The 121,896-nt window shown below is 41.7% G+C and overlaps 1 protein-coding gene across 1 annotated transcript; it reads left to right on the plus strand.

Moving 5' to 3' along the window:
• Positions 1-38,594: 38,594 nt before the first annotated feature.
• On the plus strand, positions 38,595-121,142 carry FYB1 (FYN binding protein 1). The gene is made up of 18 exons (XM_087815287.1): positions 38,595-39,744; positions 77,383-77,539; positions 87,235-87,281; positions 89,150-89,169; positions 89,611-89,642; positions 90,587-90,707; positions 93,317-93,476; positions 93,972-94,116; positions 98,127-98,149; positions 99,762-99,825; positions 100,641-100,778; positions 102,348-102,373; positions 104,854-104,920; positions 107,275-107,365; positions 108,337-108,499; positions 116,929-116,962; positions 119,112-119,143; positions 119,918-121,142. Exons 1-18 carry the CDS (start codon positions 38,616-38,618, stop codon positions 119,938-119,940), a joined length of 2,472 nt encoding a protein of 823 aa, XP_087671413.1. The 5' UTR covers positions 38,595-38,615; the 3' UTR covers positions 119,941-121,142.
• Positions 121,143-121,896: the final 754 nt, after the last annotated feature.

The following is a 121,896-nucleotide window of genomic DNA, read 5'->3' on the forward strand; positions in this document are numbered from 1 at the left end:
TGGTTGAGTTTACTTTATCACAAACGGACATCCACCCAAAAGAAACTAATTTTATCACATTTAACCACAACTACATGAGACAGCATTTCAGGGCTGCATGGAGTTTTTTTAATAGCAGAAATAGCCACCCCAACACAATAGGGCAGAGACGCACACTGTTGAAATTAGTCATCTGAGCGAGGCGGGGGGGGGGGGGCGGGGGGGTGAAGGGGGGGGAGTTTCCAAGCTTTCTGCTGTGAAACATCAAACAAAGAGAGTGAGGGTAGAACTGTAACTTTTGATTTCTAAAGATCTACCTGCAGTTACCGAACGTGCATAGCATAGATGGTTTCAAGTCTCAGTAGCTGTAAAAGTTAGACAACCTGAGCAAGCGTTGATTGAATTTGACAAGCAGGGCAAGGAGAATGGGAGGAAGTTCCAGAAAGTAGCCAGAATAACTGTGTCTTGATGGCTAATTAGGCAAGAAAACCCAGATACAGTTTCCATACATCTTGACTCTTCTATAACCCCATTTTTCTCACTGTTCTTCCCTTCGACGTGGTATATCCTTCTGTTTAATTTGTAAAACACACACAATACACAGGTCCACCGGCACATTCCTGAGAAATGATGCTATACCTACTCTTTGATCAGGAAGAAAACTGGTTTCTCTCTTCTTTGACTTCATTACAGACAAGTATTCAATTCAGGGGAGGGGGAAGGCAGGATATTGTCTTCTTGGGCAAGTAACTTGCGAAAACTAGAGCCATTCCAAGTGTTTGCATTTGCAATAGCTGTGCTATGAGTCTGTATTTAACTGAATGGCTATCAATACTGCATCTCTAAATACTTCTTCAAAAAGATTCTATTTAACATTATACTCTTAGTTATTCTAATAAGTTTGTCCCTTTCAGTGTCCTAGACCCACAGGGGAGACAAAAGGAGAGATGATGGTTACAATACAGGGCTCTTAGAACCAGGAGGCTGAGGCTAGAAGCCTTGCCCCCACTGTAAATACTGTTTTCTCAACTTTTCCTTGTTCCTTCCCCACACAGAGGCCCGGTCAGTCTCTATTACGAGATCTGCTTGATAATCTTACATGCCACACACACTTTTTATGTTACTCACTTGCTTCCTGGAAACTTTGGAGTTGGCGGCTCCAGATCAGATAGTTTCCCTTCCTGGATTTAATATTCTATGAGTTGAATAACTTAGGCAGTTCTGGATATATAGAAAGAGTCAGGGTAAGGTTTCGTAAACTCTGCCTTCTGGGTAGGTGGCTGATTTGGGACATGTTTGGATTGGAAACAGTATCTAGGTTGGGGAAAAGATCAGATTTCAGTGCGTAACAGCCTGCTGGGAGCTCTGGACTAGTCTCAAGTGGGCGTGAGAGGGCCTTGGGAGATGGTTAATATTTAGTGTCAAATAGGGTATTGATGTCTGGAACTCACTTTGAAATGCATCAAAGAACAAAGGTGAATGGATTAACCAATAGATTAATGCATTAATCAATGGATTAATGCAAGAAGAGCAAAATGCAAACATTTTGCATTCACCATGCTATCTTGTATACCCCAAGAAGCCAATATATATTTGCTATGGATTCATAATTTTACAAGAGTCCAATCTGATTAAGGCAAAACCATCCTTCTAACTTAATATGTAACTACATGGTTTAAAACAAAATTCTCACTCTAGATAGAAAAGCGGGTATCTATGCTAGTCCATATCTGTTAAATTGTGGGAAACACAGAGATTACAATAGTAATGCACAGAATTCTTATTTCACAAAATATAAACCAACCTCAGCTCATGCAATTTTTCCCTTGGATTTTGTCATTGCCATTTCCCCGGGGTTTATAATGAGGGATTGGCATAGTCTCTGAGGGGCAGGGAATGTTCTGGGCTCCCAAATGGATATTGGCAGTGTTTATGGACATTTTTAGGTCATGGAAATAAAACCAGATTTTAGTTCTTTAAAAAGTGAAAAGAAGTATTCTTACTCATATTTGATCCGTATCTTTATACATCTACTTCAAGGAGTTTCCATGAGTCACTTTCTTGCATCGTAAATTTTATAAAGGGTTTCCTGATTTTATAGAAATAGCTTACTGATTTCCATTACAGACTCCTTTCCGGGACTCTCAAAGAATAGATTAATAGACCGGATAATCTGGGCAATGCAAAGTGTCCTTTTCTTTAGGGATAGAAAAATGGACCATTTCTATCATTCTTTTGTATACCACTGTCCTGAGCTACATCAAAGTCCAAATCACTTTTCAAACTTTGTGTTTGAGAAAATAAGCAATATAATAGCAACAGCTAATATTTAACTAAGTGTTTTCTATATGGCAGATACTGGGTTTTTAAAATATCAATTCATTAAATTCTTACAACAACCCTGGGAGATACACTACATTTACTCTATTTTATGAACCTAGAAACCAAACGAGGTTAAGTAATTAGCAACCAAGTGAGTGGCAGAAAAGAGACTCAACCCAGACTGGCTCCGGAGTCCATGTCTAAGGCACTGCTCTCGCTGCCCCCCTGGGGTACAAAGAAATGGCACTGAAGTAGTCCAGAGGGAGGGCACAGTGGGAACCCGCTGTTTCGTAAACTTAGTATTGAGTCTACCTGTATCACTCTTTACCTGTTGTAATTTCTTTAAAAATCAACACCTTTTGGAACAAATACTATAGTCCATACTCTGCTATTTTCCTTCTTAACTCTCTAATCTATTTGGAATTTATTCTGACTTATGGAAGGAACTAAATGTGACATTAAAATAATATCTATTTAGATATCCTCTTTTCCTATTTTTGTTATATTTAGATTATCACTTATGGCTCTCCTTTGAGCCATTTTATTTTTGTATCACCCTCATGCCTTTTTAATTATTATTTCATAATATATTCTAATATCTCAAAGGGCTAATCTCCCTCATCCCTTCCATCATGGCTCCTCATTTCACAATATTCATTGATGTCCTTACCCACTATTTTTCTAGGTAACGTTTATGATGTCCTCAAGCTCTTTAAACATTCTAGTTGTGAATTCAACTGCAATTCTCTTAGCGTCACGAACATGGGCTAGTATATTGCAGCCAGCTTTCCTTTTTTAGTGTTGCTCTGTAAGTTCAATTTACTTTTCACACGTCGCACTTTAGAGATTTTTCCACCTACTCAAGTGGTTCTTTTGCTTTCTCAGGATGACTGCGGTTCAGGGCAGAGTCAGGCCGAGGGGAGAAGACAGACCTTCCAGAGGCTACAGTCGCCTCACAGTAAAAGTGCAGTGCCAGTTCAAACTGCGTTCCAGGCTAACGTAGTGAACCAGTGGTCTCGCAGATGAAGGGACTCATTTTATTTTTGTTGTTAATTATCGTTATGTTATTGTCATTCAGTTTCGCTTTCCCTTGATGTGGTTTACAGAGGCCAAATTAATGGAAAATATTCAGAAACGTGTGTTACTCAGCTTTTCATGTGCGAGTTAAGCAACTCCTTCAGAAACAAATACCAATTCTCTCAAGAAATACTCTTGAAAACCAAGAGCATGTTTTTGCCAGCTTTCCATGTTTTCAGACAAAATTTAAACAACAAATCACCCAGAGTCTGAGTGAGATATATTCATCCACCAGACATGTAAAATATTTTCTTAATATAAACCTCTTCAAAGGTGGCTGTAAATCACTTCAAACTCCTCCATTGAAGGGATGACTAACTCTTTGACTATTGTGAAATGGGACACTCCCGGGTCACATGGTTCTATCTTAAAGCTGCTTCTACTTAGTTTCTTTATTAAAAAGTTGGCTTCAGGATAGAACCTTGCTATGTACCAAGAATGGTTATTACATAAAACCCTAGGGTCTCCTGTCTTAGGAAGCCCACCACTTTTGTTTGCACACACCCTAAAATCAGAACTCCATATCATTTTAAGAGGTTATCTAACCACTTGCTTATAATCACAGCATGAGCTCACCCAAGAAATTTGCACAGGGGTCACCTCGGGTGATCAGACAGGATCTTACCTGCCTGTCCAACCCTAAACAGAGCAATTGCTGGACCATACCATTTACAAAGTGAAATTCAAAGGACTCTGCTCATCTCCCTACGCTTAAGTAATCCTACCACTGAATGCTAAAAAAAAAACCAAGAGCATAAAAAGTGTATCACCCCATTTAACATATTTAAAAACACACACACAAAAAACAGATTCCAGACAATTTGGTGGTGATTTTCTTGATTTTATTTTGTTTTATGAAATCTGTTCTGGGTAACATTTCAAAAATGCCTTCTAATCACCAAACTTAATAGAATCTTTTTAGTCTTCTCAATAGTATTTGAAAATCTCTCGTTCCCTGCACTTCCATTCTTCCCTGGCTCTTGTCCCCACGCCTGTAACAATTCCTCCTCAGTGCCGTTTGAACCCATGCCTTCCACTTTGGTAATACTCAAGGCACTGTCATTTGCATCCCTCTCATTCTGGCTCCTCCCTGGGCATTTTCTGTCATTCTTAAAGCTTTAGCTACTAACCCTCTGCTGATAACTCAGATATATGGCACCTCAAATGCCACCGGACCCAAACTGAAGTCATCGTCCTTCCCCAAATCTGTTTCTACTCCTGTATTCTCTCCGTGAGTGCAGCCACCATCCACCCAGTCACCCAAGCCTTATCTTTCTACCTCATTTCATATTTCTCCATTGTCACCAGTGCCTTGCCATCCTCATTAAAAGCACATGCATATTCCCTGAATGTTACCCATTGAATATGTTTGGAGAAAAATCCATATTCAATGGGTAACATTCGGGATTCAGGCCCTTGTCCTCTTTGACTGGACTATTATAGTTTTGCATCTCACACTTCTTAAATCTGCCCTCATTCTGCTACTAGAAGGGTCTTTCTAAAGCACGTCTGGTTATGCCATTTTCTGGCTTCAAAGCCTTCAGGTGGCTCCTAATGGCCTAGAGCAGGGGTCAGCAAACTATCACGGTCTGTGGGTCAAACCCATCCCTTTGCCAGTTCTTACAAATACAGTGTTACTGGAACACAGCCATGCTCATTTGTTTATGTATTGTCTATGGTTGATCTCGAGCTACAACAGCAGAGCTGTGTCATTTCAGCAAAAACCATGTGGTCTCAAGAACCAAGAACATTGGCAAGCTGGCTCTTTACAGAAGTTAGCCGATGACCAGGCTAGTGGATAAAATCTGAGCTCCATGGTATGACACGCAGGCCTCTGTCCCCTGCCTACAACTCCTGTCCGCAGACATGGCTCTTGCCACACCTTAAATCTTATTCTCTGGCAGTGCTTTTCCAATGGGAATTTCTATGATGCTAGACATGTCTCACGTCTGCACTGTCCAATGCGGTAACTGCTAGTCACATGTGGCTATTGAGTGCTTAAAATATAGCTGGTGTCGCTGAATTTTTCATTTTATTTCATTTTAATTAGCATAAATTTAAACTAAAAATAGCCACATGTGACAAGTGGCTATCACATTGGACAGTGTTGTGCTAGACCATGTCCCCAACAGTATCTTTGTTCATTTTAAGGGGAATATTTAGAATATTTAGAACACCCTATCTGGGACACACTCATATTTCAGGGTAACCCTTTTCTAACTCCCAAGCCCTGGTCTCCCCAAAAGAACTGGGTGTCTTCCTTTTGTGCCCTTACTGTGCCATCACATTAACAGGAAAGCTTTTTCTATTCTGCTCTGTCCCCAACCAACCAAAACCACAGTCCCTGAATGCAGATCCTTGTTCAACTGGCATTCACTTAAAAAGCCCCTAATCCAGTGTCCAATTTATGTCAGAAGCTTTATTAATATCAGTCAACTGGATTAATTAATATCCCATTCGAACTGCTTTTCAACACTCAAGTCCCTTTCCTTCACTTATAGTTCTTTGACAAATGAAGGATATGCTCTCATAAGAGCTGGAATATCCTAGTAGCCTCTCCTCTTCTTCCCCATGATATATTGACTTCTCTTTGGAAAAAAGAACTGATTACAATCCCCTTGGCAACCTGATTTTGTTCACACAGCTTGAAGTTCACTTTCATAATAGCATCTTTGAGACTCAGAGCCCAAAATGCCACACTCCTCCAAAAGCAGTAATGAGGAATCAAGGACTGTTCTGCCAACCTACTTGCTTGACCTCTACGAAGCTTGTTCATTCTGCCTTTCTGAGAACACGCTGTTTACTCGTGGCTTGTGCGGACCCTTGGCTACTGCAGCTAACCTGTTCTGGAGTTAGTCGTGGCAGCTTTTCATATGATCTCCCCTAAGGACAACAGAAAACCCTGCAGCTTGAATTTTCCACAGGCATGAACCCACTTTGTTGAATTGTGCATGTGGCACCAACAATCAACAGTCCTTAAAAAGAGGAGCCCCAAAATGTCCATGTCAGTCCTGAGAATGCTGGAGAAGCTGACATAGTAAGTGGATGTCAAAGTCAGCAAGAATCCCAAATTATACATGCTCACAGGGTTCCGAGTATCAAAGCAAAACGTCATGCACTTCTTTCTTACAGTTCCAACCTAAATATTGACAAATTCCATTCGCTTTTTTGTTTTTATTTTTTTGCCTGTGGGGAATTAAGAGCTCCTTAAGATAAATGACTTCAAAATGCTTTACGTTCTCTCAAAACTGGCATGTGTTAAGTGGCTGAGGTTTCGAATCACATGGTTATCATCCATCTCAAGTGGCTTTTAAGGCTCTCGTATCCTATTTGTAATCGAACACTGTATCCCTGTGGGATCAGAAAATGTGGAGGCTGAAGAAGAACATACCGAAAGATGGGGTCTCTGTTTCCTCGTCAGGGCGCCTCTCTCGCCCCCCAGTTAGTCTGTTGCCCATACACACGCCTGGGGGTCGCCTGTCGAATGGATTTGCACCATGCCTGTGGAGTCTCCCGGGCCGGACGGTCCACGCGCAAATCCAAGGCATGCCCTTGGGCAAGTGGCTGCGCTCTCGGTGCCCGGTGCTCCCCTCTGTCCAGTGGGGGCAGTGACAGTCCCTGCCTCGTGCGTGTCAGATGAGCCACTATTGCAGGACAGCTTGTGGTACTGTGCCCACCACAGATGGGAGCCCAGGGAATGTTCCTTATTTTATTTGTTACTTAAAATGCTTCCATCTTCAGGGCAAATGCTTTCAAAACCTTAGTTTAAAAATAAAAAGGATTTGAGTCCTTTCAAAGTGATTTGGAGGGGCCCCAAATTCTTACTTAAAAAGAAGAAACCCAATAACCTACTTTTAACAACGCTTCGAAGCATCCAGATTTCTTTGGGGCTGCGGAGAAGGGAAGAACCAAGTATCGTCTAAACGTGAGTCTGAGGCTTTGAGGCTAGGAAAATCAGTACTGCAGTGGAACGTTTCCACCTGTTCTTGACCCACCTAATGGGGTGGTCAGAAGTAGGGACCCCCTTAAATAGGAGTAATTTTCCTCCCGTTACACCTGAGCAACCAGCAGAGGTTGATGTGACTCCTTCTAAGTTACTGGGCCAAATTCCCAAACTCTCATTGGAGGGAACAGGCTTTCTGAAAAAATAAAGGAAACTATACCCAGAGCTTCACCAAAAAAATATGGTCAATGAATCAAACTTTCAAATGTTTATAAGAACAAGCTTTTCTAAAAGCACAGAATGGTCCTGGCATATACTAGATGCTCACCAAAAGTTTGGTGAATGAAGTTTGCTAAAACTAACCATGGATATGTTTACTTCCCCATGTGCTATATTTAAAAGTGGTGAAATATCACAGTTGACATATAAGAAAATGCCTATAAATACACTTTTAGGGTACAAAATGTCCAATATAAATAATATTTTATAGAAAGTATGTTTCATTCCTTTATTTGGAGAGATTTTACTTTTTAAACCATAGTCCTTGCCATTTGGCACATCAATCTGCAGACATGAACCTAGTTTATTGCGCCAATACTATGAATTTATATATAACCAACAATCTTGGAACAAGAGCTTAAGGCAAATAGAACATTGGGCTCCATTTGTAAATATAAACTAAAGATTTTTTTCATGGGTCAAAATTACATGGGGATAAATTTTTCATACATATGCTACGTAAAGATGGAAAAATATCATCAGTTACGCAGAATCAAAGACATACGAAATAGAAAGTCTTCAAAATAGTTCAAAGGCTAGTATCTGAGAACTACAATCCACTAGGCAAGAAAGTGAGCATTTCTGAAAGTCATGCTTTTGAAGAGCATTTAAGCTCTAAGACTTGTTTCGTGTGTGTCACACTGTCCTATATCCCCATGAGTCTATGAGGCAAGGAGTATTATCATCATTATTCCCAGTTTCAGATGAGAAAAGTGAGGCGCTGAGGAGGAGCTTGCCCTGAGCCCTCCCAGGCTGGCTCCAGGGGCCCGGCACTCGACCCCTGGACGGGGTCAGGCTGCCTGCACTGTGTCCCCTGCTGTGCCTTGGCCACTCGGCTCTGTAACGTGAACACTTTTGTTTCAGTTCTCAAGGATCGGTAGCAGCTCTTTGGCGTCAGAATGATATTTGTTTGCCTAGATGCGCCCCGTTATCTCACCTGTTCCCATGGACTCCGGATTTCTCCTTTTTCACTGTGGAAGCCTTGTTCCGCTATCAGAACTATTGCCTGCCTGACATAAAAAAGAAACTGTGCAGAAAAAGTGTGGGGACAGGACAACCTGGAGCTCTCGTGAGAGGAAATATTTCATTTCCCTAAGAAGGAATTGTGGGACAGCAGCTCAGAGGCCTGAAGATTCTGTTATGTAAAGGTTAACTAGGCACGCCCGACTTACGATTATGATAAAAACGGGATCTGCAGGCAGCAGCTCCAAGCTGAATTTTAATCACACAGTTTTGTTTATTGTATAACATATGGCCCCACCTTTGCATGTTGTCATACAAGAGAAAGCAGAGTTCTTATGCTTGGCCTTGAGCAGGCCACGGTTTCGTGCTTTGGTAGAGAGAGCGGTGGGCTGCTAGGACGCCTCTGAGGTTAGTCCGCCTGTGCCCCAGGGGCCCCCTCCCATTTGCCTCTAAGTTTCGCCCGTATTACAGAGTTTTCTCATTTTACCCCCTGGGTCATCTGTCCATCACAAAAAGAGGTATGCCGCTTTACTTTTTTCTCTAGATTAGGCATGAACAAAACAAAACAGAAGAAAACAATGTTTTTCTTTCTTCCTTTGGCATAACAGCATTGCTGTGAAATTTCTTTAAAAAAAAAAAGTGGAACTAAACAAAATGCCGCCTCCAAGGCTCCTGCTGTGGTCTCCCAGGCAGGTGGGCGCTGTGCTTGCTAACGACCCTGCCTGCGAGCTGTATAAATGCCTGGCCCCCTGGCCCCACCGGGTCACCCGGCCCACAAAGCCCCTTCCCTCGGAGCCCCTCCGGGCGACGCCGCTCTCTGGCCCTCACCTCCAGGGGGCCGTCAGGGCTCTTGGGGCGATGAGAATTCTCAGCCAGAACCCACTCAAAACACTGCAAGCAAAACCCACCTCACTAGCCATCACCTTGTTCTCGCAGCTCTCAGAAGCCTGGGAACTTATGTTCTCCGTGCCCTCAGCCTCAGCGACACTGGCAAAGGTTTATTAACAGTGTGATCAGTACAGACATTTATGTGATTTGGACCCCGTCTTTCATTTTGAGTTGGGAAAATATCACTGTACAGGTTAGAAGAAACATGCCCACCTCATTCATACACTCACATACACTTCTTTTTAAAGTGTGGTAGAACAGACACATCTTTTCTTTAGTTTCTCTTTACTGTTGAAAGTGTTACAGGGGTCTCCTTCCCGCACCCGCCCCCTCCCCAGGCCTTCACCGCACTGTCAGGCACACACCTTTCATAATAAATTCTGGACTCCAGCATTTGACAACTTTAAGAAAATTGTAGGTAGAGGTCAAAAAGAAAAACTTTGAGTCAACCTAAGAGAATCTGCATTGTTTTTGGAGAGGAAAAACAATGACGTGACTTAACGGTTTCTGGAACATGAAACACGTGAGGGGTTCTGAAGGCCCCCAGAAGCATGCTGTCAGGGGGGCTGGAGGACTTGGGAAAATGCGGCCAGGAAGAAATGGGATGCAAAGTCCTTGGCCTGATGAGACTTTCTTTGGGGCTTGAATATAAGTTCACAAGAGACTTGCATTTAAAATAACAAATTCTCTGAAAAGATGATGGTAAATAGGTGCCCTCCAGTGAAAAGAAAAGCTTAAAATGCAGCAGGAAGAATCCAATGAGCCAAAACCACAGGGCCCCTTTCCAGTGCACCTGCTTTTCAAATAAGGTAGATTTCTTACTGGGAAATGCTCTGTATCATCGGTCACATTGGGAATGATGCCCCATAGGGTTGTGCAGGGCACCATCGACTCAACATACCTGTTCCTTTGCCTACACAGAGCTACCCAGAGAAATGAGGAAAAATAAGAAAATAGGTTGGAACCCCACCCCCACTCCCAGCCTTGACCTCACTTCCCTCCTTTTTTACCGCCTCTCTGCCACTCTAGGTTTTGAGGAACAAGTGAAAGAGGGAAGCAGAAGAGAAGAAGAAGGGAATAAATGGGAAGGGGGCCAATAAGCTGACCTGAGGATATATAGCTCCAAAGCCTGGGTGTGGAAGCAAAGCTTAGGTCCCCTTCTACCTTGCCCATCTCCCAGATTCAAGCCTAGGAGACCCTGGGAGGATGACCCACTTACGCCCAAAACTCTAAACGACCTGAGCTGACCAAACCAGGCACATGTTCATGTGCAGAAATCTCCAGCAGGTTCTCACACACAACAAAGACTTTTTCATGTGTTAGAAGGGGAAGTGGTTGAAAGCTTAGCTGTTGGTGGCAAGAGGTAAACAAAGCATAAAGCCCCAACCTGAAACCCGTCAGCTTTCCTAGGGCTAAATAAGCCTTTCTAAACACTATTACTTAATTTTTGTTTGTTTAGTTATTCTTGATACGCCACTAGACATGCTTTCTACTGCTTTGATGGGGCTGTTGTAAAAATAACATACCAGTACTTAGAGGGCCCGAGGGCTCCTTTTTTCTCTACCTGCACCCGGTAATAAATAGCTCCTTCCGTGTTTAGCTACAGAGACTTCATTGTCCTCACCCAGCTTTCTCCACACTCAGTAGCTGCCCTTTATTGTCCCTTCTGCAGTGGGCAGGTGGCTTGGCCCACAAACATATTACAAACAAATTGATCTTGGCTTAATTAAATATTTTGACCTTTGACAAGTTACAATTGAATCTTTAGTAGAGGCCCAAAGGAAGAAACTAAAACTTCACCTAACAAAGGGTAAAACATTTTCTTTTACCTTCTCAGGCTTTCTTAAAACTTACTCCCATGGTAATTTAGATAGATAATGATAGTAGATAGATAGATAGATAGATAGATAGATAGATAGATAGATAGATAGAAGATAGATATATGATAGCTGATAGATAGATAGATGATAGCTGATAGATAGATAGATAGATAGATAGATAGATAGATAGATAGATAGATGATAGACAGATGATAGATAGATAAATAGATAGATGATAGATAGATAGATAGATGATAGATAGATAGATAGATAGATAGATAGATAGATAGATAGATAGATAGATAGATAGTAGATAGATAGATAGATAGTAGATAGATATATGATAGACAGATGATAGATAGATGATAGATGATAGATAGATAGATAGATGATAGATAGATAGATAGATAGATAGATAGATAGATAGATAGATAGATAGATGATAGATAGATGATAGATAAAAAGGTAGATGATGCTAGATAGATGATAGATACATAGATACATAGATACATAGATACATAGATAGATGATAGATAGCTGATAGATAGCTGATAATAGATGATAGATAGAAATATAGATGATAGATAGATAGATAGATAGATAGATAGATAGATAGATAGATAGATAGATGATAGGTCGAGCAGTTCAGTGGCATCAAGTATATTTGCATTGTTGGGTGCACTTGTTTATTTTTATCGTCTTAGTTTAGGGTCAACAAATTATTCTGAAACTTAATGATATCAGCCAATGTCTTAGCTAGTCCTCCCATATTTATATGATTTGTAAATATCAGAATGCTTCTATATTTTGGTCTAACACGAAGATGAAAATAATTCAGAGAACAGACAAGACAAAGGACGCAAAGCAAGAATCCACTAATCCACCTCCCCGGAGGGTGTTTTGGTCAAACGCAGTTGACCGTATTCCATTATCAGTGCAAACCATCTCCAGCTCTAAGAAACCTTTCATCGTTGTTTCAATCCTGTTTTTCCAACGACCTATCACAGGTCTTTTTCATATTCACAGCAACTGAAATATCCAAAGCAAAATGCTGCAAACCAGTTCCCTTTCCCACTTTTGTCACTCCCATCAGCACCGCCCATCCTGTGCTCAAGAATAGAAGTGTTGTAGTCATTTTAACTCTTTCTTTCCCTCTTTCCTTATATCCTGTCTGGCACTATGCACTTTAGTTCAGTGATTATCAGAATTTTTCATGTCCTGTCCCACAAAGCAAATGATGATATTAAATTGATTGGGTAAACAGAAAATTATGTGGGCCCATCTTATCTATTAAACTTATTTCCTATTTCCTCTAAAAATCTCTTTCAAGTTAAATTTACTTATTCACTGCCTATCACAAACATCATCACATTTCATATATTTGCTGTTTCCTGAAAATCCTGGTGGTAGTAATTAATAGTCATAACTACTTGGGGAGTCTTATAATCTTGAGTGCCTACTATGTGTCAGGCCTTCTGCCAACATTCACAGCATTTTGCATGTTACCTAACCTTTGGCTTTTTATTTTTATTTATTTATTTTATTTTTTGTTTTTTAATGTTTTTTATCTTTATTGTTGAGACCATTACAGATATATTGTATAGTTATATTGTTTAGTTCTGGTCCTCTAGAACTGTCCTGTGCAATACTGTAGTCACTAGTCTTATGTGGCTATTTAATTTTTAATTAATTAAAATTAAATAAAATTTAAAATTTAGCTTCTCAGTTGCATTAACCACATTTTAAGTGCTCCATAGCAGAATACACTTAATGGCCACTATGTTGGGCAGCACAGATACAGGACATGTCTACATTACAAATAATCCTGTTGGGCAGCACTACTCTAGAAGCTTATCTACAGTTTTGTTAAGAAATATATGTGCTTGATGTGATTCATAGCAGCCGATGGTATATTAGCCAGAAGTTCCTGTAGAGTAGCTGTCGTAAGTTAGGGTTTTGTTCATCATTTATTCACTCCATGTAACACCTGGTGCTTAATAAGTCACTCAAAAATGTTTAACGAGTGTTTGACCAATAAAGATGGCAGCTTCTATATAGATACTCAGTTATCTTACATAATAATATTTTTCAAAAAGTAAAGACTTACACAGAAGAAAGAGAAACAAACTATTCTATACATAAGTGGTCTACATTTCCTGAATCCTGCCAAAATGCTTCAATGTAAATGTATGGCAAATTGTTGACCCCCGCTCTGCTCCTGCTTAGACAGCTGTGGATACATCTGCATCAAATCAGCCAGGAGTTATTTATTTTCCAAATGTGCACTGACCTACTTCTAAGCCCAAAGGGTAAAAATGTCACCTTTGTTCATTTCTCAAGAAAAATATTTTTCAGATCCTGCGCTGGCTGTGAAAAGAAAAGCTGTTCCTTGGGGTGTTATCGTAATTCCCGCTTCATTTCAGGCTTTCTGACAGTCATCACTTCTTTCCTTCACTCCTGGTTATAATAGGAACAGAAAAGCAATTCCATTGCCAAGCACCCACATTGGCCTCTTTTCTTCCAGAGAATTTAAACTGATTGTTGAGTTTGTGCTTAAGAGCTGTGTGATTTTGTAATTTGCTCTTTATATTTCAAGACTGTGAGCTTCTTGGCCCAATAGGACTGTTGGATTCAGTCTTATATGGTTGACCCTTGAACAACACGAGTTTGAACTACATGGGTTCACTTATACACAAATTTTTTCCAATAAATATTTTGGAAAACTTTTTGGGTATTTTCTTACTGCCACATAGCAGTCATATTGATACACTACGCTATAATTTCGAGCCTTATCAATGCAGGAGTTGTTACACCTGTAAATAAATTGGATTTGATTTTTCCCACCTCATTTTTGATGTCTCCTGTTAGTAATACTGTGATATCTGCAATGTTTTGTATCATATAAGACAATATCGATACAGATGCTGACACATGATTCATCTTGTAAGCAGATAACGTAAATGTACGGTATTGAGCAATACAGTACATTACTATAAATGTGTTTTCCTTATGATTTTAATAATAATATTTTCTTTTATCTAGTTTACTTTAATGTAAGAATACAGTATTTAATATACATAACATGCAAAATATGTGGTAATCAACTGTTTATGTTATTGATGAGGCTTCTAGTTAGCAGTAGGCTATAAGTACTTAAGTTTTAGGGGTCAAAAGTTATACAAGGATTTTCTACTAAGCAGAGGGTCAGCACCCCTAACCCCCAAGTTGTTCAAGGGTCAACTGTAATCCCATTGCCAAGGACTTGGCCCTGTAGAAAATAACCAGTAACTACTTTTATATATATAAATTCAATAAGATTAGCAAATGTGTCTCCTTGCCTGGAGTGAAGGCTTTTAAGTATTAATAATATTTTAATAAAGACACAAATACAATTAAAAACAAAACAATCTTGATGAGTGACCTTTTTATAGATTCCTTCACAAAATCGCTATCTGACGTGCATGCTGTGGGATGGGGTGGTTATTTTGGAACTAGGTAGAAGATGTTTTTAGAAGACCTAGAAATAAGCTTGGATTTCAAACATTTGGAGTCCATACTTAGTTTACCTGAAGAATCATCCACAGATAACAGGAAACCCCATTTCCCCTGGAAATACATCTGACCCATGTAAGCCAGAGAAAGGCCAGAGCAGGGATCCTCCGAGTGTGGTCTAAGACCCCAGAGAATCACCAATCGCCTTTTAAGGAATCCACAAGGTCAACTGTCTACACCATAGTCCTAAGATGGTGTTTCTCTTCTTCATTCTCAGCCTCCCATGAATGTTCAGTGGGATTTTTCAGAGGCTACATAATCATATGAAAAGTCTATTAAGATATTCCTCCCTTTGAGGCCGTATCTTCATATACCTCAAACAAAACATGTCACAGTGGATTGAACACAGAGCAAACATGAGAATACAGCTGTTTTCTGGTACACTGTACATTAAAGACATTTGCAAAAATATAAAACAGCGCCATGTCTCTCACTAAACTTTTTGTCCTGGAAAATATATTTTTCATAAAAGTATTATTCATGTTACTATGTAATGATTTATTACTGTTGTTTTAAATGAATAAATAAGTGAAACTTTTCTCAGTTATTATCCACTTTAGTAAAAGCTCTCTGTGACCCTCCAATAATTTTTTTAATCCCCACCCGAGGATATTTTTTCCATCGCTTTTCAGAGAGAGTGGAAGGAAGAGAGGGAGAGAAACATGAATGTGAGAGAGACACATCAATTGGTTGCCTCCCGCATGTGCTACCAACCGAGACTGGGGATCAGGCCCTTGACCAGAATCAAACCTGAGACTCTCTAGTCTGAGGGCCAGTGGTCTAACCACTGAGCAAACTGGCTAGGGCAGCCCTCCAGTCATTTTTAAGCATGCAAAACTGTCTGGAAACCAGAGTGAGAGCCACTGCTCTAGAATGTGGGGAGTACAAATAGGTAAATGGGCCCCCGGACAGTGATTAACTGGAGGGAAGAGCAAATAGAACCCTGTTTCTAAGCTGAGCGGAGGTCTGCTAACGATGCTGCCCATGGTTCTCCATCCGGTCAGCTAGTTAAACAGGCATTTTGGAGGCTACGTCTAAGTCTTTCTTTTCTCGTAAACTAAACCATTTGCCCAGCCAAATATTTGCTAGCTCTTTTCAGTTGCATACAAATTGTTTTGTTTCACAAAATATTTACTCTAACAAGTCGCACTTACAGTGGTTTCCAATGAGAATTCAGTTTTAACTTGAGAAGGTGGTTGTGTCTGTTGGCAGCCTTGGCTGGGGTTGGCTGTGTGGTCACAGCACACAGAGAACCTCTCTGAGACCCGACATGCGTCATCTGTGGGTTTTTGCAAAGGGAAAGGCTAGGCTGGTTCCAAATCAGCCCAATTCATCTTCCCAGTGGCTTATTTGTTTAGTTTCACATGCTAATAATACCAGGAAAATTTACATTAAATCCTTTATTGTACAATAATGCAATGTCCATTATAATAAAAAGTGACTATGGAAGGGCATTGGCGTGTGTGTGTGTGTGTTCTCAAATAGATATCTATCAGTCTCCTTCTTTCAACCACTCCTATCGTTGGCTCAGAAAGGTCACCACTCCTAGTTGCTCCATACTGATCCATTTCCCAAGAGCTCAGAGCTGGGCCAAACAGTTTGATGATATAATTCTCTCCATCCCTATAGCTTCTCTTCTGTCTTGCATCCTACTGACAGTCATTTCGCAAGTCCCATCCCCTACGTAAAAATCTATTGTTACATGGGTGACCCAACCTTACCTAGACTCCCTTTCAAAGGTGTCCCACTGAAGGCTGATGGCAGTGTGGCCTAATGCTTGAGACACAGCTGGAGAGAGGGCAGCTGGCGACTGCTGACTCTGTGAGAACTTAGCCTTTCCTGTCTCAGTTCCCCACTCTGTGAAGGAGAAATACTTAGCTGGACTTCTTCTATTTGCCTCCCAGGCATGTAGGAAGAATTTTGAGAATTATGTAGCCTCTGTGATCCTCTTTAGTAGCCCTCTTTCTCACACAGTTAACACTGTTCTCCTGGTCTCTCCTCCCACCAAATCCTACCCATGCCCAAGGAGCATTTCAGGATCACTTCAATGCATAATAGTTTCTCATGTGTGCATTGTTTATCTGGCACTTACCATATACTGCCCTGTAATAGTCCTTGTACTAAGAATTTTCCATAAATTTGTCATTTGTTTTTCCAAATAGCCTTGAGTTTCTTGAGAGCGGAGGTTTTGTCTTACTCGTCCTTGGCCATAATGCCTTGGGGCTTGAAGGGTACTCGGTACATTCAGGTGCAAAAGGTCGACCTAACACTTATTTCATACCCAGCCTGTGCCAGGTACTGTGCCAGATGCTTTTGCATATATTATCTAATTTAATCCTTGAATTTGAGGCTCAGAATGATGAAGGAACTTGTCCAAGGTAGCACAGCAATCTGAGAGCAACAAGAGCTGGGGCTGGCAGCTGGAACTGTTTGCTCTGAGCTAAGCACATTTTTCTAGTTTATCACAGTGCCTCCCCCAATAAGTCCTTCTTGATCAATAGCTCTTACTCCTCAGCATCTCTACCTTCCTTCTCTTCTTAATCAAGGTCAATCAATATCATAATGTACAATGAGTAAATTTTCCTTTGAAAATGCAAAGATGTTTGTACAAGATTATGCTCTACGGCTTATTATGGCCAACCTGGGGCCATCAGTCATTCCGCTTTCTTTGTTACTACTGTAGCCCAGTGATTTCAAAATGCTCTGGGGAGTCCTGGAAACTCAAAGGAGATATATTAGAGGGTTAGGGGAGGGAAAATAATAGGTTCTGGCATACCCACCTCTGCTGCTGCTTGAGTGAGTTTGACAAACCTATTTTTAATACAGATTTTATTTACAGAAAAACCTCATACAAATTTATCATCCTATAGTTTTGTAGGTCAGAAGTCTAAAATGGGTCTCACTGAGGTAAAATTAAGGTGCAGACAGGGTTGTGTTCCTTCTGGAGACTCGAGAATTCACTTCTTGCCTCTTCCAGCCTCTAGAGGTTCCTCACATCCTTGGCTCATGAGCTTTTATCTTCAAAGCCAGTAACTGCTGATGGAGGCTTTCTCAGGCTGCATCACTCTGGCACTGATGTTCCTGCCTCCCTCTTCCTTGTAGAAGAGCCTTTAGTACATTGGGCCCACCTGTATAATCCTAGATATGTCCCCATCTCAAGATCCTTGGCTCAATCACTTTCTGGAAAATTCCCCTTTGCCATGGAAGGTAACATATTACAGTTTCAGGGACTGGGAGGTATGCATCTTTGGGGGACTATTATTGGAAGCAGTACAAGGTAATTTATTGATTATGGATCCTGACTGACCCTTAGAATCATATGGAAGTTTTAAAGAAAATAGATGCTGAGGCACCTCACCAAAGTACTGTGTTATTGTTTTTTAAATCCTAAAATACTGTGTTTTAATTGGACTACATGGGCCTGGCCATCAACATTTGCTAAGAGTAACCAGGATTACTCTACTGTGAAGCAGGGCTGAGAGTCACTGGATGGATGAAAGAAAGTGGATTTGGACCATCACACAAACTTAAGTTTGAAGACCCCAGCCCCTTAGGTCACCCACTCTACTTTTCCCAACCCAAGAGCCCTTATCTAGAAAATGGGCATAATAATCACATGAGAACTAAATTAGATAATATGTATAAAGTCCTCTGTGCCTTGCCTGGAGTGTGTTAATCCCCCGATGAATGGGAGCTATAATTATTAATTTTATAGAGCAAGTCAAGTTATATCCCAGTGTATGGCAAACAAACATCAAAAGTGAATATCCAAGGAAGTACCCCAAACTCACCCCTCTTGGTCAGACTTAAAGGAGCTTGGAGTTCCAACTAATTCTGCTCAGATTGTCTGTAAACTGAGACAGCTCAGGAGAGTTCCGAGTTTCTGTCATCCTTCCATTTGGCTCTGGGCAATGGCTCATGTCTCCTCGGGTTCTCTCCTTTCACAGACTCCCCCTTCACAACGCAGGGTCCAGGCCTACTGGACAGAATAGTTCAGAAGTTTGTGCAGACGGCCAGTAGTCTACATTTCTCAACCTGCGGAACGGTATAAACTATAAACTCAGTCCCCTCCCACCAAGTTGTCTTCCCTTCAGTGAGACAGCATCAGCCCCTGTCCCCCCAAAGACTCAGCTCACTATTCCCAGGGTCCCAAGTCTCAGGGCCTTTTCATAGCCCATCCCATCCCGGCCGTGAGGTGGGACATTCAATCAGGACTGACCCCAGTCCCTGTGTGGCAGCCACATCCTGTCCCATGGAGAGGTGCGACTCTGCATTGTGCCACCACGGGAGAAAGCCCCTTTACTGCTTTATTTTCATGCGATGCCGAGGGTGAGAATGGACAGAGAGAATCGTTCTGATTTTAGAGTGAGAAAAGCCTACTTAGCTAAGGTCCAAAAGGAGCTATCAGTTGTGTTTTTAAATTTTACTAGCTTCCAAAATCAAAAAGGAGGAGAGATTACATCATAAGTGAGGGACCTTGCTTTATTAGCTTCCTGAGTCAGAAGAAATGAGAAGGAAAATTATATCATATACAGGAAAGCCCTCATACATTTGTCCTCTTGTATTTTCCTTTGCTAGCCTCTCCTCTAGCCGCTGGGAAATTAAGGGGAAGTACTGGATCAAAAAATGTTGACCTCGGTGATTTCAAATTAAAATCTGTGGTTCTGAGTATCCAGGAAATCTAAAGCCTTATGGTTTCACTTCTTCTGCCACCAGTTCTGGAAAGGGACTGACCCCACATTACTGCAGGTGACAACGTTTCCAAAGCTAGCCTGTCTGTAACACGGGAGACACGGCATCCTTCTGTCCCGTGTGACGCAGGAACAATATTTTGGTTGGTCGGTTTCTGAGACATTTTAAATATAGGGGAAACAGCACTAAGAAACATATAAAAAATACCAATGGATCCATCACTAAGAATTCTGTCATTTGTCTCAAGTCCTTTCTAATATGAAAAGACAGTTCATGTAAAGTGGAGATCAGTCACATTTCTCCTCAGTTCTGTTTCCCACCATTGCTTCCCAGAGGCAGTCTCCATCGTGATTTTACTGACTCTTTGGGAGCTACTTTTTATCTACCAGCCAAGGTCAGTTCTGGTCATCCTGACTGGTGTGGCTGGGACCCCAAGCCACAGACGATGAAGATGATGATTGTTCCAGGTAAGAGTCGCCCCCTGCTGCTGACTTGATCTTTGGCTTCATATTTCAATCTAGTCACTGATCTTGGAGAGAGGTACTAGGCTGTGCGTGTTTCGAGAACAGAAACAGCCTACATGGCTGGCCCAAGCCTTCTGGTCCCTAGTTCTCAATTTGCCTTCTCAAGGTGAGAGGCCTTCCTCAACTGAAGAGCGTGTTAGGTCAGTCTCACTGGATTTAAGAGAAACAATCCTATGAAGAGAATCTGGGAAGAGAATTTCAAGGGCTCTTGTTTTCCACCTCATGGATTGCAAATTCTGGGGCCAGGCAAGTGACTTCAATAAACAATGTAGTTACAGCTAATTACTGTTTTAAGGAAATCAGACTCTTCAATAAAAGCCACAAATATGAGTGATTATGTGAAATCACTCTTGTTTTTACATATCCCCATTTTTTTAACATATTTATGGTTTAAAATCTACAGATAAGTTTAAACAATAGCACAGCAAATAACTATCTTCCCTTTAGCTAGATTCACCCAACTGTTAACATTTTGCCACATTATATGTATGGGTATAAATGATTTCCTGAACAGTTTAAAGTTGTGCAAATTGTGATAAATCACCCTTAAAAACTTAAGCATATGCTTCCTAAGAATTAAGGTATTCTCTATTTCAACTGTAATACCATTATCACACCTAAGAAAAGTAACAACTTCTTTATCATTTAATTGCCTATATAAAAATTTCTTTAATTGTCTCCAAATTATTTGATTTTTTTTGTTCTAATCAGAATCCAATCAAGATTTACATATTGCATTTTATTGTTATGTCTGTTTGGTATCTTTTAATCTAGAAGAGTTTTCCTACCTTTTAGTGTTTTTCAAAATTATTTGTAATTGTTGGTAATGAATATGATTTGTATGAATTTGGGTATGTGTGTGTACACGCACCTACTCACACATAGGTGGAAAAAGGAGATCCACAGTCCAGATTGGTGCTGAGAGCTGTATTTCCGCACCTGCATGTAGTTCATCAAAAGTCCTACTTCCAAAAGCATAGTCTTTGCCTCGGCCTATATTAGTGCATTCGCTTATCAGGATGGAAAGATGAGAGAGGAGGCCTAGCTATTGAAGGCCTTAGCTCTGATACTGTGCTAAAACTCCAAGGATGCACTAGATGAGAGTCACTCAGGACAGGGAGCAGGTGACAGGTGCCCAGGGCCAGGCTCCAGCCTAACCTCCTCAACCAAGAATTGCAATTTTAGAAGCACCTCCAGTTATTCTTCTGAACATTGAAGTTGGAAGACCACTATTCTAAAGACACACACATAAATTAACAATTGACCCTACCCCTGGCAAGTTCTCATGGAGCCAAGACGTGGAATGTTATCCCGTGATGCAGTGAGTACTCTAGCAGCTCAGAGGGAGTGATAGAGAGGCTTTGGGGGGATGGAGGGGATGAGCTCCGAGTGGAGTTGGAAGAAGGCTGGAATAACCAGGGGCAGAAAGTATAGAAATAAGAGAAGTAGAAACTGCACCACGTGCAACTGGAGATGTGTTAGAGACAGATGAAGGAAAGCCTCATACACCATGCCAAGGAATTACAACTTTCCTTTTTTCTGAAGGTTTGGAGAGTCACAGAAGGGCCTTAAGCAAACGTGATCCGGCTACTTATAAGAAGATCTTGCTTGACAGCCCAGAGCAGAAAGGATTTAAAGGCAGAGCAGACCCATAAGAAGCCCCTGCAGTTAAAGAGGCAGGAAGTCACTGGGGAAATGGGCAAGCAGGATTTGAAACATACCTGGGGGACAGAAGCAGCAGGACATGCTGATGAGATGTGAATGTGGGAGTCAGAGAAGGGAGTCTAACGCTGATTCTCAGCTCACTTTTCAGTCTCGTGTGAAAGGCTGACTGTGGGCATTCAGGTGAAAATGTCCCTCAGGTGGTTACCTGGTCAGGAGAGCAGTAGTGGGAGCCTTAGAACTGAGCACAGGACCCTGGAGAATGGTGTGAGGAGACAGTCTTGGAATCAGACAGGGGGCATAGCTGCACCTGCCTGCTGAGGAACAGACTTTGTAAACCCCCTTGAATGGGTGGAACCAACCAGTAGGGAGCACCAGCTTCAGTGACATCCCTTTGCCCTTTGCCTACTTCTAAGGCTATGATTTTCTCTCTCCACTCTTTTTGAGTGTTCTCTAGAGTGGAGGGAATACACCAGAAGGGGAGTTCAAGATAGTTTGTTGAGCATGAAGAGAAATTGTTAGAAATCTATATTTTAAAAATATCTTTTCCATATTTTGTTTACATTTTATAATGGATAAAGTATATTCACAAAATAATACATAAGTGTATGTAGATAGATAGACAGAATTCACTAGTAAATATCCACCTATTAAGTGTATATGTTCAAATATATGTTATTGCTACCCATACACGATGAAGAATCTTGTGTGCCCACTCTTTTGCATGACCAAAACTTAGGAGAGACTTAAGAAGGGGGAAGGTGGGCACAGGACATATACCCCTACTCCTCAAAGATTGCTGGCATCTTTCAAAAAGTTTTGGCCCTAATAGAACCCCACACAGCAGAACCCCTGGGAGTTGTAGTCTCTTTTACCTGTGGACCAAAAAGGGGCCATGTACTGAACCTGACAGGCTCGGGGAGGCCTGCGGGGAGGGCCCATAAACTCAGAGATGGGAAGTAACCACATAGGATGGTCTAAACATTGAAACTCCTAAGGAAAAGCAGGTTGTGCTGGGTAGCCATGTCTTAGGCCAGTTAATCTTTATCTTAACTGAACCTGTCTATTGTCTTTTGTCATCAAAGATAACATACCTTTGAAACATCAGAGTAATCTCCTTTTCCAGCCCTCACAGCACCAGCTGGTGAGACCACAGAACCCCTCATTGTTATCTTGCTTCCCCGAATACCATCTCTATGTGCTGTAAATGTTAATTATTAACTGTCCTGTACCCAGCATTTTGGTTTTTATTCAATCCTAGAGATTTCCCTGCTCTGCTTCCTCCCGCCCCCTTAACCTACCACCAATGGATTTTGAGGTAACCCTCCTCACACCTCCTCCATTGATGCCAAGGTAGAAAATCGCCTGCAAAATTGCCATTCTCTGGAGCGTTCCCTCAATCCCTTGAGATTTTGCTTCCAGGCAATTGTCGTCTGTCAGTTTGTCTCTAATAAACTCACATAAATTCTCTGCAAGTTTGGATGTTGCTTACGTCAGCATACCTTCTATTTTGAATGCATTTTTTAGAAACCTTGACGCTGAGGGTTAGGAAATCGTTGATGCTTTCCTGAGGAGCAAAAAGAAAGAGCTGGTTAGAGGAAAGAGGTTGGGGTCAGAGGGAGGTAAGGTAGAGGAAAATGGAGAAAAGACACCTTTTTTTCACACAGGAACCTGGAGCTATTCTTGCAGTTTGCAGGTTGTAATGTGTTTCTTAGCTGTGGGGGTAGTTTTGAGGGGAGGAAGAGGAAGTAGTTGTCAAAGTCAGAAAATGAGCAGAACCTGTTTCTTGGCTTCTCCCTACATGGTGATTCCTTCTCATCCTGATTGTCAGTAGGTCTGGGCATGGGTTTCTGACAGCAGACAGTGGACTCCCTCCAGGAATACACACCTTCAGCGACCTGTCATTGGGACGTGATTGGCTTAAAGACAAAGCTCCTGACCACCAGGCATACATCAGCAGGGCCATGGCGAGCTTTCAAAGGATATGGGTTCATTGGGATTTACCTGCTGCTCCTGAGTCTGGAGCAGTGGCCAGGCATGACCTCTCCTGCCAAAGGTCCTCCTGTGCTGAGCAAGCAGAAGACTGAAGCCCGCCCCCATCTGTCCTTGCGCTACGCCCAGATCCTAGTAGGAAGGAAGCCATCGGGACTGTGCTAAAGCCTAACTCAAGGCCAAATAATGTTCGCTCCCAAACACATTCATGGGTGGTTTTCTGAATAAGACACTGGGGGCTTTAAATGCTGCAGCAGAGCTGGTGTAGCCACCAGACCCAGCTCACTCCTCTCTCCTTGATAGGCGGCTACATTGACCATTGGCTTCATGTCACTTACTCCTTTAAGAACTAGAATATTAACTTTATCATTTTTTTAATCAAAGGGAAATAAAGGTTATAATTGCTAAAGGGCAAGAACATTATAAAGTACAATATTTTAATTTAGAAAACAAAGAAGCAAGCATAGTGACAGGTCATAGGTATAAACAGGCCAGCGTTTCAGGTAGTAATTATACTGACCAGACAGAAATAGGGTAAGATTTCTCAACTGGGGGTAGAGGTATGAGATTAGATGAGATAGGGAGAGTAAAAGAATTTGCCTGGATTATAAAGATGAAAATTCTGATATACTAAATAGATACTGATACTGGTAGTAATGAGTTCAGTAAGCTGACTTCCTCCACCCTCACTACATAACTCACTAATTTTCCTCCAATAGTATTTTATTTCCTTGTGCTGCACAATAGGGTCACACAAGATAGGGAAGAAAAAGCCTAGTATTCAAGCCCACAAAGACTGAGATATTCAGTGAGACGATCATTTGCTTAGAATTGCTCTTGCTGGGGGAAGGGGAGAGCTTTGAACATTTAATAATATATCCAGAAGCACTGAAGTGTTAGGTATGGTTCTTCCACAGATGTAATGTAATACCTAATACTTGATTTAAGAAAACTTTGAATCTTTTTATTTTATTTTATTATTTTATTTCTCATGTTTCCTTGTAATTTATGAAAAGCTTTAGTAAGGAACTACAAATTTAATAAAAAGTAGATATTCAAATAATAACCCAGTATTACGTAATGCAAGTAATTTTTTCCAACTCTACTTCTTGTTAACACCATCTCAAGAAGGATTATCTGTGAAGGAAATATGCCCCTCATACTTCGTATTCTTTCCTCTAAATGAAGGGGAAAATACTACTGCTTCAAAGTAGTACATTTATTTGCTGGTTCAGAAAATTGGTTGCATGTATCCAGAGTATACAGGAAAATAGGCTCATGCTAAAATCCATGCTTTTGCATTTATTGATTATAAGCCACAGAACATAGAGGGGCATGGGGAGAACCAAATGACATTTTTATCATCATTACCATGTTATTGTTATAAAATAATAATAGATTACTGCACAATTTTCCTTTCTGAGAAACTTATAAAAATAGAAAAAAATGTGTGGCTATTTTTACATAACAAGGTAGATTTGAGAAAGTATCATACTCCTTTTATTTCAGGAACATATAATTATGTTAGTAAATTCACCTCATGGCTTTTTGAAGATTATTAAATCTTCAAAACTTTTCAGACACTATCAGCAATATTACCATCCAAATCAAAATATAATCTTTTAAAAAATATAATCTTTGTAAATGTGTACATTTCTTCTCCTGCATTTTGGAAAGCAAAATGTACCTCTTCCCCTCAGAGGTATAAATTGCTAGAGTCACCTTTTCCTGGGATAAATGCTTAAAAAAAGCAACTGCCCCACAAATCAGGAAGCTGCCTGCAGCCTCTAATAAACTAATTCATTCAAAAACATTTATAAAGCATCTTCAGTGTGCCAGGCACTGTACTGGGAGCTAAGGATCAAAGACAAATAAGCTGCAGCCTTCACCCTTAAAGAGCTCAAGGTCTAGTGAGAGAAGCAGATATGTCTCCAAATATGCACCCCTATGTTCATAGCAGTGTTATTTACAAGATCTGGAAACAGCCCAAATGCCCGTCAGTAGATGAGTGGATAAAAAAGCTGTGGTATATTTACACAGTGGAATACTATAAAGATGTAAAAAAGGATCTCTTACCCTTTGAGAGACAACCTGGAGGAACCTGGAGAGTATTACGTTAAGCGAAATAAGCCAGTCAGGGAAAGATAAATATCAGACGATATCACTTATTGGTGGAATCTAATGAACAATAGAAACTGACAAACAAAACAGATCTAGAGATATGGGAGCAAGCAACAGACTAAAGATTCTCAGAGGGAAGGGGGGTTGTAAATTAACCAAAGAGCTTATATGCATATATACATAACCCATGAAAACAGACAATAGTTAGGTAAAGGCCTGGGGAGGGGGCTGGGGTGGGGAGGAGGGGGTCAGTGGAAGAAACAAAAGGGATATCTCTAATACCTTCAACAATAGAGATAAATTAAATTTTAAAAAAAAGAAACAGAAATCAGAGGGAGGATGCCTGACCTGGTCTTGAGGGGCTGACTTCGGAAGGAGGTGATACTTACACTGAATTTTAGGGCATGAATAGGAATTAACCAAGAGAGGAAAAGAGTGGAGGTGCATTCCATGGAGGCATGGCAAGTTTTGGATTTCAGGGGGATTTTGTTTTATTTTGGCATCACAGGTAGGTTAGTCAGGGAAAGAAGAAACATAAGACTGACTTTGAAAATCGAACATTTCTTCTCTTTCTCCCTTCTTTTCTGCCTCATAGTCATCCAGCAAAATCCAGAGATGGTAATGTGCTCCCTGGTGCAGGACCCAGGCTCCTTCTGTCTTCTGGCTCTGCCATCCTGGGAGCATTGCCCTAAGTCATCGATGAACCCGTGGCTTAGGCCCACACAGCAGTCCAGCCCACAGGGAGGGGAAGCTCCACCCAGCAGCCACAGAAATCTCTTCTGCTGTGATTCCATTGGCCAAAACTTAGTCATCTAGTGGCCAGATGGGCTAAAAAATGTCCTATTCTATTTTATTGTTTGCCTGGCTCAAAATCAAGAATTATCTTACCATAGAACAGGTGTTGGCAAATTTTTTCTGCAAAGGGTCGGATAGTAAATATTTTCAGCTACATACAGTTTTGGTCATGTATTGTTCTAATTTTTATGGTGTTTTGTTTGCTTGTTTGTTTTGGTAACTCTTTAAAATGTAAAAACCATTCTTCGGTTGAGGGACCAGGTTGGGCAAGTGGGGCGTAGTTTTCCAGTCCTCACTATAGACGAAAGGATGAGTATATGGGAGGAGTGTGGCCATCTCTGGCATGACCTGTACAAGACTATAAACCACTAAGAGGAAGAGCCTTGTCTTGTTCACCTTGCTAGTCTCAGCCCATACAGTAGGTGCTTAATGTTTATGACTGATAATGAATGAAGGAATGAAGGAATGAATGAATGAAAGGTAAGAGTGGTTAATTTACCAACAGCAATTCATTAAAATCCTACTTTGATCCAATGGTAGTCTCTTAACATGGATTTTCCTTTGACTATTGCATTTTCTCCAGGATGTCCCCCATGTTGGGGTGGACTTCCCTAACTGACATCCTCGCCCTCCACTGCAGAGGACAGCCCTGAGTATGCAAAAAGATTGCAGAGCCAAAGGCTTTACAGTTTCTCCCATAGTGCCTGCCTGGGTGGAGGGCAGGAGAACCTTGTTTTGGTTTTGCCCTTTTAAATATCACGTGCTTGGTGGGAATGTCAGCAGAAGTGTTCGGGCTGAATAGGCACTTTTTAGTTCCTCTCTCTCCTTCTTGCTCAATATCCTGAGGACATAATAGAACTTTTCTTGTCTAAGTCAGCCTAGCAGGGGGAGGGAGGGGAGGATCACTCAGCCATTCCCCTGGACATCCCGAGGCCAGGCGTCAGGAAGGGCCACAGTCCTTGGATTCCATGCTTGGAGCAGACACAGCAACCGAAAGTGAGGGGTGCCCAGCCCTGGGCCCCAGGAAGACCCACTAAACGAGCCCCTGAGCCCACCTTATTCTGCAGGAGTCAGGTATGCCCAGGCAACAGCTATGCCCAGGTTTCCTCTTTCAAGTAAATGTGCCATTTTTTTTACAGCGGGAAAAGGTGCCCCCTGCAAATTCTGCAGCACAGACTGCTGGCTGGAATGGCTGAAAGGCACGTTCTGTTGGAAAGCAGAAGAGGTGGGCGTTAGGCCTGAGAACCCAGCCTCATTGTAGTCAGAGGGTGTGTGGCTTGCTGCTTGGTAACTGGATGGGGCCTCTCATGTGATCCCGTTTCAGCCTCTGGGTGCCACTGGGATGAAATGCAGTCTTGACCAAAACCAGACACATAATCCTACTGGGCACAGACAATTGGCTTCGTCCTGCTCCTGACAGTGTGCTCCATCCATCTTTTATGATGAGCAGGAGCCAATTTCAATTTCCCCTAAACCTTAAGGTCTGGCAGGGGGTGGGGATTTGTGTGAAATTTCTACCCAGACTAGAGGGGGGGCTCTGCTGCCATCTACTCTGCCTTCTCAGAAGGAATCTTGGGAAACGAGGACAGGGGGTGACAGAGAGCTATGAGTCCTCTTAGAAATATTTCAGAGCAGCAATAATTCCAGTATTTGGCCAGAGCCTTTGGCCCTCTTGTATAAATTGCTGCCTCTTCTATAGAATTCACAAGGTCTTTCCTCACCTTTAACTAAACTCATAGTGAGGTAGTTAAAGGAAGAGGAGGGGCCTCTTACTCTGCCTCCTGTCAGCTGTGTGACTTTAGGCGAACCGCTAAACCTCTCTGTGCCTCAGTTTCCTCCTCTAAAATAATGAGAATAATAACAGTACTAACCTCATAGTTCGTTGTGAGTATAAAATTATATACATTTACTGTATGCTAATATGGCAATAATAGAGATCATTAATATTTGCCATTTTAATATTTTGTCATTGGAGAGAGATTATTCTGTGTAGGAAATAGATGGGCATCTTGACTGCTTTTCTGCCCACCCTGAGAAACTGTAAAGAGAGGCTTTACATAGATCAAACATGTGCATACGCAAGGCAAGGCACAATCTTCAAATATTCTAATGGCCCAAGAAATTAATGATAAATGATCGGGGAGGGGGAAGAGGAGGTTGTTCTTTCCAATAAAACCACATCTTTAAAAAGCTCTATTAAAGGTGATCATGAACATCAAAGAGATTGAGCTGTATTCAAGGGACACCCTGGAGATGTTAGTCTTCTATGGCAAAAAGAAAATCTTAGGGACGATTTCATTACTCTTGGGAAATTATTTTAAAAGCTCAAATCCATGCTGCCTGCTTGTCATTTCCATCCATGTGTGTATCTACCATGGTGCTTTGAATGCTCCCCAGCTCCTGCCCAAGTCCAGAAGCCTCTTTCCTGGATTCTGAGCTCAGGAAAGCTGGTTTCTGGGGAAATTCTACCCCCAGAAAGTTCCTGCTGCCTCAGGGGCAGTCACACTGACACCTAGTGGTCTGAATGCCAGGTGCACGCTATTACAAACACCGTTTTCCTCCATTGATCCCATGTTAACAAGAGGGAGAGAGAGGTAAGGGGAAGGAGACAGGATATTTCATTTGTCTGATGTGTTATCAGAGGCTGCCTCTGGGTGAACATTCTAAGAACAAGAATGTGGGGAGCGGACGGTGGTTCACTGGCCTCGTTTAGTCTGTGGTCCCAGGGCTGTGGTTAAGGCTGTGGCTTCAGCCTCAAGGTCTGCGTTTGAACGGGGGCTCTGCCACTCACCAGCTGTCGGTCTTGAGCAAGTTACTGCACTGCCTCGCACTTTGGTTCCTGTATCTGTAGAGTGGGGAGGACAGTAACCTCTGCATGGCTTTCTGTGAGCTCCGAGCAGGAGGGCATTCCCCAGTGCTGTCTGCTATTGTTGTGACTGTGTCTAAGAGACAGTTTCCGTAGAAGCTGTGACCCCGCAGGTCATGCAGTGGGAAGCCCAGTGGGTGTGCAAGGGGACCCAGATTCAAGTTCTGCCACTAAGTAACTGTGTGACTTTGGACGTACCACTTACCCAGTTTCCTTTCCTGTGAAATGAAGAGCATTCCATTCATCCCTGATGTGTAGGGATTTTTTTTCTTTCCCAAACACTGTGTACACATGTCTATTCAAGTCCCTGATATTTTGATCCACTTCTGACGGAATTGATGGATCATATGGTAACTCTATTTTTAATTGACTGAGGAACCACTGTGCTGTTTTCCACAGTGTCTGTACCATTTTATATTCCCACCAGCAATGCCCATGGTTCAGTTTTTTCATATCCTCACCAACACTTGTTATTTTCTGTTTTTTTGACAACAGCTATCCTAATGGGTGTGAAGTGGTATCTCATCATGATTAGAATGTTTAATTAAAAGAAAATTTGTTTTAAAACAATAGGCAAAACTCTGTGGTACTTTTATTCTTAGAAAACCATTTAGTATTTAGAAAATTACAGTACAGGAAGGGATTTGGGTTTGTTTTATTTTTATTTCTGTCCTTTGAATTAACCATAGATGTGAACACATTTCTTTTTGCTTGTATATTATCTAGACAGAAAAGTTTACTTTATATGAATGCATTGCCATCAATCTCATTTGTGCCATGGGCCTTCCCAAATCAGCCTCATTCCCCAGTCATTTTGGTTCACACCCTTTAGCCTCCCTCTGATAATGGGTTTTAAGCTAAAGCCAGGTGAGTGATAAACACCACCCCAGGGTGGCAATGGTTGAACCAGAATGGTGCCCCAGGCCCCTGAACTGCTGGTTGGGTGACTCATGTCACTGACTCTAGGGGACAGTTTGAGGGAAAAGGAACTTAGTATAGTCATCTACCTAAACGTTCCTTCCCTGCAGCAATGCTCGCACAGACCAAACATCAAAAAAGCAGCGGAATGGCTTGGCTCGTCTTAGTTGTTTTCCCTTTGCAGGTCGCCTGCACGTCTCAGTCAGTTGGGCTGTCCTGGCTTAGGGCCCTACCCATCCATGGTCCTCCTCTTGCTCTGTCCTTGCTCATCTCAGATCTGCTACAATCACCACCAGGGGTGGAACAGCAACGTTAACACATCACCTGCAAAGATTAGGGATTCTCGGACAGAAGGTCAATTACTAGGGTTAACTGAGAACTTTTTGGGTCAGAAGGAAACTTTTAAAATAATTTACTCAAAATAGTAACTATACAAGAAAAAAAGAAAGTCATGATATCTATGGTATATTGACACAGAATTTAGTCAGAAAAACCTAGATTCGGTTCTTTCTACCATGTGCTTGCACTTAGTTTACCCTTCTATAAAAATAATAAATAACCAGGCTTTTGGGAGGATCCAATGAGATATTGCATTTAAAATTTTGCTTTAAAATGTTATTAATAGTTCTAATAATAAAATTAGCAGTAAGTGTGTAATATTAGACTCCAGGATTTTTTGCTAACTATACAAGTGTATATGGTTGGGTTTTTTTTTGTTTTTTTTTTTGAGGGGGGGAATGTTGTACCCAGGAATAAGTGATCTTAATAAAGCACAGACTTCAAACTAGATAGTGGCAAGGTGGCATATACTAGAGCTAGCGCCTAAGCCAGGAGTCACCAGCACTCTCAGAAGAAAATGAAGGAATGCAGGAATGAATGGACAGTGAAGGCCCAGAGTAGCTGAAGCCATCAAGCACCTGGGAAAGGTGAGGGGGCGTGGGAAAAGAGTGCCTGGGTGCTAAGAACAGGATATATACCCTGAAAAGCTTGAAATTTCGAACATCACAATCTTAATGAGAAAATGTACAAGACACAGTAAAGAGCCCCACGATGACAAGGTGAGCAAAATCGCACATCTCACAGTGTAGCCTTGTTACTGTGACTTATGAGGGAGAAACGGTGAGGTGAGAGGTGTGGGGTGATTATATCTTTTAATCCTGGTTACTCAATACTGAATGCATTTTCTTCAAAGTTTAAAAGGAGAAGAGGTAGGAGGGGAATGGAGGAAGTTAAGGGGAAGGTTTCACTTCGTCATATTCTGTGGAGTCAGGTTTCAAAATATTATGCATCCCTCCCTGTGGAATCTTCTGTGACCCTCCATTTCTAATGTCTGGTGTTCACTTTCCTCAAATCAAACTGTGGACCCTGCATGGACGAGCAGCTGCCACCTGTCTTGACTCATTGGTTGAAGTCCCTTCCTAAGCCGTTCTCCTCACACAGAACTTCTCACAAGCTGGGAAGGAAGTCTCTAGAACACCCCGCAGACGGCCTCATACCCCACCCCCACCCCCACTCCATGTAGGCCACACACTTTCAGTTTCTCACTTCTTATCAAGCACAGAGGAGGAACTCTGCGCAGACTGGTGTGTCTGTGTGAGTCTTTGCCTTTGTGTGTGTGCAGAGGGATATGGGTGCTGGGAAAAAAACAGCATAATAGTTCTATTTATTTCTCATGTCAAACAGCGTCTCTCTGCCTTCAAAAATTTCTATTTCAAGTTTTATGTTTTTAGCAAAGTGAGTTTTCTTTTACTGCTTCATACTATTTATATTTGAAAACAGAATGACCACAAGAAGTAGTAGATGAAATTAAGGTCTCCTTGAGGTGACAAAGTTGGAGGTACAGAAAAAACAAAGGACTTATATTGTACTATGGTGCACATACATTAAGTATTACCCTAAAATCCAAATAAGCCCTTAGTAAGATACCCATGAAAACTACTTTCAGTGAGCTACATGTTTATTAGTCAAAATGTAAATAACTCTCCTCCATCTTGGTATATTTAGCTAATGCAGGCTAAGTGAAGTGAATTATATGCTAAGCAAATGTAAGCTAAATTTGCTGCAAAACTATGTGAAAATAGAATAACAAAAATAAATGTTTTCAGGACTGTTTGGTTGTTCTGTACTCTCCACATCCTCTCTACAGCCTATCACCATTCCATCAGCATCAAAAAGTAAAAAACTTACAGCAGAACAGACTTCAGAAACCCGTACAGTCACACGTAACTTCCTCGCCCATTTACGAGGAAGCCATCGGAGGCCACAATAAAGCCACAGCCGTATTCGTGCAGAAGTGAGCTGGTGGGATAACCAGGAAGAGAAGGTTTGACGGTTACAATTTGTATAATGATGGTGACTTTCAAGCTCTTGGTCTTTAGAGACAGAGGATACACAAAGCTTAACCGATCAATATATGGGAGAGTCCAAGGCGACACAGTCTTTGGAAGGCACCAGCACCGTCCAAGCTTTACCACTTGCTGGCCTACCTTGCTTCCTCTATTTCAGTTCGCCCTAGAAGAGAGAACACAGTAGGAGCCAGGAAAGGGTCAGAGCAGCAGGTGCCTGAAATAACACGGAGAGGGTGACTGTACACAGGGACGTCTGCAGAGGTTTTCTGCACAGGTACTCAGGCCATTTCCTGAGGGAAGCCACACACACAGCTCCAAGACCCCACTCTACCAGGTGTTTGCTTCCTACGCTACACCTGAGAGCACCGAGCTGGCTGCTGGGGTCTCCTGCTGTTCCATCTCCACCCTCACAGGACAACAAAAAGAATGTCAGGGGCTGTCACAATCAAGGTTAACACTGCTGTCCCCACCACCCGCTCCTCCGGCCTGTGCCCTTGCCCGGTCTGCAGCAGCCTGCTCCTGCCCCAACAACTATGTGTGGTGAGAGGCACCCCCCACATCCTCTTAAAGAGGGACCTGGTACTCTCCCCAGCCTCAGAGGCTCACCCAACTGGAACCAATCACAGACCATTGGCCATGGAGTAGAGACTCTGTTAGAGAGTTCACAGATCATTGGCCATGGAGTAGAGGCTCTGTTAGAGAGTTCACAGATCATTGGCCATGGAGTAGAGGCTCTGTTAGACAGAGAGCTCACAGACCATTGGCCATGGAGTAGAGACTCTGTTGGACAGAGAGTTCACAGATCATTGGCCATGGAGTAGAGGCTCTGTTAGACAGAGAGCTCACAGACCATTGGCCATGGAGTAGAGGCTCTGTTAGACAGAGAGCTCACGGACCATTGGCCATGGAGTAGAGACTCTGTTGGACAGAGAGTTCATAGACCATTGGCCATGGAGTAGAGGCTCTGTTAGAGAGCTCACAGATCATTGGCCATGGAGTAGAGTCTCTGTTAGCTCACAGACCATTGGCCATGGAGTAGAGGCTCTGTTAGAGAGTTCATAGACCATTGGCCATGGAGTAGAGGCTCTGTTAGAGAGCTCACAGATCATTGGCCATGGAGTAGAGACTCTGTTGGACAGAGAGTTCATAGACCATTGGCCATGGAGTAGAGGCTCTGTTAGAGAGCTCACAGATCATTGGCCATGGAGTAGAGTCTCTGTTAGACAGAGAGCTCACAGATCATTGGCCATGTAGTAGAGTCTCTGTTAGAGAGCTCACAGACCATTGGCCATGGAGTAGAGGCTCTGTTAGACAGAGAGCTCATGGACCATTGGCCATGGAGTAGAGACTCTGTTGGACAGAGAGCTCACAGACCATTGGCCATGGAGTAGAGACTCTGTTAGACAGAGTGCTCTTAAACATAGATTCATGACAGATTCAACACTCTTTCAAAAGCTTAGGAAATTCTTTCTTCAGCTCTTATTTCTGTGATCAAGTGTGAAATTCAAGTAGAGTCAGCCATCAACCACTGTGGCTAATACATATACGATGGGGCAAAAGTAGGTTTATAGTTTTGAGTACCTGAAACACAGAATATATTTTTGTATTATTATTTATTCATTATTATTGTCCATATGAACACCTGTAAACCTACTTTTGCCCCACCTTGTATTATGGAAAGAAATGGGCCAGGTATCAGGGAAGTGCTTGTTTGGGTGGGTGGTGGCAGAGGGGTGCTTTTTTGAGGGGAAAAAAACATAAAATAAAACCAGGTCCCTGCTTTCCCATCTCACTGGGGAAACGATAGAAATCTTTAGACAGTGTTAATAAGTATGGAAAGCTTCCTGCAGTTCTGTTACCTATGGTGGAACTTACCATCTATCATCTTGTGAAAGGGTTTGGTCACAAGTACTGCATTTCAGCCAACTTCCATTAACTCTATTTTTACAACTAAAAGCAATTTGAGTAGTTTTGTTATATAATTGTCATGTAATGTTAGTAAGCTCAGGTGTTGTTACAGTTTCTTCAGTGTCCTAATGAGAACTTGCTCTTTCTTAACCTGTCCTTCAGCATCCAGTGGGAAGTTCCAGAGTGTGGGTAAGCTAAACTCTGACATGCTAACTCTATCATGTTATCCAGCGGTATGCTTGTCTCGGTCATGTTGACTTAAAATTAGGACATAACTGTTTTCCAGAGTGCCTACACCAATCCGCATTCCCACCAGCAGTGCACTAGGTTCCCCTTTCTCCATACCCTCGCCAGCACTTGTTTGTTGATTTGTTGATGGAGCCATTCTGAGAGGTGTGAAGTGATGCCTCATTGTGGTTTTAATTTGCATCTCTCTGATGATGAGCATTTTTTCACATGTCTCTTGGCCATCTGTATGTCCTCTTTGGAGAAGTGTCTGCTTAGATCCTTTGCCCATTTTTTTTAATTGGATTGTTTGTCTTCCTCTTGTTAAGTTGAATGAGCTCTTTGAATACTTTGGAAATTAACCCCTTATCAGATGTGTCATTGGCAAATATGTTTTCCTATACAGTGGGCTCCCTTTTCATTTTGTAGATGGTTGTGTTGTGTTTTTTTTTTTTTTTTTTGCTGTGCAGAAATAATATGCAGATCATGTATTATAGAAATGTACACTTGAAACCTATATAATCTTATTAACCAATGTCATCCCAATAAAATGAATAAAAGTAAAAATAAATTAAAACATTAGGACCTAACGTTAACAATGGTTACTTCACAATTTTGTCACCTGAGGAAAATGATGTTATATGACTAGTGAATTAGAAAAAACAATGATGGCAGATGATTTTTGATTTCACAATGTTACACACATTAACCAATTTAATCCTCTCGAAAAACAAGACCCTGTGAGAAATAGGTGCTGTTATTATTTGCATCTTATAGATAAAGAAAACTGAGTAGGCAGGTCACATGGGTAGTAAGTGGCACAGCCAGGGTTTGAACCCAGGTCAATGGTCCCAGAGCCTGTGTCATTAACCAAGACACTGCCCTGCCTCCTGGGTCTGGCTTGACATCTAAGAGACAAGTTCCAATTTCAAATCAACCACTTCTATATTTTCTAAATTAAAACCAGGATCTGGAGTGTGACAGTCGGTTAATGTGTTTCCTGGGATTTCCCCCATGAAATTCAACATGTGAAGTTGCTGTAACTAAGTAGGAACTCACTTAAACCCTTTGGTTTCTGTTCCTCACTGACCCAGTGGACTAGGTGGACTGGATTTCTATGGCTTGTCTACCTTCATAAAAATAGGAAACCCTCCTATGTACCAGGCACTCTTTAATGTGCTTTATGAATATTAATGTTTTACTCTTCCTAACAGCCCGATGATGTAGCCTTATTAGTCCCATGATAGAGGTGAGCCGACAAAGGTGAACAGAGTGTGTGTGCTTCTTGCCCTAGACTAAATAGCTAGTAAGATTCGAATGTAGGCAGTCTGGCTCCTGAGTCTGTGTTATTAACCACTCTGCTGTGCGTCCTCTTGCTATCAAATCTAGAATTAATTATAGACCTAGAATATGAATTATAAAATATAGAGTAAGTCTGGAAAAAAATGAATGTTTCCCCAGAGACAGACTTTCTTCCATGTGGCGAGCAAGTTTTGGTATTGGTGCTTCTTTATATTGCCTGTGCTCTGATTGGAGTTCTCTGTGGCTGTGATGTCCCTGAAGGCACAGGGCAGGACCTGTCTTCTATCCCCCCTCCACCCCCAACACCCAAACTCTCCCAGGTCTGCTGCCTTCTTCCCTGGGTCCCTTGGGGATAGATTAAGGATTTGAGGAAATCATGGGGATTTTAAAAAGCAGTCAAGAGAGGCAAGGTGGAAAGCAAGATGTTTTCAGCCACTCAGATATAGGGTAGTAAATTAAAGGAGCAAAATTCACGCTGGAAAAATGCTTCTCTCATCTGGTTTTCATCTCCAACCAAGGTTCCTTACCCCCAATCCACAAATACACACACACACTGTGGTTTGGTACAGAGATAAACTCCTGCTGAGCGCATCATTTCTTTGAAAATCACTATTCACAGTGTTCAGCTCAGTGCCAATCTGCATTCCCCAAATATATATTAAAACCCTGGGCTTGGTCCGGGTATTGTGGGACACGAAGAGGAATGAGGTAGTTTCTGGATTTTGGAGCCTTAGTCGGACTGGAGTCTGCATCCCTGGGCTCACAGTTCCTGGCTGCAAGTCCTTGAATATGATACTTAACATTCCTTATAATAACAGTTTCCATCTACCAAGCCCTTGCTATGGGCCAGGCAGACACTTTACAAATTCCATCTCTAATGCGCATGACAATTCTGGCAAGTCTGTGTTATTACCCCCATTTTATAGATGACGCAACTGAGGCCCAAATAATAAACTAGGATTCCAACCAAGTTCTCATGATCTTTCCACTTGCAGTTTTCCCCTCACTTTTGCAGTTTTCCCCTCACTTTTCCTTCCTGGGAAATAGAGTTAGGTAATGCCATCCTCCCAAAGCATGAGATGGGCCGCACAGGAACATGCATAGTTCAGCACCAAGCACACATATTTACACACTAAACGGTGGTTCTGACTGTTGTGAAAGGAAGCCACTTGGGCATGTAGACATCTCTGAAGTGATACATGAATTAAGAGGACAGAGCAAATCTTCCCAGCCGGCCAGGCTCTGGTTTTGTGGTATTCGAATGGGGCCTTGAGAGATGCAAAGCAACCTGGGTGTGTGGCAATGAGCAGGCGGGGGGGGGGGGGGGGGGGAGGTGTGGGCAGGAAGAAAATGTTCTCTAGGTGACTTTTAAAGCACGAAAATAGAATGGCCACATGTATTGTCAATGATTTTTTTTTTAAAGCTTCATATTTTCAAATATTCTAAAAGACCTAGAATATTCTAGAAGAACTTGCTTTTGAGAGACAACCCAAACACACCATGAATTCTACCAGATTCCATGGAATTATACCCCCAGAGAAGGATGACTGCCTGCTCTCTTTATAAGCAATACCCTAATTCTAGACAGGGAGGGCAGACACTGTGTAGCAGGATCTCTGAGAAGGAGTGACAAGTGTCATTATAGAAGAGACAAGGCTGGAGAAATGAGAGGTCTGATTATGAGGCTTCCCAGCCAGTCTCTGCCTCCTTGTCACCTCCCCCGAGGGCCCCAGACTATCTGTGCCCCTTAGACGGGACCAGTCCTGGAACGGAACACGCCCCGCCTACTAGTCTGGTTCTAGTTGAATCATTAGCACTAAATATATAAAAGTAAGTAGAAAACCTCTTGTCATTACTTACACATAAAATGAGTGGGTGTTCTGGCCACGTCTCCCTGTTAGCAGACAGACCTGAAAGGTGGATGGGCCTAGGGAACTCTTGCAAAGCACAGAGACGTGAAACACGGCCACGCCATGTAAGACCTGCAACCTAGGAGCTCACTTTCATTTTTTTAAGTGCAGTTTCTATTTAAGAGGCTCAACTGTAAAATATGGAATAAGTCATCTGTTAGAAACTTCCATATGTATGTCCAGTAAAATGAAACAGACTAATAACAAGTTAAGAGTAAGCTCAACAGGCTGGCTTAGAGAAACAGCGACAGGAAAGGGAAACAATTGGTTGTGACAAGCAAAAATAAGCACGTCGGTCTCAGACCACCCCAAAAGGTGCATGCTCCCCAGCCCTCCCCCTCCAGAGGCTCCACAGCTCGCCTGCCGGAGAGGAAGGCGAGGGTTACAACACCTCGCGGCCCAATCAGCCGCGCCGCGGGCCAGGAAGCCCGGGCAGGGCAGGATTTGCAGCTGTGCGGGCGCCTTCCGGTTCTCAGCTGGTTTTTGTTCCCCATGCTTGTAGGATGGCAAGGCAGATGTGAAGTCTCTCATGGCGAAGTTCAACACCGTGGGCAACCCGACGGAGGACGCCTCGGCCCCCAGCCGGCCCTTCAAAGTCACCGGGCAGAACTCCCCGTCAGGAGTTCAGGCCAGAAAGAACCTGTTCAACAACCAGGGAAATGCCAGCCCTCCAACGGGCTCCAGCGGCGTGCCCAAGTTTGGGTCCCCAAAGCCACCTTTGGGGGCGAAACCTTCTCCCGAGGAGAAGCCGGAGCTGGAGCCCAAGCCCCCGTTTCCAAAGCCCGCAGGAGTGGGCCCCAGATTTGGATCACCGGCCGCCTCGGCCACCAGAGACCCTGAGGTGAAAGCGGGCTTTCCGAGACCTGTAGGCCCCAAGCCCGCCAACCTGCCCAGAGAAGATTCCAAACCCGCGTTTCCCCGGCCTCCTGGCAATAAACCTTCGCTCCACAGTGCAAACCAAGACCACGACTTGAGGCCACCAGGTCTGAAGCCCAAGTTTAATCCTCCAACCCAGGAAAGTGAGCAGAAGCCAGCGTTCCCCAAGTTGCCTGGGGTTCAGGGCAAATTTGCGTCAGCCTCGCAAGACCATGACTCCAAGCCCCTCTTCCCCAAGCCCGCCTTTGGCCCCAAGCCGTCCCTGAGTCTTGATGACCCCCACGAAGCCGAGGGCCCCACGAAGAGCGCGTCTCCCCAGCGAGGCCCCGCGGCCCCCTCTGGAGTCAGGTTCAAAACCGGCTCCGTAAAACCAGCAAGGGAAGAGCCAGAAAATAAAGACCATGGAGGCGAGACGTCAAGCTCCCCTTTCCCTGGGGTCGTTCTGAAGCCAGCTGCAAGCAGGGGAGCCCCAGGCCTCTCCAAGAAGCCTGAAGACAAGAAAGAAGAGAGGAAGGTGGATGCTGCTAAGAACGCGTTCCTGAGCAAAATGAACCAGGAGGAGCCCGCCCCCGGGGCTCCTGCCCCGTTCCCTAAGAGGCCTTCTAAGGTGACGATGGCAGGGCCCTGGGCCCAGAGCCAGGAAAAGGGGGGAGACAAGAGTTCTGCACCCCCCAAGCAGAAGCCCCTGCCACCTTTGTTCGTCCTAGGCCCTCCTCCACCAAAACCCAGCAGACCACCCAACGTGGACCTGACGAAATTCCGAAAAGCTCCTTCTGGAAACAGTAAGTGCCTCTCTTGTTTCTGGTTAACCTGTTTGGTTCCACAGCAGTGGTGTTTTGGTTCCTGGGAAAAGTCTGTAAGGAACAGGTCCATCTCTGGGACTTGAGTGAGTGTGACGACCTCTTGGGCATGGTTTTGCTTGGGGGTGGGCGCTCTGAGAAGTTAGGGCCCGTTTGGGGGTGGGGGAGGCACATCCACTTGATTTGATCCGTGGTTTGGCTTAATGCTAACTGTTCCATTTACCTCCTTAGTTTGGTTTCGTTTCTAGTGAATGAGGCTGCGGTGCGTTACTCGTAACCACCGCTAAGAAGTTAGAAGGATAGGTGAGCAAAACCCCAAGGTGGCGATTCTCACATGGGGCAGTTTTGACACCCAGGGGACATTTGGGAATGTCTGGAGGTATTGTCACAACAGGAGGGTGCTGCTAGCAGAGGCCAGGGATGCGGCTTCACATCCTACAAGGCACAGGACAGCTCCTCACGACAGTTATCTGGCCCCAAATGTCAACACAGCAGAGGTTGAGAAACCTCCAAGCGGTTGTAAATGACACGACTTCGTCATGTTTCTCAAGCCTAATATTCAAACAAGAGAGCAGCAGGGCTCTTGGGAAACGACATTTTTTTGTTTTATGTTTTAGCTGTTTTCTATTTCTCAATGTAAAGTTTTCTGAACTTCTCTGATTCAGAAAGTCATACAGAGCTAGGATAAGCCAGACAAAGGGGTATCTTCTTCAGGGCGAATAGCTCATTTTCTACCAGAGATGTTACCACAGTACTATGGCATGTGCTATCCTTTCTTACTGAGTGACTCGGTAAAGATTTATAGTTCTGCAGAACGATGAGAGACCCTCACTGAAATAATGAACGTTGTAGGCAAATAATGTGTAACTGTTGTTTATTGGGGGAGGGCGGTGTCTCCAAGCGACTGCGTTATTGAACATATTTTTTTCTTACAAATGTATGGTACAGTTAGAGCTGCTCCGGGAATGAAGGTGGTTTTTCATTTGGGCTCTGTAGAAGGATTTCGCAGTATTCATCTTCCTGAGGTTAGCGTTTTCAGTGTTGATCAGCAGATTGGTGATCAACCTGCCGCTGGTCTACCACGCAGAAATCAAGTTTGGAATGACCCCAGGTTGGCCACCTTCTAGAAAGACTCAGGCTTGTTACACTTGTCTCCTCCCCTGTCACCTTCTCGTGTCAATACTGGTCCCTAACTCAGAAATGTTATTTTTGGGAGACCTTCCATAAGGTCCCTTTTTATTTCTCTCTCTTAGGTCTCCTATACCTCAGATTTTAAAATTTGCTCTCATTAAGCTCCATTTTATGGCTCTACTTTATGCCATGGAAGCTGTTCTGATGTCCAGCAGAAATCCCTGGGGGCTTTCTTCCACCTGCCCCATCTTTGTTTCGCCCCAGTGCCAGGTTTGGGTGGTGGGAACGGGCTATGGGGTGTCACGCCAGTGAATGAGTTCTCACGACGCTAATGAAGTCCTCTGGCCGGCTCTGCAGTCCTGTCAAGGTCAGTGCTGAGCTGATTTTCAGCGCAGTGTAATTCCCGGGGACCCAGGCACAGTCGCTTAGGATTCAAGTCGGTTCTTGCCCTTCTCCTTCCCTTTACAACCCACGCCCCCATCCTGACCTGCCTCCCCACTGCTCAGGTCCGCCATCACATAGACTAGACTCCAAGTGCTCTCATCCGTGTGCCCCACTTTCAATCCCTGGTCCCTTGGTGTGGATTATGTTCCAAAATGGACCCCCTTCCGTCTTCACCCACCTCTTCCACAAATCGGAACTCAGTCTTCTTCATTTCAATTGACCTCAGGCTGGTGTCAGGATAAAGCCATTGGTTTCATAAATTTAAATTCTGAATAACGCCTTTAAAGCTTCCACTTTTTTCAATTTATTTTTTAAATAGAAATCACAGCTAGTAAGAGGTAACCGATCATTCTTTAAGTTGCATAGTCTGATCAGTGGATGACTCACCTAATTGATTTAACAGTTTGTATTGTTTTTCAAACTTTTGCTGTTAGAAACAATGTACAGAAAATAACCTTGTATATGGGTCACAAAATAAGCATTTATTTTCTGAACACAGACAATTTCTTAATAGTCAGGTCTGCCAACTCCGGATCCGACCACTGCTATTTTTCCTCAATCATTCTAAGTAATTTAGCATCCACACAGGAAGGTTTAAGAAAATACCAGAATTAGAAAGTATATAGTGTCCAAATTAACTAAAGCTTCATCTAATAATTTTGCAGACTTTCGAAACCCTAAAACTATTTTTTTAGTCTTCCCACCTGATTCCTTCCCTTCCTGATTCACGTCCAATTCCTTAAGCCTTTCCTCAGATCTAACCCTCATCTTCCTCATTTTTGTCCAATATACTAACCACTGAAAGTATTTATCATTTATTGAGGACTTGTTCTATACCAGATACATGTTACCCTGTTAATTCCAATGAGAGAGGCATCCTATGAGGTTAGGTAACTTGCCCAAGGTTGTACCGCGATGAACAGGAGCAGGCCCTGTCCTTCCTCTCAGAGCCCACGTCCCCATCACCACCCCCCTGCTGGGCCCCCTCTCTAGAAACACAGGATAGCGTGAGATAATAAATTAAGCATCCATGAAACCCAGAGAATGCTCACTCTCCCCCTTTTCTTTGTCCTTTGGGTGAAAAAAGTCATTGAGTTTTTACTATAAATACCACTCTCAACTTCATGAAGACAGAGACCAGCCCACTCAATTTTATTTATGTGGAGCATAGAAATAACATATTCTTGTTAGTGGCTCAGGTTTGTCTCCCCACCAAAATGTCTTCAATCAGAATTTAGGATTAATGCACTCTATAGCTTGGCAATTCCTTTTTTAACAGATAACCCTTGCCAATAGACTCATGCTCAACTGACGGAGCTTCTACATGCAATGAACACTGTAAGCAGAGTCCACAAGGTAGATTATCAGCTTCCTTTCTTGTGAACCAGAAGCTTGGATATACTGTAACCTGTTGCTTTTCTGAATGTGGAGCTAATACCTTTTTCCCCCCAGAACAATTTAAGATTACAAAAGGCAAATTTAAAAAAAACACAAAACCCAAAATATCAAAATGTTCTTTGAACTAACCTTTGCCCTGGTTCCTTCTGGTTCCCGGGCTGCCTTCCCAGGGTCACTGTGTGTGTGGGAGGAGTGAAGTCTGGGTTATTCAGAACCCCAGCCTGTCTGCTGGTTTTCGTGTAGGAGTTAGTAAAACCGGCTGGGAAATCGTCCACCCAGTTGTGTGTTTTTCCTAGTCTTGTTCTTAGCACTGGAGAGAAAGTAAGACTCACCTTTCCTGTATTAGCTTTAAAATAACTAGTTAAGTGTCTTGACAACTCAAGGGGCAAGGCCAAGGTCCTAGCTGGCTTTAGCAATCAGCTGATGGTGTGACTGACCCCTCCTCAGCTACTTATCTATCACTTTCACTAATCCACGCACAGCAGTTCAGAACCAAGGCGTTTGGCCTATTTTCCCCAGCAGGCGACTTGTTTCCGAGAGGGGCCAAGGTTTTCCTCCATGGATCCTGAAACCGCCCCTTTCATCTTTCCTTCATTCTCTTTTCAGTGTGCTCTCTGACAATGACCCTGTTAGATATTTACAGATCATGTTTTATATCAGCGCATTGCTCCCAGCACAACAGGGAAAGGGATTTGCTGCTCAACCACACTTAAGAAACTCTGGCCAAGTGGGTTCTTGACACCAGGGTTTCTATGGTTACTGACTCGAGTGTGCACTTGGGGTCTAAGAGCAAGGGACCTAAAAGCAGATACCCTTGCTTAAGCATCTCCTGGCCAGGGCTATTTCAGGACACTGGGGAGCTGGGGCCAAAGCTCTGTGGGGCAGCCTGGAGTGGAAAGTCCTCTAAAGCACGGCTCAGCTTCGGGTGGCACTGAGACCCTCCACACGCTGTTCGCGGTCATGCTCCGGGCACCTGGTGTGCGCTCTGTAGCTGGCCCCACCCTTACCTTTAGCGCCAGCCCAAGCCCAATCTATGTCACTTGCCCTCCTGGATCCCTGGGAAACCAGTTTTCCATAAGGCCCATCAGTCTTCCTCTACCCCAGGTTAAAACTTCCCTAGGAAACACTGTCAGTTTGGCAGCTTACCTGCTCTAATCCATAGCAGAGATGCCTTGGGAAGAGCCCGTCCTCTCCTAACCACACAGGTCTGTGGTTGGATCCTAACAGCTACCTGTTCTCTGTCTTCTAAAAGTCTCTCCTCTGCTCTTCTAAGATAAACCAGCTCCTCAGTCTAAACCCTAATAAACAACCTGTTCCCTGCTGTGTCACATTGCAACAGCATCCTTTGGGCTTTTATTATCCAGTGTTTTTATCATACTTATAAGCAATCTACATGGTCATTATTTTTATTTTCTGGCATCTCATTTTATTGAGAACAAGTCTGAGACCACCCTGAATGTCCCTCTTCAAAAATGATTTTTTTTTTTCTGTCTGGATTCCCAAAGAAATCTCTGTCGTTAAGGTTTAAACACTTAGCCAGTCATTCTATTGTCCATGTCAATCATTCTATCATCATTCTAAACCTGTGTCAATCATTCTGTCGTCAGTATTTTCTGAGAGGGGATGTTCCTCTGAGCTCAGGGATTCTCGATGCCACCTGCGCAGGAGTCCTACCATTTCTACTGATCTGCCTGATGGATAACAAACCCATGTTCTTGCTCTAATCCAGGGTAATAAATTTGTCTTCCCTTGAGTGCTTCGATTTGAGCCCTGATACTACTTTTCATCCACTCTTCTGTGGAGGGGAGGACAGCTGTGCTGGTCTCCAGGGCCACCCTGGCTGGAGATCTGGATTCTGCCCCATTATCTGAGACCTCACCCGGTACCACAACAAGCCAACCATGACAGCTCAGCCCCTTCTGCCTCTGGCGTGACCCTGTTGTGGCATTTAGGGCTTTCATGCTATAGGATTCTCCTTGGCCAGGCTGCTCAGTCACCCCGAGTTCACTTCTCCAAGCTGGAGCATGTTAGGGAGAATACACAGGTTTTTCTAGATCCACTGTCTTCCTTCAGTGTTGCTCCTGAGCCTGGCGAACATGTGGGAAGCTCCACTTGCCTCCTGTAACTCCAGAACCTTCTGTTCCCTGCCTTAGCCACCACTTTTTAAAATTTATCCAATGAGGTTATTTTCCTTTGTTTGTGTGGTGACCACTAGTGAGCTTGAGATAATGTTTATCTTGCCTTATTTTGTTTTCACTATTTTATTTGGTAATTGGAGGAGGAACGTACCAGAAGTCCCCTTCCTCGTTATTTAATACCAACTAATTATCTCCATTATAACCAGGGGTTGGCAGTATTTTTGAAAGGACCATCAATTCACTTCCACAAAGCAGACAGCAAGATGGAAGAGAGGGAACTCACATGAATTGAGTGCCCACAGCCAGCCTCGTTTCACATCCTCTGGGTCATGCTTCTTAGTCAAGGACTCAATGACCACTCCTAAGCCCTCCCCGAGTGTCCTGTTCTAATGAATATTCTGGACACAGTCCAGGTGGGGCAAAGGAGAGACCCAGCTACCTGATGGGAGGGAGCTTTACCTCTGGACTGTTGACAGCACCTGACCTCCGCTCACCTGCGAATTTCCTGAGAGCAGCCAATCAGTTCGTACTTAGACTAGGAAAGAGGACCTGGATAGGAATGTGAGCCAAGAGAAGGAGAGGACCACTGGGCGGGCGTATGGGGAGAGCAACTTACTTCTGGTCTGGGCCTAGGTCATTTTGCCATTGAGAAGTCCCCTCAGCATGTTTAGGTTGCCAGTTCCCTGCTCCATGCATTTGGTCTTGATTGTGTTTTCTCTTAAGTGCTCAGGCACCACATAGCCTTTTAGAATCAATTTGAGGACAATAATCCACACACCATTTCACCTACAGGAAGACGTTTCCTTACCGAGAGTCACCTTGCTGATAAGACAGGCTGTCCCTTTTCTTAGTCATGGGAAGGGAAATTTCTGTAAACCTGGTTTGCAGCAACATGCCATGATTTACTCCATTGTAATAACCCCTCCTGTGATCTAGAGGCAGGAGTTCGTATATTTTTAAGCTGCCTACAAAGGAAAGTTTGGAAACATCGCCCCATGAACTGGCATTATTTCAGCATTAGTAGCACTCGTGCCAGAGCCAAGAAGATGTGGCCACTTGTAATGTAGATATATCTTTTGTTTTGCAATGGCTGAAGCATGAAAGGCATGAGATCATATAACATATACCAAATTTGATCAGAACTATTTCATTCTTAAACTAGTCATGCGACCCATGATGGTAAAAGCATTAGAATGAAATTCCAATTGCTTGAGAAAGGAAGGGAGCTAAAAGGAAAGTCAGGTCTAAGAATCAAATACATAAAGGCTCTTTCTAATTTACTTTCAATTGTGCTTACACATAAAATTTTTTTAAAAAGCTAGATAAGAAGAGGGGAGCAAATATATGTTATAGTTGTATCTTCTCACTGGGCAGGAGATGCCTCGCTTCACAGAACCTGCTGAAGTAACTTCTGAGGCCAGCATATAAAACCCTGGTTGAAGGACTGGATTCCCCATAATGTGCACTTGCCACGAAAGGTCCTTCTTTGCCTTGATGAAAACTCTCTGAATACGGGCTCATAGGCTAAAAGCCCCTCTTTGTGCATGTGTTTTGTACGTTAAAAAGTTAAATTAACTTTTTTACTAGAATAACTCTAATTGTTGGAAGAATAAAATTATGCCTCAGAAGCAGAAATCCAGCTACCTGCTCTTACAAAAATAACTGAAAATTTACAAAAAAACACACAATTGTATATATTCTTTTAGAGAAAACACGATTATGATAGCTATGGCATGGCTTTAAAACCCGGAGAACCATCTAGAGCACTAAATTATTTGTTTTTCCAACATATAAGAGAGAAGAAAGAGGGGAAAAGTCCGAAAGTTGGAGAATTTAACTGCTATGCCAACCACTAGAGTAAATAGACAAGAAACATACTCTCTTCTGTTTAAATTGCCACTAAAGAAAAAAGGTAAGACTTTGTCTGGAGTAGCAAAGGAAGAAAAAACAGCCAGAACACCCAATAGCAATAGGTAACATTAGGAAAAAGTAACCGAAGATGAGACATCTGGTTATAGAAAAGAAAAAAAAAAAGGCACACCTGAACAAAAAAACCATATGAGTCTTTTCTTCCCCCAAAGTCAGACCTTGCAGGGCAAGTCAGCTGTTTGTGTTTATTGAACACCCCGTGCCTGCACAGCTGTGCGACGGCCCAGCACTGCGGGGGTTCAGCTGGTGGCAGGTGGCGCGCTCCCGGCCACCAGCCTGCGTCTCTCCAGGGCTGGCCGTGGGTCTGCTGAGGCAAAGGGGGCGCAGAGAAAGCTTCCTGCCACGTAGCACCACTCTTTTCTTGATTTTCTTATAACTCTCCAAACAATACTGTAACTCATCCTATTTTCCAAAGTAACCTGTGTGGTGATGGGATTAGTGCAACCAGGCAACTAAAAATCTGTCTTAAAAAAAAAAATGGCGAGGCAGATGTGTGTTTGGGTATTTGTTCCTCTTATTCTGAAAAGAAGTTGCTCGACTATTTTCAGGTAGAGAAAGAATCCTAGATTAATGCACAAAAAAAGCCCCCTTCAGTAAGGGGTTCGTTTTCAAGCCCCACAGTATTTCCCATTTCTCTCCCAAATTGTCACGGTAAGGAAGATGGGGTGCCCCGTGCATGTATCTCAGATACTGAGGATCTAGACTGCAGCCTGCCGGGGTCCCTGCTTCTCCCTCCTCTCCAGCCTTTAGCTTTTGGTTCATCTAGATTGGGTACGAAAGCTACACACACACACCCCACACACACCCGCAACTTGCTCCTCGGGCATTTTTTCAAAAGCACTTAGATGTGGAAGGAAGACAAGGCAGGTCTATAAAATACATTTCAGTCATTTGTGTTACTGTAAATTAAAGGAAATTTTTTTAGATCCGCTGCAAGCAGTTTAGCAAGCAGGAAACCTCCCTCCCCTGTAGGAGGAGGCCGTCTTTGATTTCTCCGACGCTTTGCATGTTAACCCTCACAGGGAGGAATTAATCGAGCTCTGGCTGAGCGGCATGCAACCGGCTGAGGTTTCTAGAGCTTCTGCCAGATCTCTCCCTCCCAGTTGGGAACTTCTACTTTCTCTACTCGCTCTGAGTGGTTATCTGATGGGCCCACTGTTTGGGGGCACTGTTGCAAGGTGAGGCAGTTCAGGCGGCTATTACAAAAACAGCATAGGCCGGGCAGCTTGGAAACAACAGAAATGTATTTCTCACAGTTCTGGAAGCTGAGAAGTCCAAGATCAAGGCACCGGCAGATTCAGTGTCTGGTGAGAGTCCACCTCCTGGTTCCAAATGACTGTCCTCTCACTGTGTCCCCACACGGCCGAAGGGACAAGGGAGCTCCTTGGAGTCTCTTTTATAAGGACACTGATCCCATTCGTGAGGCCTCCACCCTCACGATCTAATCACCTCCTCAAGGTCCCACCTCTTAGCGCCATGACGCATTGAGAATTCGGTTTCAAGATGTGAATTTGGGGACACACAAACCTTCAGTCTATAGCAGATATCCTGTGCCACCAGGCCTAGGAAGTGACACTCTACCATTGTCCCCACCACCTGTCTCCCTTTTATTTTCTTGCTTTCTTCATCTTCATCTTCTAAGATTTTTTTAAAATCTTATTTTTTCCCATTCCTCCATAACATCGCCACAAATCTCCTTTCTTCTGAGTCAGTGAAACCTGCTAGCAAACCCCACAAAAAAAAAAAATGCTGAGGATTTGAAGGCACGTGGACCAAAGAGATTGCTGAGTTCTGAACTAAGAAAACATGGCGAGTTTCGTGCGCCAACATGACTTTGAAATAGAAAAGCTAAGGTAGGAAATAGAAAAGCGACTGGCGTGGTCTTTAACAGCTGGATAAAGTTCATTTCAAGCACTAGCCATGTCTTGTAGGCAAATCGAATGAATGGTCTCCACACAAGGCCAATGAATGGCCAAGTGGTTTGATCTCAAGGCCCCTCCTGAGTTTCAGTCCCAGCTTCTTCTGACTTGGATGGGCTCAGGAATCGTCTCCCTGCCCCTGCGCTACACTGAAGTCACCCGAACAAGACTTGGTGCTTTCCCTTGGTTCTCACTGCAGACCACTCCCAGAGGGCATTGTCGTGTGCAACGGCCTTCCCTGAGGGGTGAGGGGGCAGGAGTCTACACCACACAGAAGCCAGAACCTTGAAACGGAGCACGGGCCACAATCCTTCTTCAAAGCAGCTAGATATTCTGCAGCTGAGGTGCTGTCCCCTTTTTCCATTGCTCAACTTTTCTTTTCCTCATAAATAAGAGCACCTTCATTTTTTATTTGGAACAGTCCAGCTGTCTCTAAGCCAAACCCTTAAACTCAGCTGTTGTCTTCCTTCGCATACAAGCAGGTGTTTCTTACTCCAAGGTATCTCCACCACCTCTCGGAGAGTGGAAGGGGTGAGTCGAAAGGGACGGCCGGGTGGGAGGAAGTGGTTTCATTTTATATTGCTATCAATAGTCCTTATATACTAGAAACAGACTACTGACGAATAGAATGTATCCAGGAGAGTTTGGTCGATCCCTGGAGAGGTGTAGGAACTGAATTATGCCAAATGGGTATGATAACCAGGTTCTTTTAGCCTCCTACAAAATAAGATTGGAAAGAAAAGAAAGCTGGAGATCGACTTTCTCCCACCAGACCTAGGCTTTGAAAGTTTTCAGGTTCTTTCCTGAATTAAAATATTACAAGGACTCGCATGCAAGCCAATGTTCCTTGCATGTCTTCCTGATCATTGTAACACTAGGTAGGTCTCTAAGGAGAAAAATGGCCCAAACGGATAGACATTGTGACCAACAGTGTGCACGTCATATTCTCAGGCCAAGAGAACATCAAAATTGGGCCTTAATCTTTCAAAGGTTATCAAACTTTAAATTGCATAAGAATGCCCCCAGACTTTCTAGATCAAGAAGCCTGGCTAGAGCCCAGGGGTTGGAACTTCTACCAGCATCACCAGGTGGTTCTAAAGGCGGTCGTTCTTGGACCACACTGACAGGCACTGCAGCTAAGGATTGCAGCCGGGCCAGGGTAAAGGAGGCAGTGGAAAGAGGTAAGGTTTCTAAGCCAGAGGTATTTTTCTGAGAACAAGATAGCATGAAACAGGGTATTAGAAGTTAGTGATTATATCAAAATATGGAAATGAGCAAATGATCTGTTTAAGCAAACAGGTAGTGGCCTACGGTTGAACTTAAAAATTTGCTTAGTTGGGGTAGGTGTCAAGGCGCTATGCAAATATCTAGCATCTCTATGGCTGGTAGCAGAGTCCTGAAAGTCCTTTGCTATGTCAGGCTTAACTTTTTAGATGCTGGATCATAAAGAGGACCAGGAATCCCTAAGGGATGTCCAGAGCCTCTAGAGGGATGTAGCTAATTCACTATTTTAACAGTTGGTGGTTAAATTGTGCGTATCCTGACCGTCAGACGAGAATAGTGATTTCTAACCAGTGCGCCACAAGAACTTTTGAAATGTGCAGTGCCTGACTATTTCGTCAGGGGCACTGACCTCTTTTCCTTTAGGTTGTCAGATAAAAAAATTACATCAGCCCACACAACAGTAGCCATCCGGTGTGAATGAATCGAAATTATACCTATTTTTTGTCTGATTGGCAAAAAATACAATATAATTTTTGGTGTCCCGCAGAATATTAGTAATGAGTTTATGTGCCATGAGATAAAAAGGTAGAAAATCGCTGGCCCAGCTTTGCTCCCCCCACAGAACATCTGGAATCAAGGACTCCTGTCACTCTCTCCCTCTTTCTTTACCCTTTTTCTGTTCTCTATTCCCTTTTATTTTCATTTCTTTTCTCCCTTTCTGCCTTGCAGTGGTCTTCAGGTTAGCTGGGCACAGTGTTTTTCACATGGCACATATAACTACTATTCATTAAATTAAAAACCATATTTAGGAAAAAAAAAAATCTAAGTGCTAAGATAAACAGACTTTGCAAATCTGAATAATTATGTATCACCGTAAAAACTGCTGCTGTATGACAGGGGCCAGAATGACAAAGGAGCCCACGAGCCCGCCTAGTGTGACCACATTTGTTCAACCCTTGGGAGGTCTCCACACTCGGTGATAGCCCAGCCCGCTCCCGCCACCTAAACTGACCAGTGGGCTAAGGGATGAGCAGAGGTGACGCTGCTGGGTGTGCGTATGCCCCTAATCGGATCAGCATCCCGGTGCGGCTGTACTGGCCTCGCTGGCCCGCTCTCCGGATAGCTCATCACTCGGTAACATGTCATCTTTTTCTTCATCAAGTTTAGTGTATTAAGTACCTACTCTTCAAGACAGGCTATGCTCAGGTAGTACCTAAAAGAAATGAAGTCAATGAGAAAGAAAGTCAGGCAGCTGTCCTAAACTACAGGCTGCCTTTCTTTTCTGCACCGCTTTTCCGTTGATCTTCAAAGGCAGGCGGGGTTTGCAGGAGAGCACTCTCAAGTTCGCTGCTGCTGACAGATTCCTGCTTTTGTGAGCCTGCTGATGAAAGGGGAGGGTGGATGTGGCCCTGATAAAAAGACGTTGGTTCAGGCTTGTCACTGTGTTTTTGTAAACTGGAAACTTTTGTTAGTCACACTGTGAAGTTGGTAAGAGAGCTTGCTGAAAGCACTATCAACACATTGATCTAGGAGAAGGGAGAGGTACTATAAACACTGGAACACTTCCTTTTTGTTCTTTTTTTTTGTCTTTAAAAATGCAAGCATTTATACAATTGTTTTTCACCACGGAGAGTTCAGAGTAATTGCTTTGTTGCTAGAGAGCCTGAGGGTCCAGGACAAGGCCTACTCACTGTGGGAGCCCAAGGTGGGCTCTCAGCCTCTCTGAGCCTCAGTTTTCTCATCTGTTCATCTAAGTTGACCCTGTCATAGGGCTGTAGTGAGGATTCAATGGAAATGTGACTTCTATGATCATATTTTCATATGGTCACAGAATTAGTCTAGAAAATCAATTTTTAATACATTACTATGTTCTTTCTCAAAATTGAAAATGGGCTTTTTTTCTAAGTTGTCAAAAAGGACTGGGTTTGCCATTAGATGAAGTGAATTTTCATCACATCAAAATGTCTCTCCTGACACCGATTATAAAATTTCCTTTTTACCCATCATTTCTCAAAGCAGTGTTTTTCTCAGTGTGGCCTGTAGACCATCCATGCAGGAATGGGCTCAGGCACTTTTAAATACTCAAGATCACTGCCCTCCTCCCAATTCTACCATTACCAGCCCATTCTACCAGCCCCCTTCCTGAATCAGAACTTCTGATTAAGGTATAAATAGGGCCCAGGCATCTCCACTTTTAATAATCTGCTCAGGAGATTCTTATGCACACTAACAGTAGAAAAAAATTCACTCAAATAAGCCCTTCTTTTAATGGCAAATACATTTTTCTATTTTATAAAGTCAAGAATAGCTTGTTTTGAGCAAGGTTAGAACTCACTTTCCTTAGGGAAGCCTTGGATGGAATAGAGCGGAAGGGTGGAGATACAGGGAAAGGACGTCCTATGAAGCAGGCAGTTGGTGTGAACCATCCCAGACCATCCTGCCATGGACGCTGGGCTGGCCTGAGGTGCCGCTGGAGCTGGCCTTGGCCTCTCACTTGTGTGAAGTCATCGAGGACTCCCAGAGAAGATTCATCTCCCAACACGCTAGGAGTTCCAGCCACTCCTCCTGGGAGAGGCAAGTGCTCTCAGGATGGGTCCTGCCAGTTCAAGTACATATAGTGCGCTTGTGAGACTTGCCACTGAAAACACCTTCTGTACACCACTTCCCTTCCTGGGCCAGAGTCCGAGAAAACCTAAAAAAGGGAAGCAAATACCAACAGGGACCTTTGGAGATGAACTTTGCAAACTGAGTTTTGCCTAGAGTGAGGCCTGCCTGCAGCTCACTGCCTGTCTCTAAGGAGACAGTGCTGCCCTGAGCAGCTTGGCAGATGAAAAATTCCTGAGGCACCTAGAAAATTAATGCCAACAGCAAGGAGAGAAGAAGCAGCAGCACAAATGTATGTGGGACAGGGGTGCCGAGAGTCGAGGGAAGGTAGTGGTGGGGGAGACGGGCCCCCCTCCTCTCTCCTCGGCCCACGCTGGGCAGTTGATTTTCCAAGTGCTTGAGGTCACCCTCACGCCAAGGACTCTGACCTTGAAAGTGCATGACTTATGGCTCCTTGTTCACCCTGATTTGGACCTGCTGTGGAAAGGGTGAGATGGTGCTAAAGTAAGTTTTCCCGTATTGCACCTGCACAGGTCACACTAATGCACTTAAAATGATGTGCATGGCTTGAGTCTCTTGGAAAGCCTTCCATTGAATTAAAACTGACCTTGAACGAAGATAGACCTTGGGCCTAAACAAAGCATTTCTTTGTATTGCTGAGAGGCACCTGCATAGTGTCTCTAGGAGTTTCCTCAAATTTTGATGAAACCAAAGGCAATGATGTGTAATATTTGACCACATGCACACCCCTCCCCCAGTGGCATCCGTACTGCCGCCTGGCTCTCCATTCACTCCACTGTGTTTAATGAGCAGTAAGAAGACGATTATAAGGTAAGTGAGGCTGCAATGGAGAGGAAGGAGTATAAGCAATGAAAGATGGCACTAGGGTGGGAGGCAGAGGCCAGATCCATAGGCCATGTTAAGGACTCGGAGCTTTCGCCTCAGTACGCGGGTGTCCTGGTCATATTTGATGTTTGGGAAGGACCGTTCTAGAAGCAGTTAAAGAAGTGAGCAGGAGCTTGGGCGAGGAGGCGGCAGTGGCGATGGGAAGAGGATGGATCTGACAGATCCTTCTATTAGAAAATGATGGGTTAGCTACATGGGAGGACCGTGATTTTGTTTTGAATGTGTGCAATTAGAGGAGTTTTGAGATGTCAAATAGGCAGGTATGTAGAAGGGTCTGGCGCTCATAGGAGCTTCAGTTCCCTCTTTACATTGTTGACACTTCAGTCTACCTCTTGGGAGACCGCTGAGTTTTTACATTTCTATCTGTCTAATACGCTATTATCTAGATCTAGATCTAGATCTTCCAATACAGCTACTAGCCACAGGGGGCTATTTAAATTTAAATTAACTCAACAAAACTTAAAATTCAGTTCCTGTAGACACATTTCAATAGGCACCTGTGGCTGGTGGCCATAGTATAAGAAGGCACAGGCATTGTACATATCCGTTATCCCAGACCATTCCACTGAACAGCCCTGATCTATTGACCAGCGGGGAGCTCAGCTACAGCTCTGAAACTAAAGCAACATTTCCTGTGATTCCGTACACATTGCATCCCAGGTGGTGCTAGTTATTTCTGTACCTGAACCCTTGCGCACTGAGAGTCCCATGAAAGTGAGGACCATGCCCTACACATCCTCACGTCCCTTCCACTCATCAAAATGCCTTTGTATTATGTCCTTGCGAGCACTGATTGAATGAAGGAGTGAGTGAGTCAATATGTAAAATTCTGTTCCAAAAATGTACAGAAAAAGAATCATTTATGCAATTTCTTTAGATTTATTCTGATAAAATAACTACTAAATTTTGAAAACGTAAAATAATATAGCCTGGTTTATAAGACAGCTTGGGTGAGAGGGTTTATCATGCGCAGTGATAATACCCAGGGTGGAGGCAGGAGAGGTAGAAAGGACCTACTGCACTCAGTGTTAACGAGGCCAGCATCTGTGGGGAACGCCTGCCACCATCGCCACTCATGGAGACAGCAACAGCATCTGTTGCTAAGGCACCTCAGCTCCCATCTCTCATGCATTCTGCCCCGAAGGGCCAGGGTACCTGGCCAGATAACCAGAGTGGTGGTGAGGCTCCTGCCCACATAGTCTTCCTGGAACTGGTCAGTGTCACAATAGGGACTTCCCTGAATCTTAGTCACCATCAGACCTGCATATGCTCATCACAGTGTTGTTACCAGAGATGCCCTGGTCACACATGAGGACGGAGGGGCCGGAAGAGGAATGAAGGGGTGGTGGAGGGCTCAGGAGGAACGGTGAGGCACCTGAAGATTAAACAAGAGAGGCAAAACTTGCGTAGAAACACACTCTTTTCTTCCAGTGGCATGACGAGGTCTGATATGGTCCTGATTATGTGGTTGGAAGAAGGAAATTCTGCTCTCCTGAACCTTATAACAGGAGCCCCAGACAAGCCAATGGGCACTTATACTCCCCCAACTTAAATATTCCTAGAGGGCCAGAGGAAAAGGCTTCCTAGTGGAACTGACGCCTAAGCTGAGCCCCTAAGAGAGTAGGTGTCACCCAGGCCAGTGAGGGCAGAGGAGAGAGGGGCCGGGACAGAATGGACGAGCATGTGCTGGCGGCTGGAAAGATGCAGGAGCCTGGTGGTGCAGCGACGTGAACTTTTCTGTAATTTAGAGTATCCGCAGAAGTGGGAAGTAAAAAGTAACTGAAAAGATAGACCCTACATAGCGTTCCCTGGCCCCTAAGAATTAAAACGACCTCAACTTGTTTTCTCTTTTCCTACTCAGCCCTATGTTTTTTGCTCCCCCCTGCCCAGGAGTTCCGCCCGACACTGCGGTTCAGCTACACCGGGGCGGGGGACGGGGTGCACAGTGGCCAGTGTACCAGCTCCGGAGCCCGGCCGCCTGGGTTCGATTCCCAGCTCTGCCCCTCAGTAGCTGTCAGACTTTAGACAAGTTAATAATTTGTGTGTTTTGTCACCTATGAAGAGATCTGTAATGCTACCTACCTAGAATCTAAGGTTTTTAAGGAATTACATGAATGTTTGCGTAAGTAGCTCTTTTGGAACAGCCTGGAACACAGGAAACACTCTGCAAAGGCTGTTAGTACTGTGAGCTAAAAAGGCTTTTGTTAGCTAATGTGAAAACAAGCTCACGTTTCCATGGGAAACAGCTTACAAACTACTCTGTGTAGAATCGGGGCCAGAAGGAGAATTTTCAGACTTAGCACATTTTCTGTGTGTTCCACAAGATGTATTTCCTAAAATAAGGGCCTTCCTACACTTATGAGAAAATTTCCAGGTACCTATCAGAAAACTATTGTGATATTTTAAAAGATACAGAAGAGAAAATCTGTTATATTATACTTAATGATGAATATCTAAGGTGATACTTCCTTAAAGATGAAAAATTAGCCTCAGTTGTTATCAGAAAAATAATGACAGGATTTCTGTGTTTTTTTGGAATCTTGGTGGAGTTAAAAACTGAAGTATTGCGCTCATGTTCGTTTACTTTATTTGGATATTCTTCCAGGATGTTTTTCTTTTCTCCACACATTATCTCTCAATCTATTCTTACTTTCCCCATTTTGCAATGAAGGAAACTGAGGCTCAGAGATTGTGGTAATTAACCCAAAGCTATTCAGGCAGTAAGAGGTGCAGCCAGAATCGAACCCTGAGTCTCTGACTACAGAGTCTGAATTTGTGCTTGAATATTTGAGCCTTAAAAAAATTTATTCCATAAAGTGCTTGGGACCCCGTGAGACACATAGAAGGCACCCAGTAAAGGTTGGTGGTTATCTCAGCTTTGCCCACCTACTGAGAGTTCTGCGGGATGTTAGTAAATGTGACAGGGAAAAGTAGTTTAGCATGTTTGGGAAATCCTGGGTTAAGCAAAGTTAACTTCATTTTTTACAGTCCTTACTACACTACTAAGTATTATGATTATCAGAAGGAGAGTATAGTATGTGGCACTTTTTCAAATCATGTTTGACCAAGGAACTCTCCTCTCTCTCCCCCCCCTCCCCTTTCTCTCTGTAGCTTAGTAGGACCAATGGTCCCGGGAACTAACTTTGGAGGAAATGCTATGTGAGATACATGCTGAGTAGCAGATAATACTTACAATTCAAATTCACTGGTGAAAAATCTTTCACATTTGCCAGGAGAGTTGTTTTACTGTGCAAAGCAGAAATAGCATAAAAGGGAACCTGAAGGCATCGTATACATCTTAGCTTGCTTGAGATGGGGAAGCTGAGTGAGAACAGCTTTGCAGAAATATGTCAGCAGTAAAGTAGGAAGTGGGTATTCTTGCAGCTTCTAAGAGCTTCAGCAACTCGGTAGTTCAGAGCCAGAGCTGCAAGGCACCTTATCTGAGAAACACGCACATGCACACATAGCCTCAAGGACACGAGAGACAGTGAAGAGCATTGGGGATCTGGGTGGCAGCCCCCCTTTATATATATATATATATATATATATATATATAATTTAAGATTCAAAAGCTTGAATTAAGGCAATTGCAAAGTTTGGAATCTTACTGGAAAAAATAGTTTTGCATTCTATTGATTCCTAAATTCTATCCCAGCCAGCAGTTTGAGCACCATAAGTCCTGGTGGATCTAATCTGCCTGCGGTTCTTAAATTGGAAGTGTAGTTGGGTTCAAAGTCAAGAGACTGCATTTGGGGCTCAACTTTATCAACTTTGGAGGATCTAGAACATGTAACTTATTTGACCTCCTTCTCATCTGCAAAATGGGAGAGGTGAATTAGATCATGCCTGAGGTGCCTTCCAGCTCAGGGACCTGTGAAATTAGAGGAACGGGTCAGTACAGACCTCTTCTGGTTGTCATAAGCAGAGGCCTCTGAGTAGCAAAGGCATCGTAGTAAGGAGGCAGCAACACAAACAACAGACTGGAGGTTAGTCACAGCCCTTGGGAGACCGCAGAGGGGTCTAGGCTCTAGCCTGCTGGCCCGCTGTACGGTGTTGCTAAATTCAGAACGGTGCTGAAATAGTAAGCATGGGCCCCGAATGCCCCAAAATAATGACAGCTGACAAAAAATTGTGTCCCAGCGTCCCCAGGGCCAACGCCCCTGAGATCGTCCACGGCCTTCAGCCTGAAAGGCATCCTGTGTGAGAACGGGGGGAGCGCCCTCCCGCAGGTGCATGCCGCCCGGTGGAAGGGGTGGAAGGGGACCGGCGCAGGCTCTGGGAGCAAGGCTGTCTCTGCCCTTCCTGTTTTCACTCCTGCATCTCACGGCCAAACCTTGTTGTGCTTTTACCGGTACCCTGTTTTTCACTGCCTACCCCCTCTCAGTTAAACCAGGCTTGGGAAGCCAAACCAAAGGACGGGCGCAGGAAATGATTGAATCAGAAAATCAGGAGGCTATTTCTCTTTTGCTTTTCACTTCAATGAAAACCCCCACTTCTGAAAAACTCTGTTTTCATCTTTGTTTCTCTTCCCACTGCTTATGGCTGCCTAGAGAGACAAACAGCGCTTACCTTTGCAAACACTGGCACTTTTAAACGGAAGCCACCCGTAATCGGTGCCAAATGAATACTAATCCTCTGACCGTCTCAGACTGAGTTTTTACATGTTAAGTGAAAGGACAGGCTTGCTTTCGTTGACGAGGTGAGTGTCGTAGCAGCAGGTGCCTTTCTGATCTCGCTGCTCTTAGGTGGATGGAAAAATGATGGGTTCTCTGAATACAAGACAGAAACCATGACAAGGCCACTACGGGCAGGAGCGTGAGCCCGGGAGAGGGCTGCTGCATTGCTCTGTTTCGAGGGAGCTCCTCTGTGCTCCACCCCTGCCCCTGAGGCACCTAGCACTCTGGCTCTCATCTATACACTGAGCTCTTCCATTTCCAGCAGTGCCTGCCGCTGGCATCTGGGGCGCACTGTTCCTCGCTATTGAGCAGGGCTGTCCTGCCAGGTGGAGGAATTTCAGCCCCCTTGACCTCTAGCCACTGAAAGGCCAGCGTTGCTCACTAGCCATTGCAGCAAAGAAAAACCCCACCCCCAATTCCAAAGGCTTCCTTGGAAGCTGGTCCTGCCTCACCCCATTTGGGACCACAACAGGTGCATCCGAGGTGCCTTTCCGCCCAGCATCACACAGGGAGCGGACAAGAAGAGCATTGGGCCGTTACGAACCTGCAGTTAAAAACCTCTCAGAAACGTCCTGCACAGCAGAGCACCTGCGCGTAAGAGGCACGCTAACAGTTCCGGGCATGAGGGAATTACAGGGTGCCCATTCCGCGTACTCTCGCAGCAGCTCGTCACCCTTCTCTCTCAACCTCTAGAAGAAGGCAGAGGGTTTTTCCCAATGAAGTCAAAAGAAGCCCCCAGCTAGTAACAACCACCAAGCAGCCCCACCCTCCAAACCCTGTGAGCTGTTTTCATCTCAGCCCAGTTTCAACTCAATCCAGCCCAGCCCTAGCTGTCAGGGTCCTCAATCAAGTGGGCCTTTGCCAATCTCTGTGTCAGAGCCGTCTACAGGAGCTGTGATGTACTCCCTACCCCACCAGCTGGGTCCCTTCCTTGATGAGTTTTGGATTCTCCATCAATGTAGTGTCTGCCTGAGTGAGTCTCCACTCTGCGCGCTCTTCCCACCCCACAACCCCCTGCCCTTCCCCAGCTCAGAGACGTGACCATCAACAATTCCCTTCCCTTCTGGGAAGTTAATTATTAATCTTGCTCACCCCAGAATCATCTCAGCATGCACGTGCACACACATGCACACATGCACGCATGTGTAGAGCCCGCAAACATACAGCCATGACTTTGGGGAGATCTTAAGGTTCTCCTCTTCACACACACACACACACAACACACACCTGGGAAAACTGTTTCTGTCTGGGGGAAGGATTCTGCCTGCTTATGTTTGCTCTTGGTCTATTAATTGTTGATTTTCTGTTTTGCCTTGTCTCTCCTTAGCTGCTGCTTTCATCTTAGAGAGTAACATGCACCTTTTTGATATTTTATCATTGAGGTGCTGAAAAAACTTACAAAAGGAAGCTGTTTATCTTTTCAGGATTTTGAAGCAGATGAGAGAGAGAGCTGTTTTTGGTTTCATGGGTTGGTGGAAAGAATACACTTGACTAAGGAAAACAGGGTTCTAGTTCCTGGATCTCAAGATTTGAAGATTTTAAGCTTTATGTTCTTTAGTGAATCACTAAACTTATCCAGACTTCAGATTTCTTATGTTTAATCAGAAGAGAGACCATTTTTAAAGAGTTATCCTATGTTCTGTCACTCCTAAGGCACAGCGATGCTCTCATTGTTTCAAAGTCCTATTCAGGAGCGGGAAGACAGCTTCATAAGAGTCCACAGGTTTATGTATACCAAATTATATGAGAGTCACTGGGACAGTGAATTCACAGGAACTTTCATTCCCATGGCTTTGTGGTTTTGTCTTTAGGAGCAGAGATTCTAATTCCTTGGCAATTTGCTCCGTAAGTCGTCAAAAGGGACTCTCGCCCTCTGGTGAATCCACCTTGCCTGGGTCTGTTCCCTTTCTAGGTAGAAAACTGGTTGCCAGCATTCCGCAAGCGGTTCATTAAAGATCGCTCCTGATCACTTGGTCTGCTTTTTTACAGTCTTTTCCATCTGCCATCTTCTCAAGTCATCTTCTGATTCTCCCCGTTGCCTTTCATCACCCTTCACCCCCTCTTATCACTTCCCCTTCCACCCAGTTACGAAATGGGCAGTGCTGTGGCATTTTAATGAGGCTTTTCCCATTTCCTAGCCACGGGGTCCTCTCCCTGCAACTGTGGCTGGATCATATGAGGTTTGGTTCCTGTAGAAAGGGCAAGAAAGGACTTTTGAAGAATGAAGTACTAACCAAAAGTGTCAGCTAGTCCATGGTATAATATAATTGAGGGTCAAAAATAAACAAGTTGTGCTTTAAGACTGAACAAAGAAGATTGTGACACTCATACAGGGTGGGGCAAAAGTAGGTTTACAGTTGTAAGTACTTGAAACAAAGAGATTATTCTTGTATTATTATTTATAATTACTGTATTATTTTCCATACTTTTGCCCCACCCTGTACATTTCAGGCAAGAAGTTGCACAGCTTAGTAGCCTGACGACTACTTCAAGTTACCTGTCTCTTCACAGCCATCTCTTCACAACATTTTTATGTTGACCTCCAAATATGACCAGGTGTCCACTACTTATTCTATACCAGTTATTCTCAAACTTTAGTGTGCAGCAGAATCACCCAGAAGGCTTATTAAAACAAGATCGCTGGCACTGGCCGGTTTGGCTCAGTTGGTTGGGCATCGACCCGTGCACCGAAAGGTTGCTGGTTTGATTCCTGGTCAGGGCACATACCGGGGTTTTGGGCTCGATTCCCAGTAGGAGGCAGCCAATCAATGTTTCATTCTCACATCGATGTTTCTCTCTCTCCCTCTCCCTTCCTCTCTCTCTAAAACCAAAAAAGTGTGTGTGTATATATATATATATATATATTAAAATTGCTAGGCCCCAGCCCCAGAGCTTCTAATTCAGTAGACCTGGGATGGGGCCTGAGAATTTGAATTTCTGATAAGTTCTCAGGTGATGCTGATGCTGCTGGTGCTAGATTTATACTTCAAGACCTACTGTCTGATAGGATAATAGACAGAAGTGAATAAATACTATCTCCAGGTTATTTTAAAAAATTTTTTAAGCATTCAGCTTAAAACATCTTTTTATACCTTAAGCTAAACCTTTTACTAGATCAGTAATGCCAGTGTTAACTGACTGGCGTTTCACTATTTCATTTAAAGGAGAAGAAAAAAAAAAATCAGTGTTTCTCAAAGTGGTTCGTAGGCCACGAGCATCAGAACTCCCCAGGACTGTAAGCAAGAACCCAGACCTCTGAGCCCCAGCCAGAGCGTCGGAATAAGAATCTCTAAAGCTGGGTTTCTAGAACCTGTGTATTAAATACGTGCAAGTGATCCTTATGCACCCTAGACTGTGCAAACTACTGCCAGAGACCCACGTTTGATAATCAGCCTAATAACAGTGTCTGCAGAGGTGACTATTTAATAAGTCTAAAATATGATTCTTTTCCAGACCTAGGGGTCCTATTTCACTTGAGGTGCCTAAAATATAAAGTACCATTTTATCTTTTAAATAACAATGTTATAAAAATTAATATTTTATCTATGATATAAGGGTACCTTAAAAGTTTTTCTATGATTGCTGTACATAGTTGATTTTTCCCCATGATGTACTAAATTTTTTTGTTACTAAGTAGTTATACTTTTTTTCTATTTAATGTCATTCTAGTTAGTTCTCTCTTACTAAGGATTCTTTAAATATGAGTCTTGTCTTCTAAAGCAACAGTAGGTCCTTCACCAAGGTGTTATCAGCAATCTGAGCTAAGTGTGCACTTTGGTGTAGTCCTACCAAAGACTGCATTGGAGGTTTGGTAAAAATGAGCACTGAGACACAGTTTGTAGGTGTCAGAGTTTACCAAGGTAAGTATAAGTGATACGATTTTAGCAAAGCCTACCAGAAGAAACCAGGCTGAGGGATCTTAGGGGGCATAGCTTCTCATTTTTCCCCAGTTCCTCAAGATAATTTTGGCTTGGTGTTCACTATATGTTGCTTGTTTATAATGAAATCGTGGCCCATGTGGAAAGTCCATCGTGGGGATTTACCAAGCCTTGTATCTTCCCCCAAGCACAGTTTATCATTTCCAACATCACTATCTTTCATGGTTGTAAAATCTGCATTTCGCAATTCATATCGGATCTAATATTGTTTTATGTACAATTTCTTACTAGGCCACTAGCACTATCTTGCTTCACTATCCACAAATTATCTAATAATGATTAACTATTAGATATGTATGAGCACATTGCAACTAAGTAACAATATTCAGTCAATGGACAAGGTCAGCAGTAACCTACAAGGTCAAGGGGACTTGACTAACAGTCTGACCAACTCCAAAGTACATGGTCTTAACTGATACTCTACACTGACTGACTAACTTGAACTCTGTCTCTTTCCTGGCTGACCTTTCTGGATGAACTTTGACCAGCCCAATTCATATCCACCCAGAATATTTAGTTTGGGGCTTATGTTTCTGACTGTCCCTGCTCTTTTATTGCTAAATATTTCCTTTCTTTCAGCCAGTCTGTGATTTAAATTTTAATTAAATTTAGACCCAGTGAATTTTTGTGTTAGATGACTTCTTATTCCAATTCCAAGACTAATATTAAATGTCATCCTTTCTACTAATTATAGGGCTTCAGCTTATATTCTTTATGTTCATTCCTTGTGTTCAGTGCCCTGTAACATTCAATTTCACTATGTACTAAAATAATGATAATCCTTAGTGTGAATATTAATGATAAACATAAATTATATAATAGATTCTCTATGATGTTTAATCTTTGCTGTTGATCTAAAAGAGGCAAGATCCAGGAGGGTTTGACATCTCATATTTTTCAAGCAGAAGGTTATTTATTTATTTATTTATGTGGCCATTCAACAAATATTTAGTGAGTGACAACTATGTGTTTATGCTTGGAAATATTGCAATGAGAACAATATATGTGGGTTTTGCTCTCATAGAACGTACCTCTTAACTGGAGGAGCAGATAATACAGAAGTAAATGTATAAATGAGTTCAGAGAATGCTGAGTGCTGTGAATAAAGAACAGAATGATGCAGTAGAGTGACTGAGGAGGTGGCAGACAAGGTGAAGCTGTTTTAAATGAGGCCAACAGTAACGACCTCTCTGAGAAGATGATACTTAAGCAGATGCGTGAATGGCGGGAAGGCCCAGCTCTACAGTGATACAGGACGGGAATGCCTGGGCAGAGAGCAGTAAGCACAGATCCCTTAGGTGAGGACCAGCTCGATGTGGTCACACGCAGCAAGGCCTCGAGTGGCCAGAATAGCGTCGGTGCGGGGCAGGGTTCAGGGAAGGGCTGCAGGAGTGGGCGCTGTCCCAGAAGGTACTCTAGAGTCTGTGACAGGTGACAGGAAGCCGCTGATGTTGGAGCCATCATGAAGAAGAGCGTTACTTTCTGGGTCACACTGTCGGACTGCTCCTTGACTGCTGTCCAGAGCCTAAAGTGGGCAGATAACAGTGAGGCGGAAAGACCAGAGAGCAGGCTTTGGGTGAGAAATGCCGCGGCTTGGACCAGGGCGGAGCAGTGTGAGGGAGGGAAGGACATGAATTTGGAATATATTCCGCAGGTAGCATGGATGGGAGTTGCTCATGTACTGGGTGTAGGGAGCTGGGGAAAACAAAACAGGAATCAGGAGGAGCGGTTGTTAATATTTATTCCTGAGATGTTAAGTTCACCAATTCACTGGTATGTGTGGACTTTATACAGGATTAGATGCACAGTGTAACAGAAGGTGATGATATTTTAATTTGTATAATATAGAGATGGGGTTTATGAGTTAGATTCAGGAACTGTAAGAGTTAGTATTGTTTGACTGGTGTGAGTCATTAAGCAAAGCATGCAGACAAGATAAATGAGGTGGAGAATCTTCATTTCAGCTGGTAAACCTGACTGAGCTGTACACAGTCAGGACAGTGTGTTTGAATCTGAGGTCTTTGGATATTATCAGAGATTCTAAATATCCCACACAAATTTTTAAATTGTATTTTCAGTCCAGTAAAAATTTAAAAAATTAACATAAGCTTATATTTACACTAATCTAATTGTCATTAAAGTACTGCTTTCTTTGCCTTAGAAGAATGAAAAAAGAATACGTGAAGGCCAAACAATGTCCCAATGAACTATAAAAGCAAAGGTTTCACAGTAATTGAAAACAGAAATGTTGTGGGAAATGGAATTACAACATGGAACACAGTAACATAGTAATGCCCAACTACAGAGAAACATTCCTAATTAGAAACTGTAATTAAGAATAAAATATGAATATGGGCTTAAAAATGGATTTACTCAAAGTTTTATCAGCACCTTAAGAAAATTATACAAGTACACTTAATTTGACTAAATTTTCCGTCGCTAAGGAATCTGTAATAAAGGGAGGGAATGGATGTTTACGGAGTGTCTACTGTGAGCTAGGTACTTGTAATAAGCACTTTTGTTAACTGGCATAATTATCAAAACATTACTGTGAAGTAGAATTTTTATCATTTTACAGATTAAACAAGGGCTCAGAAAGATTAAGTGATTGTGCTGGCAAAATTGAAAAATGATTTTCAAAAGGTCCAGTGGTAAAGAGCATATGAGGAGGCAATCCTTCCCCAAGTCCACACGGATAAGGCCCCACAGGAGGACAATTTCACAGAACCTCTGTGAACAGAAGTGTGCAAACCCTTCATCTCAGCAACCTACTCGTAGATATCTGTTCTAGAAATCTACTGCGACACGTATACAGAGAAGCGTGTAAGCAGATGCTCATGGCCACACTGTTAGTAGTCAAGGGGGAAAGACAAGCCATGGAATATCCCCAAGACTCTGCCACGCCACAGAGAATGAGATGAGCTCGGTATATGTAAATACAAAATTCCTCGGACAGGAATATTTAGGTTTTTAATCACATATTTCTATGCATACATACAGAGGTGAGTAAATTTGTAGAAAACGTTCAACAAAGATAAACAGAGGTTGCCCCTGGGAAGGAGAGGGTCACAGGGAGTGAGAAGTCCTGTGAAATTTTACTGATCTGTGTTGTAAGACTTTTTTTCAGCAATAATTAGTATATTATTTGGGTGATTAAAAATGCTTTTTTTGTTTTCAAGAAAAGAAGGAAGAGGGCGAAACCTAAGATGGCAACTCTAGCGGGAGCTCCTCTTTGGTTTTCATGTTTTGTCGTCTGGGCCGCCTCTTCTTCTGTGTCTTCCTCTTCTCAAGGCCTTGATTTACCATATGACGCCTTTGGGCTGTCTCTTGACCCGGGGTCCCTCCTTTCTTGTTCCTATGTGATCTTTCGAAAATAGCAGGACAGCAGCAGTCGTCGTCACAGAAGTGCAAACACTGACTGACCTGATGCCTTCTCTTAACCCCGTCTGCCCACACAGCTGTGCTTCTGGCAGCTGTGCTGGGCTGTGGTCACTGCCTGCCCGGGGGTTCTTCCCCGGGAGTCTCTCCGGGAACATCTGTCCGGGCCCGAGGAAGCCCTCACTTCTTGTGGGCAGTTCTGGTTCTCTTTCCTCAACTCATTGTGACTCTCTGCCTGATCGAATGAAGGTCTAATGAAGTTCTAATTTACTTTATAGTTTTAGCAGGAAAAAGAAATGGCTTTCTGGATGAACCTATGATTAGGCAATTTCCCTTAATAAACTTTTTCTTCATGGCCAACTTCCCCTTCCTTAACTTCAAAAATGTGTCGCTCACAAAGTAATATAGCCCATAAATGTGTTTTGTTTGGTGTGCAGAGTTTTCTGGGTGTGTGATTTTTTAAATTTTTGTTTTGTTTACGTAGTGGTCAACATTCAAAAATGGAAAGATTTTGTGGAAAAATCTAGACTTGTTTTTCATGTTTACAGTGGCTGGAGCCCTGTAGTCCCCACCCCCCACTGAGACAGGGCATTAATCTCCTGCTCCCTGGTCACATTCTCAGCTCAGGGCACAAAGGGAGGTTCCTGCCTGGCTTCCGTGGACACTTGAATTTGGCGCATTTACTTGCCCAACTTCTGAGCTGTGTTATTGTCTGTGTAGCATCTATGTTTACTCCTCCTATGCTCATTGATGCTTTATTTATGGGTTATGTTTGTTTTATTTAAAAGTATTCATTCACCCCACAGTCACCATTCCTCCAACACATGGACCAGTTCATCTAGGATGTTTCCAAAACTTGAGTTCTAGTACTTTCTTTCCTCCCATATAACTTACTAGGATACTTTATTTCTTTTTATTTTTTTAATTTTTTTAAATATGTCTTTATTGATTTCAGAGAGAGGAAGGGAGAGGGAGAGGGAGAGAGAAACATCAGTGACGAGGGAGTCATTGATCGGCTGCCTCCTGCACGCGAGCCCGCAACCCTGGCATGTGGCCTGACCGGGAATCGAACCATGATCTCCTGGATCCTAGATTGAAGCTCAACCTCTGGGCCACGCCCCACTGAGCTTATTTAAAAGTATTGTATACTTTTAAAACAACTGGCATTTGAAGAAAAGAAATTCAGTTACCTTCTGCCCAATTATGCTCTATCATGGAGCAAGAAAGAGGCACTCTGTAAGCTCTAAGCATCTGACCAAGAAAATGTTTCCTATACACTGACTTTTTTTCTTTTAAAATAATTACTAAACATTTTTTTTAAAGGATTCAAAAGTCAGGAATTGTCTGTCAAATTACTGCCTAATTTAGTTTCATGTTACTTTATGAATTGAAAATAACTAAAATCATTCATAAAAACAATTTACATTTCATCGCTACATGTAATTATGCAAATAATTATACAGACAACAAATGGAGAGCCAACAGTTATTGGGCTTTGAAAAATATTTGGAGACATTTAAGGCTCAAGTTGGGTCTGAGGTGGAGAAGTGTAAGGCCACGATCAAAGCCTTTCTCTCCATAGTTTCCTCTGATTGATCCAGCATATTTGATTTTATCTCTCTTCGTCGCCTTCATCCTAATTTCTGCTTTTATTATCTATGTCAAAACTGACATTTCAGTATGACTCTTTTTTTCCATTTTGACGGACTCTTCTAAGCTAACCAACATTCTCTTGGCAGCTTGCTTTCAAAGCAAAGAGTTTCTTACTAATATAGTTACAGTGCTTTGTTTTCAACTAAATTAGTTCTCAAAATTTCCCACCCACTATGGGTTTACAAATCCTTTGAAGATAAAGACAGATGGCTTTGAATTTGGGCAAGGAAAATTTCTGTAAAACTGGATTTTCTAAACCAGTGACCCAAAGGTTTCAAGTTCTTACCTTTGAAGGCTGCTGAGGATCTTCTGGAAACTTTTAAAACACTTTGACATAGATATATGCCTATATTATAAATAATATTCTGTATCAGATCAAATGCCAGTTATAAAAGAGACAATGTTCATTTTTTCAGCTACTTAACTAAAGAGGATACTGTACCTCTAACATTCTGTATAAAGGAGGCACACACACACACACACACACACACACACACAAATAGAATGTCATAAATGTCTGAAAAGATCCTTACTCACTTGTAAACATAGAAGTGCAAGTTGAAATGTCATATCAATTTTTTACCCGTCAGAATTGTTTAAACTACAAAAGTATGATTATGCACAATGTCAGTGAGGTTATGGTAATCCAGGCATTCACCTCTTGTGCTGGAAGACACACAAATCTCACCAAATGGCATTATTCACCAAAATATTTTAATGTTTGGTTCTTTTGACCTACCAATTCCACTTTCCTGAGTTTATTCTAGAGATATATTTACACTTATGGTCAAAGGAATAAGTATAATTTTATAATTGTGATTGTCTAATAATCCAAAAATATAAACCTATAAGAAACAACCTACAGTCCCTCAAAAGGTTAAGCATGGAGTTACCTAGCAATTCTACTCTGGGCATATATCCAAGAAAAATGAAAACTTATGTCTATACAGCGACTGGAACATGAATGTTCATACCAGCGTTTATTTATAATAGCTAAAAAGTGGGAACTACTCAAAGGTCCACCAGCTGATGAATGGATACATAGATGTGTATCCATACAATAGGCTATAATTCAGCCAAAAAAAAACAGTAACCGATATCTGCTACAACGTGATTGAACTGCAAGTACAACTAAGTGAAAGAAACCAGTCGCTAAAGGCTGCATATTGTATGATTCTATTAATAAGAAATGTCCACAACAGACAAATCTATAGAGACCAAAAGTAGATTAGTGGTTGCCTAAGGCCGGGGAAAGGGGACAGAGATAGAGAGTAACTGTTGACAGGTACAGGGTTTATTTTCATGGTGATTCGTATGTTCAAAAGTTGGGTTACAGTGATGGTTCCATAATTGTAAATATACTACCAATGAATTGTATACTTTCAACCAGTGTATTTATGTAAGTTATATTTTGATAAAGTTATTAAATAATAATCTAAATTTCCATCAGTGATGAGACTGGCCAAATACATTACGGTAAATCCATGTAGTCGAGAGCTCCATGGCTATGAAAAAAAAACCTGATCATCCTATTTGTGAGAATATAAAACAATCTCTTTTCAAAATTAAGAAAACAAAGTACAGAATAATGTATGGACTATGGTCCCATTTGTGTAAAAAAAAAAAAATGGATGAAAAATTTCTTGCAAGATGTGTAAGAGACTGATAACAGTTGTCTTTGGGGATCAGGACCAGGATATGGGATCTAGATACAAGGTTTTCTTTTCAGTATTCCCTCTTTTATTAAATGTTTTACTGTGCCTATATTTATTTTGTAACAAAATATTTTAAACTGGTTTTATCTAAAGGAAAAAGGAAGCCCAAGTCAATACAGCAGTAAATGCCTGCTATGTGCGGTAGATGCCAAGCGTTGACAGCGCAGAGCTGCTTTCAGAGGTCACCGTCTAACCAGGGCGAAAATGAATAAATAAATGAAAAAGTGGTGTATGGGAATTTTAAAGCAAACAAAATCCGTGTAAGCAGCCACGTGCGCGTGCTCTGTGCACAGATGGAGGAAAGCTGTGCGAGCGGCGCCCGGCCGCGTGCTGTCCACACGGAGGGAGGCGGGCCACCGCGCCACGCTGAACTGAAAGGGCCCATGCTTTTCCGAGCCTGCTTTCTACACGTGGTCAGACGCGCGGCAGTTAGCAGGTGGTCTCAGGCACAAGTGGCAGTTTAGAAAAATAAATGTTTAAGTTATTAAAAGTCTGATTATCTCAGTCTCTCCACAGAGATGGGTAAATGTGCCCTCAGAGGCTTCATAAGGGCTGTTCCATGGAGAACACAGTTCTAGGTTCTGGGATGATTCATAAGTAGAACACCTATCAGATGCTGGGCAGGCGCACATATTATTTATAATTCTCATAGTGACCCTGCAAGTTAGGAGCCAGTAGTCCCATTTCAACAGGCAGGGTGTATAAAACCCAGAGAAGCAAAGTAAATGCCCGGTGTCCTACAGCTAGTACTGGATGGGATTAGGAGTCGAACCCAGGTCTGAATGACACCGGCACAAGTGTTCTTTCCATCAATCTGTGCTGCTTCCCACGTTGAAACTTGCTCCTGGTGCGTTTAGGAATCAAGAAAGTGAGAGTAATGTTTGTTTTGGTACGTAATGGGTACCAAAAAGTTAAAGTTAAACTTCCCTGATTCTTAATTCATTCTAAAATATTCTAACGGAACCAGCATTAGGCGTGACTGCTTTGAGAAAAAGGGTTGGTTTTTTGGTTGGGTGGGTTCTTTTACAGCTGAGGTGGGTAGACGACAATGTATTAGTGATGCAGCCAGGCCAAGTAACAGCTAAGAAGCATAGCAACATTTAAGAGCTAGAATGTGTCAGTTGCTTCTGCCTGGAAGTGGACACTGTGACATGACCATTTCACAGATGAAAAACTGAAGACCTAGAGAAGCCAAGCAACTTACTCAAGGTCCCAAGTTGAGTACTAACCAATTGAAGGTTCGCGTAAGAGTGGTAGAGTCTGAGTTCACACCTGGGCTTCTCTGTCGTTCTTCACCCTGCCGTGAAGCCACCGAGCACAGCGAAGACACAGACGTGGCAAATACGGACTTTGGTGCTAAGAACTTGGCTCTGAAGGGAAAAAGAAAAGGCAGCTCATAGCTAGAGTGCGGGACAAGGCTAAGAGGAGATACTGTGTTTCTTTAAAGTAGAGGAGATCAGACCATACTTAAGATGGAAAGCGAATCTTAAAGAATGAAACACACAGTTGAGAGCATACAGTAAGTGCTCAATAAATGCTTCTTGCTTGATGCAAAGGAAGGAGTTCATAGTTTGTGGCACAGGGTCTACAAGGAAGTGGACACCAATAAGAACCAAGAATGCCAGTTGGTATTGGTAGCAAAGAATGACATTTTCCCAGAGAATCAGGGGGAAAGGAAACAGGGAGAGCAAGACATAGGGAGGTTTTGAACCATCCATTATAGTAAATGAGATAAGATCTCTGTGAGACTGGCCCTGAGGAAGCCCATGTGCAGCGAGGTGGAGGTGAGCGAGAGGTTTTTCCCCATTTGGATGGCCAATAGCTATGTCCTACCGTGACCCAGGGAACTTCGAAGGCTATATTCCGAGTTGCCAATTCCATGGCTAAATCCTGGGGCCAGGCACAGAGTAATTCCCAAAGAATAAATAAACATATAAATGACTTCGAAATAGTTTAAGTCAGGGTAACTTGGATAATTGTATTCGCAGCCCCTCTTTGTGTGCTCATCTTTCGTGTTCATACAATGCTCAGACTTTGCAAGCTGCCTTCATGCACGTCAGCTCTGCTGATCCTCAAACCCTCGCGAAGTGGTTGCAATCGTATTACAGCCATTAGACAGAAGGAAAAACTAAGTCACGTGGAGGTTAACTGATTTGCCAAAGACAGAGTGCTCTTGGTGACAGAGCTGGTGATAAAAATCAAAGTCTTCTAATGCCTCCCCTAATTCTAAGACATCTCAACCAAGCCAGGGTTAGAAACGCCTGGCCTAGGGTCAGGGTTTTATGGCATTTGCGGTCAACATGATGCAATGTGTTTGGTTTCGTGAAGGAATCCACAGTTTAAGAAGAAGCTCGAGAATCACCATTCTAGATGCTCCTTAGAGGTCTGGGTCACAAAGGCTATAGGTACCTTCTTAGTCAAAAGTCGTAAGTGTCAGAATCTATGGGGCAGACTTTCCGAATCCTCATAGACCTTTGTGTTACAAGAGTATTGGGACAATATCTAGAACCAGTATGTGGTTTGCAGAAAAATCTAAAGTGCAAAGCTTGTGAAATAATGCAGTTTCCTTTTTCTATGAGTATACTAGCACTTTTATTGCATCTTCATTAATCATCCCTGCTCCCCGCTCCTTCTTTTCTCTTTCCCCAATTCAGTTTTTCTGTTTATACAGTTTTAGATGCTGACAAACTGCCATCACTGTGGGGAGTCTGTGTTTCAGTGACTCTGGAGCCACCCTCAGGTCTGGGCCAGATAACTCCTGGGTACCGCTGACTCATAGAGGGCCCCTCCTAGTCGTTTCCTCCCCATAAAATGACCTTGGAGTTCCACCCATCCGGTGGGCCTGAGCCGAGGCATATGGCTTATGCAAAGCCTCTTCTGAGCCTCCAAATTAAAGAAGATGAAGGTTAGAACCAGAGGCTGTTAACTTTCCAGATTCTTGAAAGTGGTTTTCCTGTCTACAAGGTTCTGCAATTTCTTTCCCTGTCGGTCCCAACCCACCTCATTGTTTTTTCTGTAACCATTGTGAACTGTTCCCTAATACAAGTACAGTCAGTTCTCTTTTATTTTTGCCATTAGTCTCATTTTTATTATCATTAAGAATTTTATTATTAAAATCATTACATCTGTTGTGAAAGTTCAAATGTTACAGCAAAATGGAAGTCAAGCTCCCACTAACATTTTTAGCAAAATGCCCAGCATCTCCTTGGAGGGGTTCAGAACAATTCTCCCCAAAATGTGCCACTTAGGCATGGGGATTATTTTGAGCTGAAGGCAATCAAGACCTGCAGAATCACGAGAAACTTCTACCTCCCCCTTAAAGAATTTAAATTAGGGGCCTTGCTCACAATAAGAGCTATCACCAGAAATAACTTTTTATGGCCTGTCTGTAAGGCAGAGCAGACTTGTAGTTACTGAACATTTCTTCTCACCATCCTGTGACCTTCCTCCCCTCAGAAGCCCTGAGGTGCCCTACCTCATCCTCAGCTCAGAATGTCATATATCGACCTCATCTCTGAACCCCTTGTGTACGTGGGTTTCCCATACATACGTATGTAATGAAATTAGGTTACTTTCTCCTGTTAATCTATTTTGTGCAGATTTTCTTATTAGATCAGCTAATAGAACTTTGAACGGTGGAGGAAAACTTCTTCCTCCCCCACATGAACTTTTGAGCTACTGTTAAAATGCCCAAGAATACAGTTCCTGAATGTGACTTGGGATGAGAGTGGGCAGTAGGTGGCAAGTTTACCTGAGTGGTTAACTGCCGCTGAGTCACCTGCACTGCCCAGGAGACCAGCTCTGCTCACTGCTGCGGGGCTCAGATCCCTGCACAGTTCTGTCATTTTTGAGGAAAGAATTTCAAATGGTCTTTTCAGATCCAGTATTTTAAAGTCATGGGCAATATACCCCTTGAGCCTTGGAGGGTAAGACCCATAAGTAGACCAGTTTGGGGTATTATGTCTCAATTTTATATCCCTAATTCTTGATGCCAACTAAACTCTAAACTTGTTGTTTCCTGTTATTTTATTTATTTCATATCTTCTAAGTTTTTTTTTATGACTTTATTTCAAATTCCTCAATTGTATTCCTTGAGATATTTTTTTCCTGCCAGCTCATATCAGTCATTTATCTTTGAGGACCCGTTTTCCACTAGCTCCTAAGTGTTTACTTTCCTGCTATCTGGTTTCCAAAATCAAACTATGATATAAATGATAAATTCAACATTCAGAACACCTGTATGTGTGACTATCTGCTTCAGAGTTACTTTACCTTCTCCAGAGCCAGCTCTGCCCTGCCTGAAACGGAAGTCTTCTGAAAGTGCACCGCAAGGAAAGAGGCCCATTGGAAAAGCTGGGCTTACACTCAGATCTTAGGAAAGCAATGTTAATGTGTCCATTTGAACTTACCAATAATTTCCATTTCATTACTTTGAGGAGCAGAGAGGGAAAAGACACCATAAGAAATTGATGTGGGGTCAAATCCTGGCTGAGTTTGCCCCCCACTTCTGTTGCTTACACCTCCCTGAATGTGAATAGTTTTCTTAACTATCGAATGGAAACTAAATAATTACATATACCCCATAGGGTTATTATAAAGATTAAATAAGATTATATATGTGAAATTCCTAGAATGGTGCCTGGCAAAAAGGGTAATTGTTTTATGTTACTGTCATTAATCTCAGGAATTTCCTATAGACTTAAAGTTTCTGTTTCCTTTTTACTTATTTTATTATAATCCACCCCCTCTTTCCAACACAACACATTAGGCTTCAGCTTTTGAGAATTCCAGTATTACTAATTATATTTTGGTGTACTTTAAAAAGTCCAGATTGAGATTTTAGAGCCAGTCATTTTACATTAATGTAAGCCTGCTTGTTTTTTCCTCCCTGAAATACTAAGGTGCTTTTTCTTAGAATTATTTTGTATGCATGCAAATATATTCCTTGTAGTATTTGAAAGTGACCACAGATTTTTTGCCAAGCAAATGTTTTGCTGCTAAATACTAGTGGAGCATAGGGAGAATTTAGCATATGTTCTCCCAAGCTTGATGAGGAATGGGGCACTTCAATTAGTTCAGAGCCTCATTAAGCCTTCCAAATTATCTCTAACAATTTTCCAAAGGTAATTTATTTAAAAATCCAACCAGTCCCTCTGCATTGCTCAGCACTGCTTTCCTCTGGCTCCGCTGCTCTCTCAGGCAAGCTCTCCCCTGGTGGGGGCCAGGTGGCTGCCAGCAGTTCCAGAGGGACCCCTTGGAGTCCCCAGTCCAGTGGAAAAGCAAGCACACTCTTTCCAGGCAGCTCCAGTTATTGGAATTAGGGAAGGGAGAGTAGATACAAGCAGAGCGGCAAGGGCCCACCGCAGATGCCCACTCAGAATGTCTCATGAGTTTACGTAAAGATGAAAAAGCATGTGGGCTTGGGGTTAAGTCAGTTTTTAGTGTTTCCAATTCCCCAAACCTTGTCTATAATTTCTCACCTCCAGCCCTTAGGTTACTCTCATATGGTAACACCTCCTGCTTGTCAAATTTTGTTTCCATAAAAAGATGTCACAAATGGCTAGTAAACATTTTCTCCTTCTATTTGCACATGGTTAATAACATCCCCTCACAGTAGCTGTTCTTTTCATGTACAGTTTTCAAATCACTAATGAATCTATCAAACCACATTATTTATAAATTAAAATAACAAGATACCATTTTCATCTGTCAAATCTAATAGATTTTAAATGTTTATTCCATGATAAAAGAGGCATTTCAAATCAGTAAGTAATAGCTTATTAGATTTGGTACATGATTTAAGAAACACAATAACAATAAAAACCATAAAATTAGATGTCAATGTCATGCCTTACTCCAAAATAAATTACTAAGAGTTTTAAGGAGTTACATGTAAATAAATAAACACCGGAGAAGTAGGAGAAAAGGGAAGGTAAATAATTATATGTTCTCAGGGTGGGAAAGACTTTTTTCAGCATAACTCTAGTGATAGAAATTACACACAAAAGAATTGATTCATTGATTTAGAGAATAAGCAGTAAGTTCTATATATCAAAAAAGTGAACTTTACTTATGACAAAACTGAAATGGACAAAATATTTATAATAAAAATATAATCAGTTAGAAATTTTTCTATATCAGAAAAATTATAATTCTTCCTACCTCAACTCCCGCAAAAATAACTGCCAAAGAGATGCACTATTCCTGAGAGAACTGCACCCCACAGGGGGTGTCTCCCCTGTCAGGGGCACAGGGCCTGAGCAATTTGTAAAGCTCCAAGAGGACTGCAATAGTGAGGAGAGAGGGTAATATTTTTAATAATTACCATAAATGAAAAACTTTGGAAAGAGGCAGAAATATCTAAAAGGAATTAGGAAGCTTTTTGTATAATATGCCATTGAAAAGCCTGCCATTGACTCGTTAAGGAAATTTACAGTAAAGTACTATATTTTCTTTAAAGCTTTCGAAGATTTTTAAGGCTTCATTGCTTATGGTAAAGTTTGGGGGTTGTTTGTTTTGGTTTTGGTTTGTTCAGTTGGTTGGTTGGCTGGTTTTGTTACAGACAAGCAGAGGCAGGAAGCAAAGCGACCGATGATTCTATTTAGTTTGTCCATGTGAGAAGCGAAACAATTAAGATTCTTAATAAAGAGGTTTTATAAACCAATAAGAAAAAGCAAGTACTATTTTTGAAATAGGCAAAGGATTTGAATAGATATTACCATTGAAATGAAAAATGGTTATAAAAGTGAAAAAATGACCTCACTAGTGCTCAGATATGTGAAATTAAAATATTTTTCAAGAGGTCACCTCCTTTCCTTTTCAAAAACCGCCCCCAAACAAGGATACAAAACACAAACTCCACATTCAGGAAAAGCAGGCAACGGCCCTAATTTCTGAGCATGACACATGAAACCAGAAAGTGCAGGGGGGACAGACAAACAGGGCGAGCGGAGATGCAGAGACGAGCGACTCGATCCGTCAGGTGGCCCACGGAGCCTGGAGATTTTTCAGATAAAAGCAATGGTGTGCTGGTAAATGTTGAACAGGTTCTCCCGGAAAGGCTGTGGTATGTGTGTTAAGTACATGTAATAAATTTTATTGAGATAAAGGATGTATAACACACAAATACAAATAATAAAATATGCAATACTTTTTACTGAAAATTCCATTTAGCCAGTTGTTGATTTTTGCATCTGTAGCCAGCCCATGGTTGCAGTTAATGATGGAGCATAGCTCCAACTTGAATGTTGATATTTTCACTTACATTAACACAACGAATGTGTAACAACAAAGATGCGTGTCGGGACTCCACTCCCTCCCCAGTGATTGAGTGCCTACTTGCTGAGTTGGATAATAGTTTTCAAATACTAGGAAAATATTTCCTCAATGGTTTATACTATTCATAATGTAGTATCTACAGAAATGACACACTTTTAAGTTTCTTCTGCATGATCGGCATTTTCTCTATTCTTTTCTTAAACCTAAGAATCAGCAAAACAATAAATCAAGCCCAAATTTGCAGTTCTTGTTGGTTTCCATGAGGAAAATACTCCCATCGTGTCCAAGTTGAATATATCATAGTATCTGTGTGTTGTATCTCCACTGAATGTGGAGTTGGGAAGAGATGTCAGTAGTACATTATTATATTATACATCTTCAATAGAGTTTCCTCAAGAAAATTAAACGAAGAACTACCATTTGACCTAGCAGTCCTAACTTCTGAGTAGACATCCAAAGGAAACAAAGTCATTATCTCAAAGAGATAGCTGCACTTCCATGCTCGTAGCAGCTTTATTCACAACAGCCAAGGCATGGAAACAGCCTAGATTTCCCTCAACACATGAATGGATAAAGAAGATACAGTAAATATATGCAGTGGAATATTATTCAGCCATTAAAAATGGAAATCCTGTTACTCGTGACAACATGGATGAATCTGGAGGGCATTATACTAAGTAAAACTAGCCAGATAGAGAAAGACAAATGCTGCAAGGTATCACTTATGTATAATCTTAAGAAAAAGTCGAACTCATAGAAACAGAGTAGAAAAGTGGACACCAGGGGGTAGGGGTGGTGGCAAGAGGGACAAATAGGTAAAAGTCTACAAATGTTCAGCTATAATATAATATGAAATCTGAGTGTCTAACATTTGACATGGTGTCCCTAGTTAATAACATTGTATAATTGAAATTTGCTAAGAGAGTAGACTGTAAGATTCTTTCCCCCTACCCAAAGATAAACATGTGAGGTGGTGGATGTTAATTAATTCCATGGAGGGAATCCTTAAACAATACATAAGTATATAAAATTATCATGTTGCACCCTTCAATATCTTACCATTTTATTTGTTAATTATGCCTCATTAAGGCTGAAAAAATAAAAGAAACTGAACATTAAAAATGCCATGTCCCATGGTACTTAGACTATTAGACCCTAAAGCATTAATTCAACTGGGGATGCAATTCTTACATTTTTATGTTTTAAATTCTGATTTCTGCATCCTTCGAATAACCACTTCTTGCATTTTAAGGACATATCTTAATTCCTGGTATTGTTTTGCTTTTTAGGCACGGGCAAAGGCCAAACGCCTTACTCGGCAACCTCCCTACCACCGCCGCCACCACCCCATCCGGCCAGCCAACCGCCGTTGCCAGCTTCTCACCCAGCCCCGCCGCCAGCCCCAAGTCTACCTCCCAGAAACATCAAACCTCCTCTAGATCTGAAGTAAGTAGAATTACCTTGTCTCTTTGTCAGTCTCTTGCCATAGATTTCCAAGCTGTGCTTGGCCGAATGTTCAGGGTTCCGCGGTAAGCTGGCGGGCCACAGAGGTGGGCAGCTAGCGGGGTAAGAGCGTAAGCAGGAAGCTCTCAGACCTCCAGACCCTTGAGCAACTCGTTGACCTGCTTTTACAGTGATTTTCCTCTTAAGCGTTCATTGCAAGACCATTTCTCCTGCCATTTTTAAAGCTCTGAAGCATTCTTCAGGTCAGCACCACTGTCACCTCCTTCCCCATCAACACCATCATCACCAACACCACCACTATCATATTTTACTGACAACCTGTGATGTGCTAGGCATTTTACATTTATAATCCCTATAATCTTCAGGAATGACTAGTGTTAGCACCATTTCACAGAGGAGGAAATGGAACTCTATAGAAGCTAAATAGCTTCTCCAAGGTCACACAAGAATAGAGTAGAGTAGAAATTCGAGCCAAGGTCAGTCTGAGTCCAAAGTAAAGCAGGTTTTCTCTCATCCTTCAGATTGTGGGCTGTTTTAAAAACCTAGGAAACTTTTATTCAAACTTAAATTTTCTTAGCTGGTACTTTTTAGAAGTGTCAAAACTACATGGGTTGCTATGGATGGGCTCTTTACCCGTGATTTACCCCAGAACAGCTGGTTGAGGAAAAGGCAAGTGGAAAATTGGAATAGAATGAAATGTTTCAGAAAAAAAAGAAATTTTCAGACAGTGGGTAGCAAGTATGGGTCCTCATGGCAAGTGAGGCTAGATTTTCCCTTTCTTCTAGAAAATTGCTTTTCCTGATTCTCCTTTTCCACAAATAAGTAATATCCCCGAATATTTACCTGAAGTTTGTTCTTCCTTCACTTCAGTCTCCTACAAGATTGAATTTCTTTGCATTTAAAATCTTAATATCCGTAATTCATCATATAATAGAACCTGTTAGTAATAATATCTGGTTGACAGCTTTCTTGAAATGTTGATGATTACAATTTAGGGCAGGGGTTGAAAACATGCTAGTCATGGGTAGCTTCCAATATGTTTCACTCTATTATGCTTTGGGAAGGATTTAAAGGCAGCAACCAGAAGGTGTTAGAGCAGGTAAGTGGCTATTATCTTCTCTATGGTCTACGTTGTACATTTAGGTTGAGTGCATACACTTCCCAACAGTTGAGTTTATAATTTCTAATTTAAAGCCTCTAACACCCCATGATATCCAGCCACCAAATAAGAGAGGAAGCCATCTATCTGCCTATGAACATATAAATGCTAAGTGAATATTAGTTTAATTGAAATAACTAATTAACATGTGTTCTTAAATACACCTCATGTGTGTATTTATTTTCTATGTGATAAATTGTTTTCTGTGTAAATTATTTTCCTTTCACATATATTGATCCTGTTTCCTTTTCTTAATTTCTTTCCTACTTTGACAAATTTATCCACTCGATTTTCAACTTAGCGCTTTTGAATTTTATGATGTGACCCCATCGCAGCTGCTGGCTTCAAGTCAGGCTGCTGGACCCTGTGTAATTCTAGTGAGAGGTTGTGTTAAATACCCTGAACACGAATTCCTGAACATTTACAAGACATGAAGACTGATACGTAATATTTTGATCAAAGAAATGTGAGGAGAAGGACTATCTGGCACTACTCCTGCTGCTGGGGATCCCCGAGACCACCCCTATGTTTGATGAGTTACCGAAAGGCCTCACAGGCCTCATGACACAGTGGTGCTGATGGTTAAGGTTTATCACGGTCACACTCTGCTCCTGAGGCTGAGCAGACACACTGCGAATGCTGCTTCCTCCGGCTATGAAAACGCAATGCATGTGCGATGCCGCTTCCCCAGAAAGCCTATCAGAGACGGGTGTTTACTGAGAGCTAGTCACACAGACACCTGCTACCTAGCAACGACCCAAGTACCAGACTTCCAGAAGCAAAGCAGATGTTCATCTTAAGTTACATTGTTTATACAATCCAGGCGAGGCAAAGCGCTCTTACAATCAGGCAACTTTTCATATCAATATAGAGAATTTTTTAGAAGATGTGTTTCCAGATACAAGCCAAGGGCCAACCTTGGTAACAGATTCTTCTAAAAATAGCAGTTGCAGGCTTGCTGTATTCATCTACTCCCTAGAATCCATTACGATAAGGTGGGGAATAAAAAGTTGTAGAAGAAAGAAAGGACTTAGAAAACAGTCCTGTAGCCTGCAGGACTACTTCATAAGGATGCTGGTCAGTTTCCCAGCTCTGCAGGGAATTGTTGCCAAGTTAAAAAGGGCCTGCCAACCAGCCTCAAATTCTTATTTGATGAAAACAATAGCAAAAACCACCAATTGTAATAAACTTTACCTCAGCCCTGTTTACATCTTATTAAGGGCTTCTAATTAGAAAGTCTGATTATCTGAGGGTTGCCAGCTCCACAAAATAAGACTCTCAAAAGAAAGATGGAAAGAAACAAGAGTCTTAGATGTTATATTGCCTAGACAAACTGTAATTGGAGCATCTGAAAGCTGTCAGATGGAGAGAACAGAGGGAAGGAAAGCTAAAGGACATCTATAAGATAATATTTTTAAAAAAGTAAAATTGTGGTATATAGTGAAAACTTCAAGGTTCTCATGGGCAAGCTCAAGTAAATTCCAAAATGAAGTAATATCTGGGTTAGAAACTTTCCCCCAAGTAGAGGAAGCTAGATAAGACACAAGAGGAAATGAAAGCAATGGGTCTTGATAGTCTGGCTCAAATTTTTGTATTTAATGTGTGAGGGAAATTTAAGGGATGGTCTTTAAGTAAAATTGTGAAATAAGGGTGTTCCTGTGCTTTTCTTCACATCACACCTGGGTGTCTCCCAGGTGTGCCCTCTGCGGGCCTACAAGTGCCATTCCTCCCCTTTCCAATCAGTGGCCACTCTCGGGTCAAGAGCTAATTATTTGACATTCACTCAACGACTATTTTTTAAACCACTACTTTGTGCCTTTGTAATAAGAGTTCAGGAAGCAGTGAATAAAACAAAGACCTCTGCCCACATAAAACAGGACAAGAGATCAAAGGAATAAACATAATTACCTGGGAAAGGATACAGTATGTTGGGAAACGTTGAGTGCCATGGGAGAAAATAGCGCAGGGTTGGGTGGTGTCGTGTGAGGGTGGGATGAGGGACAGTGTGTTGCAACCTTAAACAGAGGTGAGGGTAACTTCCTTTATAGGAAGGTACCCTGGAGCGGGCTCAACGAAGCGAGGGCGTTAGACATGCAGATATCTGGAGGAAAATCTTTCCAGGCAGAAAAAACAGACAGAATAAAGACCGAGAGTGTTCAAAGACTATGAAGGCGGTAACGGGCCGGAGTAGAGCAAGGGAAGAGCTAGCAGGAAAAGGCTCGGCTCATGCAGAGATCGTGGCTCTTACCGTAACTGAAGGGGGCCACTGAAAGGGTGAGCAGTGATGCTTTCTGACTCGTGCTTTATCGAGATTACTTAACAGAGCCTGAAGGAGACAGCAGGCAAGGGTTGAAGCAGGGAAAGTAGTTGGGTGGATGTTGCAGAAATACAGGCAAGACATAGAGAGGGCTCCCACGAGGGTGGAGGGTGGTGGCAGTGAGGCAGTGAAAGGTGTGCAGGTTCTGGATATATTTTGTAACAGAATGTGGATTCGGGGTGTGAAGGAAAAAGAAGATGGAAGATCGCTCCCAGGTCTTTGGCCTGAGGAACACTGAGGAGGATGTTTCCCTCAACTGAAATGGGAGAGGCTGCAGGGGAATGAGCTTGGAGTGGGGAAGGTCGGGAGGCCGTGACTATGTGAAGCTTGAGGTGTGTCTTAAACATCCGAGTGGAGGTGTGGAGGACACAATTTGGTATAAGAGGCGGCGAGTTTGGGAGAGAGTTCTGGTTTGAAAATATAAATTTGAGAGTCATAGTGTTATAGGCGGTGGGAATGGCCCCAGGTGTCTGACTGGTGGGGTCAGAGCAGACCTGGGTTCAGCAACCTTGGTACTTGAGTCCTGGCTAGGAAAGAATTCAGAGCCAAGGGTCCAACTATAAGAGAACACTTATTAGTAAAAATCCAGAGGTAGAAGAAGTAATTCCTGGAAGAAATGGGCTGAGGAAACAAGTTACAGAGGTAAAGGAAGGGCCTTGGAGCTTGGGACTGAGGAAGCTGATGGTAACTCGCTGCGGGTAGGAGAAAGGGGAATCAGAAGGGGAAGAGAAAGGGGAAGGTGCCATTGTGCTCTGGGGAGGGAGCGTGCACTGGGTCCTATGTCCTAACCAGGGGTGGGGAACCTTTTTTCTGCCAGTGGCTGTTTGGATATTTAGAACCACATTCACAGGCCATACAAAATTATCAACTTAAAAATTAGCCTGCTATATTTGGTCAAATATGCTTCTCTTTGGTGAGGCCTCGGCATGGCCAGACCAAATGATTTCGAGATTATACATATATGTATAATCTACCCCAAGGGTTTTAAGGGTGGAAATTTTAGGGCAGGTCCCAGGGGAAGGTTTCGTTATAATACTCAGCAGCTTTCCAGTGTGTCCTTTCAAGGTCTAGGTCTCCACTGATTGATTTGTCGGCACCAGGGCAGGAGGGTCATTATCCAATGCAGCTGGTCCTGAGGTCAGCTGTGGCTGGTTTTGCTGCTTTTCTGGGCCTGGAGCTGAAATGCAACTGGGGCCTAGGTGTTACCTCTAGGGAGGAAAGGTCAGGGGGTCCAAACCGCTTGACCAGAGATACGCTAAGGGAAGAAAGGCCACCCTGGGGGCAAGGTCCCACCCAACAATTGTCCTTTGCTAGGCACCTGGAGCTTTCCACCCTGATGACCTTCTGTACCTGGCCCATTGTCCTTGCTCTCTCATGTCTGTCTAACTGCCTATCACAATAGACATATATTCCACACTTAGAGTTGAGACTGTTAAGATTCCCAAGGAAGTGAGGTTAACTAGAGAGAAGAAATGAGCCCTGGGGCACTCCAACTCCCCGTGCCCGCCCGGATAGTATCATCAGGAGGAAGCAGCCATTGGCTGTGTCAGAGGCTGTGAGGGCCACTTAGCGAGCTCTGTGGAGGTCAGTGTGGATGGAAGTTCTGCAGTAGTGGGGACACAAGCCTGACTGAAATAACTTTTAAAGAGCAAGAAAGGAAATGGAAAGCTCAATACAGGCAGCCTGTTATGGGAGAAAAGGGAAGCAACTGGGACTAGAGCAGCTGGGGCTGGGGCCCAGGTGCGGGCCAGGCTTTCCGAAGGAATAATGGACTAGTAAGGTTTGCAGTTGTCCCCAGGGTGTAGCATCTGCCTTGCCTAAGGCAAGAAAACAAATCTCTCTTTGGGACCCAGGAAGGCCTTTCAAGAGGCAGGGTGGCCTCGATCACCTGCCTACTCCCCAGAAGTCACTTATAATTATATCATTCAGGCTAGGGTGGCATGAGAATGGAAAAGATTGGAGGCAGGTAAAAATGAGAAACATAAATAGCTTTAAAAATAAAGTAGTGGAGGCCAGAGTTGTAATATGTTTTAAATTGTATTGTTTCTCCACCTAGTGGTCAGAAATCAGCTTGTTATATTTTCTACTATTTTTCTCAGACATTTGGAGAGGAACTGAAATGGATCAAAAAAAGCCTCTTTCTCATTATTAGTGTTCAAATCAACATCTTCAGTGTAACATGCTTTTTGTGCTATTTTTTAAATTAATTATCATTTTAACAGTATGACTAATTGTTCATTTGAACATAGAACCAATGGTTGAATATTTTGGTATACAAGACAAATAACATGGTTATTAATAGCCATGAGACAGGAAAAGTGAGGTAATGAGAAAGAACACATAATGGGAAATGACCAAGGTTGGAAAGGAAAGGTTAAACAGTTCTTTTCCCTGAGGTCATCATAGTCAGGTTAAGGTTTGTTTGGGGGTTTGTTTGGTTTTTTGTGGGGGTTTTTTTGGCTCTATATTTTGATGAAAAGTAAGAATTTACCATTATAACCTTTAAAGCATTACAAATGCTTTAAGCTCTCCCCAATTTGAGACTGGCCACATCAGTGGTGCACTGCCATTGAGGTAGCTGACTTCATCTGGAGAGCAGTGACTTCAACAAGTCAGAGTTTTATGATTCCTCATGCACTGGGTGTAATATAGGAAGACATGGTCCAGAGGAAGACTCACGGGATTATCATTCAGTGACAGCAGGCACAGAATGAAGTTTTATGGGTCACTTAGATTTCCCCCTTTTTGAAACAACAACAACAAACAAACAGACAGTGAAGAGTGAAAGCCATGATTAGCAAATAAAGTTTAAGGTCAACAGCTTTACATCTTTGAAAGTCAGGAAATAGAACTCTAATACCTTCCAAAAATGACAGTGATAATGAGGGTCATAACGGAGCTTTACTTTCGCTGTTTAATTCCACTTGCTACAGCCTAACAAGGACTATGCTGAAAGGCCTTCCTGACTAGACCTACTATTATCACAACCGCTAAGCATCCTTTCCTTCCCCACTACTCATGCCCTCTGGTTGGTTTTCTATGACTTGGGCTGTGACTAGTCCATTGTTTGCCTCTGTGTCTCTGTGGAGCTGTCCTCCATGCCCGGAGCACTGCTGAGCCATTGGTGACACACTGATCTGGATTTATTCATGACACTCACCTTGGTCTCCGCACTCCCCCTCTTACTCGCTGGCATTCCTGTTCTTATTGCTGTGCCTTATTTGTTGAACATTTCCATGTTATACATTTGTGAATTCAAACCTATATAAAATAAACCAAGACTTATATGCTACAGTGTTGGGTCCATGAATAAACGTGTGCATGCAGACGTTATCTGCAGGTAATAAATGGTTCGCATAATGTGTACACACGTAAGTATGGATGGGATATGCAGATGGCCTTCACTTTGCTGGTATGTCTTATTTACCCAAGTGTTTTAGCAAGTAAACTACAGCCTGGCAGTATTTTTCACTTCATATTCATCTTCATAAATGACAATAAATAATTCACCTAAGTGGGGAAACTTGTCTCTGCCAAGGGCCATTTGGATACTTATAATACTGACTATAAGTGATATAATCTTATTTTTATGTTAGAAAGATCACGTTGGCAGCCATGAGGAGGGGCTGCAAGGGGGGAGAAGAGGAAAAGCATTGTCATTGATAGAAGGTGGCCCAAATGGCCAGTACAAGAGTCCACAGTAGAGACTCTAGAGCCCTGTACTCACGTCTAGCTGGAGACAGGAGAGAGATGGAAAGGGGAATGAATTACAGGAGACATTAAGCACATAGAACTGATGAAACTTGATTAATTTGATGTAGGACTGAGAAGAATGAGAGTAAAGGATGACTTGAGGCTTAGGTGAACATGTGAGTGGCAGTGCCATTCACCAAGGTAAGAAACCTAGTAGGGACAGCAGGCTTAGGCTGAGACGGAGGAGGGAACCTCAGCTCCTGAGATGTTAATATAGAACCAGCAGTTGGACATCCAAATAAAGATGATATATGATAGATAGATGATTGATAGATAGATGATAGATAGATGATAGATAGATAGATAGATAGATAGATAGATAGATAGATAGATAGATAGATAGATAGATGATAGATAGATGATAGATAGATAGATAGATAGATAGATAGATAGATAGATAGATAGATATAGATAGATGATAGATAGATAGATGATGATAGATAGATAGATAGATAGATAGATAGATAGATAGACAGATAGATAGATAGATGATAGATAGATGATAGATAGATGATAGATAGATAGATAGATAGATAGATAGATAGATAGATAGATAGATAGATAGATAGATGATAGATAGATAGATAGATAGATAGATAGATAGATAGATGATGATAGATAGATAGATAGATAGATAGATAGATAGATAGATAGATAGATAGATGATAGATAGATAGATAGATAGATAGATAGATAGATAGATAGATAGATGATAGATAGATGATAGATAGATAGATAGATAGATGATAGATAGATAGATAGATAGATAGATAGATAGATAGACAGATGATAGATACATACATACATACATACACACATACATAGAAGATCTGAAACTAAGAAGGAGGCCTGGGCTAGAGATTTCAATATGGGAGTCTCCAAGATTAAAAAAATATGTGAAGCTTTGGGGGTATTTGAGACCATTCAGAGACAGATGTAGAGTAAAAAAGTAAAGGAAGCCAAGACTAGAACACAAAGGAACACCATCACTTAAGGAGGAAAATAAACCCACAAAGGAAATTGCGGGATACTGGCCAGAGAGACAAGAGCTGAGGCAGGCGAAATTTGTCACTGAAACAAAGGAAACTCAAGGAAGGCAAAATGACTGATACTGTTAAGGGCCACAAAGCAATCCATCAAGATGCAGGCTGAGAGGTGTCCAGTGGATTTGGTAATTAAGTCTTTTAAGAGTAGTTTCAGGAAGGATTGGCAATAGAAGCCAGATTGTCATCAATGAAGAAATGAGAGGGAGCAGAGGAAGTGAAGTCAGTGACTATAGACGTCTTTTTCTACTTTGGCTGGAAAAAGCAAGATTATCGTGCATGATGTAGAGGGTTTAGAGAGGCAAAGAGAGGTGTTTGTTCTTTATAAATGAGTCAATTGGGCTGAAGTAGAAAACAAAGAGTGAAGTATCTGGGGACAATGAGTGAAAGAAGAGGAATAACAATAATAATAATATTAATAATATATTGATGTGCAGGAGAAAGGGAATATTAGGATTAAAGTCACTGGTAATTCAGGTAGGATTCAGATCACAGGCGGAAAGAATAATTTTGAGAGGGAGAAGGTAAGGACGGTACAGCTAGGTAAGTTTGTGGGTTAAAAGAATGTATTTTCTTAAGAGAGCTCACACCCAATAAATGCTATTTTATCAGTGAAATAAGAAATGAGGTCATCTGATTATAAGGGAAGGGAAAGGAATTTAGGAGATTTGAGGAAAGTGGTGAAAGTTTTGAACCGCCATTGAGACAGATGATGCAAGAAGTTTCACTAGAAAAAAATAAGTGTAATGAGATTGTAGAAAGTGTAGAGGATACCGTTGAGATTGAATGCCAGTTATTTGTAATGTCCAGAATCAATAAAATGGCAATTTTCTCCAGCTATGCTAATCAACCCGAGAACAGAAGTAGAAAATATAGGTGGATCCATAAATCATTAGGAATTTGCCAGCCCAGGTATCAATAACTGTTAAGAGCAATTGGAGTGAAGTGATTCGAAATGAAGCACCTTGGAGTCCAAGCCACAGGTAATGGGAGTAAAGCCATGTGGGGAGGATTTGGAAAAGAAGACGGGGCCAAGGAATGGAACTAATTCTCCCGAGCATCTATACTATAAAACCATCAAATGCCTTCAGAATCCCAGAACTGAATTCTTGATATACTGCTGTTTTAACAAAAAACCTATTGCTGCCCTGAATCAAGGGATTCATTGTATGTGCTCACTGTGAATGGAATGCTCAAGCTTTCCAATTCTCCAGTGTTTTTTTTTTTGCATCAGTAGCAGCATACATATAGGCTAAAGCTTATTCTAATGACTTCTGAAGTTTTACATGAGAGCAGATACTAAAGAGAAAAGAACAATTTTTAAAAATACCCCCTTTTTATTTTTTTATTGTAAGTTGAGCCTCTACTGGTTCCATTTTTCACTTTTTCTTCTTTCTGTTTCCAGAAGCCCTGTCAATGAAGAAAATCAAGATGGTGTCGTGCACTTTGATGGTAAGGGGCAAAAAGATGTTTGATTTATCTTTTTGTTACCTCATATTATAGAAATTTAAGTTAATCATTCTCATGGGGTTATTAATGGGTCATCATCACCATTGGTCCGTGCAAGACTCCTCTCTGGTTTTATTTATTTATTCAATTTCTCTCCATGGCCCACTCCCTTTCCTCTCTTTTCCTTACCAGAGACAATTGGTCTAATGTATTTAATGTGTTATGTGTCTGTACATATTCTTTGCATACTGTTCCATGTGTTTATATATTTCAGTTTACATGGGCCCTATGTTAGAACTCACTTTATTATTCACACTCAACATCATGTGTGTGGGAGACCCATCCACGTTGCTGTGTGTACTATACTTCACCTGTTGCTGTTCGGTACTGCACAAGTCTTCCACGGTGTGCACTCATGGTGTGCACGTTCAGCACTCCATGGTACGCATCCTGTGCATTCACGTTTTCTCTCCAACTCACTAGTACCACAAATGAAAATTCAGGGCACCTTCTTGCCCCATGTGGCCCTCTGAGAGGCTTCTTTTAGAGATACATATCCAGGAGTGATTGGGCTGCTCCGACGCCATGGCACATTCATTTGGACCGGGTAGGACTAGAGTGCGCTCCCGAAGATCGGCATCTGTGTGCCCGTCCATCAGCAGGGCAGGAAGGTTCCAAGATGCCGACCTGGTGTTATTCAGGTTTCCAATTGCTTCCAGTCTTATAGGTATAAAATGAGGCTTTGTTTTCATATCTCTGCTTACTTCAAGGATATGAGTACTTCATTTGTTTTTTTGCCTTTGTGTTTCCTATTCTGGGAAGTTTCCAGTTTATATCCTTTGACTCTTTTTTTTCTTGAGGTTGGTGTTCTTTTCTGGTTGACTTGCAGGAGGAGTTCCTTGTATTCCAGATATTAATCCCATGTCAGCTGCAGACATTGCAAATACCTTCCCTCATTCTGTTCATTATCAACTTAGCCCATGCTGTCCTTCACAGAACATAATAAATATTAATACAGTCAAAATTGTTCATGTTTACCTCACAACTTATACTTTATAAGTTTTATCGAAGAAATCATATCACTAGGAAATAAAAAATTATCTTCTATTTTCTTCTATGAACTTCATCCCTTATTTTCAGATCTTTAACCTTTTTTCAGCCCACCTTTGAGGAATTAGTAGAAATCCAGATTTGTAGCCTCGCGTATGGAGCTAGTTTTCCCATTGCCATACTCTAAAATCTACCCTTTCCTCCTTCACTCGTAATGCCACCTTTATACCATATCAGCTCTATGTGTGTGTGCACTACACTTATGTGTATGTAAGTTTATATATCTGTCTTGAGCTCTCTATCCCATTGTCTGTTTCTATACCAACACCACACTGTTTTTATTATCATTGTTTTAGATCATGTCTTAGTATCTGGTAATTAGGTGATATTGCTGAACGCTTGAGCAGTAAAATATCTTGTTTAAAAAAATCTAGTTAACTTGATTTGTTTGATACATGAAAGTGAATCATTGGGAACAAGTAAGTCAGCAAGTGCAAACTAGTTGTGATTTTCTGGTAATACCTTTGTTCCAGACAAGCCCACAAAAGCAAATGTGGGCTCCTTTCATAAAGAGAATAAAGGGCGTCTTCATTGTCTTATGAAAGCCAATGAAATGATTTTATAATTAAACTACAAGTATCAAAAAGCTGTAGTAAGGATCTAAACCACATATGCTATTTTATACTTCTATATCTTTGATAAAATGTAAGTTTTATTTGATTATGAACTGTGTGGAATATTGTATTACATCTAATAACCCTGCATTAAAGTGCTTCTTAATTACAGTATGTTAAATTTTATTCTTTTTTTAACCCCTTTAGGTGCTGGAAATCCAGATGAGGTCAGTTTTTTTTTTCCTTCTCATATTATATTGCTGTAACCAGAATATTTAACAATTATTGGTATTCATTTTCTATTGGTATAAACCAACAAATGAAAATTCTTATGAGTAAAGATGATATTTTTCCATTTATGATCTTAGTTCATGTAAAGTGCTTGAGATATTAAATACAAATCATTACTTCGACTTATAGCAATTTTATGGCACTGAATATAAACTTAAGTCTGGCTACACATCTGAATTATATAGCAGGATATAACATGAAATCTTTCAGGGTTTACTTTTATAGTCTATCTCTAAAAAGGAAGTAATATATTAAACAAGCCAAATTTACATACACTTAAATTTATGCTTGTTTTACTAAATACACGATCTATGTACTATGTGTACACTCCCTTTTTGAATAATTAAAATTCATTATTATTCATGTTTTCTTGACAGGAAGAAAGTGATGGAGAAACATATGAAGACATGTATGAGTTACATTTTTTCCTATGATATTTTCCTTCTAAGATGAATAGCATGATATTTGTAGGAGGGAGAGTGGATGGATAGTCAACATTAAGGGGGAAAATCTTTACTGGTCAAATGACTGACACATAATGGTCACCTTTATGTTAATACAAAGGACTAGAAGTTCTTTTCTAGTTAGGATTTCACAGAGGACTGTGTTAAAATGCTGTTGGGTGAGAAAGCAGAATCTTGCCTCTAGAGAGACCAACAGCAGGCAGGTGCTCTTGTACCTGTGAGTGCATGCATGAGACGGGGGGGGGGGGGAGAGAGAGAAGGTGGGGTAGAGGGGGAGAGAGAGAGGAAGGGGGGAGAGGGGGAGAAAGAGAGAGGAAGGGGGGAGAGGGGGAGAGAGAGAGGAAGGGGGGAGAGGGGGAGAAAGAGAGAGGAAAGGGGGAGAGGGGGAGAGAGAGAGAGAGGAAGGGGGGAGAGGGGGAGAGAGAGAGAGAGGAAGGGGGGAGAGGGGGAGAGAGAGAGAGAGGAAGGGGGGAGAGGGGGAGAGAGGAAGGGGGGAGAGGGGGAGAGAGAGAGAGAGGAAGGGGGGATAGGGGGAGGGAGGAAGGGGGGAGAGGGGGAGAGAGAGAGAGAGGAAAGGGGGAGAGGGGGAGAGAGAGATTCCGTTCCTGCCGACAAGCAGCAGAGCAGGGCCTCTGTAGACAGCGGCCCCCGCTCGCTGGCCCAGGCTATAAGGGAAGCAGAGCCCTCGGAAGGGATCCTCACCGTGCGCCTCCTCCGGGTTTTCAGACCGAGCTCACACCCCCAGGCGCGGGGAGCACCCCGGCTTCCCCCCTTCATCCAGGCTTCAGACACTGTCCCCCGGGGGGGGCAGAGGCCCCTGGGATCGTGAGCAGGCCGAGTCCCCTCGAGCCCGCAGCTGATGCAACAGCCCAACCATGTCTGTCCACAGAGAAGCATCCAAGGAGCGAGAGAAGCGGAGGGAAAAGGAGGAGAAGAAGAGGCTGGAGCTGGAGAGGAAGGAGCAGAAGGAGCGAGAGAAGAAAGAGCAGGAGATCAAGAAGAAGTTTAAAGTAAGAGCCCCACGGCAGGGCGCTCGAAACCTCACACGGTGGAGGTTTACTCGGTGGTGGCTTTCTAAGCACTCACTGTCTCACGACAGATCTTCTTGTCCAATACACTCCCTTGTCCCTGCCCGAAAAATGTAGCGGGATAAAATCGGAAGAGAAAGCGCTGGCTTATCCTGAGCGGGCGTCACTCGGTGACTCAGAGGCCTGGTGGCCGCTCCCCTCCTTACACACTCGTGTGCATCCCCCTGGACTAGGAGCCTGGGCCACGCACGGCCCTGGGGCACGTGCTGTAGTTGTGCCAGGGCCACAGGCGTGTGGGGAGGAACCAGACCTGTCTCCGAATAGTTTCTGGGAGCTGCTGGGCCTGCGGGCCTCTAGCCCGGGCTTCCGTTGCCTCCTGCGTGCGAGCCGGGTGCGCGGCCTTCGCCGCCCGCTGTCTCTCCTCTCTGCCTCTGCCTGGCCCGCTCCCCTGTCCCCTCTCGCCCCGGGGTTCTCACTGTGGGACATCGCTCTCTACCGCCCACACTACGCTCGCAGGCTGTCTTCTCTTGGCTACACCGTCCTCGATGGCGTGGCCCATCCGTGTGGGTCTGGAACGTCAGCTATACTTTAGAGTGAGTGACAAGGCTATTCTTCGCTTTAGAAAGGATTCATATCGCTGTCTTTCAACATTTAATTCCCCTGAAACATTTATTACATAGCCTGAATGACAAAAATTTGATTTATATATAACTTCTCAGTGTATTTATTATATTAAAACAAAAGTTCAACAGCATGGTACAGGGAAAATGTAAAAACTTAGTCAGTTAAGCAAATGCGGATTCAAGTCCCAGCTGTGCCTGTGAGTTTTGTGATCATGGGTATATTACTAAACTTCTGTGAACCCCAGATTCTTAATTTTTTAAGGTTAAAATAAATGACACCTCCCCCGAAAGTTTGCTGTGGAATTAAATAAAATAGTGCACATAAAGCACTATATCTTTTATAGGTTCTCATTGAATTTTGAAAAATCTTACTATATATAAGTAAAATTAAGATTACAATGTGAATATTAAAACATTTTACTCTTACAGAATATATTGCTACCAACATTTCTATTTCTCAAGTGGAAATTATGAAAAACTCATTTCTTAAATGAAAATCTTCACAGTACACATTTTATGAAGAGACGGTTGTAGTTTTGAAGGAATTATGAGAAGTTTTTTCTGTTTTTCTTTTGGAGAAATCAGTTTTGCTTTGTTTCACTCACTTATTCAAGTAACAATTTTTGTAAGAACAATGTAGTGTGGGAACCATACCACTAAACATGAACTCAAAAGCTTATTAAGACTAGGACTTCACAAGCTACATTCCTCCCACAAAATGTTAATAGATATTAAAGTAAATAAATTAAATAAATATAAGAACTCTTGCATAGTACCATACACCCTTAATTCTGACATAAAATATTTTACATTTTAAGATTCTGAAATTAGGATGCACCTTGACATTAGTGGCACATTGTAATTTAAATTAAGCTGTTTGCTTTCTTTCTCAGTGGCCTAATAATTTGTCTCACAATTCATAGCATCATAAGTTCAATAAAATAAGGCAAAGCTTCTTCAAAAATCACGAGGTATATTTGCATATTGAAAGATCCGAGAAATTCTGTCTTAGAAGACATCCATTTAAGATTAGGAAATTAGATCGTTAGGATTCATGGTCTCAACTAGATTATTCCCCTGCTGTCAAGAAGCCACTGCACTGTTCAGGATATTAATTTTTAAAACCTCACAACAGTTTTTGCTTTTTTTTTTAATTTACAAAGCTATTTCTAAAATGTTATTTTATTTATAGCAGGTAATGTCTACTCCACATTCATAGACATAATACCACAGAATTTAAAAAAAAAATAAAGAAAATGCTTTTCCCACAAGTACATCCCCCGCCCCTCCCTTAGCTCTTCTATAGAGCCAGCAGAATAACTTCAGTGCAACGTGAGAAAAAACCTTTGCCAACCAAGCATATCCCATAGAAACTCAGTGCCCAGAGTGGACTGTCTTACGTAAGTGGAATTCAGATATTAGTGGCTGCTGCTTTTATTCTTTTTTCCCCTCTTTTTGTTACTCTTTACCTGAGAATATTTTTTCCATTGACCTTAAGAGAGAGTGAAAGGGAGAGAGGGAGGGAAGAGAGAGAGAGAGAAACACCAATGTGAGACACATCGATTAGTTGCCTCCCACATGCGCCTCTACCGGGCCGGGGATCGAACCTGCAACACAGGTACGTGCCCTTGACCAGGAATTGAACCCCAGACGCTTTAGCGGGAGGGCTGATGCTCTAACCACGAGCCACACTGGCCAGGGCTCTCAGAGGCTTCTTCTGCAAGCCTTTCGCAGCGTCGCGAAGGTCCACAGCCCACCGCTCTCTCCTGAACCCCGAGCACATGCCCCTGTTCTGCGCTGGTCCTGCTGGCCCTTGCGAATGTCCCCGGCTTCTGCTATAAGGACACTCACCAGGCATGACATCCAGCCTCCGTTTCTAGTTCAGACCTGTAATGTTGGGCATAAGCAGGTTGGCAAGTTGTGGGCATACGGGCTTTCACAGCCGCATTCCTCTCTCCCCCTGCGCAGCTAACAGGCCCCGTCGAAGTCCTCCATCAAGCCCGAGCTTGCTGCGACGTCAAGGGCGGGAAGAACGAGCTGAGCGTCAAGCAAGGAGAGCAAATCGAAATAATCCGCATCACCGACAACCCCGAGGGGAAATGGTTGGGCAGAACCACCAGGGGGTCATGTGAGTGCCAATTGCCCTTTGACTTCAAATCACCATCTTTTTGAGCCAAAATGAAACGTTTTTCCAGAGCTGCTCATAAACATTAAGTTAGGAGTTTAGTTCAGGGTGGACAAAGCTAGGGAGATTTAAAATGCCAGGCCGGTTCCACCCTGGCCTCACAGTGTTATCTTCTAGCCGGGAACAGAGCACACGGTTACATTACTCCGGGGAGGGAAGGGGGCATTAGGCTCCTCGGCGACGTTAGAAGGGAGAGAATGGGTCACGCGAGTCACCGTGGAATCTGGAAAACAGCCTCCAGGCTTCCTCCAAACCACACAGCAGAAAACTTGGACAGGGCGCAGCCAAGCGGGTGTCTAAACGGGAAGCCTATAAATCAGAACAGCAAGCGAGGAAGGAAGGGGACGCTTTAAAGAGCAGATGCGCGATTGATTTATTCACAACTTTAAACCGTTGAAGCCGCAGTCATGTGAGCACGAATCGTTCCCCTTTTGGTAGATGGCTATATTAAAACAACTGCGGTACAGATCGACTACGATTCCCTGAAACGGAAGAAAACCTCTCTCGGTCCTATTCCATCAAGACCCGCCGAAGACGACCAAGAAGTTTACGATGATGTTGCAGAGCAAGACGAGGTCAGCAGGTATGTGCAAGGCAACCTGTGAGCAGGTCAGGCGGCCCGCTCGCCGGGGATTACGGAGGTTAGGGCCCCTCCACATTTCCCACTGCTCTCTACCTCTAGGCTGAATTACCGGTACAGGAGCTCCAACGTGGGTGCAAGGGCATTTGAAACTCCTGTTTTTATTTTACTCTTTGTTTATATGTATCAAATGCTACTTGAAAAATAACAAGCCATTTGCCCGATCTTGCCAAATGTGTTGTCATTCCAAAATGCCGTCCTATAACATTCACTTGACCTTAGGGATATGATGCCTAAAATAAATATAATTTTGTAAAATATAGGCATGACGTACAATATTTAGTTCTAAGAAATATAAAATTTTTCCTCTGAAATCTTGGAGTGTAAATACATTTGTTGCTCTTAGTTGAACATATAACAAAATAAAAGAATGCTTTTCACTGCAACTCTACTTTGCTCTTTAAAATACGAAGGTAAAAACTCAACTCCCTATGATCCCTGCATATCAACTAAGGGGCCAACTTTCCATCGCCCATTCATCCCACTAGATTAGGGTGAAGCTCCCCCACACAAATGATGGGAACACCACATCCTCTCTGGAGGAGCCAAGAGGGGAGAGGAGCCAACTCCTTCGCTGTACCTGCTCTTCCCCCTCAGACTTCTGCTTCCTTTCTCCACGCCCCCGTCTCTCTTCCCTAGCTCCGGCCTTCCTTGTGCTTTCTTCCACGCCCCTTCTCCTTTCATTCCTTCTTTCCTCCAGTACCTCCCCTTCCTGGTACCATCACAGTCCCTCCAAGTTGGCAGAAAAGGAAAAGGGCAGTGTCCAGCCCAGTAAGAAACCCTTGTTTTCCTGGGCCCGCACTGTGGCATTGGGAATCCATCGCTGTGGTCCCCAAAACATGATCTGTTCTAGATTTCACCCAGGTGAAATGGGTCTGCTTTCTTCACAGCTCACATCTTAAAGAAAAAACGTTTTCATTATCAACCATTTAAAAGATGTGAACTATCAAGATAGTAACATACTTTTATGCACATGAAGAATTAAATTTCCCTATTGTGGTCTTGACCTCCTGCCTTCAATGAAATCTGTTGTGTTACTCTCTGGCAGTTTTGTCTTTCCAAAATGAATTATAGCCTGCAATGCCTTCTTACCATGTTATGACCATACATTATACAAATGTGTATCAAAACATGCAGCATGGCCCAGCCAGGTGTGGGCAGTGGTTGAGCATTGACCTAGGATCCAGGAGATCTTGGTTAGATTCCTGGTCAGGGCTCATGACCAGGTTGTGGGCTCGATCCCCAGTGGGGGCTGTGCAGGAGGCAGCTGATCAATGACTGACTCTGATCATTGATGTTTCTACCTCTCTCTCTCCCTCTCCCTCCCTCTTTCTGAAATCAATAACGATTTTTTTTTTTGATATATGTTTATTGATTTCAGAGAGAGGAAGGGAGAGGAAGAGAGAGATAGAAACATCAATGATGAGAGTCATTGATCCAGCCCACAACTCGGGCATGTGCCCTGACTGAGAATCAAACCCTGATCGCCTGGATCCTAGGTCGACGCTCAACCGCTGAGCCACGCCTGGCCGGGCAACATATATTTTTAAAAAAACAAAAAACATGCAGCATGTACCCTGGAGTTTACAGATCAAGAATTGGTTCTAGTCATCAGAACCTACTTTGGGAGTCAGCAAATGTCAGTTTCAAGGTCTTCGAAGTTCTAAAAAGTCATAGTCTGAGATGCACAGAAATTTTTGGACACATATCCTTCCACATATATTACCATGTTATAGTATGTTTATCTTTTACATGTTTTTTTGAAAACACATTTCTCTTATTTGGGGGCTGAAGAACTGCAATCATCTTAATAAATGCATATATACACTGATGCACATACTCAATAAAAAATAATAAATCCACCAAAAAAGATGTTCTTAAAATTGAGCATCATTTAACCATAAGAGGTGACTGTTTCCCAAAACTAAACACTACTCCCTCTTCCATTTTATCAAGTCCATGCAAACCACATCTCTACAAGATGTGCTCCAGTTAAAACATGCAGCAGAGGGTCTTTTCTGTAATAAATGGAACCGGAGGAGGTGTATGGTTTTAATGCTCCGTACTTTAAACAAGTATAGAACCACAGCGTTGACTAGCCTCTATTCCTCTCATGCATTTTTAATAAGAAGATGAAAGAAGAGACATAATTTCCGCACAAATTTTGTTTTTGAAACTACAGCTGCTGCTGGCAGGGATCTCATAACAGAACATGCTTTGTCCTGAGAACAAGGAAAGATGCTGACGGTAGCCGGCAGCTTGCCCTGGCAAGACTAAGAGAGAATAAGGCTCCCTGCTCTCCTCCCTCCTGCAGATGCCTCCGGTCCCGCGCTCCTCACCTGCGTCTTCCCGACCCTCCGGGGTGGGAGGGCTGACCGTGCACTTCAGGCTCGGAGCAGGCCAGAGGCTTGAAAGCACGGGTTTTGGCAGTTGTCTTCTTTTTCTTCGCATTTAAGGCAATTTCTGGAATAAACATGAAAACTGAAGGAAGGCAAATTCCAAATGCAAATTCCAGTCCTCCATCACCTGGCACAGTTTTTCTACGTGTGTTTCCCAGTCCTTCCCCTTCCTTTTGTTGGTGGCCCTTTCTCTCCCCTTCTCTTTTCTCACTCTCCCTCTGCTTACCTCTACTTCATCCAGTCAGTGTTTTGTATTCGAAACAGGATTTTAGAAAACTAAAGAACTGCTCTAGGAAGGAAATAACGTGTGGCAGCTTTGCTCCTGATTATGATAACCTTGCTCCTTGGGAACTGAGTGTTGGCCAACCAGATTGTAACTCCACATAACTCTATCTGCTTTATGCTCCAAAGGAAGTGTCAGAGGACATGAGTGTGAAAATAGTATGTAAATACAGACGATGCTTAAATTCATCAAAAGTTAACTACTTGCTTATGTATTAAGACATATATAGCATGTTTTTCTATAAAGTTCCTTTAGCAATGGTTTTTTTTAGGTTCAAATTAACTGTAGATCTGCATCGGACTAATTTCTTCGATCTGCCTTCAAGGCCGAGGAATCAGAGATGACTATAGAGTTATACTGTAGGGTTGTAACAGCCGACGGGTGCCTGGTGCAGGCACATTAGCCAAAGGGCAACCCTGGGGTCCAGCGAGTGTAGCTGGGTGCGGCCAACACAGCATCGCCCAGGAAGGCAGGGCCCGAGGCCCTGCCCTCAGCGCTTCCGTTCTCTGAAAAGTTTTGGTGAAGTCGGTTAATTTCTCAGAGCTTCCGTTTCTTTCCTACAGATGGAGGGAACTGAAGCAGATGAATTCTGAGGTGTTCCCGTTCTCACAATTTACACTTCCTTTGCTGCCACAGAATCCCCATTCTGGTGGCAAACACAGGCGAGAAAACAGACGATTATAAAATAGGGCTGTGGAATGGCAGAGAAATAAGAAATACAAGCGGTGTGGGCTTAGAACATCGGGGACCACTCTGTAAAGGCCCATGAGGAACATTCCCGCTTTTTAAATGTTATCCGTCTTAAAATAAAATGGGATGCTGTGCTACTAAGAGTAACATGCTGTGGTTATGAGATGTTGAGAGAGAATTGAATTTAACTCAATAATGTTTCTATATGACTCCTGGAATAATACTTTTTTTTATAAGTCCATCTGTGGAATGATGCAATAATGTACAATCTGAAAACTGCCTATGGGAAAATGTTAGAAGCCAACGGTATCATTGTTTTGAATACTTTATGTAGTATAAAAACTCACGTATTCTTATTAGGTTTATTTTGTTTTGTATTTTGCCTTGTTACCACTAGGCCTTGTCACTATTGATCTTTTATGATAAAGAACAATTTTTTCCCCTCTTCACATATAACATCCTAAGATCTTTAACTGGAGCATTATTTCTCTTTGGTATCACAGCTCCATGCATGTGCTTCTCTTCCTGATAACTAAATAATTCATATACTAATTTAATGTGTCTCTTTTTTTTTTCTCTAGCCACAGTCAGAGTGGAAGTGGAGGTAAGCCACACACTTTTAGCACAAGTGTCTCAAGTCATCCACATTTTCATGTATGTTAATGACAAGATGCTTTTGTTTGTACCTCATGAGGAGCATGGTAAAGTGGCAGAAAGAGCACTGGACTGAGACCAATGACGGGGACTTCAGTCCTGGTCACAGAGTGACCCTGAGCATTTCACGTCTTTCTCCCATTTGTTACGGGTCATAGGCTACTCCGCTTTCAGTGCACCCAGGGCAGTCCTGATTGTACCAGTTGTATAGGCATAATTATTAGAGCACCCCCCTTCCCTTTCAGAAGTATGCTTGATTGTCTGATGACATATATGGTCGCCTTAGCTGTGACTCCTAGAGACTCCTTGTCTTCTCACCAGCAAAATAAGGGAATTTTACTAATACCTTGCAGTGCTAACATTTTCATCGTAAAAGTCAAATTTCAAGTTCATTGTACATATTTTTTATTGATCGGGGCAACATTGGTAATAAAATCATATAGGCTTCGAGTGCATAATTCTATAATACTGTATATTGTATTGTTTGTTCACCAAAGTCGAGTCTCCTTCCATCACCATTTATTCTCCCTTTTCCCTCTTCTGCCTCCCCCTAGCTCCCTCTCCCTCTGGTAATCGCCATGCTGTTGTCTGTGTCTACGAGGCTTTGGGGGGGCTTAACCCCTTCACCCAGCCCCGCAACCCCCTCCCCTCTGACGGCTGCCTGTTCTCTGTATCTATGAGTCTGTTTCTATTTTGTTTGTTATTTCATTTTGTTCATTAGATTCCACATATGAGTGAAATCATATGGTATTTGCCTTTCTCTGACTGGCTTATTTCACTTCGTATAATGCTCTCCAGGTCCATCCATGCTGTCACAAAGGATAATATTCCTTCTTTTTTACTGCCAAGTAGTATTCCATTGTATAAATGTCCCACAGCTTTTTTATCCACTCTTCTGCTCATGGACACTTGGGCTGCTTCCATAGCTTGGCTATTGTACATAACGCTGCAATGAACATAGGGGCGCATATATTCTTTCAAATCAGTGTTTCTGGTTTCTTCAGATATATTCCCAGAAGTGAAACTGCTGAGTCACAGAACAGCTCCATTTTTAATGTTTTGGGGTACCTCCATTCTGCTTTCCACACTGGCTGCACCAATCTGCCTTCCCACCAGCAGTGCATAAGGGTTCCCTTCACGCCACATCCTCACCAACACTTGTTGTTTGTTGACTTATTGATGGAGCTATTCTGACAGTGTGATGTGATAGCCCATTGTGGTGTTAATTTGCATTTTCCCGAAGATTAATGAGGCTGAGCATCTTTTCACATGTCTGTTGACTATCTGTATGTCCCCTTTGGAGAAGTGTCTATTCAGGTCTTTTGCCCATTTTTAATTGGATTGTTTGGGGTTTTTTGGTGTTAAAATAATCAACAGACCAATTTACCTACTGTCTATGTGAGAGTTGGAGATTAAAATTATTTTTTCTTTAAATAGTTGCTATGAAAGAAGCACACTTTGTTCAGTTAAATGAGACATATTTATTACCAAATTTTGAGTGACTGTTACATGACCAAATTACAAAATTAACAGAATATTTTCTCCTTTTAATCCAAATGAAGGGATGTTCCCACCTCCTCCGGATGATATTTATGATGGGATCGAAGAGGAAGAGGCTGATGATGGGTAAGAATGATCAGTGAACTGCCATTTTGCAAATTATTGTATTTACTAAAACTTACTGTATTTACTGAAGTTTTGATTTGTAGTTAAAATAAAAAGCAGAAAATAGTGTTCCTTATTAAATTACCAAAAATGATTCCAATGTTTAATTAACAGCCATAGTAAATCAGGAAGTATAATTGCACCATACTTCAAATGAAGTGGTACATTGTTTGGAAACACCTGGACAATTATATCAAAAGAAGTGATAAAGAAAAGGGATAGAGAATTACAGATGTTGTCGTTTTTATTTTGCAAATGTTTCTCAATCATTTATTTATCAACTAATAATTTACTTCACAACAGTCTCTGAAGAGTCTATCAATTGAATGGCTATCCTTGTATAATAGTCATAGTCATAGGAAACCCAAATAGGTTGAGACCATCTGCTACCTGTGGCAAAACCAATACTGAATACCCCACCTTTTAGCTGTTTCAACTTTCAAAATGGTGTATCTTAAATTGTAAGGCCTGTTAACTTAATTTTAATCAAAAATAAAGCTAAATTAATATTGAAAACTTAATCCTGACTTAGCTTACTATTTTAAGAACCAAGAGAAATTTCACCACATAGGAAAAAAACTAACTTACTCCTTACCTAGCAGCAGCGGTGTTCAAAGCCCATGACCTATAAGTCGAATGGCATCATCTTGATGACTACGAGTAACTCACTGCCTGAATGAGCAATGAAGTATAATTATGACAAACCTGAATGTCCACCCAGTGTCTTTGTGTTCCACTGATTATTCCATTCTGATCAATGCCTTCATGCTCCTAAGCTCCACACCACAGGGTGAAGAGAAGAGTAACTCGTGGTCCTGGGGGATTTTGAAGATTTTAAAGGGAAAAGATGACAAAAAGAAAAGTATACGAGAGAAACCTAAAGACTCTGAGTCAGACAATAATGAAGGTTCATCGTAAGAGCCAACCAACCAAATCCAGCGCACAATAACTACACTAATATTAATTTAATCAAATCCTACTAATACCTTATAACCAATAACCAAATTCTAGCAGGCTTACACAATTTTAATATTATTTTAAATTAATCGTTTTAGCCTCATTTACTGTCTCACCCTTAAACTCATGCATTTTCGTAAGAGGAGCACAAAGTATTTAAAAACCATTAAATGATTCAAAGATATATTTTGTTTTCCCTACACACATGCACAAACACATATACATACATGTGCACGCACACACACCCTCACACGCATACTCACAGGCTCCACTTAATAGGACTTTTTTAGCTGTAACATTACATCTAAAAGCTCAAAATTCCAATGCCACATTTTATTATATAATATTTTATATTGATTACTCTTCAAAATATACTTTTTTAAAAATTAATTTGCTAGACATAAAGGACACTATTTGGAATTTCTTTTCTCTAAATACAGTACTTAAAGTTTTTAAAACTCTATTCCTCAGTAGTGACATATTAATTCTATTTAAATTATATATTTATCTTATACTAAAGTCATCCTAAATATCTTCAGTTTGTCTACATAAAAATTAATGTATAAATTTTCTTTCCATCCCTTTAGTATGAATTCCATGCATGTGTATTTGAAGGATCTTAATCATGTCATCTGGTACATGATTCAACCCTTTTGTGAAACACTAAAACAGCACTCAATAAATCAGACACTTAAAATTATCAGTAAACATAACAAAGCCTCTTTTGATGAAGCATTACTCAAATATAGTCCTTACTTAGAAGTAAGAGCCAAGGTTGTTTTTTCCTGCTCCATTTACACAAAACCTAATTCTAATTTTGGATCATCTGAACTAATGACCTCTCACACTTTTGTAAATCTGTGCACCATTCTTCCAGTGATGTGCGTGCATGTGAGTGTGTGTGTGTTTAGAGTTCAGAAAGGAATAAAAGCAAAGGTCTTTTTCTGTTGCCACTAAATGCCCCCCAATGCTGATTTCGGATCACTTCTGTTAATAAGCGCTTCCTCACTCTTTTCAGTGGATATGCCCCCTTATTCACCATTCTCCCGCTGGGGACATACACGTCCATACTGGGGAAACACGGGCATACAAGCATTCCTGTGACCTTTGTAAATTTAATCCTGCATTTCTACTCTTGGAGTCAAACAGTTTTGGCCTGAGCTGTGCCACAGTGAATCCAAAATATTGAGGCCATTTAATTTACTTCGTTGTAATAATGTGCCCAACCGCATAGAACAAATCTGAAAACATTGGCCCAATGGCTACGGCAAGAAGAAACCATGAATGTCTTGACTCTTGACTTTTTTGACCAACATTGGAGTTCAAAAAAGTCTTGCTAAATTCCAAATTGAAGCAGAGAAACTGGACTTAGTGGAGAAATGGAGGACGGAGAGAAATGATGGTCAGCAGATTGATTGGCCTCTCTCAGCCCCAGGCTGTTCCTTGCTCGTGTCTCCCTTTGAAAAAGGAACCCATTTCTGGGTTCTATTAGTCTGATTATAATTGTGTTCTCATTTTCTTTCCAGTTTCCCTTCTCCTCCTAAACAACTGGGTAAGTGATGAAAACTAACTGTATTTTATACCTCAGTTCTTGCCGATTGAGTAGTGAGAAATCATTGGATATAGTCATAATATCTGGGTTGAAGTTCTGACTGAAAATAAGAAATTGTTTAACCTTGTCAAGTAACTTCACCTTGGGTGGCCACAGTTTCTCAACAATGAAATGGCATGAAGAGGGAAATTCTAAATATTGATGGTTTTTAAACAGTCCTCCCAGTGGTAAAGGGTCACAATAAAGAAAGGAACAAGCAGGCAGGGGTGCACACCAACATTCCCCATGTCCCCTGAACCCCGATTCAGTCAGAGCTTGATATATTGGACTTCTGCATAAAGATTTCTAAAAACAAATCAGATTAGATGCCGCCAGGCCCTTCAAGATCTAACTTTTTTATTTTTTAAAATGTATAATTTATGTTATATTTGGAAAATTTTCCACTGCTAAATATGAAAGCTTCTTCTTTGTACAATTTAAACCAGCTTATTTTTTTTTTTAGCTGAAACAGATCTTTAATTTCTTTTTCTTGAACAAAATGTCTCACAAGAATATTCAGAGGCTATCAAAAACTTTGTTTTAATTTATAAATAAATTGAAAGAGCAAACCAATACCAAAGATAATATATTCTTCCAGGCTGTTTATCTAATTTGTTTTGAGTTATAAATTTGAAAGTATAATCAAATTGAATCAGTGTAAGGCACTCAGTAAATAATGAGCTTGTGTCTTAATCTGTAATTTTCAAAACATATTCGAGAAACAGCTCCACAAACAGTAGGTATAAAATGTAAGAAATATGATCAATTAAGTAAAAATGTATTTTTTGTTTTAATTTTCTTTTGTTTTTATGTGTTCTAAGTGTATTAATGGGATAATAATTTTCCCTTATCTGGAAACCAATAATATGTCATTTTTTCAACATGTTTATTATGGATTCTTCATAGAGCTAAGCAAGCTTTATCCTTTGAAATTAATTAACCTGAGTGGGGAGAAAAATCTATATATAAATACAGAGAGAAAGGAATTTTTAAAGGAAATCCAGTCCTTGCCACTACCAGAGAACATTTAAACTCTCTCTGATGGTGGTTCCTTAAGCCTTTGTGTTCTTCTACTCATCTCCTCAGCTGCATTTGCTGTGGGCCTTTAACCAGAAGTCAAGGAGGAAAAGTATTACAGACTGGAAAAGCCATTGAACAGTTCAGGTCATAGTCCCTTTTCTACCAATACTGATTCTCAATTCCTGCTGGTATCAGAAGTGTCATATTAATAGAATATTCTTTCCATTTTAAGGTGGTACCATACTCAGTATATCTATTACTGTAAGGGAAAAGTTAGGAACAGATCAATGAGTAAAAGAGAATGATTGATAGATGATAGATAGATAGATAGATAGATAGATAGATAGATAGATAGATAGATAGATAGATAGATAGATGATAGATAGATGATAGATAGATAGATAGATAGATAGATAGATAGATAGATGATAGATAGATAGATAGATAGATGATAGATAGATAGATGATAGATAGATAGATAGATGATAGATAGATAGATAGATGATAGATAGATAGATAGATAGATAGATAGATAGATAGATAGATAGATAGATGATAGATAGATAGATAGATGATAGATGATAGATAGATGATAGATAGAGATAGATAGATAGATAGATAGATAGATGATAGATAGATGATAGATAGATGATAGATATAGATAGATAGATAGATAGATAGATAGATAGATAGATAGATAGATAGATAGATAGATAGATAGATATAGATAGATGATTGATAGATGGAGAGATAGACATACATAGACTAGATATAGACATAGTCATAAAAATAAAATGAGCCTTGGCCGGGTGGCTCAGTTGGCTGGAGCATTGTCCCATGCAACAAAAGGCTGCAGGTTCGGTTCCCAGTTGGGACACATACCTAGGTTTCGGGTTTGATCCCCAGTTGGGGCACTCATTGGAGGCAACCAATCAATGTTTCTCTCTCACATCAATGTTTCTTTCTCTCCCCCCATCCAAAAAAAAAAAATCAATGAACATATCCTTGGGTGAGGATTAATAAATAAATTAAAATTAAAAGAAATATTATTATAGCACCCCAAATCCCAAGAGAATTTTGATTTCAATACTGCCAATGACCAGTAACATCATTTTTTTTGTCAGTAATCTACTATCCTGCCATTCATCACGCTTGTGAATCTTCAAATAGTCTGTCACTAGTTTGGTTTCTTTATTTTTTTTTCTCTGAGAATGCTAGTCACAGCCACGGTCACTGGTTTTTTGAGGGGAATTGCACACAGGTATCCAAGGAGATCAGAACCCTTCCCCCTGAGGAACAGACAGAGCTTCCGGGAGAAGTGCAGAGGCCTCGGGGAAACTCATGTTGTCCTTGAAACACTGTGCGCTCCCGCTGGGCTTAGACAGCAGCGGTTCAGCCTCTGGTCTTTTGCCTTCTGTTAGAAGCGGGAGAGGAAGTCTACGACGACGTGGATGCCTCGGACTACCCCGCTCCTGCAGCAGAGATGAGGTAATCAGGGTGTCCTCCTCGCAACCAACCCATAAAACCGGGCTGCCCAAGGGGCCGGGTGTCTGCTGCGCGAGGTCCTGAGGGCTGTCTCCTGCCTGGTCCCAGCTCTGCCTGCGGCCAGGTTGGCAGTGGAGAACCCTGCCCCTTCCCCTTGCCTCCCCTGTCCCTGTGGGCCTGCTCACTGTCCCGATTGTCCTCTGCTCCCAGACTCACTGATGTCTGCATTCATTCATTCACTCACTCACTCACTGGGGAAATATCACACTGAGCTCACTGATTCCTCTCCTCCCTTTATTTTCACTCTCTCCCCAGCACATCTTGTCCTGATGGCGCTGCTTAGTTTACACACCAGCCTTCACCCACCTTGTTTAAGCCTCTCCTGTGGGAAGGCTTGATCTTTAACAGGACTTCTAGGTTCTTTTTCACAAAAGCATCTGTTTCTCAAAAGTTCCATTCAAATTAAAAAAGTCAACAGTGAATAGTGACCTTCTTCAGCTCACCTAAGGTTTCGATTTAATATTAGGCTAAAGTGGTAAGAAAATCTAAAATCAGTTCCTATAAAAGGAGTACCTTTTGAAAGCCCTTTGGAAATAGAAAGTAGCATGGTAGGATTCTTTTTTATGCTCCAATAACTATGTGAGATGATCTGACACACATTGCATATAGAAGCAGACACATCTCTAGCTTTTTCGAGGAAAAAAGGCGAGTAAAAAGGTCCTGGACGTGATTAGTTGAAGGATGAAAGTAACCTAAGTGGGATACAGTAAGTGATGTATCCTGAGTGTACTGGTAAAAATGCATAAATAAATTCCAAGCATTTATTTCTTTATCAAGATTGTTAAACTAATTTTACCGGACAAAGGGCAGTACCAAGATTAAAGAAACCGAAGGGAAAATCCACTGTCATTTACGTACCAACATCAAGTTGGATGAGCAAAGCAAAGAGGGAAGGTGAAAGAATCCTTCCGCTCTCTCAGTTCTTCAGGAATGGAAATCTAACCTCCGGTACCATGTTTAGTTTTAATATTCCTCACCATCGGGAAACGCTCCTACCCCTGACCGTTTTTAATGCATTTTTCTGTCTTGTGTTACTGTAGAAATGTCACTACATAAAATAGCTCTCTAGGAAGCCAGAGTCACACATTGGCCTTTTCTTCAAGAAAAATAAACACCAGCTGATCAAACTGAATGTGATATGTCACTGTTTTCTCACTGGTTGCTTATTTTGAGAGTTTAAAACAATTTTATGTTCTCTAACACAGTATTGTGTTTTTAAATAAATTCTTTTCAAAGGTAGGTTGTGTGGAATTTTTAACCTTTGTGTGTATTCTGATAACTTCAGAGCGCTAATCGGGGACCCAACTCCACCACCACCCAGAGTATAGACGGGAGATGCTGAGGGAGGAGGTGGAACATTGTGCTGACTCACCTCACAGGGAAGGGACTAAATCCTAAGACTCAGAATTTAAGAATCAACATTTTAAATGAATCAGCTATAAACAAAACTTTATCTTAGGTCATCTAGATAAAAATGAGTACCAGTGTTTAAAATATTTATTATTCACTAATATTCTGATTCTCTTCTGCAGAGATTCATAGCCTTTCCCTAACATACAGAACCCTAGCAAATGGTTCTCAGCCTTGACTGCAAATTACTGTCACCCGGGGAGCTTTCAAAATTTGTCAGCACATGCACCCCAGTTAGGCTAATTAATGAGACTCACGTTAATTTAGTGTTATCAGAGTTGCTAGGAATTGGGCAAGGGCAGGGCTATTTTTTAAAAGCTTCCCAGGTGACCCTGCGTGTGGCCAAGCTGGAGTCACTGTCTCAGGCATATTCACCTCCCATAACAATTGCCTTTAGTTCAGTTGGTATCTATGACCTACCACCCAGGCTCTACTTTAAGCAGACACGAAAAAACGAACATGTAAACTTTTTAAGCTGTGAAAATCCATTTTTTAAAAGTGCTCTTTTTTTTAAAGCTTTTTCTATGACATTGACCAATTCATTTAATTATCGGGGGAGGGATGACAAACATAAGGGGTCAGGAACAGGCTGAATCATCTGAAACTGCTGCTCTGCGACCCTGTTTAAACTATTCCTCAGCGACTTCAAGCAGTTCAGCATCATAGATCACCTCTCACTTCCATTTTGATTGTATTCTCTGGAAGAACCTCTTCTGTGTTATGAAATAGCATTTATTACAATGACTATCCTGGATTTCTGAGAAAAAGAATTCATTAAAAACAAAATTTAACAAAAATTTAGTGTTATGACTGAAGTTTCTATTATACATTATTCTTTTTATATTTTTCTAAACTAAGTGTTGTTTTACGTGTGCTCTGCCTTCTAGTCAAGGATCCAAGGCCAAAACAGAAGAGAAAGACCCTAAGAAGCTAAAAAAGCAGGAAAAAGAAGAAAAAGACTTCAGGAAAAAATTTAAAGTACGTCACATTTAAATACCATACGAAGTTCAAAGTGCTAATAAAAAAAAAATCCTACGATGTTTAAGTTCCAAAATGCATATTTTAAAAGTGTAATTATTAATATCACAGTTATCCATCATAACTCCTTTATTTTCTACAAAATTTATTTTAGGTTTAGATTTACTCCTATAACAAATTAAGCAAACTCATACATGCATAATATATATACTGAAATAATCTCAATTTAGCTGTCCTTTGAACTTCGATAAGAAGGTAATCTAAAAATAACATGGATAAAACAGTTGTATATATACAACGGAATATATTCAACCGTGAAAAAAAGAAAATCCTGCCATTTGTGACAGCATGGAGGGACCTCGTGGGCAAAATACTAAGTGAAATAAGCCAGACAGAGGAAGACAGATACTGTATGATCTCCTCTAAATGTGGAATCTAAAAAAAGCCAAACTCATAAAAAGTAGAGGAGAATGGTGGTTACCAGGGGCTGGCGGGGAGGGAGAAATGGGGAGATGCTGGTCAGAGGGCACAGGGTGCACACTTTCAGTTATAAGACAGGTAAGTTTTAGGGATTTAATGTACAGCATGGTGATTACAGCTACCAAAACTGAATTATACACTTGCAAGTTGCCAAAAGAGAAAATCTTATGTGTTGTCACCACAAAAAGAAATGGTAATTATGCAAGGTGATTGAGGTGTTAGCTAAATACAGTGGTAATAATTTTGAAATATATGAGTGTATTGAAGTAATAAATGTACACCTTAAACTTTCAATTTTTTTAAATTTTAAAAATAGATATTATATTAGGATGGTGAGGTTATATGTAATTTTTCCCCAAAAAAACTTTTCTTCAGTGTCTTTATCTCTTAAAAACAAGGAGCTGTTTATTTAGCAAAGGCTTTCTTCATAAACATATCAGTAAATGAATTACTTTAATAATACTCATGAATCAATAATGTGTTTTTTCCAGTATGATGGTGAAATTAGGGTCCTATATTCAACCACGGTCGATCCATCATTAACTTCTAAAAAGTGGGGGAACAGAGAGCTACAGGTGAAGCCTGGTGAATCTCTTGAAGTGATACAGAACACCGACGATACGAAAGTCCTCTGCAGGAATGAGGAAGGCAAATGTAAGTCACTGACTACTCCACCTAGAAGCCCTCCAGGGTTGAACAACCAAACAAGGTTCAGCGGTCACCCCTGCTGTTATTAACTCTTCTGTTCTATGCTTTGTGGGTTACGGGAAACACTAAGAACTTTGCTGTGTTGCAGTGAACGTGTTTGATTTTCCTCTCTTTTCCCACCTGCTGTTATTTCCCACTGCAGCGCCAAATTCATGCTTCTCAAAAGGGGGCCCACAGCCACCCAGCACCAGGAGACCCTGTGTGTGCTGAAACTGCAGGTGCCTGGACCCCCCTCCCTTGGACTTGCTGAGTCTCCGGCTCTGGGGGCCGGAGGGAACCCGTGACCACGCCTCTCCCCTGGCTTCTTGTCACAGCGCTAGCGTAGCGAGGGGCACCCGCTCTGGCCTGGCTCTGAAATTACATAGCACATGTCACACCTAGAATTTCCATTCGCCTACCTTGCAGATTCACTTGTTTTCATTTCCTACGTGGACACATTTAATGTGACATACTGTTTCAAGTGACGACAAGGCAGTCCTTGTTCTGTTTGACTCTGTCAGCTGTGAAAGCAGCAGATGGAAGCGTTTTTGTCAAATTTTAAAAAGGAAGCTTATGTAAGTTAAAGTCAAGGAAAGAGTAATTCAGAGCTGTGTTGTCCCGTATTTAAAATTGGATAAGCCAGCATCGTCAGCTCGGTCAGTCTGCACAGAACAGGTGACCTCTGAGGCAGAGTCTCACGGCAGGAAGGTGACTCAGGGACAGGAACTGAAATGCAGCCTCAAGGACAAAACATGGTGACTCGAAGGTGGGGAAAGTGGATCTGAAGTTCTCATGGAGGAGGTGCGGTTGGCTTCTAAAGGGAGAAAGTGGGATGTGGGTAGGAAGGATAAAAGGCGGGGGAGGGGGTGCAGTGTTAAGAGTCAAAGCTCACTGGAGATAAAGTGTAAACAGAGCTCCAGGAAACAAAGAAAACCCCTTCGGACTAGCATTTGGGAGCATGGGCCCCAAGGAATAGCCTTCAGTGCAGAAAAACTATAAGCATGGAAAGGTCATCAAAAATATTTAACATGTTCAAAAATTGGAAACTGTTAGATAAGTTATGGTAAATATGCCAAACTGAATATTTTACATGATGATCATGAAAATAACAGCGGCAGGAAATTCTCAGGACACAACAGGAAGACAAAGAAGAAGCCTGCTTAATGTGGGATAGGATTTACAGGCAGGTTAAAAATTATGGAAAGAAAAGAAACTAAAATGCTAATAGTGGCTGATTAGGTTGATGGACCTCAATAATATGTCTCCCTTCCTCTACTTTCCAAAGTATTTCGCATATTTCACAGCAGAGAATGGCCCTGGTGCTTGCCACGGGCACCTCCAGGGCACACGCTCCACACACTCCTTGAACTTGCCATGCTGTTCCGAGACTCTGTCCCCAGCAGTAAATCCCATTTGGAGCAATGCGCCCCGACGTCAAAGTGCATACACAGCACACGGGGACTTGTTGAACACGCAGAGTCTAATTCAGCAGATCTGAGGTGAGGTGTGACATTCTGCGTCTTGCCAAGCTCCCAGGTGACTGATGGGGCTGGTCGATGGAACACATTCTGAGTAGCAAGGATGGAGCTGACTTCAACAACAAACATGTATAGGTGGAGATATAGGTGAGCAGGAACAGATAACAGCACTAGAAACAGAAATTCGGAAGAGATGCCTACTTCCTAGGAACCAGTGGACCTTAAGAACAAAGAAAAGCAGTAGACTTTCAGAGATTATTCTGTAATCTGCTATCATTTCCTGTCTGGGCATCAATAATCCTAAATATTGTGATGAATACTGGGGAGCTCCTGTCCTCTCGGAATTTATCATCTTTTAAAAATGAGAGGTGAAAACATTACATAAAATTCTGGTAGAGGACACTCAAGGAATCCATGTAACCTTTATCATTTTTCCCTGGTGTAGTACTAACACACTTTGCAATTCTTAGGTGGTCTGGGGGTCCACCTCAAGCAGGATGGAAACCAGATGATTACATCAGTAGCATGAGTGTACCTGTTGCTTTTACTTAAAGACTGTCTTTGGGTTGGACTCTTAGTTTCGCTTCTCCGTTTGGGAGGAGATCCTGGGCCACATGTGTAGGTTAGTGAAGACATAGACAGGGAAGGGAGGCAGTTACCACGTGGGTAATCGAAGCTTAAACTAGTAGGGAGCTTGGAGAGGCAGCTGTCCCTTCCAGTGGGAAATAAATTCCAGTATTTATACAACTCCCCTTTGTCAGGAGTGGAAGCCTGCTCCTGGGAAGGTGGAAAGCCATTCAAGCTGATGAAGAGAGTTCTAGAAGCCAGAGAAAAACCATTGGTAAAAAATAAAAATGCAAGTGCTGTGTGTTGAAAGTTGAGTCAAAAGGCCCTGAGGTGGTAAAGGCGAAGGTATCTGGGAAGGTCATCAGGAGACTCTGTACTGACTTTCAAATCAAGTATTATTCCAAGATCTGATTATTATATCTGCTTAATTTTACTTGTCATTTTTCTCTCCCTTTTCTTAATGTTTCTAAACCTCCTGCTTATTCCTTCCTTGAACTGGATCCTTGACTTTCTTAATTTTCTAAATTGATGCTCAATTCCACACATACCTCTATAGAAGAATTTGGGATGGTTGTTGCATGGGTTTAACATTCCCTCACCTAGATTGTTACAATAACCTTTTGAATATGTCTACTTTACCCTTACTCTCAGCTAATTCACTCACCACACTGTTACCCACATATTATTTTTAAAACACAAAGTCTTCAGGCTAGTTCAGAAAACTCTTTCTGATCTAGCCTCACCCTCATCAACTATTTCCCATCTGCAACTGATACTCCGGAATTACAAACTACGTGCTTGTCATTCCTTCCATAAAATATGCTATTTCACCCTTCTACACTATTTTATTCTACTTGGAATGCCCATAATCGTCTATTAAAAACAACCCAGACCCAGCTGGCCGTGGCTCAGCGGTTGAGCATCGACCTATGATCCAGGAGATCGAGGTTCAATTCCCGGTCAGGGCACATGCAGCTCATCAATGACTCTCTCATCATTGATGTGTCTATCTCTCTCTTCCTCTCCCTCCCTCTCTCTGAAATCAATAAAAAATAAAGATAAAACAAACAAAAAACACCAGTTGCCACTAAAATTGGACACACATCCACTCCCTACTCCCCAGCCACCCCATCACAATTAATATCTCCCCTGCTCCACCATGATACTATTTTGCTGCTTTAAATGCCTTATTTTATTTTTATTTTATTTTATTTTACCAATCTATTATTCTTATTAAACTGAGCTTGAGAGTAGCTTCAACAAAACATTCTCAACATTGTTATGCCAACACATTCTACAGTGCCTGGCACATTGCTTAGTGCTTGCTGAATTGAATTTGACAACTTGGAGATTGCAGTTGGGGAACCAGATAAAAGTCTGACATACAGACAACTCACAGGAAAATGTCTGTTGAATAGTGTAACTGGTTAGAAAACTGTAGTTCCCTGTCTCAGCCTGAGTAATGTGGTTTACTTGTTGTGTATCATTTAGGAGCCTCTAAATCTTTCAGTTCCTTGTTTCTGCACCATCTGATTAGCAGCAAAGGCATTTGCAATCCAACACCGTGGTGGCCCTAACATTTTCCTTACTCTCCATTCTTTTTTAATCCATCAAAGGAAAGAAAACACAGCTTACTTTCACCCGAGGTTGGTAATGATGGAAACTGGAGGCGAAGGCATTAACGCTAATCCCCTCCCATTGTGGAGTGGAGCACGGCCTCTCTCACCGGCATTAGCACATCCGATCAAGTCTCAGCCGCTGGCTCGGGAAGCGCGGCTCACAGAGGCGCTGAGATCTTAAGCAGATATTTCTGGCACATTCCCACATGTTTAGAATTTCTCCCTAGTATTTGTGCATATTCCACAACCCAATGTCTCAGGAGCTGTCACTGGAGAAAAATTTTCCACAGAAATATGCAATGAGACATGAGCTATTTGTGGCTAAAATGTCCTCCATTTCTTTTTGCGCATCAAAGAGGGGTTATAAAGGTTTAAACGTTCCCAAATCCAACTGATCATTTCCTTGCATAAGTAATTTTGTTTTTAGTTTTTTGGTTTTGTTTTGTTTTGTTTTTAAAATATATTTTTATTGATTTCAGAGAGAGGAAAGGAGAGGGAGAGAGAGAGAGAGAAACATCCATGATGAGAGTCACTGATGAGCTGCCTCCTGCAGGCCCTCGACTGGGGATCGAGCCCACAACCCGGGCACGTGCCCTGAGCGGGAATCGAACCCCGATCTCCTGGATCCTAGGTCAATGCTCAGCCGCTGGGCATCACCCTGCCGGGCTTGTTTTTAGTTTTAAAACAACACATGCTCACTGAAGAAAAAAATTTTAAATTCAGAAATTTGAAAAGTCATCCTGATTTGAAGCCTTAGAAATAAGAGAGAGAAAGAGTACATTTAATGAAAGTAGGGTAATAATAAAATAATCTATATTCAGTATTATATATAGCATTTTGTTTTTTTCTTATTTTATTATGAGCATTTTCCCTTGAAATTGGACATTGTTCTACTTGCCTGGGTTAATCTATACAATACAATTTTATTGTTTTGTAAATTGCATGAGGCCAAAGTGAGTAAGTTTAACTTTATATCTGGACTTGTTCACAACAAATGAAATAATGAATAATCAAAGTTGTCATTTTTACCACGTAAACAGTTGAACCATTAGAATGAAGATATTTTCCATTTTTGAGGATCATTTTGTATTTCCCTAGTAATTTCATGTCCACAACACCCCTCTGAAAGGTGAGTCATTAGTCCTGGGACACAGCTGTGCTGTAGAGGCAAATGTTTGGTGAAGACACTAACTGGCACATATGGGGGTGGGTGTTCCTTCCTTAACTAGCTCTACCCCACCACATATTTCAAAACATTTGTTTCAAGCCACTGTGTTCCGCTCTGTGAATGTGAGGTTTCCAAATAATAATTTCATATTGAGTGAGAATCCTTGCCAAAACCCACAAGATCATAGGGCTTACTAAGCATGGCAGTAATTTTACATGGTATAGAACTGTAAGGCATTTTTTATTAATTTCATTTGTATTTTTTTAAATACATTTTTATTGATTTCAGAGAGAGAAAGGGAGAGGGAGAGAGAGAAACATCAATGATGAGGAGAATCATTGATCGGCTGCCTCCTGCACGCCCCTCACTGGGGATCCAGCCCGCAACTCGGGCATTTACCTCGACCGGGAACCCAACAGTGATGTCCTAGCTCATGGGTCAACACTCAACCACTGACCCGTGCCCGGTGGGCTGTTTGTGTTTTTCGTTATCATTCCCTTACGATGGATGTACATGGAACATGTGAGCTAAGAGAGCATTTGTCTACTGCAAAAAAAAAAAAGAAATTTCTAGGAACTATAATGGAGAGATTATATAAAAATTCACGGCAAGTTGCTTGTTTTGACACTGTCATAAAGCATGCTTTTAACAGAATGAAGTTTTAGCAGAGGTTTTTAAATGCACTAGACAGCAAAATCTATGCTGCAATAAAAGTCATAAACCCTGTAAAAATGCTGTTTAATAGTCACTTTATAGCTACTGAGCCCCCAATTATCACATCATTTCAGGGAACTAGAACAGAGCAGCGCAGTTCCATCCCACACTTGATCTCCTTGATACATTTTTCTTAAAAATATGCACAATCGTTGATGTTTATGTATCAAACACACAACAACAACAACGAAATGGAACATTCAACAAAAGAGAAAGGTCTTTCTTAGAACTCTGACCAGGCAAGGTCAGAGAAAATGTAGGAGAAAATGTAAAAGAGCTTTGAGAATCTAAGAGTATATATTCTTTATAATTTATTTTGTGAAGTTAGACAATTAAACCGTGTGTCACGAGTTGTTAATTTTGGTCATGTAAAGGACTGTTTTAGTGCTTAATTACAGAGAGTGTTTTATCCAGGTCTAGACAATTTTAGCATAATTGAGTTTTAAAAAGTAGATTATCTAACAGCACAGGAAACTAAAAACCTTTTATTTTCAAAAATCATGATTATATTCTCTGTTTTTAATCTTTATTACTATTAATCTTCTAAAAATTTTTTAAACCAGAAATATATTTGATGCCAGAATACTTCCCACCTCTGACAACACTTTATCATTTCTTACACATTTCTCTAATTTTCTGTCTTTTCATTTTAATTCAGAGGGTCTGTAAAGCCCCAACAACTTACAGTGACATTGCTGTAATGGTTAAAAGCTTCAGTACATATATGTCATTATTTTTAAACTATTAACTTAAACATGATTCTATCATGGGAACACTTACAGTTGTATTGGGGTGTTTTTTCCCCCAGTGTTTTAATAGAAAATTCAAAATGAAAATAAAACCACAAATTTTAACTAGTGAAAAAAAAGTTTGAGACTATTACTGTCTATAGAGAACTGTTCACATTTGATTTTGGCCCCCAGACAGAAGGACAGGTAAAGACAGATTTCAGTTATTGGAACCTGGCATAAAACCACCATTTATTCTAAAACCTTGTTATTTGCACCAATTTTCTCTTTTGAGAGACACACACAAAATTGAATTTGTTAGAGATAAGCTTATCCCCCTTTAAAAACTGTATTAAATTATGATATATACCTTAATTGTTTAAAGTCTGTTAGCATGAACTGAATGAAGGAACTGTGATATTGAAGACTACCCCATGATGAAAAATATTAATTTTAGATGTTCTTACATTAAAAACTTTTGCTCCTGTTGCTTTGACTGAAATAAAGGTATAAAATGCTCTAACTTTCATACTCTGAAAAACGTGCTATTTTACTATGCTTTTATCATTTTGAAACGCGATTCGTTACTTCTGTATGACAGGAGTGCGAAGATAACCCTGTTTCTTTCTTTTTCAAGTATAATTCTTAGAAATAGTTTTCATTTGAAGGTGGTGAATTTCTTGATAAAATATTTTGGTGAAGTTTTTTCACCCTAGAATATTCAAGGCAAAGTTTATTTTCTTGAGTTTTAATCTACAATTTCAGTTGTATGATCCTAACTGTTAAAAAATGTGTGTTTGCATATTAAATCAACAGTAGTAATATGACATCAATATGTTTAAGTAAGTTTATTATCACTTGTATAAATCTTTGGTTATGAACTTCCTGGTTTGTAAGTTTTACACAGTTACTTTGATTCAGAACCCAAACTATACTTAAGTGGATCAAAACCAATAGACTCACTCAGTGAAAGAAGTGATTTGGAAGCCGTATTGACAAGGCAAATGGTACTAATCTCCTGCATACAACAGAGTTTAGGCAGTAACACAAAACCAATCATTTCAAAGGTTAGTAATATTAATGAGGTGTGAGTAGACATTTTCTGGGGAAAATAGTCCATATTTTTTCTAAGAGTATTTTACATTATGAGGGGCAAACATGAGGTACTCAAAAAAGTTATTTTTGCTTTGTTGCATAAAATATGGTCTATTTCCTCTTTAACTAGGGAATACTAGAGTCCCTGGTCTGTGTTCTTCTGTAATGATTTGTTCCATGACAGATGCAAATGGAACGAACGATTGAGACCGTCAAGTGGCAAAAACAGTTGAGGAAGGTCCTCCACACTGAATATCAGAGAGCTTTGTGGAGCCCCTTAGAATGCATGTTCCCCTAAGGAGCCACTGGAGAGCTGGCATCTGAGAGCAGTTCTGATTCTCCCAATCTTCTAACATTGGAAGTGTTAAGTCTTAGTTATGCTCATATTTAGAATACCTACCTGTGAACTACTTTTGTAATTAGAGAAACCATGCTTTCTAAATTCTTCCTAAAATGGGTCACCTGGGTGACAGATTAAGAAATAGATTAGCTTGGCTGGCGTGGCTCAGTGGTTGAGCATCGACCTATGAACCAGGAGGTCACAGTTCGATTCCCCCTCAGGGCACATGCCCGGGCTGTGCGCTCCATCCCCAGTAGGGGGCGTGCAGGAGGCAGCTGATCAATGACTCTCATCTTTGATGTTTCTCTCTCTCTCTCTCTCTCTCTCTCTCTCTCTCTCTCTCTCCCTTCCTCTCTCTGGGAGCAATAAAAATATTTTTAAAAAGAAAAGAAATAGATTAAAATTTGCAGTAGTTTAGAGCAGGGAAAAAAATTATTTACAGGGGAAAGGAAGAAAGATTGTAAATGGAGGAAAAGAGACGTGTAGGAGAGAGAGAAAGAAGAGTTGAGAGAAGAAGAAATGAAGGAGAGAAAAGTGGACACAAGAAAAACAGATCATATTTGAAGACAGATACAATTATTAAATATACTATGTTATAGTCAATTCTATTTCAGTTGCTTAAAAGAAATAGTAAAGAATTTTCAAGTCTGCACTACTAATAAAATTCATTTCCTTTTCCTTTCATAGATGGTTATGTCCTTCGGAGTTACTTGGTGGACAAGTAAGTTCATTTCCTACTCTTATACTTGTAAATAAGTTTATGCTTTGCTTTAAGAAAGATTCTTAATATCACTTAAATAATACAATCCACCAAACTATCAGAAATAAATTTTTAAAAATATGCTATACTAATGTCTTACGAATGTCAGTGCCCATAATAAAGTTAAGGTTTTCATAAAGTGTCACTTTAAATAGACAAGAAGCCCTTCTCTCTCCTCATATGCAGTTCATAGACTTATATATTCATCAGAGACAGACATTGCAAATGTTGGGGACAGACAAGTCAAAGCCACTAACACTTTCACTAATCCTGCACATCTCACTTGCTGATCAATGTAGTTGGTTGAACGGAATTAATCAGGGCCCAGTTATCGTCTACACAGTGGGTGTTAACATCATCTATTAGCAGTTTATAGTTCGACCCTTAATTGGGGACTTTTCTTTACTCATACCAGACATAGAAGAGTATTAAGTTGTCTTTTTTGGAGGCATGCCAGAAGAAAGACAGACGTCAACGTGTCTTCTATTCTTATGAATAAGACATTGTCATGGTCTGGTAGCACTGTGCTCTTAGAGTACCCCCAAACATTATGAGATTCTGCTCCAAGCAAACCTGAGCGAGAAATGAACTCCATGACCAGGGTAGGTCACATTCCAATACGAAGATTTACAGAACTCAGCATGATAAAAAAAAGCACGGAGGATTCACAGACTGTATCCACAAACACCCTGACACCAATCGGAAAGAGACAAATCAACGTCATCTGCAAACTAGTAAAGACAGGGTGAAAATCAGAATGCTCCCGTTTTGCCCAGAGCACGGATCACGGTGCTGGCACGGGACCTCTCGGCGGGCTTTATTCTGTAAGAGACACACACTTCAAGGAGAGGGCGGGGGGCGGTGAATAAGAGCCCACACCTTCCCCGTGACTAGCAAGGGTGAGGAAGAGCGCGCTTAGGAAGTGTACTCCCGGAGGAATTATCGGTTTGCCAGCTATTGAAGCGAAGGCTCCACAGACTTTTAAGTGATAATAGGAAAACCTGCCTCTGCACCCGCGCCGGATCTGCATTAGCCGAAGCCTCCCTGCGTCCCTGGGAGGGGTCCGAGCAGGGGGCTCAGGCTCTCGGAGCGCCTGCCGCACGCGGCCCGCGGCTGCCTCCCGTGGAAGCTCGGAGCCGCCACGGGAACCCGCCGTGGGTCGGGCCTAAGTGGCAGTCGCCTGACATTTCTGGACTCTGTATCCTATGTTTCCATGCTATAGTAAATACTTATAATATTTTCTATTTTCACTATGTGTTTGTCATTTTCCCCTCCATTAGATTATAAGTGTCTTGAAATCAAAGCTTGTGTCTTACTGGTATTTATATCTCCTGGTACCTACAAGGCATGGAACTCCATGTGTGTGGAGAATAGAATATTTCACAAAGATTCAGGGCCAGGTAAAACCTAAAATGTGTAAAAAGAGCCAGAAATATTATTGTGAAAGGTGCCTATCACCATCAATATTTTTAGAATTATATAACATAAGAATCACCATACTAACTATATCTTGGCTACTTATTTTATAACAAATGTTTATGTATTTTATAATTAATATTTTAAAATTATAATTAGAAACATGCCAAAATGATGCATCCATTTCCTATGTCAAATATTATTGTATTTCACACCATTGGAAGTTCAAGTGAAAGTATAAATCTGATATCAACGGACATAATGAATCAGTTACAGTTTTTCATTAGAACCCCCAGTGGTTCTAATTCTCCATGGTTTTTTGGTTTGTTTAGTTCAGCAAACACTTCTTAGCAAGCTCAGCTGTGTGATGGGCTCACTGCTGGGTCTAAAGAGGAGTAAGGCATGGTGTGTGATCTTGAGGCATGTTTCTGATTACTGTGTCTATGGTAAGCAGAAATAAATTGTGGCATTTTTTTAAAAGAATGAAACACAGGATTCGATTAAGCCAGTGAAAGAAGACGCAGATGAGCATGAAATTCCTTCCCACTTATAAATGCACACATAGTCACTTCTCACCTGTAAATTACAGGCTTTGAGACATAGAAAGCCATATTATTAACCCTTTAATCTAAATATTGCTTTAATGTTAAAAAGATATTTTCTTTAAAATAAAATTTATTTTTTCCAATTACAGTGATGGAGAGATCTATGATGACATTGCTGATGGTAAGTCTCCCATGGCACTGAGCACAGAGGACAGACAGTGAGTCCACTGCTCTTACAAATACTAAAAATCACTTGCTGATTAATTAGAACTTTCCAATCTGATCAGAATTTGAGTCACTTGAAAGTGTTAGAAAAGATAAATGCACTCATATAATGAAAAAAATTATTTTTGCACATAACTGGACATCAAGGAAGGATCTCATTTATTTTCTTTGGAAACACGAGTAGGAAAATACTTGGTAAATTTTTTATTATGACATGAATCTTAATAAAATTGCTTTTACAGACAAAAAAATATGTGTGCCTGGTACTTATTTCATAACCTATAATACTCACTAGTGTTCCCTAAGCATTATATATTCCTAAATTGTGATCTAAAAACTAATCTCAGCTGACATGAAGCATAGTGTTAATCATGTTGCCTTTTAGTCTCCTTTTAAGCTTATTCTTACTGATATTTAATATTTTTAACCTAATTCAGAATGACTGCCACAAAGTACATTTAATTCAGTGCCAAATCAAATAAAATAATGCTCAGTCTCATTTTGATAGAGAATAAATTTGTCCATAAACTTTATGGAATTGCATACTGAGCAAAAATAGTTAAATAAATATATGACCTTCCTTGTAACTACTTTTTATTAAAATAGGCCAATTCTCCTTTTTTAATATTTTAAACCAGGAGTGTGTGAATCACCCATGTTCCCAACCTTGGAACACTCGGAGGGTAGATGTTTTGCTAACCAAATTTAAATTTGTATTTTTTTCTTTCAGGTTGCATCTATGACAATGACTAGTCCTCAGCTTTGGTCGTTTTGCTATGTTCGTTTGGTGCCAATATGAAGTCTAGGTTTTAATTGGCATGTTGTTGGTTATCACGGACAATGAACACACAGACCTGCTTGTTATCATGTTATATATTCTGAGTATCTTTATAAAGTTTGGACACTTTGGACTTTGGAAAATGATCCCTCTGTTTAATCAGCATGTTGGAAGACTGCATCAGTGCAATGTCAGAATTACTAAATGCCCCATTTCTGCCTCAGCTAAAATTACGAAGGCGCTTCTTTTAGAACATTGATAGAAACCCCCTTCCAAAAAATAACCATTGGAGAAGAAATGACTGTGTTGTCTAAAGAAATATAAGAAAGAGCAATAAAGAAGTATTAAAAAAAAAAAAGTAAAACATCCTCAAGAAGAAAAGTATTGTTTGCACCTCTAATTGTGATTATATTTTATATCCTCTATTCAAATTATCTGTCTTTAAAAGGGCCGGGCTCTGTTCTCTCCTACTGGTGGGTTAAATGTTTTTCAAACATTGTAGCAGTAGCAGAACTTTTGCACAAGGTTTGTCCCTATTTGTTGATTGTGATATGTGTTAATTATTTGATAAGAATGTATGCGTTTTGGTATGCACACCTAAGATTAAAACTGTAGAGGAATCTGCATTTTGTAGAAATGAATGAGGGTTACCCTACAGTTATGCAGAATGGAACCTGGACTTTGAAAGTATCCTTTTATGGATACTTTGCTATGAAGACTTTTTAAAAAGTTTTTGTTTTTGTTTTTCAATTACGTCTACAAAGCTTTTTGGACAACCACTTTACTGGGAAGCTAACCAGCAGAGGGAGTACAAGTGAATAAAAGCTTGTATTCCCACTAGGGTGTTCCCACTGATACACCCTCTTCCCAAAGCACCCCGGAAAGAAAGTGTGAAGCATCTAGGCCCCGAGTGTGAAGAACACTGAACACCATGATACAAAATGCAGAACCCTAACTTCCAAAAAATAGCTTCTGAAGAGTGACCCCAGTGAACTGAAATGATTTCAAATGATGGTAAAGGACCTCAAAGCCTTCGCAGGCCAAAGTGGGATTTCCACTAGATGCACTAAAATCGCAAAATGGATCATCAACTTCTATTGCTAGTGTGAGGTCCCCAATGAGAAGCCACTGATCTCAAAGATCCCTGCCAGTTATGAAATGCCGTGATGTCTGCTTTTTGATAAGGAAACCACTCTATGCTCACATGATGAACTTAATACCAGGTAAAAGTTACATGGGCCAGAATGTTTTTTGTTTGTTAAATTTGGTAACAAATATACATAATACACTGACAGTATATTTCCAGTTATATTTTTTCTGATTGAAAATACTATAAATTCAATAGAGTATCATTTTTTAAAATTCCAAATTAAATCAAGGGAATATTTTAGAGTTTGGGTTTACACACCAAGAAGCAGACATGCCAATGAAAGATTTATGTAATAGATAATCTTAATATAAAATAAATATGTGATGTATTTTAAAATACTAAATATTATTTCTGTATAGTTTTATGTATGGACTTTTGTCATATAAGAAGAGATACAAATAAATAGCAACTTCAGTACATACGTTTGCCTCCGACTTCATCAAGAAACTGAGGCCACCCACCCCTCTCCCCCGTAACTTCATGCCACATCTGCAAGAGTCTTTCTCTGAGCCCTTGGTTACCTCTTTTTGCTTCAGCCTCAGAGGATGGGGTACCTCGTGTTCAAGACCAAGTTCCCATCAGTGCTCCAATACTTTGCCTCCTATTTTGTGGTAGAAACTGAGATAGCCAAGTGCAATTTCCTTCAACTTCCAACAACGTTCAACCTTAACCCTGTATCCAAACACTAGCTTAGACAATAAGAGGCCCCTTCTCAGATTCAAAGCCACAAGAGCAAAGAAATACCTTCTAAAACCAGTGATGTCAGCCCTCTCATCTCTGT

The sequence above is a fragment of the Miniopterus natalensis genome, chromosome 3, assembly GCF_054644295.1.
Source record: "Miniopterus natalensis isolate mMinNat1 chromosome 3, mMinNat1.hap1, whole genome shotgun sequence".
In the NCBI taxonomy this organism is placed as follows: Eukaryota; Metazoa; Chordata; class Mammalia; order Chiroptera; family Miniopteridae; genus Miniopterus; species Miniopterus natalensis.

Excerpts from the sequence above, each read along its gene's own strand:
- FYB1 (XM_087815287.1), top strand. The coding sequence starts at position 38,616 with ATGGCGAAGTTCAACACCGTGGGCAACCCGACGGAGGACGCCTCGGCC. Across the intron at positions 90,708-93,316 it reads AGATCAAGAAGAAGTTTAAA|CTAACAGGCCCCGTCGAAGT; the intron begins GTAAGAGCCCCA and ends CCCCCTGCGCAG. Across the intron at positions 98,150-99,761 it reads CAGTCAGAGTGGAAGTGGAG|GGATGTTCCCACCTCCTCCG; the intron begins GTAAGCCACACA and ends ATCCAAATGAAG.